This window comes from Balaenoptera borealis, assembly GCF_965194805.1.
Source record: "Balaenoptera borealis genome assembly, chromosome: 1".
Classification (NCBI taxonomy): domain Eukaryota; kingdom Metazoa; phylum Chordata; class Mammalia; order Artiodactyla; family Balaenopteridae; genus Balaenoptera; species Balaenoptera borealis.
Window position 1 is genome coordinate 181,361,056 of NC_138860.1, and position 142,759 is coordinate 181,503,814.

The 142,759-nt window shown below is 47.6% G+C and overlaps 2 protein-coding genes, 1 long non-coding RNA gene and 3 pseudogenes across 6 annotated transcripts; all 6 read left to right on the forward strand.

The window, feature by feature from the left end:
- Nucleotides 1–7,355: 7,355 nt before the first annotated feature.
- On the forward strand, nt 7,356–8,407 carry LOC309633922. Its single transcript, XR_014247776.1, has 2 exons — nt 7,356–7,433; nt 7,997–8,407. It is a non-coding gene; the product is annotated as an uncharacterized lncRNA (long non-coding RNA).
- A 23,959-nt stretch (nt 8,408–32,366) lies between these two features.
- On the forward strand, nt 32,367–82,879 carry PADI2 (peptidyl arginine deiminase 2). Its single transcript, XM_082402915.1, has 16 exons — nt 32,367–32,531; nt 45,096–45,279; nt 46,269–46,341; nt 52,820–52,881; nt 58,750–58,867; nt 60,032–60,157; nt 65,500–65,678; nt 67,551–67,654; nt 68,748–68,859; nt 69,394–69,501; nt 71,568–71,719; nt 73,597–73,741; nt 74,505–74,598; nt 76,289–76,374; nt 78,976–79,104; nt 79,770–82,879. The coding sequence occupies exons 1-16, from the start codon at nt 32,440–32,442 to the stop codon at nt 80,001–80,003; spliced, it is 1,998 nt and encodes a 665-aa protein (XP_082259041.1). The 5' UTR covers nt 32,367–32,439; the 3' UTR covers nt 80,004–82,879.
- Nucleotides 82,880–89,764: 6,885 nt separating this feature from the next.
- On the forward strand, nt 89,765–93,639 carry LOC309628854 (polyadenylate-binding protein 4 pseudogene; annotated as a pseudogene). The gene has a single exon. The product of its transcript is annotated as a polyadenylate-binding protein 4 pseudogene (transcript).
- Nucleotides 93,640–99,604: 5,965 nt separating this feature from the next.
- Nucleotides 99,605–137,208, forward strand: SDHB (succinate dehydrogenase complex iron sulfur subunit B). The gene is made up of 8 exons (XM_082403042.1): nt 99,605–99,869; nt 110,316–110,443; nt 126,907–126,992; nt 129,556–129,692; nt 130,339–130,455; nt 132,862–132,963; nt 134,245–134,367; nt 136,975–137,208. Exons 1-8 carry the CDS (start codon nt 99,798–99,800, stop codon nt 137,050–137,052), a joined length of 843 nt encoding a protein of 280 aa, XP_082259168.1. The 5' UTR covers nt 99,605–99,797; the 3' UTR covers nt 137,053–137,208.
- Nucleotides 113,249–119,744, forward strand: LOC309610549 (protein FAM210A pseudogene; annotated as a pseudogene). Its single transcript has 2 exons — nt 113,249–113,631; nt 114,033–119,744. The product of its transcript is annotated as a protein FAM210A pseudogene (transcript).
- On the forward strand, nt 120,537–125,391 carry LOC309633765 (E3 ubiquitin-protein ligase makorin-2 pseudogene; annotated as a pseudogene). Its single transcript has one exon. The product of its transcript is annotated as an E3 ubiquitin-protein ligase makorin-2 pseudogene (transcript).
- Nucleotides 137,209–142,759: the final 5,551 nt, after the last annotated feature.

Sequence of the window (142,759 nt, forward strand, 5' to 3'; positions counted from 1 at the left end):
ATGGAGCTAATGTTGAGGCAGTATTGAGCATGTACGAGCTGCTGGATCAAGCTGTACCTGAAGGTCAACCTACCTCTGGCTTTTCAGTACCATGAACCAATAAATTCCCTTTATTGTTTGAGTTGGGTTTTCTACAACTTGTAGCTGCAGAAGAGTATCCTAACAACTATAAACAGTTTCAATAATATCCCCACAATAAACACAGTGACTGTTTTTATAGGTTTTCATAACCCCACTCGTTATTAAGGTAGATTGTAGGAGAACAGGAAGGGGGGCACGGCTCCTCCAGCTCCATCCATACTGCCACTTCTGTCCCAACTTTTGTTAAATAATGACCTCAAGATTATACCCCCAAATGCAAATCTAGGGTGAAGCCCCAGAAGCTGCTGGATAAGCACGGAGGCAGAGCTTAAGAGCCCACAGCAGAGGACACTGGCCAGAGCCAGGCCAGTCTCCCCAGCTCCATCTGAAAGGAGCCACAGCTCTCACAAACAAGTTCCTGTCTCTCAGGCAGCCTTGGTAGAAAGATCAACTTTCCATGGGCAGCAGTGACACTTAGGCAGTCCCACTTCTCCATCCCATCTTTCCATTTCTGTCCTCCACTAATCTTATCTACTGAGCAATTACCTACTGAGACATCTTAGTTTCTCAAATGATTTATTAATTTAGAAGTTCCCTGAAACCTTCAAACAAACCTCACCCAGTCAATAGAAGTTAGAACCAGAATGGCAGAAGAACACGTTGAGAGAGGTCACTGGGATTTGGGACTCGGGGTTTGGGTTCAAGTCCTGGGCCTGCTGCTTCCAGGATGTGTGACTTTGGGTAGCTCACGTCACCCCTCGGTGAGAGGCAAAATAATGTCCCTTCAAACATGTCCACATCCTAATCCCCAGAACCTGTGAAGATGGTGAAAGCTACTTTGCAGATGTGATTAAAGTGAAGGATTCTGAGATTAGGATAATCAGGAGGTTATCCTGGATTATCTAGGTGGGCCCAATCTAACTACATGAGTCCTTAAAAGTGGAGAACTTTTCCTGGCTGTGATCAGAGGGAGACGTGACTACAGAAGGGTCAGAAAAACACAGCACCGTTGACTCTGAAGCTGGAGGAAGGAGGCTGTGAGCCAGCGCAAGTGGGTGGCCTCGAGATGCTGGACAAGGCAGGTAAAGACTCTCCCCTAGGGCCTCCAGAAAGGAATGCAGCTCTGTCGACACTTTGAATTTAGCCCAGCGAGACTCATGTTGGAATTCTGACCTCCAGAACTCCACGATGATAAATTTGTATTGTTCAGCCACTGAGTTTGTGGTAATTTGTTACAGCAGCCATAGGAAACTAATACAGACACTGAGCCTCAGTTTGCTCATTTGGGAAATAGGTAACAGCACCGACCTCCATGGAATCCTGGGAGAACTGGAGGTTGAGAGCTCAGCCCTGAAATCCCAAAGCCCAGGGTTCAAATCCAGACCTACGCAGGGGTCTCACCTCTTCACCCAAGTGGCCCATCCCTGGGAAATCTGTCCCCCACATCAGCGAGGCACCGCCCCTACACTTTTGGACCTTGGATCTTGAGCTGCCTCACCTGGCAAAGCCAGAGCAGTACAGATTAAGGGAGAATCTTGGGAGGGGCCAGAAGAAACAGGGGCAGGGCCCAGGTCCTGGCCCAGATGCCAGTTGCATCCTGAATGTTGTGGGAGGGAAACGGCTCCCACAGTCTCAGTCCCTCCCTCCTTCTATCCAGCCCATGGCTGACACTTTCTCCAGGGAGCAAGCAAAGGAGAACCTCTAACGCCCCACCTCAACCCAGATCCAGGTTAGACTCCCTTCTCCCCTGTTCTTTCACTGACCATTGTCCCCAGAGACTTAATAAAGAAGAAACGGGGCCACACAGTGGGGCAGAAAGATAAAACCAAATCCCAGGTTGGCCACCTACCAGCTGTGAGAACTCGAACCAATGACTTTGTCTCTGAGCCTCCTCATTTTCCTCATCATAAAAATGAGGACAATAAGAGTGCCTAGCTCACTCATAGAGCTGTTTATTGAGTGTTACATGAATAATCACGTATTTAGCAAGGATTAGAAACATGTAAGTGTTTAATAAAGGTTATCATTAAATTCCCTTTAAGTACCTCCCCCGCACACACACACACACACACACACACACACACACACACACACACACACAGAGAGAAAGAAATAATAGCAGGGTCAGCCCAGTCAGACCTGACAAGCGCTTACTAATGACCTACTGTGGGTAAGGCCCAAGCAAACCCTGGTAGAAAACTGGAGGACGTACGTCCTTTCCCTGCTGGGGGGGCTTGGCCTTAGGGAAAGAGGAAGACCAGGATTCCCAGCCCAGAGGGTTGGGGCGAGGGCCAGAGCTGCTTTCTGGGAAAGGAGAGCAGACAGCAGCCTGCAGTTGGAGAGGCAGCAAAGGTGGGATGTGGGAACCCCTCGTGCTTGCCTGTCGTTTATGGGGTCTTTAGTCTGTCCCAGGCGCTTTTCAGTTTTTGAATGTTTAGGTTGTTTAATCCTCACAACAGCTCTGGAAAGCACGCTATTATTATCCCCATTTTATAGACAAGGAAACTGCGCCCCAGAGTAACCTTCCCAGCTGGTAGGGGGCAGACGGGGTCTGCGGGCAGGTCCCGGCACTCCAGCGCTCCCCAGACTTCAGCCTGCGCGGGAGTCTCATGGGGATCTTGTTAAAACGCGGTCTGGCTCAGCAGGTCTGGCCGGAGGTCCAGCCGCCCTATTTCTAACAAGCTCCACAGACCATACCTGGAGCTTCCAGACTCCATATTGCCGAGATTAGGATAAGTATTCACTATTGTTGTTATTATTAATAATGAGTTTTGCTACGGTCCTTTAAGGAAAGTGGGGGCTTAGAGAGCTCAATTTGTCAAAGCCATAGAGCCGGCAAACAGCAAAGGTGGGATTTGAACCCAGGGCCCTTGATCACACCAACACACCAGGTCGACGTGAAACAGAAGGATGCCTGGGACGAAGGATGCCTGAAACCACCGACGAAGAGGGACTCCTTTTGGGGCCGCAAGACCTCGCTTTGGGAAGCGCAGATTTCCGTGGAGCAAGGCATGGCCCCGGCGGCTTTGTGGAGGGCCAGCCACAAGCCCCGAGCCAGCCCCAGCGAGTCCTGGTGAGGTAGGGGTGCCCAGTTTGCCAAAGGGATTTGCGGCTGTCACCAGCCAATAGGCTCCGGCGTTTCTTCAGCATCCGGATGGCGGTGAGACGAGCCCTGTGATTGGAGGAGCGGGCCCCACCCCCAACCCCCACCCCCGACTTTTGTCCTCTGGAGTTGGGAAGCCCGGGGCGCTGGCTCCAGCTGCGAACCCGGGCTTAGTCACTAATGAGCTCGCCGCCTGCCCTAATGCCGGGCGGAATGGCACTAAACCCTTGCTGCGGGCTCACTCCCGGGCAGGGTCGGGCCGTCATGGGTCGGGGCTTGGCCGGGCGCGCCTCCCTCGCCCCGCTCACGCCACGCGGTTCACCCCTCCCCAGCCCGGGGCCCCCAGCATCACCACGGAGGGCCAGAGGAAGGGCTCCGGCAGCTCTTCTGGTCCAGGCCGACATCCCCGTGTCACAGATGGGAAAACTGAGACCCAACAGGAAGGAACTTACCCAGGGTCAGCAGAGCTGGACTCTCTGTGGAATTCTGGTCACCCGACTGTCATCGCCTGTTCCCGTCTAGACTAAACTAGTGGCTTAGTGCTTAGGTCAGACCCTGGCACATAGTAAGTGTTGAGTGAACCTGGGCCTTTGGGGTCATTCCAGAATTCCACAGTGAACAGGGGGAAAAGACAAGACTGTGGCTGAAGACTTAGTGGGAGAAGTGAGGGGGTGGAATATTCTGGAAAGTGCAGAATAGACCAGTAAAATGTGCCTATTTTATACGAATATTTGCTAGAAATACCAACACTACTGTCTTTGGAACCAGAATTTGCCCATTTTTCTTTTCTTTTACTTTCACTTTGTAAAATGTAAACTCATATTTCCAGTATCAAGCCCTGGGCTGGCAATTTGCTTGCATATTTCATTTAATCCTTTTAGCTGGAGATTATATTATCCTTGTTTTACAGATGAGGAAACTAGTTGGAATCAGAGATATTAGGTCACTTGCCCAAGATCACGTAGCTGGAAAGAGAACTGAAAAAAAAATTTTTTTATGCAGCAGGTTCTTATTAGTTATCTGTTTTACACATATTAGTGTATATATGTCAATCCCAATCTCCCAGTTCATCCCACCACCACCACCTCCCCCCAACCCTGCGTTCCCCCCTTGGTGTCCATACATTTGTTATCTATATCTGTGTCTCTATTTCTGGCTTGCAAACCGGTTCATCTGCACCGTTTTTCTAGATTCCACATATATGCGTTAATATACGATATTTGGGGACGTCCCTGGTGGCGCAGTAGTTAAGAACCTGCCATGCCTGCCAATGCAGGGAACACAGGCTCAAGCCCTGGTCCTGGAAGATCCCACATGCCGCGGGACAGCTAAGCCCGTGTGCAAAAACTACTGAGCCTACACGCCTGGAGCCCGTGCTCTGAAACAAGACAAGAAACCACAATGAGAAGCCTGCGCACCGCAATGAAGAGTAGCCCCCGCTTGCTGCAACTAAAGAAAGCCCGCATGCAGCAACGAAGACCCAATGCAGCCAAAAATAAAAATAAATTAAAAATAAATAAATTTATAAAAAAATATATATATATACATTTGTTTTTCTCTTTCTGATTTGCTTCAATCTGTATGACAGTCTCTAGGTCCATCCACGTCTCTACAAATGACCCAATTTCGTTCCTTTTTATGGCTGAGTAACATTCCATTGTATATATGTACCACATCTTCTTTATCCATTCGTCTGTCGATGGGCATTTAGGTTGCTTTCATGACCTGGCTATTGTAAATAGTGCTGCAATGAACATTGGGGTGAATGTGTCTTTTTGAATTATGGTTTTCTCTGGGTATATGCCCAGTAGTGGGATTGCTGGGTCATATGGTAATTCTATTTTTAGTTTTTTAAGGAACCTCCATACTGTAGAACTGAGATTTAAACCCAAGTCTGTGCTTTTTTTCCAACTGAATTGAATTAAAAGTCTGTTGAGAGCTTTCAGACTTGAAGTTCTGTGGCTCTGCTGGGTTATTTAAGATTTTTGAATTGATCTTTTTGAAAAGGGCAAAGTCAGCTCTTCTGCAGCCTGGTACCTGAGTCTGTTCCCAGCCTCTCTGCCCTGGTCAGCCCACCGCTGCCAAGGGGAAGCACCACTCTGATTCCCCAGCCTCCTCTGGAGGCTGGTCCTTGATGGAAAATATCCCAGGAAACATGCAAGAGTTTGTACAGCAAACAGCCACTTGTCCAGTTATAGCAGAGAGAACATGAAACTGGAACTCAGGAGAACTGGACTATTAGTCTCATACAAGTCAATTCCACAGATCTTTCCTAATGTTGTGTGACAGATACTGTCCTGGGATTGGAGATAGAACAACAAATAAGACACTTCCACTCTCTGCTCCTCAGTCTCCCCATGTGTAAAATGAGAACATATGACTGAGTCAGAGATGGCAACATACATAGCACACAGGCCACTTCTCTCCCTTCCAGCTCTCATGGCAGACATTGCTAATTGATCCCAGTGTGCTTTCCTGCTGAAACACATCTCAGCCTCAGCTACGTAACTCCCAACAGCCACCAAACACCAAGGATAGAAGTGCCAGAGAAGATGAAATATTTTGCCTTCCCACGACTAAGGCAGCTCAGGTTCTGCCCAGCTCTGCCAGTTCAGCCAATATCTTCCAATTCTCCCAGAGCCCCCAGCCCTGTGATTTGTCTGCTCCTGGAAAGGATCCTCCATCATGATGGGTAAGACCGCTGGGCCAAGCCAGAGAGCCACAGGGCAGCCTGCTTCTGCCTCTTTCCTGGTGGTGAGAGGAAGGAGACTTAGCAAGCCCCCTAAAGACCTGACCCCCAACGCAGCACCTCCTAGCAGGGCTGCTTCCCAACCCTCCCCATGGAGGCTTAGCACTCCTGCAATCATACATCGTCCACCTGCCCCCCAAGACCACATTGGCTCAGACCAAAGTTGCGAAAGGAAAGAAGTAGGAAGTAGGAGCCAGGGAGGAATCCCACAGAATTGTAGCTTTTCCATATCCATCATGTTGTTGCATACCTCCAAGCCTTTACACATGCAGTTCCCTCTACTCTGATTGCTCTGCCCCCTTGTCTGCCTGAGGAACTCTTATTTATTCCTTGAAACTCTATTCACATATCCTCTCCTTTGGGAAGCCTTCCTTGCCCTCCCTCTAAGCAGTCACCCACTTCTTCTTGGGTATGATGTCTGTGCCCTGTGCACACACTTATCATTTCTGCTGACCCTTGTAGTGATTTGCACACTTGTCTATCTCTCTCTCTGAACTGCAAACTCCTTGAAGGCAGAACTATGTCTTATTCCACCAGGGCCTTGGCACAGAGTGTGAACTCACTAAATATTTGTGGACCTGTTGATCCAACCCCAAACCCTACCACCTGAAAAGTTTAAAATACCCCAAGCTGATGAGCCAGGGTCAAGTATCATTATCCCCAATTTGCAAGTGACTCAGCTCAGGCAGAGAGGCATGTCAAAAAGTCACCTGCTCATGCCACTAGCTAAATCAGGGCAAGGATCTGGGTGTCCAAGTTCCCCAACATTCCAAGGAGGGGAAGTGTTCCCTCCCTTTAATGCTGCATAAGAGTTGACCAACCCTGAGTGTTCATTCATGTCTTTTCACTGTTTATATTCTGAGGCTGGAGCAGTTAATCCAAGTGGTAAGAGCTACATACACATGCTACCATAGTCAAAAGTTTGCACCATTTGTTCCAGCAAATGCCTTTCAAGAAATCAAAAAACAAAGTGCTAATATCCTTAATAAGCAAAAAGCTGTTACAAATAGATAAAAATAATAACTCAGTAGAAAAATAGATAAAAGTCACAAACAGGCAAGCCTCACGATTTCAAATCAATTCAACAATTATTCATTGAGCAACTACTGCATGCCAAGCACTGTTCAAGACATTGGAGGTGCATAGTGAACAAGACAAGGTCCCTGCTCTCATGGAATAACCTAGTGAGAAGGAGACAGGCAATAAGGTACAAATAAACGTATATATCTCATACAGCAGGCAGTGATAAGTACTATGTAGCAAAGTAAAATACGGTGTTATGGGGACTTCCCTGGAGGTCCAGTGGTTAAGACTCTGCTCTTCCACTGCAGGAGGCACGGGTTTGATCTCTGGTCGGGAACTAAGATCCTACATGCCGCGTGGCGCGGCCAAATAAAAACATTTTTTTTAAGCTTTGGTTAAAAAAAAAAAAATACGGTGATATGATGAAGGCGACGGAGCTACTCTAGTTGGGATGGTCAGGAAAGATCTCTCAAGAAGGTGCTGAATACTTGGAGCGCAGACAATTGTCTGACAAAATTTGTGTACTATACTATATTTTTCTTGGTTTTCTATCTGGTCACTTTTTATAGTAGTTCAGAACTGTTAATAGTTTGAATGTGTTCAGTATTACATGGTTAATATTTTATCAGAAAGTTATTGCCTTTGCCTTGAAATTGTTTTATTATTTGAAAGTTTTTGTCTTTTTATATTACTTTGGAAAATTTGCTATGCTGAAAGTGTACTTCATCTAGGAAACACTTTTTAATAATAAACTAGCCTCTGGCTTTTAGAGTAACAGCCAGTGGAAAATAATTGCTTATACGAAGTTTGTTAAACCTGACTTTGCTAGACTAGAATTATTCCTTTATTGATAGATGACTTGACCTTAATAATACAAACCCAAGAACATAGTGTTTTTCATCATTTTCTACTTTTATAAAGAAAGAAATATTTTTGGAAAGAAATGTTATTTGTAGTAAAAGGTAATAACAATTTAAGTGATGCCTTTATATTTTAAAAAATAAAAGTAGTCTAAGTTTAAAAAAAAAAAAAAAAAGAAGGTGCTGAACTATTTACAATAGCCAAGACATAGAAGCAACAAAAGTTTGCTTCCATCAACAAATGAATGGATAAAGAAGATGTGGTACATATACACAATGGACTACTACTCAGCCATAAAAAAGAATGAAATAATGCCATTTGCAGCAACATGGTTGGACCTAGAGATTATCATATTAAGTGAAGTCAGACAGAGAAAGACATATCATGTGATATCATTTATATGTGGAATCTTAAAAAAATGATATAAATGAACTTATTTACAAAACAGAAATAGACTGGGAATTCCCTGGCTGTCCAGTGGTTAGGACTTCGTGCTTCCACTGCAGAGGGCACGGATTTGATCCCTGGTCGGGGGACTAAGATCCCACATGCTGTGCAGCATGGCCAAAAAAAAAAAAAAAAAACAGAAATAGACTTACAGACATAGAAAACAAACTACTTATGGTTACCAAAGGGGACAGCAGGGTGGGGGGAGAGATAAATTAGGAGTTTGGGATTAACATATACACATTACTATATATAAAATAGATAAATAACAAGGACCTACTGTATAGCACAGGGAACCATGTTCAATATCTTGTAATAAACTATAATGGAAAATAATCTGAAAAAGAATATATATGTATACATATATACATATATATGTATGTATATACGTATGTATAACTGAATCACCTTGCTGTATACCTGACACTAACACAACATTGTAAATTAACTATACATCAATTTTTTTTAATGGTTTAAAAAAAAAGAAAGTGCTGAGATCTGAATGACAAAAACACTCCAGAGGAGGGACCAGTGAGGTAGTACAAGGTCTCTAAGTAGGAATGAGTTCAATGTTCAGGACGCCAAAAGAAGGCCCGTCTGGCCAGAGAGAAGTGGGCAAAGAGGGAAATGTAGAGTACAGGAGGGGTCACGTGTGCAGGGCTCAGTAAGCTGGAGGGAGAGTTCAGATATGACGGAGGTGGGAAACCATCAGAAGCAGGAGAAGGACATGATCTGGTTGCTTTTTTTTTTTTTTTAATCACTTTAGCGGCTGTGTGGGAAGTTGACAAAAGTGGGGCCAGAGGGGAAGCAGGGAGCACCGTTAGGAGGCACCCACGTCAGTCCAGGGGAGAAGTGATGAGGACTTGGAGTCAGGTGAACGTCTGGAGGTGAGGGTGGTAATGATTCAGGATGTTTTGGGGAGAAATTGACAGGATTTGCTGATAACGGACTGGATTTGGGGATGAGGGGGAAAGAGGAATCAAGGATACTGTATATACTTTGCCTGGGGTAGGTGGTGGTATTTTTCTTGGATGGGAAAAATGGCGGAAGGCGGGGCAGGGGGCGGGTGGCAGGAGCTGGTTTGGACAGAAGTTTGGATCTTAGTTCCCCGACCAGGGATCAAACCCCTGCAGTGGAAGCGCACAGTCTTAACCACTGGATGGCCAGGGAAGTCCCCAGAGGTTTTGAAATAATAGTATTAGCTAACATTTGTTGAGCTTTTCCTCTGTGCCTGGCACGCTTTACATCAGGGGTTTGAGGCCAGATAATTCTTTGTCGTGGGGCTGTCTTGAACACTGTAGGATGTTTAGCAACATCCCTGGCCTGTGCCCACTAAATGCCAGTAGCGCACATGCACACACACACACACACACACGCACACACTCAGTTAGACAACCAAAAATGTCTCCAGACATTGCCTAATGATCCCCTGGGGTAAAATCACTCCTGGTTGGGAACGTTGCTCTACATAGATTCTCTCATATAATCCTCGCAAACACCCTATGAATTTGGTTATCATCCCCAATTTACAGATGAGGAAAACTGAGGCTCAGAATAGTTAAGTTCTTTTTTGGCCAGGGTAGGCTGGAGTGCCCATTGACCATCCATGGAGAGATACTGATCAGGCAGGTATATGGATGCAGCTGGGGTTCGAGGGGCAGTTAGGATGAAAAGAGAGAGCCTGCAATTGGTAGCCACTGGGGTCTAGATGGAATTGACACCAGGGGCTGGGGGAGGTCACCTGAGAAGGTAATGTCCCCTCTCTTTTTTCTTTGGCCGTGCCACGCAGCTTGCAGAATCAGTTCCCTGACCAGGGATTGAACCCAGGCCACGGCAGTGAAAGCCCGGAATCCTAACCACTAGGCCACCAGGGAAGTCCCCCCTCTCTTCTTCTGAAACACTTCATTCCTCCTGTTGTCTCTCCTGTCTCCTGCATCACCAGTTTCTCTTTCTTTTCTGAATCATCCCCATAAGCAAACACAGAAAGTGTCACCCTCCCTTGATCTCACCTCCCCCTCCAGCTCCCACCCCATTTCTCTGCTCCCCTTCATAGCAACATTCTTGAAATAGTTGGTACATTCTGTCTCTTCAAAACATCATCTCCCATTCTCCCCTCCACCCACTATAATTGGGCGTCCATCCAACACACCACTAAGATTGCCCCCATGCCACCAAACCCACTGGTCACCACTCTGTCCTCATCTTACTGGCCCTCTCAGCAGCCTCGGACAAGGTTGGCCTCCCTCCCTCTTGAAGCACGTTCTTTCCTTGGCATCCACAATAATCCCACACTGTCTCAGCTCTCCTCAACTCCTCTGTTCCTCCTCCAAATGTTAAAAGGGCCCAGGGTCCCAGGCCCCCTTCGCTTCCTAGTTACACAAAAGAAAAAAATATAGATAGCCAGTACACAAAGAAAAATGTGCTCAACCCCAACTATAATAAAAGAAATGACCAATAAAACAAATGAGATATATTTTTAATTTATCACAATGTCAAAGATTCAAAAGGTTAGGTATTAGTATAGATACGGGGGAAAAAGGCGCTTTCATTCACTGTTGGTGAGAAAGATAAATGGTATCTCTTTTGGAAGGAGTTTCTCAATAGCTATCTGTAGATACATAAAATAGAAGAGAATGCTCAATCCTCTGCTTTGTCCTAAAATTTTTTTTGACATAATTTCAGATTTACAGAAAAGTTGCAAGAATAAAACAAAGAATTTGCAGATGCCCTGCATCTAGATCAACCACAGTCCCCAAATAGTAACATCTTACTACATTAGTGTTCTCTCTCTCCTATTTATTTATAGTTTATATATATTTATACACTATATATTTGTTTATAGTTTATATATTAATATTTGTTTATTTTCCCAAACCATTTAGTAGTAAGTTGCAGGCATGATGTCCTTTTACCATAAATACTTAAGTATCTATTTCCTGTAAGTATGGAATTCTCTTCCATAACCACAATAGTTATCAAAATCAGGAAATTAGCATTGATACAACACTCTAACCCATGGATCTCATTGGGATTTCACCAATGTCAAAATAACATCCATTTCAGCTAAAGAAAACTCAAGGTCATGTATCACATCCAGTCATCATATGTTTTTGGTGTCCCTTAATCTGGAGCAGTTTCTCAGACTTTCTTTGTGCTTCATGACACTGACATTTTTGAAGAATCTAGGCAATTTTTTTCATAGAATGTTCCTTAGTTTGGGTTTGTCTGATGTTCCCAGGGCTTGGCAAGCTACAGCTCACAGGCCAAACCTGGCCCACTGATCATTTTTCTACAACCCATGAGCTAAGAATGGTTTTAACATTTTTAACTGGTTGCAGGGACAGGGGATCAAAAGAAGAATATTCCATGACACGTGAAATTTAAATAAACTCAACTTCCCTGGTGGCGCAGTGGTTAAGAATCCACCGGCCAATGCAGGGGACACGGGTTCGAGCCCTGGTCCAGGAAGATCCCACATGCCGCAGAGCAACTAAGCCCATGTGCCACAACTACTGAGCCTGTGCCCTAGAGCCTGCAAGCCACAACTATTGAGCCCGAGTGCCGCAACTACTGAAGCCCGTGCGCCTAGAGCCCCTGCTCCACAACGAGAGAAGCCACTGCAATGAGAAGGCCACGCACCGCAAGGAAGAGTAGCCCCCGCTTGCTGCAACTAGAGAAAGCCTGTGAGCAGCAATGAAGACCCAACGCGGCCAAAAAAAATAAATAAATAATAAATAAATAAAACCTTAATTTAAAAAAAAAATTAAATGAAACTCAGTTTTCATGTCCATAAATAAAGTTTCACTGGACCACAACCACACCCGTTCGTTACATTCTGTCCACGGAGCTTTCACCCTGCGATACGGAGTTGAGTAGTTACGCCACAGAGTCATCCTCTCATCACTTTGCCTGGCGGCCCAGAGCTCGACAACTTAGTGGCACAGCTGACAGCATGCATATCACCGTAGGGCAGCCTTTTGTGTTTTTATGACCAGTGCACATCCATCATGTCAAAACAAGAAAAGTGGACATTGAATGTTGCACTTTTTTATTGTGGTAAAATACACAAAACATAAAATTTACCATCGTAACCATCGTTAAGTGTGCAGTTCAGTGGCATCAACTAAGTTCACACCACTGTGCAGCCGTCACCCCCATCCATCTCCAGAACTCTTCATCTTGCAGAACTGAAACTCTGCACCCATGAAACAATAACTCCCCACCCCCAACCCCCCAGCCCCCAGCAACCACCATTCTACTTTCTGTCTCTATGAATTTGTCTAAGTACTTTTTGTGACTGGCTTCTTTCATTTAGTTTAATGTGTCAAAGACCCATCCACTATGTCAACATAATAAAGGCCATATATGACAAACCCACAGCAAACATCATAATCAATGGTGAAAACCTGAAAGCATTTCCTCTAAGATCAGGAACAAGACAGGATGTCCACTCTCGCCACTCTTATTCAACATAGTTTTGGAAGTCCTAGCCACGGCAATCAGAGAAGAAAAAGAAGTAAAAGGAATACAAATTGGAAAAGAAGAAGTAAAACTGTCACTGTTTGTGGATGACATGATACTATACATAGAAAATCCTAAAGATGCCACCTGAAAACTACTAGAACTAAGCAATGATTTTGGTTAAGGTTGCAGGATACAAAATTAATGAACAGAAATCTCTGGCATTCCTATACACTGACAACAAAAAATCAGAAAGAGAAATTAAGGAAACAATCCTATTTACCATCGCAACAAAAAGAATAAAATACCTAGGAATAAACCTACCTAAGGAGGCAAAAGACTTGTACTCAGAAAACTATAAAACACTGATGAAAGAAATCAGAGATGACATAAACAGATGGAGAAATATACCATGTTCTTGGATTGGAAGAATCAATATTGTGAAAATGACTATACTACGCAAAGCAATCTACAGAGTCAATGCAATCCCTGTCAAATTACCAATGACATTCTTCACAGAATTAGAACAAAAAATTTTACAATTCGTATGGAAACACAAAAGACCCCGAATAGCCAAAGCAATCTTGAGAAAGAAAAACGAAGCAGGAGGAATCAGGCTCCCCGACTTCTAATTATACTACAAAGCTACACTAATCAAGACAGTATGAAACTGAGACACAGATGTAGAGAACAAACGTATGGACACCAAGGGGGGAAAGTGGCAGGGGGGGTGGGCGTGGGGGTGGGACGAATTGGGCGATTGGGATTGACATGTATACACTGATGTGTATAAAATTGATGACTAATAAGAACCTGCTGTATAAAAAAATAAATTAAATAAAATTCAAAAATTCAAAGAAACCCAAAAAAACAAAAAAAAGCATTTAATCCACAGTTTAATTTTTGAAAAGAATCACACATTGTCTTCCAGAAGTAGCTTATCCTTAATATTTTATTATTTTCTGGCATCTGCTGAGAAGACAGTGGTTAAAAAAAAAAAAAAAAGACAGTATGGTACTGGCACAAAAACAGAAATATAGATCAATGGTACAGGATAGAAAGCCCAGAGATAAACCCACGTACATATGGTCAACTAATCTATGACAAAGGAGGCAAGAACATACAATGGAGAAAAGACAGCCTCTTCAATAAGTGGTGCTGGGAAAACTGGACAGCTACATGTAAAAGAATGAAATTAGAACACTATGTAACACCATACACAAAAATAAACTCCAAATGGATTAAAGACCTAAATGTAAGACAAGACACTATAAAACTCTTAGAGAAAAACATAGGAAAAACACTCTGACATAAACCACAGCAAGATCTTTTTTGACCCACCTCCTAGAGTAATGGAAATAAAAACAAAAATAAACAAATGGGACCTAATTAAACTTCAAAGCTTTTGCACAGCAAAGGAAACCATAAACAAGATCAAACGACAACCCTCAGAATGGGAGAAAATATTTGCAAATGAAACAACGGACAAAGAATTAATCTCCAAAATATACAAACAGCTCATGGAGCTCAACATCAAAAAACAAACAATTCAATTAAAACATGGGCGGAAGACCTAAATAGACATTTCACCAAAGAAGACATACAGATGGCCAAGAGGCACATGAAAAGCTGTTCAACATCACTAATTATTAGAGAAATGCAAATCAAAACTACAATGAGGTATCAACTCACACCGGTCAGAATGGCCATTATCAAACAATCTAGAAACAATAAATGCTGGAAAGGGTGTGGTGAAAAGGGAACCCTCTTGCACTGTTGGTGGGAATGTAAACTGATATAGCCACTATGGAGAACAGTATGGAGGTTCCTTAAAAAACTAAAAATAGAACTACCATATGACCCAGCAATCCCACTACTGGGCATATACCCTGAGGAAACCATAATTCAAAAAGAGTCATGTACCACAATGTTCATTGCAGCCCTATTTACAATAGCCTGGACATGGAAGCGACCTAAGTGTCCATCGACAGATGAATGGATAAAGATGTGGCACATATATACAATGGAATATTACTCAGCAATAAAAAGAAATGAAATTGAGTCATTTGTAGTGAGGTGGATGGACCTAGAGTCTGTCATACAGAGTGAAGTAAGTCAGAAAGAGAAAAACAAATACCATATGCTAACACATATATGTGGAATCTAAAAATAAAAAATAAAAATAAAAGGTACTGATGAACCTAGTTGCAGGGCAGGAATAAAGACATAGACATAGAGAATGGACTTGAGGACACGGAGCAGGGAGGGGGAAGCTGGGGCGAAGTGAGAGAGTGGCATGGACATATATACACTACCGAATGGAAAATAGATAGCTAGTGGGAAGCAGCGGCATAGCACAGGGAGATCAGCTCGGTGCTTTGCGATGACCTAGAGGGGTGGGATAGGGAGGATGGGAGGGAGGCTCAAGAGAGAGGGGATATGGGGACATATGTATGCATATGGCTGATTCACTTTGGTGTACAACAGAAAGTAACACAATATTGTGAAGCAATTATACTCCAATAAAGATCTATTAAAAAATTAATAATAATAAAAAAGATCCATCCCTGTTGTAGCAAGTCAGAATCCCCTTCCTTTTTTTTTTTTTTTAATTTTATTTATTTATTTATTTATTTATTTATAGCTGTGTCGGGTCTTCGTTTCTGTGCGAGGGCTTTCTCTAGTTGCGGCAACTGGGGGCCACTCTTCATCGCGGTGCGCGGGCCTCTCACTGTCGTGGCCTCTCCCGTTGCAGAGCACAGGCTCCAGACGCGCAGGCTCAGCAATTGTGGCTCACAGGCCTAATCGCTCCGCGGCATGTGGGATCTTCCCGGACCAGGGCTCGAACCCGTGTCCCCTGCATTGACAGGCAGATTCTCAACCACTGCGCCACCAGGGAAGCCCTCCCCTTCCTTTTAAGGCTGAATAATATTCCATTGTATGTATGTGTCACATTTTTTAATCCCTTCATCCATTGATGGGCAAATGGTGCACTTTTAAGGTGCAGTGGAGTGTGTATTACTTTTTTATCTAATTAGATGGCAAAGCATTGTGCTTATTACACAGTGACAGTATATCTGTGCTAAAAGAATACAATGTGTCTTGGTCCACAGCGCCTAAAATATTTACCATCTGGCCATCTATACAAAAGAGATTGGCCGACCCCCATTTTGGTTTATCCTGGCTTCACAGCAGCCTTGGGGCTGGACTGCAAGTCTGACTCCATTGCATGCCAATGTTGGCGTGGTTCCCATTTCAAACACAGGCTCAGATGCTCACCCTTTTATCTCCAGCTTTACGTGGGCTTCCAACAAATACACTTGACCCTTTCCTCTTAACTGTTCCAACACGAGCCCTGTACCTGGCCAAGAACCATCCCCGGCCCCCATCCACACCCCCAAGCCAGCCCTGTCCTTTCTTGCCCAAACATCAATCATTCTGTAAGTATTTCCTGATTCCTCTTCCGTACCCAGCCCTGGGGAAGTTGACACTTGAGGAAGGCGGGGTCAGGAGGTGGGGGGAGTGATGCTTATGAACCAGATTTGTCCCTGCCTTCCCCACCCACATGCTCAGCATCTTCCTGAAATTAATCATAGAATCTGCAGATTACAGGATCTGAGACACAAAGGCTCATCAGCATGTGTGAATTATAGCAGCGGTCCCCAACTTTTTGGCACCAGGGACCAGTTTCGTGGAAGACAATTTTTCCACGGACGGGAACAGGGGAGGGGAGGATGGTTCAAACAGTAATGCAAGTGATTGGGAGCCATAGGGAGTGGCAGATGAAGCTTCACTCGCTCACCTGCCGCTCACCTCCTGCTGTGTGGCCCAGTTCCTAACAGGCTGTGGACCAGTAGCTGTCTGCGGCCCAGGGCTTGGGGACCCCTGAATTATAGAACCTCCAAGTTTCTAAACTCTTGGGTTAATAAAAGCTTAGAATGGAAGAAATATATGACCTTAGACCAGTAAAATGTTAGCATTAGGGAATCTGAGGGTGCTAAATTGTTAAAAATAAAAAACATTAAAACGTCCAAGCCTTGATCACGTGGTATCCTCGGCCCAGCTTGCCCTTCCCCTCTTTTCTCACCTCCCTACCTCTCCCTGTTGACAGTCTAGCCACTCAAGGGTCTCTCTAAACGTCACCTCCACCAGGATGTGCCCCTTCATTCCCCTGGGCAGAGGTCACAGCCCTCCTCTATCCTCAGGTTCACCTCAAGACTACAAGTCACTTTAATTCTCAGAGCCTCAGTCTCCCATCTGCAAGATGGGAAGAATAAAAGTACCCCCCCAACCAAAGGGTTGTTGTAGGAGTGAAATTAGAGAACACGGGGAACACTGATCCCGTGCTGGACACGTAACGTTATCTGAGGAGCTCAGGGGGTGCTCTGGCTCCAGGGCCCTTGCTAAGTGCTCCAGACACATGGCCTCCGTGGGCACTTGCAGAACTAATTGAACATGGTGTTGAACCTGAGCCCAGGAAGAAGCGGGGTGTGCACCTGGCAGGGAGGTGCCCTTCCAGGAAGACTCCCTGCAAGAGGGCGGATTGCCTTTGCCCGGACCCATTTAGATGATGGTGGAGAATGAGGGTCAAGTGTGGGGTGAGGCCAGTGTGTGACTTCACCCCAGCATTGGAATGGATGACAGGTCAGAGGGAGGGGCTGGGGGAGAAATGGGGGAGTCAGTCATCTAGCCTGGTAGGGGGTTAAGGTTTTAGCTCTGAGAGGACTCACCCTAGGTAGCAGGGAAAGGAAGAGTGCATTTATTGAGCACGTACTGTGTGCCTGGTGCTGTGCTGAACACTTGACGTGGTTTGGTTTGGTCCTCACCAAGGCCCAGCATTGAGATTGAAAGTGTGGCAGGAGAGCCAGGGGGACCTGGGTCCAAATCCCTGCTCTGCTACTTCATGGCTGTGTGACACTGAGCAGGTCACAGCCTCTCTGAGTCTGTTTCCTCATCTGTAACACAGGGATAATGATAAGAGGCTAAACTAAATAATTTGTCAACACTTGACTATTTTTGACCCATGAAAATGGCAATTTCACATGATTCAAACTAAAATCTACACTGGCAGATTGCTGGGAGGATTAAATTAATTAATCCATTTAACGTCGTTGGCCCAATGTCTGGCACATAGTACGTGCTCAATAAACAGTAGCTTGTCTTTTTAATTGTCCTCATGCAACAGATGAAAACACTGAGGCTCAGAGAGGTTAAATAACTAGTCCAAGGCCACCCAGCTGGCAGGCAGCAGAGCGAAAATTCAAACCCTACTCCTCTCTGGAGGGGGTGGGATAGGGAGCAATGCCTGAGTCTATGCGGCTCTAGCCAGGCCTTCTTTCCACACTGCCGGCTGGATCCTGGGGGCTGGAGCCCACATGCCATTAACCACCCACTCCGGCTCCCTCCCCCCAGGGGCCTGAATCACAACCCACTGAGGGACAAGTGACCACTGCAGCCTGTCTGACACCTTGGGAGAGCACGGGGGTGGGGGGATCAGGAGATCCCGGCAGGCAGAGGAGGGACGAAGGGAGAGTGGGGTCATGGTCAGAGCCGGCCACAAGCTTTTCTTCAGACTCAGCTTCCTTTCCAGGCACCAGGAAGGTGAGCCTGCTGTGCCTGGCAGGCTGGGAGAGCGAGTGAGGGTGTGCGCATGTGCACGTGGGTTGTGGGGGGGAGGGGTGGGACGTGCACACCTGTGTGAGGGTGAGCCTTGCCTTGAGGATGGGGGCACTGGTGGTGGGGGCATGAGCCCAGGTGCGAGCCTGCGTTTCTGGAGATGCGCCTTCCTTACGCATGTTGCACCTGTGTTTGCGTGCAGTCGTGGAGGTGTGTAGGGTGTAGAGGGCCGCAACAGGCATGTTAGCAGAGCTTCTGGAACAGAAGGCCTGGGTCTGAGCCCCGACTGTGCCACTTGCTAGCTGTGTGACCTTGGATAAGTTATGTCCAATAAAACCCAAGAAATCCAGACTGAGCAAGGAGAGAATTTATTCAAGAGGATGATCGCAGGGAAGGCACTATTGCGATAGGGGTGGCAGGGAGCTATGGCACCAGGGAGAATGCTCTGAGTGTAAATTCTGCAAGCATCTCAAGAACTGGGCAGAAAGAGGTTTTCTTTTACAGAGAGGAGTAAACAAGGCTAGAAGGATCAGGAGTGGGAAAGTGGGATGAAAGGGTGGGTGATGGGAAGGTAGGTCAGAGAATGTTCTACCCTGTTCTGGGGGTTGGAGTGGGGCTGTCGGCTGCCTCCAGGGGGCTACAGTTCAGGGGCCTGGATGAAGGAAAGAAGCTTAAGTTTGGTTAACAAGCATTTTGCTCCGATTGATCAGTGAGAACGAGCAGTTCATTTATTGGGCAAAGAATAAGAGTTCGGAGGGTCTGTGTCTGGCCTTGTCACGGGGAAGCCGGGGGAGCGTCGTGCGTCTTACTAAGTCATACGGGCGAGGCGGGGCCCTGCACAGTAAACCATTTCCTGAAACACAAGGGTGGCGGCATTTCTCAACCTTCACCGTTTGGCAGGCTCACAGGGCTCAGGTAAATTCACCACGGACATCACTTAAGCTCTCTGTGCCTCAGTTTCCCCCTCAGGGATGTGAGGGTAAGAGAAGCATCCATCACAGTGAGAACACTCGGTGAGTTCATACCTGTCAAGAGCTTAACGTGGTGCCTGGCATGAAGCGGGTGCTCAGTAATTAATCTGGCTGCTATGTGGGGACAAGGTCTCTGATCTCACCCTCATTAACTGGTTCCTGAGTGTTTCCAAGCCCTGTGCCAGGCACTGGGGACAGAGAGGAATTAGAGGTCCCTGAACGCCAGGAGCTCACTGCCAGGGAGGGGGCAGGCTCCCCACCCCTCCTTGCTGCTCAGGATGAGACATGCCCTCCAAGAGGGGTGCTGGTCCCAGGGAGGGGCACGGGGATAGCACAGGGAGGGGCATAGGAGGCTTCTGGGAGCTATTATTTACAGGGTTCATGGGACTGAAGCAGGATCAGCTCATGTGTGAGACCTCGGTGTGGGAGTGAAGAGAGATCGTGTGTGTGTGTGTGCGTGTGTGTGTGTGTATGCACACACGTGTGCATCTGGGCTGGCCTGTGAGCATCAGCTTATCTGTGCACGTGGAGCCTGGTTAATGGGGGCAGAGGCCGAGGCTTCGACCCCTCACAGGCCCCTCTTAATCCAGGCCTGACCACCCCGGCCCGGAGCCATGTGTCTCAGCCCCACGGGGACCTCAGGGCTCCACCTTAGAGCCCATGGCTTGTGAGGGCAGGAGGGTCACCCACCTGGCCCCAGGAGAGAGGACACTCCTGCAGGCCACATGTGTGACCCCTGTCTTCTCTCTCGGGCACACAGAGGCCACACCCAGAGTGGGACTAGAGGGTGACTGAGCTCCTCCTCAGGGTGCGGGATGCACTCGGCCCTGCTCTAGGTACCATCTCCCAGCCTCGCGATGGTGGAGCAGATGGAATGTCAGGGCCCCTCAGTCACACCCTGAGGTGTGGAACTCCTGTTGGGAAAAGTCAAGCCTGCCCCCCTGCAGCACTCGCCCTCCACTTGGTCCTGGCTCGCCCCACCCGGCCAGCCTGAACTGTTTGATACTGTTACCAAACCAAACTTGGGTTCCCTCGCCCATTTGCAGTAAAGCCAATCTACGGACACTGGTTGCAGTGGAAAGGGCAGTGTTTATTGCAGGTGCCAAGCAAGGAGTACAGGCAGCTAATGCTAAAAAAGACCCGAACTCCCCAGTGGATTTCAGGGAAGGGGTTTTAAAGACAGGGTGAGGGAGAGAGTTGCAGGGTCACAATCAGCTCATGGACATTCTTCTGATTGTTTGGTGGTCACATAATCGGGAGTCAGCGTCATCAACCTTCTAGTTCCAGCCAGCCTGGGGTCTAAGTGGTCAGCATACAATTAACCTCTTCCACCTGGTGGGGGTTTCAGTATCTGCAAAACAGCTCAAAGGACGTGGCTTAGAATATTATCTATAGCCCATAAGGAGGAACTAAAGATCCTTGCTTTGTTTTATGGTTAAACTATTATTTTGCCTTGCTTGACTGTTTTCCTTTGCTTCTGTGGTTTTTCATTTCTCTGATTAAATTTGCTCTTTGGACTCAGGGAAGGCCTAGGAGGCTAAAGCTTTTCCACGAAAAAGAGGCAGGGGACATGGCAGGGTTCTGCTCAGTTATGATACCTCTCTCAGCTCCTGCATTCATTCACTCATTCATTCATTCATTCATTCAGCACCTACCATGAGTTGGATCCTGTTCTGGGACCAGCAGCACAGCAGTGAACAAGACAGAGGGAATGACCCCTCCAGGCTCACAGGGAGAGGGTTCAGGACAGGCAATTATCAACACAAATAAGTAGGGCTGCCAGATAAACTACAGGATACCCAGTTAAATTTGAATTTTGGATAAACAACAAATAATTTTCCATGTCCCAAGCAATACTTGGAACCTGGGATAATTATCCATTGTTTATCTGAAATTCAGATTTAACTTGGTGTCCTGTGTTTTTTTTGCCTACATAAAGTATTTTCAGCTGGTAACAAACAATCTGAGGAAACTAAGCTAGGGTGATTTTTGTGATAGAGAGTGATGGGGGCGGGGTCTACTTTAGCCAGGATGATGTGGGGGGGGAATGGACCTGAATAAGGAGGAAGACCCCACCCACTTCCAATTTCTTCAGCTGCATCCTGGCTTCTAAGATTAGACTCATTATCACTAGAATCATTATCACTATCACTTAGAATTGTCCTGAGGAGCCAGGCAAAAGCAGAGAGATTCAGTTGGGTGTCATTTAGACACCTGTAACAGGGTGGCCCCAAAAGGAAGCCTTTGAACAGAGTTCAGAATAGAATCAAGCAGTAAATCCATCAGTTAAACCCAAGCCCAAACCCAGACACTGAGCCTCAAATCTGACTTGAGAAATGGGGAATATGTAAACTGAACTCACAGAGCCAGGCTACATAACCACTCCCTTTTTAGATGATGGGAAATCCTGTTCAAGTGATGGTAAGTGGGACTCATGTCCCATCAAGGTCATGGGCAAAATCCTAAGTCTAAGCCTGAGGTTTCTGTGAACATTAGAGAATCTTAGAGGAGATGATTACCCCAAAATGGCTTGGGAAGTCAACCCCAAAATTTGCTTGAGGTGCTAAAATCCTTGACTTAGTGAGCCCACAACTCTTAAGCATGAAAACAATTGAGTAAAAAAAAAATTTAAGAGAATCAAACATATAGTAGTTACATGTTTGTGTTAAAAAAAATAATGGGTGCATGTTTGGAATTTTAAGTATTTGTAATATTTAAAAGAATGTGCTCTAAGGGACTAACAGATCAGCCTTAAGTTTCTAATTTAAAATGCATAAACAAATCATTGATTGATTTAGGCTTGTGATTTTTAAGTCAAAATCTTACTAAATTTGTCAACAGTATTAAAATAGTTATAAGAATTTAAATTCACCATATTTATAAACGTAATTATTAGATTTCTAAGATCTTTTTAAGTGCTTGAGAGAGTTTTGTCATTAAAGCAAGTGAAGTATTTTAAAAAGAAACTGAATATATTAAATTTATGAATGTAGTTTAAGATGTTTAAGCCTGTTTAATTAACCAAGATTATTAAAAAAAATTCATCCAATGCCCCCTTAAAATTATTTTAAAAGTTGCTATATTCATAAAAGAAGATTTTTAAGCTAACTCAAAGACTAAAGTGAGATTGTTGAATTTATAAATATAATAAATTGAACATCATAAATTAACAATTTTTGAAAACCAAAGGAGAGTCTGAATACTTTTTTCTACTCAGAAAAGCCACCCTCAAGGACACCAAAAACCCACGTTGACACTCATGTAACAATAGCTGTGGAAATTAAAATCAGGTCACCTGTTCCCACTTTCCCAGTGATCTGAGGTCCTCGCAGGGGTCGCCAGACTGTCCAGACGGACTGGCCACTCTCTGGCGAGGCCCAGGGTCTCTGGACTGCTCATGTCACCTTCTACAGACAGCCAGCCTCTTGGCTTCAGCCCTCACAGGTAATGCTGTATGCAGACCCTGCCCACCAGTAACAGCAGCACCTACTGCTGCTGTACCAGGGGCTTTATGTGCTTTATCTCATTTCATCGTTTTAACAATCATGTGAAGAAGATACTTTGAATCATCTGCATTTTACAGGCTGCAACATGGAAAGGTGAAGACACAGAAAGGTAAAGCAGCACTAGGATTCAAATCCACGCTGCCCAACTCCAGGGTTCTCCTGGCTGTGTCATCGCAAACTTCCCCCTAAAGAATGGAATCCGTCTAATTAACTAACAGAACGAGCCCCTTCTTTCTTCCTTCTTTGAGCGCTGAGGCTGAGGGTTCCTTGTGTCATTGGTGACCCCTGCTGGAAGCTGGGCATATGGCACAGCCATTGACAGCCACTCAGAAAGGAGCTCACCTGAGGTTTCTACCCAGCAGAGGGACAGAAAGGCCTCCAAATTCCAAGATTTCTAGGACCCACCCCGGAAAGTTTTTCAACCTCCAGTTTGCCCCTAAGGTCAGTTCCACTGTCCCATCTGGGCCCTCATCACTTGTCACTTGGAGTACAGCCTCCCACCTGCTCTCAGAAGTCCCTCCCACCTACCCTCACCTGCAGCAGAGAGAGATCCTACTTTCCATGGCTCCCTACTGCCCAAGGAATCCAGCCAGAATGCTCTCTGGCCTGGCACTTGAGGCCTCCACGGCTTATCCCGGGACTGTTTTCCTGGCTTTGCCCCCAAAATATCCCCCCACAATTTACCCTGCTCCTCCACATTTCCTTTCCTTGGCTGTGCTCTGCCTCCTGCCAGGAATACCCTTCCCCCATCTCTGCTTGTCAAACTCCTACCCAACCTTCAAAGGTGAGTTCAAAGGCCACCTCTTCCATGAAGCCTTCCCTTCTTTCCTCAACTTGAATTAACTTCTCCCTTCTCTCTTGAAGCAGAGGCTGTGCATACCAGCCAGACTTCCAACAGCACCTGTATCTCTGCCTGAAGGCATTCTCTTTGAGCAGACAACAAACCAGGAGTGCTGGGGAATTACCCCAGCCCCCAACCAGGCACAGTCCTCCACCCACGATACAGTTGGAGGATGGAGGATGAACACCCCAGCTCTCTCGCCCCTCACTGGGATAACTGAGTTAGTGGTCCACAAGCAGCAGTTGCCCACCAAGGCAAATCGTTTTATTCCCTAACCTTTACTGCCGTAATTCCTCGCTCCCTTACTGGTGTTTCCTGGCACTGCCTCTCAAACAAACAACTTTCACTGAATTCCTGCCACAGGATCTTCTTCCCGGGGAACGCTCACTGAGCTGTCAGTGCATTCCCTTCATGGTACTTAGCTAATGCCTTTGCTGTAGCACTGGTCAGCAGAGACCTTGACTGATGACCATTAAAACCACAGGCAAGATGAATCAAGCACATTCTAAGTGCCTGGCCCTTTATATATATTATCTCATTTAATCTTATGACAACCTGGGAAGTAGGGGTCATGGTTACCCCATTACACAGATGAGAAAACCAAGACTCAAGTAAAATGACTTGTCCAAGGTCTCAAAAGCCAGCAAGTGTCAGAGCTGGGGTTTAAATCTAAGAGGACTTCTTCTAGAGATGGAGAATTTAACCATCTCGTGGGGTGTAACAAGAATAATTATAGCACCTATGTCCAAATAGTTATAAATGCCTAAGAAGCATTCTTATAAAAGGGTATGTGTGTGTGTGTGTGTGTGTACACACATGTCTTATAGATCACACACCTTCTCCTGCCCAGCCCAATGCCTGGCACATACTCAGTGATTATTTATTAAGCTTATTAGAGTGAATCAACAACCCAGGCTCAAGGGACCAAGGCATTAAGGCAACAGGACAGCCATAAAGGATGAGGCTCAAAGGACCTGGCTCTGCTACCAATAGGCTTGGGTAGGTCACTGCCCCTCTTCAGGCCTCACTCTCCCTTCTCTGGGCCTCAGTTGTCCCTCTGTCCAGGGAGGGGGCCCTACTTTAAGGGACTGGACCTCACACAGAGTCCCTGAACCCTGACCCCAAATGCCTGTGGGGGAGAGGGTCCCAAAAAGCTAAAGGAAGGAGCTGAGTGAGGTTGGACAGAGACAGGAGGCATCCTTGATCTCTCAGATTCACGCTGGCTGGTACCTTTTCTCAGGTGAGAAAAACCTCCCTCTTCCCTGCTTCTAAAATGAGGATCTGGCGCCACCTTGTGGTCACCACCTCTTCCATCCTCCACCACATTTTCTCTTCTGTATCTTCTTGTCACAGACCTCACTGATGCCCTCTGGGAACTCCAGAGCAATTCCACTCTCTCCACCAAATATGTATGTACTATGCCCAGGCACCAAGGCTCAACCTAGGAGGGATGATCACAAACAAGGGGGCCACAGTTCCTGCCTAACAGTTTAGAAGAGTCTGGACCAGCACTGCCAATAGAAATATAATACAAGCCACAAGTGCACATTTCACATGTAGTTTTCAATTTTCTAGTAGTCACATTTTTTTAATGAAAAGAAATAGGTGAAATTAATTTGAATAATATTTTTATGTAACTCAATACATCCAGCATATTATCATTTCAATATGTAGTCAATATATTTTTAATTACCTTTTTTATTTTTTTGCACACTAAGTCTTCGAAATCTGTGTATTTTATACTTCCAGTGCATCTAAATTTGGACTAGCCACATTTCAAGCGCTCAGTAGCCCCAGGTGGCAACAACTACCTACCATGTTGGACAGCACAGGTCTACACAGACCGGTCAGCTTACTCTGGCCCCATGGCAGCTCTTCAGAGGTTTGACCCATCACATCTTCTTCAGGGTCCACATTCGTAGCTCTGCTTTAGGGGCGTGGAGGGATTAAGAATCCAAGTTCTGCCCTCCCACTGAGCTGGGTTTGAATCTCAGTGACTACATAGGACGATGGGCAGGTCAATTTACCCTTTGAAATGTAAAGTGAGGGTGCCTCTGGGGTTGTAGCAAGAATATCTGGCAAGCATAGGCACATGAAAAAGATGCTCAAGTCAGAATGGCCGTCATTAAAAAGTCTACAAGTAACAAATGCTGGAGAGGGTGTGGAGAAAAGGGAACCCTCCTACATTGTTAGTGGGAATGTAAGTTGGTGTAGCCACTATGGAAAACAGTATGGAGGGTACTCAGAAAACTAAAAATAGAATTACCATATGATCCAGCAATCCCACTCCTGGGCATATACTCAGACAAAACCATAATTCAAAAAGATACATGCACACCTATGTTCATAGCAGCACTGTTCACAATAGCCAGGACGTGGAAACAACCTAAATGTCCACTGACAGATGAATGGATAAAGAAGATGTGGTACCTATATACAATGGAATATTACTCAGCCATGAAAATGGACGAAATAATGCCATTTGTGGCAACGTGGATGCAACTAGAGATTATCATACGAAGTGAAGTAAGTCAGAAAGAGAAAGACAAATACCATATGATATCACTTGTATGTGGAATCTAAAATATAACACAAATGAACCTATCTATGAAACAGAAACAAACTCACAGACATAGGGAACAGACTGGTGGTTGCCAAGGGGGAGGGGTTGGGGGATGGAGTGGGAGGCTGGGGTTAGCAGATGTAAACAATTATATATGGAATGGGTAAACAACAAGGTCCTACTGTATAGCACAGGGAACTATATTCAGTATCCTGTGATAAACCATAATGGAAAAGAATTTTAAAAAGAATGTATATATATGTATAACTGAATCACTTTGCTGTACAGCAGAAATTAGCACAACATTGTAAATCAAATATACTTCAATAAGAAAAAAAAGAATGCTTGGTAAGAAGTCAGTGCTCCATAAATAGTGACCTCGTGCATCAGAGCATTAGCCCACTTTTTGGCACCATGAAGGCTACTTTTAAGTGTCAACTTGGCTTGGCTCTGGCTCCCCAGTTGTTTTAGTCAGACACCAGACTAGGTGTTGCTATGAAGGTATTTTTTATTTAGATGTTATTAACATTTAAATTAATAGACTTTGGGAATTCCCCAGTGGTCCAGTGGTTAGGACACAGAGCTTTCACTGCTGAGGGCCTGGGTTCAATCCCTGGTTGGGGAACTAAGATCCCACAGGCCGCCTGGCATGGCCAAAAAAATAAAATATAAAATAAAATAAAATAAATCAACAGACTTTGTGTAAAGCAAGTCATCCTCCCCCCCCATAGTGTGGATGGGTCTCAAGAGCAAAGACTGAGGTTTCCAGAAGGAGAAGAAATTCTGCCTCAAGAATACATCATAGGGCTTCCCTGGTGGCGCAGTGGTTGAGAATCCGCCTGCCAATGCAGGGAACACGGGTTCGAGCCCTGGTCTGGGAAGATCCCACATGCCGTGGAGCAACTAAGCCCGTGCGCCACAACTACTGAGCCTGCGCGTCTGGAGCCTGTGCTCCGCAACAAGAGAGGCCGCGATAGTGAGAGGCCCGCGCGCGGCGATGAAGAGTAGCCCCCACTTGCCGCAACTAGAGAAAGCCCTCACACAGAAACGAAGACCCAACACAGCCAAAATTAATTAATTAATTTAAAAAAAAAAAAAAAAGAATACATCATAGAAACCCTGCCTGAGTTTCCGGCCTGCAAATTTCAGACTCAAGACTGCAGCACCAACTCTTCCCAAATTCCAGCCAGCCTGCTGGCCTACTCTGCAAACTTCAGAATTGCCAACCCGAACAATGGCATGAAGCAGTTCCTTAAAATAAATTTCTGTAGGTGACAGTAGCCCCGGAAGGATTTGAAGGGTGAGTATAGAGCAGGACAAACGTCCCTCACTCTGAATACCTATGGTACTAGCGGCTGAATAACCGCCTGGCTCCAGTCACTGCATAAATATAACAATGTAACACCCCAGCTCTGCCCTCCTCCTAAGTGGAATATCTGGCAGGACCAAGGGCAGGAACAGGAGCAGAATTAATGCCCCATACCAGAGCCCATCCTTCACTGGCTGGCCAGGGAACCCTTCCAGAGGAGTGGGATGAGAGAGTGGGCTTTGCTGGGGGAAAGGGGATGTGAGGGACCAAGGAAAGGCCCAGGGTATGGGGAGCTGCCCTTGAGGGCAGAGTTGGGGGGAGAGGAGGTCCCTAGGCACAGAGTAGCTGCCTTGGGGATGATGACCCAGGCCCCATCACCTTACCACTCTGGCCTCCTGTCAAAACTCCTGTCGAATTCAGCTCCACATGGCAGCCAGAGTGATTTGCCTAAAGCACGCATTGTGTCATTGCCATGTTTCAAGGTCCTTCCTAGGCTTTCCTGTGATGGTCCAGGCCCCCATCACCTCACCACTCTGACCTCCAACCAGAACGTGTCGAATTCGGCTCCCTATGGCAGCCTGAGTCATTTTCCTAAAGCACGCATCATGTCATTGCCATGTTTCAAGGTCCTTCCTAGGCTTTCCTGTGACCTTAAGATAAAGCCAAAAGTCCTCTTCATGACTTATATAATAAGGCATTGTGTGACATGGCCATGGCCAGGCCAGACTCTCCCCATCCCCGGCCCTGGCCAGATGGAACTCACCAGGCCTTGCATGTGTACTTCCCTCTGTCAGGAACACTCTTTCATCTTCCCCTCCCTACGTCCAGCCCACCCTCCTGGTCTCACCTTGGACACCCAGCTCCATCCCCTTATTCTGTATGGCAGCCCTGCTTCCCCTCCTGTGGGCCCCCAGGGCCCTGGCTCAGTGGCCCCTCCAGAGCTTCTGTATTTGAGGATCTTAGACACAGCCATCTGCTTGGGTGGCTTCGGGGAGGGCCTAAAGGTGATCACAGGGCACCCCCCTGCTCCTGCCCCCCCGACTCCCTCGAGGCCACAGCTGTACTGTGTGGCTGCCTGTTTTCACATCTCAGACCACCTGGTACCCGGTACAGCCTGGCACACAGTGGTTCACTGAATAATGTCCACTCCGTGCCCTGGGTTCCTTCATTTGCTATCTGGCTGGAGGACCTTCCACCATCCCTGTCCCTCTCTGAGTCTCCTCGGCTAATTAGAACCTTGCTTTGATTTGCAGACTCTGAAGTTCTGGACAACATGAAGGGGTATGAATGTTTGCTTGTGACACATTGCAGAGGCTTTTAAAGTGTGATATCAAATAGCATGTACAGTCAGAAGCCTATTTTTACAAAAAGTCAACTATATACAGGCATAGAAAATAATTACCATCTACTAGGACTTGAGTCTGTAGTCCTAATGCACTAAGCATTTTGCTGTGTATCAGCTGGTTATTCCTTACAACCCTGTGGGCTGGGTATTGCTAGTATCTCCTGTACAGAGGTAGAAACCGAGGCCCAGAGAGGTCCCCAAGCTACTGAGGGGCTGAGCTGGACTTGACCTCAGGTTTGCCAAGTCCAAAGGTCATGCATGCTCTTCACCGCCAGGCTGGTCGATGCCTCTGTGCAAATTGGGGATAATAATAGCTCCCAGCTCTTAGGATTATTGGGAGGATTAAATGAGCTAAGAGGTGTGAAGCCCTTGGAGCAGCTCTTGGCCCAGCCTAAGGGCTCAGTAAGCGCAGTCACCCACAGCAGCAACAGACTGCCTCTGCGTGGGCCCTGTGAGATCATATGCCAAAGTGTTCACAATGTTCCTCTCTAGCCCTGGGGCCATGGGTGACCTTTTCTAAAATTATTTTTCCAAAATGATCAGGTAGGGGAATTCTCTGGCAGTCCAGTGGTTAAGACTTTGCCCTTCCACTGCAGGGGGCACAGGTTCAATCCCTGGTTGGGGAAATAAGATCTCACAAGCCGAGCGGAGAGGCCAAAAAAAAAAAAAAATGATCAGGTATTACCTGTGTATTTCTTTCTTTTTAAATTCTTGCATGTATGATGCCATCAGTGAACTTAAGGACAAGGCAGGCCTGAGAATTATCTGGGTCATCTCCCCGGTCCCCCCAAGGCCTAGCACAGCGAGAGACAGCTCAGACGAGCTTCTCCCAGCCCAGCTTCTCCAGCCACTTGCTTGGTAGGAGCCAGACTGAGTTGGGGCTGTGAGGCGCAGGTCGGTGTCAGAACTGGACCGAGATAAGCCTGCCCTTTGCTGGCCTTCCCCAAAAGGTACAATGAGATGCCTCGTGGCTCTTCCGGGCCCCAGAGGAGCAGCCGTGATGGCTGAGACCTCCGGCCCTGAATCCACCAACAGCTGTGACCACTTCAGCTATTTTAAATCCTTGGGCACCCGGAGGCTCCCATCCCACCAACCAGGCGCTGTGACCCAACACTGCAGTCCCCGAGCCAGGGACAGGAGCCCTGAGCATGTGTCAGCCGGGCCTGGGTGGGATTTTTTTTTTTAAGAAGAGGGAGTTTCATTTCTTGAGTGCTTGCCTGTGCCAGAGACTGTGCTAGTGTTTTCCGTACATTGTCTCATGTTATGTCATCCTTACATCCTGGGCGGAGAGATCACTTCATTCACAGATGAGGAAAATGAGGCTCCTAATGGCAGGCTGGGTGAATTGTCCAAGGTTACACAAAGGCGGGGCTGGGATTAGAATTTGGGATTCCTCTTCTGCCAATTAAGAGACAACATTCCTTCCCTGCTCTTACCTGCTTTGCCCCTGCCGTCCACCCCCAACCCTCCCACCACACCCCTGCAAGTTCCTATCCTGGCTCTGTCGCTCTTAGGCGCTATGAGACCAGACCGAGGACCAATTCTTGAACCTTTTTGCGGCTCGCTTTCTTCATCTGTAAAGTGGTGGGGTTATTGGGAGGGTATAATGATCTAATTCCAATGCATGAAAAGTGCCGCTGGAACAGCACCTGGCATGCAGAAAGAACGCATTAAGGGCCCACTGTTATTCGCTCTCTCCTGGCAATCACCACCTCTGCCTGATGTTATCACTCCCCTGCTCCTGGGATGACCTGCCCAGGCCCGGGTCGGGGTGCGGTGCTTCTCCCCCAACCCTGGGCCCCAGTGGGTAAAATGAGGGTGCTGTGTTCTATGATGTCCAGGAAGGTGGGGACCCTGGCATACACCCTGTATCTGCCGCATAGTAGGGGCTCAAAAGTAATTCTGGTAGAGGGATGCTGGGACAAGAGCTCACCTCGGGGGCCTCAAAGTCAGCTCTGAGCTGCACACGTTTTTTACCTCTTTGGCAGGTGGTCACCCTGCCTCCTGATTGGACGGTGCACTCAGCGGCCGCGGGAGCCTATCAAAAGCTACCAGCGTCTCCCTGGGTCTGTGCACCTTGAGGACAGATGCCCCCCCTAGCCTGATTCAGGCCTTCCTCCTTCCCTACCCACATTCCTCCTAGGTCCCGGCTACCCAGGAACAGCTGGGGTCTTGGCCATCTCCTAATTTGGGCCGCCTCGAGGAGGCCGCTGGGGTCAGGAGTCTGGTTGTGTCTCAGCCCTGAGCTCTTGTGAGCCCCGACCCTCTTATTCAGATGCACCCCGTCCCAGGGTTCCCATCCCCCTAGCAGACCTACCCCCTTCCCAAAAACACATCCCCTCCAGCCTGCCACTTCCTTCTTAGAACCTCTGCCCTCTCAGGAACACCTCAGTTCCTGCCCCTTCTACCAAGGACCACTCAGTCTTATGTGAATTACCTGAACAGGCCCTGGCTTGGCTTCAGAGCTGGAAGGGTCTGGGATTCGGTGGGGGCTGCTTCAGGCCCCCACTGGGTGTCATCCTGAACCTCAGCCTCCACAAGACACAAACTGACCTCTGCAGGGGCACCCTCCTTTGCCCAGCGGCCCAGGCCAGAACGGTGCCCCTCACTATCCCTCCACTGGAACATCAATATTTCAGTCTACCAACAGTGGTCAGATCAATCCCCTTCTCTCCAGCGCTCTCAGCAGCCCCAGCAGGGGTCTTCATGGACCCTGGCCAGGGGCACCTCCATCCAGGGCAGCCAGATGGCCTCCTTCACTTCCACCGGCAACCATTCCTCGCTGAGGAAGCCATGCCAAGGCTCCCATCGCCCACCCACCAGTGCCTTGGCTTGGCATTCTGGCCCTGCAGGCTGTTGAGTTCCCCACTCCCACCCCTCTCCCCACTTCCCCTCTGTAATACTGATCTGATTGTTGGGGGGCGAAGGGGGAGAGGGGGCAGGCTGCATCTGGCTTCCCAGGTTGGTCACGAAGCTCCCTCTCCTCCGTTCCCCTTAGTTTGCAAACCCCTCCTTTAAGAAGGCTCAGGTCCGGGACCCTGGGCTGGTTTAACACATCCACTCGCTCTGGGCCACCGCCTCCTGTCCCCGCCCCTATGACAGCTCCACATTTGCATTATCTGCCCCGCAGGGCCGGGGGGCGCCCGGAGGGGTGGCTGGCCCTGTGTCCTGGCGCCGGCCAGCTGGGGGCCCACTGAAAGTATGTTGAATGAAAGAATGAGCAAATCAGCCAATGAAAGGAGGAAATTGGCAACTGCTGACATCACCCAGACCATGGGTGGTGGGGCTGGGGGGGCCTGGGGTGGGGGGAGGGGGAGGGCTGGGGGGCCTGGGGGTGGGGCCCCCACAGGAAGAGCTGTGGAGGGCGCGGCCACGCTTGACGGACGGGCCCACAGCCCACTGCGAGAGGAGGCCGACGGGCCGCTCCGCCCACCGGCGGCAGGATAAAGGCGGAGCGCGGAGGCCGCAGCGCTGGTGGATTGCTGGAGGGGTCACCTGCGGCAGGTGCTCCAAGCGGACCCAGACGAGAGAGGACGGGCACGGGGCCGGGCACTACGGGGAAGATGCTACGCGAGCGGACGGTGCGGCTGCAGTACGGGAGCCGCGTGGAGGCAGTGTACGTGCTGGGCACGCACCTCTGGACCGATGTCTACAGGTGAGCCGGGCCACCGCGCCGGCCCAAGACCCCCTCCGACTCCGGGCTCGGCCAGAAATCTGGGCCCAAGAAATCCTGAGACCCTCGCCAGACTCGGGGACACGGACAGCCTGCCTCCAGCCCGAGTCGTCTCTCATCCGACGCCCCCGCGCCCAGAAATCCTAAGAACCTTGCCCAGAAACCTGACAGCCCCTAAACTTTGTGTCAGCCTCCCCGGAATCCGGAGACCCTCCCAGACACCCTGGCACAGCCCCAGCACCCTCACTACTCCTTTCCAGGCGCCAGCCCCTTCACCCCAGTCTTCCCGCCGCCTGCCCCTCTGCAGCCCCTCTCCCAGGACGACCTCAGCACCCGCTCAGCTTCCCCACCATCCTCTCCTCTTCCCCTTCCCCGCTCTCCCCTCAGCACCTCCCTTACGCCCTCAGACCCTCCTGGCTCACCACCCGCCTCAGCCCAGCCCCTCCCTCCCCTCCCAGATCAGCTGAGCTTCCTCCAGGATTTGCCAGGGGCTGGGGCAGGGCCAGAGGGGAGCTGCCCAGGGGCGGCATCTGGCCCTAGGGGTTGCCTAGTCTCCAGTTTCGCCCTGTGGGGGTTGCTGGTGATTGCCTGTCGCCAGGCACTGGCCATGAGCTCCCTGTCCCCAGATGCCTTCCCCTGACTTCACCCTGGGGTCGGGGAGGGACCTTGTTCCCCCAGACTGAGGGTGTGGAGGTGGAGTCTTTGTCAGAAGCGCTCTCCTGTTCAGGATGCTGTTTCCCCTGGCCCTGTTCTCCTGTCCACGAACTCTGGTGGGGCGCAGGATTTCTGAGACAGCAGGACCTGGGGTGGGGGAATTGAAGTCAGGGCCCCCCTGCTACCCCCAGCCCCCAGGAAGCAGCCAAGTGCAATGACCTGTCTCCCCACCATGCATGGGGCAGGCCTTGCGAAGGTGTGGCTGGTGTGAATGCAGGGGTGGAGAGTCCAGGGTGGGATCCTGCAGCCCTCTGTTCCAAGCATTTGAAATGTTCCCCATTGCTAGCGTGGGAGGGGTCAGTGCTGAGAGGAGGGAGCATGCAGGACCCAGGGGTGGGGACCGAATGCTGATACCCTTGGGGCAAGTCCCCTGAACCTCTCTGTGCCTTGAGCTAAGCTGGAAGTGCCAAAGTGGCTTACTGCTCCCAAATCATTCTGTCATCTGGAGCGCCCTGCCTCGCTCAGGCCGCCCCCACCCCAAACCCCATCCCTGTGTCTTCCCACACATCCTCCCCAGCCCATTCTCTCTGTCACCTCCAGTGGCCCTGGCGGCCCTGCTGACCAGTCTCTAGCTTCTTCCTCATCAGGCGCTGGTCTTCCCTGAGAGCAAAGGGCCTGGTCACCATGCAGACCAGGGACCCTCTCCACTCATTGGCCCCTGGCTTCAGTTGTCCACATGTAAACCTCAGGGGTGGTTTCTGAAGGTCGTAACACAAAAGTGGAGTGTGGTCCAGGCCTCAGTGGCCTGGGAGCGCTCCCCTCCCTTCTCCACCCCCCCCCCCCACCCAGTCCTAACTAGGCACTGCCAGGGAGTGGGACGGGAGCCAGGACACTCAAGTCTCTAAGCCTCAGCTGTCACCATACCCGCCTGTTTGTTCACTGGGGCACTTTTAGTGCAGCCTGAAAGGCTGGCATGGTGCCTCCATTGAGGGGTGGGGAGTAAAGAAGGGGTTCAAGCTCAGGCGCCCTGCCCGCCCTCTGTCCTGGCAGAGAGAGGCCCAGCCCGCGTAGGGGCAGGGAGCAGGGGAGATGTGGCCTCATCCTTCCTCTGGCAGGGGGCAGACGTGTGACGATCTCCTTTGTCCTTTCTCAAGAAACCAGCCGCAGCCCCAGCGACCCTCACCTCCCACCTGCACTTCACCTAAGACTCTCCGCCACCCCCAAGAGAAGCAGTACAGTCCAGACCAGCGCTGTCCAGCAGAAATAGAATGCAAGCCACAAATAGAGCCACGTGTAATTTTTAATTTTCTAGTAGCCACATTTTTAAGGTTAAAATAAGCAGGTAAAATTAGTTATAATAATATATATTTTATTTAACCTAATATATCCCAAATATTAGCATTTCAATATGTAATCAATATAGAAATTATTAATGAGCTAGTTTACATCCTCTTTTTCTTGCTAAGTGTTTGAAATTCAATGTGTGTTTTATATTTACAGCACATCTCTACGCGGGCTAACTGCATTTCAGGCACTCGATAGCCACAGGTAGCTGGTGGCCACTGTATGTGCTGAACAGCGCAGGTCTAGAGCAGAGCTTCTTAACCTCGGCACTACCTCATTGGGGGCTGGATAATTCTTTGTCGCCAGGGGCTGTCCTGTGCATTGTAGGATGTTTAGCAGCGTCCCTGGCTTCTAACCCCTGGATGCCAGTAGCAACTCCCCAGTTGTGACAATGCCAGCAGTCTGTGGCGGACCAAGTCACCTCCAGTTGAGAACCACTGGTCTAGTGGACAGAAGCCCCTTCTGAAACTAAGGAGACTGGGCCATTGTTACTCCTGATAGCTGTAGTGGTAAGAGCGACTGTCAGTATTAATAGCAGGAGATATTAGTGAGCACCCACAGACCGAATGCATTATCTCCTCTCTTCCTCTCCACAGACCTTGGAGGCTATGCTAGGATCATCCCATTTTGTAGATGAGGAAAGTGAGGCTCAGAGAGGTGAAGCCATTTGCCTGATGTCACACAGGACTCAGGTGTAGTTCCGTGTGGGTCAGAACTCAGGCTCTGAATCTCCACTCCAGCCTGTGTGACCCTAAAACTAGCAGGTTGAACTGGGTGCACCTCTCAGCATGTGTCCCTCCCACCCTCCACCCAGGCCGTGAGCCCACTGCCCCCGGAGACTTCACCCACTTCCAACTGACCCTCCGCTTCCCACTGAGCCCTTCCCCACCCAGACACAGGTCCTGACCCAAGACCCCACGTGATGCCCCCAGGGTCTCCAATTTCCAAGGAGACGCCAAGGGACAAGGTCTGGTGGACCCTGGGCCCAGTTAGTGAGGGAGTGGTGTCTTGACCCCTCACTCCTGAGTCACAAAGGCGAGTGAAGAGACCTCAACACCCACCCCTTTTCCCAAGGGCTCTGGGCCACCTTTCCTGAGATGTACACACGCCCTCCTTCCCCTCAGGACACACAGCAGGGGCCTCGCCTGCCCCTTCCTCAGCAGGCCCTAAGGGTCACCCTCCCTCTCCCATCAAAACTGGTCCTTTGGGGATGATGACCTGACCCAACCACGTTCTGAGTGCTGGCAAGCTATAAATAGATGCGCAGAAAAAAGGAAGTAGGATTTTTTTTTCTAGAGATTTACTTGGCGATCATTGTTAAAGATACTTGCTGTTTCCTTCTACCACCCCGAAGTGTACTTATCTTAGGTCTGGCACATGTACGCCTTGTCCGCACAATCTCCCCTGATGGTCCCTTTAGCTGGCAGCCGTTTCTCCACTGGGGCTGGCCTGTGTCCCCATCTGATTCTGGCTTGGAGTTGGAGAAAGGGCACTGAGTGAGCGGCACCCCCATGTCTGTTTCACGCTCCCCGCTCACCTCGGCCGGACACCCCCAGAGCCTGGAGGGATTGGAGAAGGGGCAGCCTCGGAGTAAATTAATGGGGTGATCGCACTCTGCCCGACTCTCCCACAGACTAGGCTGTGCAGACAGCTTCTCCTATCCCTCCCTGGTTCTTGCATCTGTCCAGGGGCGTGAGAGTTCTCAACTGGGCAGGTGTCCCCTTCTCCCTGGTGGAGAGAGGTCAGGACCCATACCCTGAGGTCTGCAGGAGCTTCAGAGCAGAGATGATGGTATCAACTATCTCTTGCCTCTCCAGGGCTTTCTCCTGGTTACATGTGACCTCATGATGAGCCCATGAGGTAGGAAGCAGGGGTGATCCTGTGCCCCTTTCCCTGAGATACCCTACGGCAGAGGCTAACCAGCCATTTCTCCCGGCAGGGTCTTGCCCATCACTCTCTGGCAGAAGATAGGAAAGGGGGTACCAGGGCAGGAGTTTCTAGACGTCAGCATAGCAAAATGCTGGAAAAACAGGGCACGGCGCAGTTACATATCCTGCCTTGGAGGAGAGCCTGCCGAATCTAAATTCATCCCCATCTCCCTCCCTCAACTCACTCAGACCCCCTCTCTCTGTCTCTTGGTTGGTCTGAGTGTTTTAGAAGGTATCCTTAGGACAAAGGCCAGGGAGGGTCAGCAGTCCAGTCTGAAGCGACAAGGACTTGGTGCCTTCCCGTAGGGTGCCAGGCCCCGCCTCACTGACCCCATCACCTGCTGACTCCCCTGCGCGCATTCCACTCCGGCCACGTTGGTTTTGTGGATGCTCTTGGCCCTTGAATGCACCCCCCTCATCCCCACCTCAGGGCCTCTGCAGGCGCTGTTCCCTCTGCCTGGAGCACTGTCCCCCAGACCTCTGCGAGCCTGGCAAGTCTCAGCTCACGTGACCTCCTCAAGCAGCTTTCTTTTTTTTTTTTTTTTTAATTAATTAATTTATTTATTTATGGCTGTGTTGGGTCTTCGTTTCTGTGCGAGGGCTTTCTCTAGTTGTGGCAAGCGGGGGCCACTCTTCATCGCGGTGCGCGGGCCTCTCACTGTCACGGCCTCTCTTGTTGCGGAGCACAGGCTCCAGACGCGCAGGCTCAGTAGTTGTGGCTCCCGGGCCCAGTTGCTCCGCGGCATGTGGGATCTTCCCAGACCAGGGCTCGAACCCGTGTCCCCTGCATTAGCAGGCAGATTCTCAACCACTGCGCCACCAGGGAAGCCCCCAAGCAGCTTTCTTGACTCCCCGCCATTTCGTAGTGCCCGACCCAAAGCCCCAGTCACTCCCTACCTCATGACTATTGTTTTTATCTTTGCAGATCTTATTATTTACTTAATATTACTATTACTAGCTAACTTATTCTGTACCAGGCAGCCTTCTGGGCACCTTGCACACGCATCTCACGTGTACTTAATAATTTACATGTGTTTAAACCTCACAACAACTTTATGAGTTAGGTACTATTTTGGGGGAAACTGAGGTAAGGGATGTTTGTCCAAGATGACACAGCTGGTAAATGGTGGTGGTATGGAGACCAGGCCCTTGACCGCTCTGCTGGGCCGCCTTCCAGGACTCGTGTTTTAGGCACGTCCTCTTCCTGCTCGCTGTCTTCCTTGTTCCTGTGAACTTCCTGCCCTCAAGTCACTGAAGGGCTCCTTGGCTGGGTGAATGGATGGATGGCTGTGGCCCGGGATGCATGTGGACTGGCCTATCGTTGGCCTGTCACTGGGCTCTCCACCCCCAGCCTCAAGGGATGGATACCATTGGATGGGCCGGTGGAAGGTCAAGGGCATGTGGCCGAGTTTGGCCAGAGCAGCACTTGCTCCTGAGAGAATGACAGTAGGTGGCAGTCAGGCCAGGTCAGGTGGCCCCATAAATTAGAACAACACCCAGAGCCTTCGACTCTAAAAAGGAAGCCCTGCCAGGAGCTGCTCCAGGGCCTGGCTGTCAGGCTGGCTCCCAGGGAGTGGCAGGGTCCTAAGGAGCACCTGGCACCCTGCGGTTCGAGCCCACAGCCCCCTGCACGGCTGGGGTCCCTGAGAGCCTTCCCTCCCTACCCACAGGGCCTGAGCACAGCGGCAGGGGCTCACCCCAGTGCCCACCCCCTGCTGGACAGGCACACCTGTTCAACTTTGGGGGAGGCCAGTTTTCGGAGGCAGCTCTGTCCTGCCCAGCCGGGCCCGACCCCATGCCTGGGGCTTTGACTGGCCCAAGCCTGCTTATCCTGGTCACTCACCCAAGAGCCCAGGGCAGGAAGCCAGCCTTTGGTCTCCCTTCTCTGGACCTCTGACCCCCATGTGCAAAATAAGTAGGGGGCTTCTCATTTGATCCTCTCCTGAGCCAGGCCTGACAGTCCCCCTCCCCCGCCAGGTGTCCCTACCTGGAGGACCTTTAAGGAGGACTGTAACTTCTGGATCCTCTCCCAGGAAGGGAGCAACCTCTCCCAGGAAGGGAGCAACCAGGCCCGGAGCTCAGAGCACTTGAGTTTACCCCACACCCTGCCCATCTCAGTCTGTCCCTGAGACTCAGAGCAAGTGCTTGCCCTCTGTGGGCCTCAACATGCTCATCTGTAAAATGGGATGACATTAATACAGGCCTCGTGGGGTTATTGAAAGGATGGACTGAGGTCACGTGGGCCAAGGGCTTGAAACAGTGCCTGGCACATAATACTCAGTAAGTGGTTATCAGGAATTAGTACTGGGTTTATTATAATATTATTAAAACAAATAATAATGAACTATGGCCTCAGAAAGTTTATAACGTTCATGGGAGAGAAATGTTGAACAAGTGTTAAGTGTTGTTTGAAGCACCAGCAAAGGGAGGGAGAGATGAGTCCTGGCTGATAGGATCAGGGAAGACTTCCTGGAGGAGGTGGCAACCTAGCTGAAGGGTGGACAGGGGTTCACAGTGTGAGCAGGACAGGCCATGCAGGAGCAAGTGTACCTGGCAAGAAAGTCAGTACACATGGGGGCAGAAAGGGCATAGTTTCTGTAGCCTGGAGTGTAAGACTAGAGGGTGGATACATTTAAACTGGGGCTTTGAATGCCAGGCTCAGGTGTTAAACTTTCTTCTGCAGGCAGGAGGGAGTCATTGAAGGTGTCTGCGGAGGGAGTGACCATAGATAAGATTGTTTCTTCCTCAGGAGAGGGACCTTGAGCAGCTGGAGGCACCAGTGCCTAGTGAGAGAGGCTGCTGAGCTTACCAGGCACAGAAGAAGGCTGGCTGAAGACGAAAGTCATGTTTTGTCTTCACCCATCCCTGTCCAGACCAGCTACCCGCCCCAGGCCTCCGGCCACCACCACACCAGGCGGCTCCTGGAGGGTGCTCGCCATGGGGTTGCACGCCAGGTTGGCACCCACAAACCCCCTCAGATTCCTGCAAAGACCCAAGGACAGGGTGTTACACCCAGGCTGCCAGGAGCTGGGCTTACTGTGGAGTAAGCCCCGCTAGTGTTAACAAGGCCCAGGGCAGGCGGACAAGCTGGGAGAGCCAGGTGCCAGCGAGCAGCAGGCACGTCCTGCCCTCGAGTCCCAGGCTGAGTGAGCATCCCAGCCCTGCGAGGCCAAGCTGGTGACCCTCCCCACTGACTGAGCGAAGACCAGAGAGGCTGACTGGCTCCCTAGAGGCCACACAGCATTTGTGGGGCTGAGCAGATATTAGGTCACAACACCCAGAATTCTCCTGGGCCAGGCACAGTGAATATCCCTCTTCTATCAATACATCTGACACTACTTTCCAGTCTTGCTCAGTGTTCCTTTGGTTGACTCCTGAATCCATTGCCCACCCTGCACCCTGGTGGATCTGTCTGCAGTGCAAAAATGATCACGTCTCCCCTGCTCAGAAGCCTCGGTGCCCGCAGGAGAATGGCCAGCTCCTGGCCATGATCTGGGTCCTCTCCCCCCACCACTCTCCCTCCCCTTTGCTCCCAAAGTGCAGCCACATTTACCTCCTTCCAGTTTGTTGAACATGCTGGGCTAACTTCCACCTCAGGCCATCACCCAAGCTGTCCTTGCTGCTTGGAAGTCCCTGCTCCTCTTCCTCTCTTCACTTTGTCCAAACTCAGCGGTTCTCACACTGGTCCCCGGACCGGCAGTAGCAGCATCCCCTGGGAGCTTGTTAGCAACGCACTTTCCTCCCACTGTATATCGTATCAAATCATCCTGTCATACACTTTAAATACGTACACTTCTATTTGTCAGTTTTTCCTCAGTAAAGTTGAGGGGGAAAAGAGAAATGCAGTTTCTCAGGCCCCACCCACCCCTCCCCCCCATCTGCTGAATCAGAAACTCTGGGGGTAGCCCGACAACCTGTATTTTAACAGGCTCTTCAGGTGTTGCCAATGCAACTCGAATTTAAGAACCACTGATTTAACTAATTCTTATCTGTCATTTAGAGTGTAAAATTTAAACCTCAACTCAAACATGCCACTTCCTCCAGGAATCCTTTCTCGACCTCCAGGCCAGGGCTTCATGGAACCCCATACTTCTCCTTTAGAGCAATTTTCACAGCTGTAATCACATAATTGTGTAATCCATCAAAAGTCTTTCTCTTCCACTGGAACATTTGCTCCATGGACCCCGGGAACATATTATCTTTTTTGCTCTACCCCCAGGACCTAGTATACGCCTGGCACATAATAAGTGCTCAATAAATACATGTTGAGTGAATGAATGACCACATAAGCAAGTCCCCTCTTCCAGCCCTTCCTGCAGCAAACATTTACTTACCGTGTGTCTGTGCTAAGCCAGGTGCTGAAACAAAAAGAAAATCCAGTCTCTACCTTCAAGGAGATAAACTGCCACAAGGGGAAATAAACATGGATGGAGACAAATCAACTGAGTCGTCAAAGAGGGATGGGCAGTTGCCAGGCAGAGAAGTCAGGGGAACGTACTGCAGGTAGAAGGAACAGCATATGCAAAATGCATGGTGAGATGAAACCATGCAGGGAGTTGAGAGGGTGGGAGGAGTTGCAGGAAGTGAGGCTGAGGAGTCCAGTTGAGATGCGGTGGCTAAATGCCGCTGGGCGAATACCAGGCTACAGCGTTTGGATTTATTGTTTGATAGACACTGAAGAGCCATTGAGTATTTTCAAGCAGGCAAGTAACCTGATTTCTTTTTTTTTTTAATCACACTGGTAATACAGTTTGGGAAACCAAGAAGGGTGAGTCCATTCATTCATTTATTCCCCAAATATATATTGAGCATGGTCACGTCCTGGGTACTGGGCTATGGGGGACAGTGCAGATGTGGTCCTAGCCTGTCCTTCCATCTACATATCTTTAGCCTCTTTCCCATAAGCAGGAGGTCATGGACACCACCATCCCTGCTCTACTTCCCTCCGTAACTTCCTAGGCCCCTCCCTGCAGCCTCCAGGGACAATCAAGGTGGCCGCAGCCCCTGGCTCCTGGGTTTCTGCAGGGAATTCTGAGAGGTTCTTCCTGGGGAGGGAGGGAGGCAGCTAGCAGGAGCCATGGGGGACAATGGATGCCTTTGTTGCTTCTGCCAGGGCTGCTGGAAGAATAGCTGTTTGCTCAGCTCAGAGCAGGACTGGTGCTGGGGTGGGAGGGTGTGAGGCCCCAGAGCTCCAATGTGGATGGGGCGTTAACCCCCGAGCCTCTGCGGCCTCCTCTAGTTTCTAACTGGCTCAGAGGAATGAGGGTGGCAGGAAGCATCACTTATATCTCACTACTGTCAGAATCGGGGCCCTAAAGATTATCCTGCCCTGTGAGTTTATAAAGCATTTTTTTCTAAATAAAGTTGTTTGCAGAAACCCATTATATAAGACAAGATGAAATAATGTGGCTCTGCTTAAAGGGAGGGTGGGGATCTGGCAGAGAGCTCCCCAGCTTTTCAGTACCTCCTTCCTACCCCTTTGTCCAGGCCTGCCCCCTCTGTGCTCCCCAGACTCCAGCCACCTCTGACCTGGTCCCATTCTCTCATTTTACACTTGATGAAGCTGAGAGAGGACAAACGCCTTGCCCAAGGCCACCCAGCAGGTTGATGGTCAAACCCAGGACTTGCATTAGGGGAATGTTTCCTAGATCTGAGCCTACAACTGCCCAGACTCCCATAATTTTTACCAAAAGCATATTCTACCTCTAGTACCATTAACTTAAAATTTTTCTTTAAACCAACTATTATTTTTGTTATAACTTTAAGTGGAGATCTTATATGATTACCATAAATGCCCAACCTTTATCAATTGCCATAAAAGATAATACATTTAATAAATACATAAGTCTTCTTTTAAATTGTGCATCCATGTGCCACCTAAAAGCATCTCACATGGGTACCCACACCTCCTTTTGGGATTTGCTGCCTGGAGCTTCTAAAAGGTTCACCTCTGTCCTGCTCAGCTCCACCCTCTTTGCTGAGTATGTGTGATGTGCCAGTCCTGTGTTAGGCCCTGGAGGAGACCAGACCCTGCTCTTGGGGGCTTACAATCCAAAGGAGGACAGACACCCAGTGGTAACACCATGAGGCAAAATGCAGGCACCCCCCCCCCAACCCCGCCAAAGAATGAGAGACAGGAGGGATGGGCAGTCGTCCTGCATCTTATGGGTCGGCAAGTGGACACTCAGAAGGTGCGAGGGACACACTCAAGACCCCCTCGGCAAGTCAGCGGCAAAATTGGGCTTGAACCCATATCTTTTGCACATGTGCTCCCAATCCAGGGTTTCTACCCAGACTCTGTGCCTCTCCTAATGATGGATGTGAATGGAGGGCAGCAGACCACAGCCAACCGGTGTCCCCATGATGGACTGAGGAGTTTAGAAGGGGACAGACAAGAAACAGAGTGGTTCTGGAGCTTCTTTTACAAGCTTCTTTCCCAGCCCTAGACACAGGCTGCCCGACCATTGCCCAGTGGTCTCTCCTGCCAATGCCCGAGACCAGTGGTCTTTGCCAGTAACTCCCACAGTCTATGGCCTGGATCGAAGAGACCCTGCCTGGGGGCCTCTGCAAACTCACACTCAGGGCCTTGGCCGTCTCATCCCAGGGCTCTAAGCACCAGCGTGCGTTGCTGCACATCGAGACCAGTGGTTCTCAAGGTGTGGCCCCTGGACCGGCGGCACCAGCAGTTCCTGGACACGTGGTAGAAATGCAAACTCTCAGGCCCCACTCCAGACCTACTGAGTTTCCGAAATGCTGAGAAGGGGCCAGGCAATCCATGTTTTGACAAGCCCTCCAGGTAATGCTTTTGCTGCCACCGCTGCTGCTGCTGAACTTTGAGAACCACTGGCCTAAAGCTCTCATTCAACCCTGGTCACTGTGTACAGCTTCAGCTGCCCCTCAGGCCTGCCAGCCAAACTCTCTGGGAATGGGATCCACACATCTGTAGCCTTCAAAAAAGTGAAGATTTAAACAGCACCCCCTGATGATTCTGATGCCCGATCACAGTGGAGAACTCTTCAGGAGCCCAGGAGCACCAGACCTTCAAAATAGCAGATGTGCCTTTGAGGCAGACACTTGTACCTGTATCTTAGTCCCAAATCCCATGAGAATCCACCTAAATCCCTCTGAGCCCTTTTCAGCCTTTAGGAACCTTCAGACCGGGGGCTGGAGATTTAGCAAAACTGTCAGCCCTGGGCACCTTCCTCCTCTATCTCCCTGTCCTTCCTGTTATCTCCCCTTAAGCCAGTGTCTTAATCTGCTTGAGCTGCCAAAACAAAATGCCACAGGCTCGGTGGCTTAAGAACAAAAATTTATTTCTCAGAGTTCTGGAGGCTGGAAGTCTGAGATCAGGGTACCAGCACGGTTGGGCTCTGCTGAGGACTCTCTTCCTGGCTTGCAGCCAGCCGCCTTCTGGCTGTGGGCTCACATGGCCCTTCCGCTGTCTCTCCCTCTCTCTCTCTCTCCCTCCCCTCTCTCTGCCTCGTCTTACAAGGTGACCAATCCTATCAGATTAGGACCTTACTCTCATGACTTCATTTAACGTTAATTATCTTCTAAAGCCCTATCTTCAACTACAATCAGATTGAGAGTTAGGGCTTCAACATCTGAATTTGGGAAGACTCAAACATTCAGTCCATAGCAAGCAGCTCAAACCAGTTAGTTTTCTGCCCTGAAATCTTGATGGCTTTTCAAGAATTCCAAAGTTATTCCCCTTTCAATAGAAAACCACTCCAGAACCCCAAGGAATGACTCTCAGAGAGAATTCCAAGCTGTAAAAGCTGTGACAGAAAGTAGGGGTCTTTGTGAGAGAGCCAGCCCACCCTTGCCCCTTTAAGACCCGAGTTCCAGGCTTCTTCTCTGTGCAAACCCAGTGCTTTGACACCTGCCTCCTCACTATCAGCCGGTCTCCTGGCCTTCAGCTCAGACGCTGGACAGGGGTTGGGAGACAGGGTTCTAGGCCTGACACTGTCTTTGGAGCAAACTCATTCCTCTGTCTGAGCCTCAGACCCCCACCCATACAGTATCAGGTGGCTTCCCAAGCTGGTTGCCTGTCAGAAACACGAGGAAGCATGTTAAGAATTCAGGCCCCACCCTGGAACATTCTGACTCAGTGGGTACAAGATTGGCCCAAGGAATTGGTAATTTTTTTTTTTAGGCCAAAAGATGTTTTAATTAGAATACAGTGATTTTTTTTTTAAAGTACCGTCAATTCACTATGTTTCAGGTGTACAGCAAAGTGATTCAGTTATATCAGTTATATATACACATATATGTGTATATATAGTCTTTTTCAGATTCTTTTCCATTATAGCTTATTACAAGATATTGACTATAGTTCCCTGTGCTATACAGTAAGTCCTTGTTGTTTATTTATTTTACATATAGTACTGTGTAGCGGTGAATCCCAAATTCCTAATTTATCCCTGCCCCCACTTAAGGAATCTGTAATTTTAACAAGTGCCCTCTTCACTCCCAGGTGATTACAGTACAGCTGGGTCCCTGGGGAGACCAGGCAGCCTGGGAGTGTCCTTGCAGCCTCGTCCCCCCAGGAGTCTTCTCCTGAAGCCCCTTGTCCCACCTGCCCAGGGATCCCCGTGACCGCCCTCCTCTCTCCCTACAGCGCGGCCCCAGCCGGGGCCCAGACCTTCAGCCTGAAGCACTCGGAGCGCGTGCAGGTGGAGGTGGTGCGCGACAGGCAGCCTGAGGAGGTGGCCGCCAACGGCAAGCAGCGCTGGCCTCTGTCGCCCAGCACCACGCTGCGGCTCACCATGAGCCAGGCGAGCGCCGAGGCCAGCAGCGACAAGGTACCGTGGCCGGGGAGGCGCCCCTGCGAGGGCCGCGGGCACTGGGGACCGACGGTGCTGGCATCGAGACAGGCTGGACCAGCGCTATTGATTGAAGCAGCACGTGGGCCACACGCGTCATTTTATGTTTTCTAACAACCACATTAAAAGAGCAAAAAGGAACAGGGGGACTTAATTTTGATAATATTTTTTCCTTAACTCCATCATCAAGATATTATCATTTCAACATGATATCAATGAATGTAAAAAAATTAACAAGCTAGCTTACATTCTTTTTTCACATCAAGTCTAAATCTGCTGTGCATTTCACACCTGTAGCACATCTCAATTCGGACTTGCTACATTTCAAGTGCTCGATAAACGTCCGCAGCTAGTGGCTATGGTATTAGACAGCATGTTGTTAGATCATAGAATGATGACTTTATGGCAGGTTAAAATTGTGTGCTGCTGAATGACGAACTATTAGAATCATTGGAAGTTACAGCCACAGACATCCTTGGTCTCATCGTGTATCAAACGGAATGCTGAGCGCCCACGCAGCAAAATGATTTGCCCAAGTGCTGGAGCCGAGACCAGACTCTCTCTTCCCTAAGTTCTCTAATTATGAACTTCACTGTGTGCCCCATGTCAGTGATGGTGCTGAGCGTTATCCAGTAAGAGCAACCTAAGCCCCCTCGTTGCTTGGCAGCAGCTAGACACACACCAAGGCAGATGTGGGGCCCCCACAAGCAGCAGAATGCACCAGGGGGCAGGTCGGCACCCTGGATGCATTCTGAGAAAGGGGAGTCCCCTATCTAGTTGGATAATCTGAGAGAAACAGCCCACCAACCCAGGAGTGCTTCCTGGAGGAGAGGGTTCAGATGTTTAGAGAGGGTCAGCTTGACAGGCTGTGAGGTGTGAGGGAGGGAGGTGGTCATTGCAGATCTTCCTGCCTGTGATCTGTGATCTCTGCTCTTCTCTCCCTCCCAATGTGCCCCCTCCCTGTCAAGGTCACCGTCAACTATTATGAGGAGGAGGGGATCACCCCCATCGACCAGGCTGGGCTCTTCCTCACGGCCATTGGTGAGTTGACGTGGCTATGGCCTGGGTGCCTTTGTTTCCCAGGGGCTGGCATTGCTGCTCTTCTCAGCGGCACTTGGGCTGTTTTCAGTGCTGCCGACCTGGCACTCAGAGCTTCCTCTGAATAATGCAGGCCTGAAAAGTGATGCCACACGTGCCCAGGCCCTTCTGTCCTGGGGTGGGGATGCTGCAGGAGGAGGCATGCCTTGGTCTGCCAGCGACTCACCCCAATGTCAGGGTCCCCATCGCAGGCTCTGGGGGCCATGGAGGAGAAAGAGCAAAGTCTGTTCCTCTCCCGCCTCTCCCCTGCAGCCTGGAGAAGAGCTTGCCTCTCATAGCGAGGGGAATGGCCTGTCTACAAAACCTGTGCTGTCCTCAACAATCCAAGCTACACACTTGCCTTCCCCAGACCCAGCCCAGGGACACAAAGATGCAGCCTGGGTCCTTAACTCACCTAGTCCAAGCCCTTCATTTGATTCACAGGGACACTGAGGCCCAAAGAGGTTAGGGAACTTGTTCAAAGTCACACAGCAACTCAGTGGCAGGTTGGGTCCAGAACTCAGGATCATTCTCCTCCTGGGTTCTTTCCATTTGCAATGCACTCCCCTGCCCTGGGTGCCAGGGCACATAGGATGCGGTCTTCTGAAGCTTCATTCACTCGACTCCTCTGCAGTGGAGGTATTACATTTTTTAATTTTACATCAAATAATGTTTAAGCCAGGGGGACATTTCAGTGGGTCATTTTGTCCATCCAGCCTCAGTTTCACATTGATAGAGTGGCCACATGTCAGGGGGAGGGAACTACCAGTTACTGAGAGTCAACTATGCGCTGAGTGCTTTAAAAATAACAATGTCTATTTTCTGAGCGCCTGCTCTGTGTCCAGGACTTTGGTGAGGAGGTGGCATTTACTGAGCACCTACAGTGTGCCAGGCTCCAGTACTAAGTGGTTTACTGTCATGATCTCAATCTATTCTTACATCTATTATGAGAATACATACTAGTATTGTCCCCATTTTACAGATGAGAAAAATCAAGGCTCCTAAAAAAAGTAAAACAAGCAAAAAGTTGCCTGAGGCCACAAACCCTGAAAGTGGTTTGTGGGACACCCCGCCATTTCAATTATCTCACATCCTCCAGGGGTCTCAGAACTGCCCCCACAAAACAACTAGTTCCCAAGCCAGCCCCTCCTTCTCCAACCCTGTGTCTTTAGCCACTGAAATAGGCTCAACAGCAGTGCTCTCCTGCTTCTGAGCTTATTCCCAAACGGGCTTGACTGCTGGCCACCTGCCCTTCTTTCCACACCGAAGGAGTGAGTACCCGGCCTTGGGGGTGAGGGGGTCCTCAGGACAACCTCAGGGGGCCTTGGGAGATGAAACCCAAGCCTCCCGAGTCGCAGCTGAGGGCTGGCACATGTGTCCACCTCACGGGCACACAGTGCCCCCAGATTGTCTCAGGTGACCGTCCCTGAGGAAACCTAACCCCACAGAGACAAGGACACCTGAGGACATTAGCAGGAAGGGCAGTGGCCAGAGGCCTGGCAGAGAAGGGAGATGCCCAGGGGCTGACAGCACCACTAACGAGACTTCCACCCTAAATCACGGCGGACTCAGGATGGACGGCAAAATAGTGCCCTGTAAGGAGGCAGGGCTCTGCTAGAAGACTCTAAGCTTGTGCTCGGAGCAAGCCTCTCAGGGTGCTGCGGGCATGAGACTCCAGAAGATGCCAAATACGCACGTGATGAATGACCAGGCTCATCCTTCTGGGGTTCCAAGGCTGTGCTCTCACTGAACAATTATTTCTTTAACTGCCACAAGTTCCAGATATTTAGGTTCCATGGGTCAATAAAATGTCCCCTCTTCCCCCCCACCAAAAAATAGTAAACCTGACCATTTTGACACTTGGTCAGAAAGAAAAGACAGGAATAAAACAATTACCTCAGTCATCACCATCATTTTAACACCTAAAAAGTAGGCAGGGCATAATCTCAGAACAAAAGACAGTCGTTTACATTGCAGAAATAAAGCTTTATGAAAAACTCACTCCATTGAACTTGTGTTTCCTGTTCCACCAGCAATCCTAGTGAAAATTGGGTTTCTTTTGAGACCCACTGGTCTATCTGACCCCTCCGGGTCCCATATTCCCTCAGGCATCTACCCCAGGAGCCCTTGAGCCCCATGCCCTGAGTAATCATGCAGGGGCAACACCTCAGAGGCAGGAACGCTCTGAATGTCCCAGGATGGTGGGGCTGCCCCCGAAGGATGTATCTGAGTCTGTCTCACCCTAGTTCTGTGCTGAGTCCATGCTGAGCCAAAAAAATACCTGACTTCAGAGTGGACAATGTTCTGGCTCTGCCCCGTCCAGCCACATTGTGACCACCACCCTGAGCTTGTTTCCTCATCTGCAAAGTGCGATTCACGGTGCATTCTTGCGCAGTGTTTACAATGGTTCAGTGGGATGGTGCGTCCCGAGGGCCTGGCGTGGGCTAGGTGCTCAGTCGATGCTCTTTGCTTTTCTCCCTTCCTCTCGGGGCAGCCCATTTTCTCTCTGCCTGGGTGAAGCTGAAGAACCTTCCTGTGCCTCAGTCTTCCTCCTCGGATTCGAGAACAAAACTATGATGCCCTTGGCCAAATCAGACTGTGGGTCTCGGTCCCAGTCCTGCCAAAAGCCTGTGATATGCCCACCCCCTCCAGACCTCTTTTTTTTTTTTTTTTCTTTTTTTGGCTGCACCACACGGCTGCAGGATCTCAGCTCCCCGACGAGAGATCGAACCCGGGCCCACGGCAGTGGAGGTGCAGAGTCCTAACCACTGGACCCCCAGGGAATTCCCTAGACCTCACTTTTTCCCAGCTATAAAATGAGAGTTTTGAACTCATTGATCCCTGAGGGCCTCCGAGCCCCCAGTTAGGGCTGATTTGCCAAGCCCTCCGGGTTAAGGGAGAAAGTGGGAGGGGAGGGATCGCGGAGGGAGGAATAATCTCACCCTCTTTGCTGTGGTCCTGGCAATGAGAGCAGTACACGTACAGGAGCCTTGAGAATTTTTAGCATCAGCCTAAGGCCCTCATTCCTTGCACCCCCTCCGGAGAGCTGAGGATAGCTGCCCTAGTTGGCTGTTTGGGGAAGAGAATCCTTCCTCCCCAAGCTGCCCTGTTAGGCAAGAAGGCCCGGCACCCTGCCACTGCCCATGGGGGCCGGCAGCCCGCCAAAACACTTGTGCCTCTGCGTCGAACCCGAGGCAGTGTTTTGATTCTCAGGGCAGACTGCCTTGAACCCAGTCCCAGTGACATTTCCAGTTGATCTGCCCCACACCACAGGTGCCACCTGACACCTTGGGGCTATTCTGGGGGGCTGAGGTAGGATTCAGAGCCTCTGGGAAATGTCTGGACCCCAGAGGCCCTGAAACAGATGTCCTCTCCCTCCTCCCCCGGGGAAGACAGAGCCATCCCGGGAGGCCAGAACCCTGCGCAGGCCATGCCAGCCCTGCTCCTGTCCCCACAAAGATCATCCCTTGGAATCTAGTTAAATTGGACATTGGGGGAAGGTTTGAGGGGGAGAAGTCCTTGAGGGATGGCTTATAGCTTGAGAGGGTTTCTGAGGGAGGGTGGAGGGGAGAGGAAGCCATTTCAGTTGACTGTGAAGTGGGTATTGGGTCATAAGAGAGAATGTGTCAAGCACCGTGGGAGGTCAGGAGGTGGGCGATAAGGGAGCCCCATTATGCAATGCCTGAATTTCATAATGGGAAATCAGTGAAACTTGTCTGAATTTAATAAACCAAGAAAGAGCAATAAACATGTTATTTGGTATTATAGAGATTGCCTCAGGCAGGTGAGGGGACGGGCTGGACAAGGAACTCCTGGGATTTTTTAGAAGCTATTTGGTACTCTTTGATTTTTTTTTTTTTTGCACTGTGCAAATATTACATTGATTTTAAAATTTTAATTTAAGAAATTCATAGTGGGGAATTCCCTGGCAGTCCAGTGGTTGGGGCTTGGCGCTTTCACTGCCATGGCCCGGGTTTAATCCCTGGTCAGGGAACTAAGATGCCGCAACCCGCGCTGCACGGCCAAAAAAAAAAGTAAGTAATGAAGTAAAGCACAATGAAGTGCTTCATAATTTCTCTCCTGTGCCCCACTGCTTTCACGGACCACAGGATCCGTGATGTGGAACCACCTTGCAGCCTAGAGACCAAAGCCACACGGCTGCCAGGGTGGGGAAGTGGCCAACTTCCCTGAACTTCAGGGGAGCAAGTCCTTGCCTTAAAAGGCAGGCTTGGGTTTTGGAAACAGCCCAGGGTAGAGGTCAGCCTCAGACAGTGGAGGGAACAGCCAAAGGCAGGAGTTTGGAGTCAGAGACCCGAGTGGGACCCCTGGCTCTGCACTCTCTGGGGACTTCATGGTCAATGCCCTGCTGGGTGCCTCTGTTTCCTCATCTGTATGGTACGGGTGGCTGGGTGGAGAGGGGGGGAAATTGAAGGGAAAACACTCATGGGAAGTGCTGTACCGTCCACAAAGAACTATACGCGCAGGAGAGATTGTTATCTTGAAAAGAAAAGCGTGATTCCTGGAGGAGACTGGGTCTGCAGCCGGTCCCCAGGCAGGAGCTTCAGGAAGCGAGCCTCCCCGAAAGGCAGCGTTCCCTAGGGAGTGTCCCGCTGGAAAGTTCATGAAGGTCTGGGAGCCAAAATCAGTGTTCCTCCATCTGAGCCTTCAGCCTCTTTAACAGTAGCTGGTGGTGCCACCTTCTTGGCTTTCTCCCTAGAATTCTTATCCTGCACCAGCCTCCCAGCTCATCAGCCCAATTTGCTGACAGGTGACGTCTCCAAGTCTGGGTTTGCTCACCTGTAAAATGGGAACAATAATATTTATCTCATAGGACTGGGGGCTTCTTGGGAGCAGGCAGGGGCCCTGATTGCCCACCACTGGTCCCCATGACTTGTGTGGTGCCTGGAACACAGTAGATGCTCAACAGTGATTTGCTGCGTGAATGGGATCAATGGGAGGAGTTTATATAACTACTTCCTATAGCATCTGTCAGTGGGGCTGCAGAGGTGGGGAGTGCTGCCTCTCCAAGGACCAGGCGCCCTTAAAGCGCCCCCGCTCCTACCTCCTTCAAGACCCAGAAGAGCCACAATCAGGGTTAAGAAGGAATCGGGCTGTGGGTAAAGGGAGGCCCCGAATATAATCCCCCGACTTAGGAGAGAGAGAGGAGATGTTTCTGCCTCTTCAGGGAGAGAGCACGCCTGCCAAGGGAACTGCCCAGGAATCCATTCATTCCCACCCAACTCCTACCTCCATCCAAGTCATGCTCAGCATGAGGCCGAGCCCTCTGGGCAGTTCGGGGGCCTGAACCCAGCTTATCTCATTCTGCCCATCACCTTCCCAACAACTCCCCTGCCCCGCCCTGTCGGTCTGTAACTCAGGGGGCCATATTGCCTTCCAAAGGACACTTGGCAATATCTGGAGACATTTTGGTTGTCATAGCTGGGGGGTGTTACTGGCATCCAGGGGGCAGAGGCCAGGGCTGCTGCTGAACACCCCACAGTGCATAGGACGGCTCCCACAGCAACGACAAGAAAAATCCGGCTCAAAATGGCAGTCGTGCCCACCATTGCAATTAGGGCAACTCATCTCACTGGAAAGGGCCCCGTTTTTCAGATAAAGAAACTGGGGCTCAGAGAAGCTGTCTAACCTGCCCAAAGCTACACAGCTTATAAGCAGAGAACCAAGGTTGAAGCCCAGCACCGTCTGGTACTAAACCTTGGGCTCATTTCACTGCCCCACACGGTCCCCACAGCAGGCCGAGGGATAGAGAAGGTCCCTCCCCCAAGAGAAAGGATAAACAGGGACCCTGCTCTGGATCCTCTATCTGGCGGCCTGGCCTCTTGGGCACCCTCAGATCAAGAGGGGTTGAAGACCCAGTTTCCCACCCAAAGTAAAACCCTCAGTCCTTAGAGGTGGGCCCTAGACCACCAGGAGTTCTGGGAGAGAAACACACACACATGCACGTGTGCACACATGCCTAGGGCAGAGTAGGAAAGGCAGGTAGGGAATCTTATGAAAGTTTTCAAAATATGAACTTCGATTCAGACCAGACGCAGTGTGTGCTTCAGTTCTGCTAATGCGACCTGTGTGCCCCTGGGCATGTGACTTGGCCTCTCTGAACCGAGGCTCCCAAATCTGTCCAATGAGACTCATCCTGTCCACCACCCAGAATTGACTGAGGAACAGTAAAGGGGTGAGAGATCCCTGACCCACCTGGCAGCCCCTCCAAGAGCTGCACAGTCTGCACGGTATCTGCTCGTGTTTCCATCCGGCAGTGGGGTGTTGAGGTAGGGGGTTGGCTAAGATGCCCTCAGCAAGGCACTCCCCTTCTGGGAACCAAGCAAACGGGTGAGCTGCACCCTAATCCCACCCTAATCTTCCTCCTGTCCCAGCCCCACCCAGTCTGGCAGGCTCAGCAACTCACCCATGTGTCTGTCCCCAGAGATCTCCCTGGATGTGGATGCAGACCGGGACGGCGTGGTGGAAAAGAACAACCCAGGAAAGGTACCTCACTACAAGGGCAGACTGAACGGGGGGCTTCCGGGGCCAGAGCCCCAGGCTGGGTCCTGAAGGCAGCCGTGGTCCTCCCAGCAAGCTTCAACAACTGTTATTTTACAGATGAGGAGACAGGTTCCCAGACACACACTCCAATGACAGAGCCCACCAAGGAGCAAGCTCCTTAGAGGGACAGCTATGCAGCAGGTTCCCGAGTCTCAGTGGCCCCCATCCACAGGATGGGGACACCCAGTTCATAGAGTTGGTGGAAAGGATGAATGTGCTGCCACAGAGGAAGTACTGCCAAAGCATTTGCTCTTATTATTTTGCCTTTTTTTTGACCATCAGGAGCAGAAGATTGCATTAATCATTCCCAAGTCAAGGCATATCATCTTTAATGGTGCATGCACAACCCCTCTCCCGTTTTTAGTTTTTCATTTATTCGTTCATTCATCATTCATTCATTTGTTCATTCATTCATTTATTCTCTTTGATCCCGCATTCCCCACTCCCATTCTGCTCCCCCCACAAAGGACCACTTTAATGGTTTTAACACGTCACTTTCTGTTCCTGTGATTCTTGCGAAACATGCGGTGTGGTTTGCATGTGTATATTTTTAACTTGTGCAGACAGATAGCATTGTGTTCTCCAAGTCGCTGATTCCTACTTTTTCCTCAACCCCGTTTTTAAGCTCTGCTGGTTTCGCTCTATGCACATCCAGGCTTCTGTTTTCCATTTTCTGCCCTTGTATAGCATTTAAATTTTTGCCATGGCCATACATTACTTTTATAATAACAACCTAAAGCCTGGTTTAAATTATATGGAGATGGATACTTTAAAAAGCTAAATAAATACAGCCCAGTGAGAAGCCTGGGGCCTAGCAGCCAGCTGCAGACTCTCTGCATGTCCTCAGGCCTATAGGGGAGCCCCTTCCCCCAGGCTTCTCGGGGGGGCTCTGCCCCAGCCCTGCCTTCCTGAGGCCAAGGCAGCCCCACACATATGTTCTGTGTGTCCATGGCCAAGCTATGTGCCGGTAGGCACCACAGAGGCCTCTGAGGTATCTGACCTCCGCTGAGGAGCTGGAGAGTCACCCGGTCCCTGTGGGCCGGAACTTGCCCAGGCTTCCTCCATCTCGGCCAGTGAAGTTTCATACGTTCTTTACTCATCCCATAAATATTTTTTTAAATTTTATTGAAGTATAGTTGATTTACAATATTGTGTTTAATTTCTGCTGTACAGCAAAGTGACTCAGTTATACATGTATATATTCTTTTTCATATTCCTTTCCATCATAGTTTATCCCAGGATATTGAATATAGTTCCCTGTGCTATACAGTAGGACCTTGTTGTTTATCCATCCTATATATTAGAAGTTTACATCTGCTAATCCCAAACTCCCACTCCTTCCTTCCCCCACCCCACCTCCCCCTTGGCAACCACAAGTCTATTCTCTATATTTGTGAATCTGTTTTTTGTTTCATAAATATGTTCATTTGCATCATATTTTAGATTCCACATAGAAGTGATATCATATGGTATTTGTCTTTCTCTTTCTGACTTACTTAAGTATGATAATCTCTAGGTCCATCCATGTTACTGCAGATGGCATTATTTCATTCTTTTTAATGGCTGAGTAATAGTCCATTGTGTATATGTACCACATCTTCTTTATCCGTTCATCTGTCGATGGACATTTAGGTCATTTCCATGTCTTGGCTATTGTGACTAGTGCTGCTATGAACATAGGGGTGCATGTATCTTTCTGAATTATGGTTTTGCCCAATATATGCCCAGGAGAGGGATTGCTGGATCATATGGCAACTCTATTTTTAGTTTTTTGAGGAACCTCCATACTGTTCTCCATAGTGGCTGTACCAGTTTACATTCCCACCAACAGTGTAGGAGGGTTCCCTTTTCTGCACACCCTCTCCAGCATTTATTATTTGTAGACTTTTTAATGATGGCCATTCTGACTGAAGTGAGGTGATACCTCATCGTTGTTTTGATTTATCCCATAAATATTTGTTCAGCATCTCCTATTTCAGGACTGGGTCAGGGCTTGGGGATGCAGAAAGAATGAGAGAAATGCAGCTCCTGCCCTCAGGGAGCCTGAAGTCCAGTAGGGGGAGACCCACGTTAAAAAGAGAGTGACGTGGGTGGCTGTTTCATCACAATTGTCCTAAGTCTGCCCCAGAAAGAACATGTACGGTGCCATGAGTGTAAACCCAGGGAAACTGCTTTGGTCTGGAATATCAGAAAGGCTTCCAGGAAGAAGGAATGGTTATGCTGTCACTGGAAGGAGGGGTGGAGTTGGCCAGGTGAAGGGAGACAGGACAGCATTCCAGGCAGAGGTGAGACAGGCTGGGACCTGGGACCCTTTTCTGCAGTGCTGCAATGCTTGCACCTAGACAAACATCTCCTTGAGCAACAAAATACAGAGAAACTATAAGAGACTAAAAATAACTGCGTGCAAATTCTGGACAAAAAGATACAAAGAGACCAAAGAGCCCAACTGCCACTTCTGAAGAGCCGGGAGCAAAAGCAGGGGGTCGCGAACAAAAGTAGCGTAATGGGCATGCCCCCTGCACTCAACACCACCAAAGGAGTGGGCAAAACACCCAAACCACCCCTCTGGCTCGACCCCTGCACACACCCCACCCTCACCCCGTATTAGGAACCAACTTGCCCGCCCCTGGGCAAGCGAACAAGCAAGGGACCCTGCTGTTTGTTCTCGCTCCCCCCAGCTGCAGCAGAGGCCCCAGTAAAGCCTTGCCTGAATTTCTTGTCTGGCCTCTGATCAATTTCTATCGATTAAGGAGGCCAGGAACCCTGGTTTGTAACAGAGGGACCAGCATGCGAAAGCCTGAGCTTGGAGTCTTCGGGGGGAGGCCGAGAGACAGCCAGCATGGGGGAAGCAGAGTGAGGGAGGTGGAAGATGAAAGGGAACAGATGCAGAGGTTGGCAGGTCTCACAGGGCCTTGCGGGCCACAGTGAGAGATTGGAGCTTTACCCTAAGTCAACAGGGAGCTCCTGACAGGGCTTAAAGCAGGAAAGCAACATGATCTGGTTGGAGTTTGTTCTAATATCACTCTGGCTGCAATGTTGAAAATGGATCATATTACAGGTCTCATTTGGAACACTCAGAGCATGTTTGAAAATGGCTGGGTGTCCATTCATCCAGAAGACTCCCCCTAAGCCCCTCTGGGTACTTTTTTCTCCTTCCAGTTTTATTGTGATATAATTGACATATATCACTGTGTACGTTTAAGGAGTACAGCGTAGTGATTTGACTTACATACATCCTGAAATGATTACCACACTAAGTTCAGTGGAAATCCATCATCTCATATAGTTTAAATTTTAAAAAATAGTTTTTCCTAGTGATGAGAACCAAGATTTACTCTCTTAACATAACTTTCAGGGAATTCCCTGGCAGTCCAATGATTAGGAGTCCATGCTTTCACTGCCAAGTCTAGGCCAAAAATAAATAAATAACTTTTGTATGCACCATACAGCAGTATTTGTCTCTCTCTGTCTGACTTATTTCACTTAACATCGTACCCTGTAGGTTCATCCATGTTGTCGCAAATGGCAAGATTTCATTCTTTTTTATGGCTGAGTACTATTTCATTGTATATATATATATACCACATCTTCTCTATCCATTCATTATTGATGGGCACTTATGTTGCTTCAATATCTTGGCTATTGTAAATAATGCTGCAATAACACAGGGGTGCATGTATCTTTTCTAATTAGTGTTTTTATTTTCTTTGGATAAATACCCAAGAGTGGAATTGCTGGATCACATAGTAGTTCTATTTTTATTTTTAGAGGAATCTCCGTACTGTTTTCCATAGTGGCTGCACCAATTTACATTCCCACCAACAGTGCACAAGGGTTCCCCTTTCTCCACATCCTCGCCAACACTTGCTATTTGTTGTCTTTTTTTGTAATAGTCGTTCTGACAGGGATGAGGTATTTCATTGTGGTTTTGATTTGTATTTCCCTGATGATTAGTGATGTTGAGCATCTTTTCACGTGCCTGTTGGCCATCTGTATGTCTTCTTTCGGGAAAATGTCTATTCAGCTTTTCTGCCCATTTTTAAAATCTGGTTGTTTGTTTCTCTGATGTTGAGTTGTATGAGTCCTTTGTATATTTTGGATATTAACCCCTTATCAGATATATCTGTTGCAAACATCTTCTCCCATTCAGTAGGCAGCCTTTTCATTTTGTTGAGAGTTTCCTTTGCTGTGCAAAAGCTATTTATATATTTTGAGGTAGTCCCATTTGTTTATTTTTGCTTCTGTTGCACTCGCCTGAGGAGACAGATCCAAAAACATACTACTAAGATTGATATCAAAGAGCATACTGCTTATGTTTTCTTCTAGAATTTTTATGGTTTCAGATCTTACATTTAAGTCTTTAATCCATTTTAAATTTATTTTTGTGTATGGTATAAGAAATTAGTCCAGTTTGATTCTTTTGCATATAGCTGTCCAGTTTTCCAGCACCATTTATTGGAGAAGCTGTCATTTCCCCATTGTATATTCTTGCCTCCACTGTTGTATATTAATTGCCCATATAACTGTGGCTTCATTTCTGGGCTCTCTGTTCTGTTCCATTAATCTACGTGTCTGTTTTTGTGCCAGCACCATACTGTTTTGATTACTGTAGCTTTGTAGTATAGTCTGAAATCAGGGTGCGTGATGCCTTCTTTTTGGATACTTTAGCACCTTTCATAGAATGTCTGCCTGTTCATTTCTCTGGCCATCCTCCACTTCCCTGCCTTCTCCCTACTCCAGGCGATGGCACACCAGACGTGAGGCTTGGAAATGCTCAAGTCAGCCTTCTGTCTCTGTGTCTCTCTCTGCCCCCTCCTGAACTTGCCTTTGGTGCTTACACTGACCTTCTCCAAGCATCAGATGTAGGACTCACATTTGCCTGGTCGCAGTTGCCCCAATGGGTAGATGCTTTTTTTTTTAATTTTATTTTATTGAAGTATAGTTGATTTACAAAGTTGTGTTTAATTTCTGCTGTATAGCAAAGTGACTCAGTTTGACGTATATTACATATGTATAGTCTTTTTCCATTATGGTTTATCACAGGATATTGAATATAGTTCCCTGTGCTATACAGTAAGACCTCATTGTTACCCATCCTATATATAATAGTTCTCATCTGCTAACCCCAAACTCCCAGTCCTTCCCTCCCCCACCCTACCTCCCCGTTGGCAACCACAAGGCTGTTCTCTGTGTCTGTGAGTCTGTTTCTGGTTCATAGATAGGTTCATTTGTGTCATATTTTAGATTCCACATATAAGTGATATATTGTATTTGTCTTTCTCTTTCTGACTTACTTCTCTGAGTTTGATAATCTCTAGGTCCATCCATGTTGCTGCAAATGGCATTATTTCATTCTTTTTAATGGCTGAGTAATATTCCATTGTGTGTGTGTGTGTGTGTGTGTGTGTGTGTGTGTGTGTGTATGTATTATGTTTGTTTATTTATTTATTTATTTATACCACATCTTCCTTATCCATTCATCTGTCAATGGACATTTAGGTTGTTTTCATGTCTTGGCTGTTGTGCTGCTGTGAACATAGAGGTACATGTATCTTTTCAAATTATAGTTTTATCTGGGTATATGCCCAGGAGTGGGATTGCTGGATCATATGGCAACTCTATTTTTAGTTTTTTGAGGAGCCTCCATACTGTTTTGCATAATGGCTGCACCAATTTACATTCCTGGGTAGTGGCTGCAAGAGTCTCACCCTGGGGCTGTCTCTCCAGTGTCCTATGGGGTCTGCGCTGGGGTTGAGAATATCTGTCAGAAGATAGAGAAGACAGCACTGACCTCTCTCCTCGCCAATGCAGGCATCCTGGACCTGGGGCCCTGAGGGGCAGGGAGCCATCCTGCTGGTGAACTGTGACCGAGACACACCCTGGTTGCCCAAAGAGGACTGCAGCGATGAGAAGGTCTACAGCAAGGAAGGTACCACAGGATCCACACTTGAGCTTGGGGTGGGGAGCAGGGAGGAACAATGAAAGCACTTATGATAAGTCTTGGGCTGGGCCAAGGGTGAGGCAGGTGTGACCTTGGGTCTCCTGAGGATGGTGGACTCAAGTATCCACTCCTGCTAAAAGCAGACGATAAAACTATCGATATAGTTCAATTGGAACCATGTTTTTTTTCTTTTAAAGTTTTTTTGTTTGTTTTGTTTTGTTTTATAAATTCTTTTATTTATTTATTTTTGGCTGCATTGGGGCTTTGTTGCTCTGCACGGGCTTTTTCTAGTTGTGGTGAGCAGGGGCTACTCTTTGTTGAGGTGTGCGGGCTTCTCATTGCAGTGGCTTCTCTTGTTGTGGAGCATGGGCTCTAGAAGTGTGGGCTTCAGTAGTTGTGGCATGCGGGCTCAGTAGTTGTGGCTCACAGGCTCTAGAGCACAGACTCAGTAGTTGTGGCACACGGGCTTAGTTGCTCTGCAGTATGTGGTATCTTCCCGGACCAGGGCTCTAACCCATGTCCCCTGCATTGGCAGGCGGATTCTTAACCACTGTGCCACCAGGGAAGTCCCTGGAACCACGTTTTTTAAGAAGTTGTACATATGTAGAAAAAGGAGCAGAAGGGAGTTCCCAAAAGGTTATAGGAAGTCATCTGTAGTGTTGGAGACGACAACTACTTCTTATGCTTTTTCATAACACACAGGTTTGGGGTTTGCTTTGTCCTGATTATGAAAGTAACAGGCCAACATTCCAGCCACAATTCTCCTTTGTTTTTTTAATTAAGATATAATTGACATACAACACTGTCTAAGTTTAAGGTATACAGCATAATGATTTGATTTCCATACATCATGAAGTGAGTATTACAATAAGTTTAGTAAACATCCATCATCTCCTATAGGTACAAAATCAAAGAAATAGAAAAACAAAATTGTGATGAGAACTGTTAGGATTTACTGTCAACAACTTTCAAATGTAACATACAGCCGTGTTAATTACATTAATCATGTTGTACGTTACATCCCTGGTAACTTATTTATCTTACAACTGGAAGTGTGTACCTTTTGACCACCTTCATCCAGTTCCCCCACACCCCCACCCCGCCCCAGTGCAATTCTCTTAATTCTAACCTCCTCATGCATCCACCCCTCAGACCTCAAGGACATGTCCCAGATGATCCTGCGGACCAAAGGCCCCGACCACCTCCCCGCCGGATACGAGATCGTTCTCTACATTTCCATGTCGGACTCGGACAAAGTGGGCGTGTTCTACGTGGAGAGTGAGTGTCCCCAGCCTGGCCCTCCTGCAGTTCCCATCCAGTCAGTGCGCTCTGAGATACCCCTCGGGGGCCCAGCTCCTCCCTCTAAGGCTCCCCAGACCCCTCCCCTTAATAGTCACAGGTGCAGGTGACTGGAGAGGGCCAGCACTGGGTTCTTGGTAATGGTAACCAGGACCACCGTTGTCCTGTGAAGTCAGGAGGACCCGTGGGATAGATCTCTCCTCCCTCAAAGGAGTTGGCAGTGACAGATTTATGTGGAACCCAGAGGAGTTCCACGTGAACCAGGGGAGGAAGGGCTTTTGAGGTCCATCTTTCCCAGAATCACGTCACCTTCATGATACCTGAGGCAGGTACCCACTCCCTCCCACCCCCACCAGGTGTTTTCTGCTCATCTCAGACTTTCTGAACATGAGAACTGCCCCTGACTTTTAAAGAGCCCGTGATGATGCTGTGGGCACCCCCAAGGAGAGGACCCCTTGCTCCTCTTGCCAAGGACAGGGCCTCCTGGGTCCCCAATGAGTCAGGAACGTGCTTCCGCCATGGAGTTAATCCTCGCAGCTGCCTGCTCTGTCTCGTTCCTTCTGTGAATCGTTGTTGAGCCCCCTCAGTGCCAGGTGCTGGTCTCAGCGCCGGGATCCCTGGGTGAACTCTGCCATCACACCCTGCCCTCGGGAAGGAGACGGTCTAATGAGGGAGACATAACGGAGAGCACAATTGGAGGAAATGACACAGACCAAGTAGTAGAGAACGGCAGGGGCAGAGGCGAGGCACCGCTGGCTTAGATGGTCCGGCAAGTCCTCTCCGAGCAGGCGACATTTGAGTTGAGAACCAAAGCAGCAATGAGGAAGAACCAGCCGTTCACGAGCTGAGGGGAGAGTGTTGTAAGCAGAGGGAACAGCGCGTACAAAGCCCGCAGGAAGCAACCAGTATTGGAGGAATAGACAGAAGACCGGAAGAGGGGCATGTGTTGGAGTCAAGGTCAGCGAACTGGGCAGGGGCCAGGGCATGCGGAGAGGGCTTGCATTTTATTCCAAGTGCACTGGAAAGCCGTTAGAAGGTTTTAAGCAAGCGACTGTCAAGGTCTGATTTATGTATTAAAAAGCTTTCTCCGCAAAATCGTTTGCTATGGTGCAGGGTGAGGCTTCCCCCACATGCCCAGCTCTCTGGGGGGCCCAGGGTCTCCAGCCTAGCTCTGGGGCCCTCCTTAGTGACCAGGCTAAGAGCAGTCACCATGAGGACTTGGTCCCAGTGGCCCTGGACCCTCACCTCAGGGAGGGATTTAGCCAGGACAGCAGTGGACCCAGCTGCCACCTGAAGCCAGTCCTCCTCCTCTTCCACCCTGAGCTTGGGCAGTGACCTCACGCAGGTTGGAATGTCCCCAGAGTCAGGCCGGCTCCGCCGCCTAAGTGGGCCGGAGATGTTGATGTTTACCCTGTCCAGGCCAGGGTTGCCACGGGGGATGGGGCTGCCGGCCGGACAGGAAGGGTACAAGCAGGATCTCGGCTTCTCGACCACATTGTGTCGTATTGTGACACTCAACCTGTTGCTACGAATGACACCTGGACGTTATCTAGAGCATCTTTTTGTTGATGGCAGTGGATTGAGATCTGGCCCTTAATTGCGTCCCTCTCCCTCACTGCCATCGAGATGGGTACTGAGCAGACAAGAAAAGGAGGAACCACTGCTGTGAGTGCTTTAAGATGCTGTTCCCCAGTCTGTCTTATCTGGGCTGCCATCTTGCAATGTGGGGGGAGGGGCGGTGTTACTGATGCAGCGATGATCCCAGAATAGTCAGTTTCCCACAAAATTGGAATCCTGGGTGAATACTCAGTGCCACACTAAAGAACAGGATGAAAAATAATTCATCTGTGGTACAGTTTCCTCTTCTTCCTTTTCTTCCATGCAGGCATTTTGTCAAAATCCATGTACACCTGTGGATAAGAATATGTTGTGTTACATGAATGTCATGTGTCACCTGTGACCCCCAAGGACAGGGGGCTGGGCTCGAGGCTGAGGGACCCTGAGAGGGAGCTCTAGAGCCCAGGAGGTTCAAATCCTGGATCTGGGCAAGTCTACTTACCAGCCCACGCCTTGGGTTCCTCTTTTGTGATGTGATGTGGGGCTAAGAAGAGGCCTGACAGTTCCTGCTGGTGATAGAGATTAGATAAGGAACACGTGTCAGCACTCAGTAGCCGGCCCGTGGAACACTCTCTATAGATGGCACTTGTTGCTTTTGGGGGGTTATTATTATGATTATTAATTACAGTAAGTCCCCTACATACGGACGAGTTCCGTTCCAAGAGAGCGTTCGTAGGTCCAATTTGTTCATAAGTCCAACAAAGTTAACCTAGGTACCCAACTAACACAATCCGAGGGCAAGCTGCAGTTTCACTTACGCCTGATATTGATGGAACGCACATTCGCATCTTTGAAATTTCGCAACTTGAAGGTTCGTATGTAGGGGACTTACTGTATAATGATTGCAGAGGACAAGTGTCTCCAGTGCTGTTAGGAAGACCCAGGTGTCTGTGCTCCAGCCTCAGATTCTGCCTCAGGATCCCAAAGTTGGGACTTGACCTCTTCCTACAAGGGTGCAGTGACCAGCTTGTCCTAGTTTGCCCAGGATTTTCCTGTTTTAGCACTAAAAATCCCTCATTCCGGGAAACCCCTCAATCCCAGGCAAACCAGGACAGATGGTCACCTATCAAAGAGTCTCCTTGGGAGGTGGAATGGCTCCAAAGTGACCAGAAGGTTTATGCCACGTGCCAGCCTGCGGGGCCGATGCCTGGGGCTAAGGAGAAGTCAGGGTGGCTGGCAGGGCCCAGCCCGAGGCACGTGGGCTGCTCAATAGAGGGTCATTGTTGGTTCCTGCAGGGAGAGCTGGTCACACTCAGGCAGGACTGCACCCAGCTGGGACAGGGGATGGGGGAAGGAGGCTCCTCGGGACAGTGGCTGGATTGTTCCCACCAAGTCATCAATCTGCCTAGAGCTGGCCCAAGACACCAGAAAGAGAGGCACATGTAAATTGCAGGCCATAGAGGGAAAAAAACTGCATGCAGATGGGCAAGAACGCATCCTTCCATCTGGCCCAGCTCCCCTGCCAGACCCCCACCCTCCCAGGCCCAGGTGGAGCGCACACACACACACACACACACACACACCACCTAGCTGCCCAGAGACCTGGGAAAGTTTTGGAGTTTTCTGCAAAGACAAGTCAGCTTCTAGGCCTGAGGATCTCTTTCCTAGCACCAGTTCAAGTGCAGCCTGGGACAGGTGGACATGGGAGGGCCTGGGTGCCTGGGGGAGAATTTTTTAAATTATGCAGAGCCATCTGGATCTACTTAGTGATTGGGACACAAGGCACATGTTGTCTTTTCTGAGTGAGAAGGACTTCACCTTCTGTCTTGAGCTGTTCCTTGGGACACCCAGTGTCTGAGTCTATATGCCTCATTTCTTGGGCCCACCTAAGGGAAGGTGAGCTGAGGTGTTTTTCTTTGCCTTCTGTTCCTAAGCCGTTCAATGAAAAGGTCATGAATTTTGCAGTAAGGGGTGTGCTGACACTTTCATGGGCTCTCATAGTAGTAATACCAGCAAGTCCCAGCCGTGTTACCCATGGTTACCCTTGGTTACTGAGCTTACCTCAATTCCTGATGCTGCCATTTCATCTTGCAAGGACCCTGTGGCATAAGTGTTATTATCCCCCATTTAACAGATGAGTAAACTGAGGCTCAGGGAGGTTAAGTGAATTCCCTGAGGTTTTGCAGCTTGTAAGCCAAAGAGGTACATGAACCCGCATCTCTCTGACTCTGGAAGTCATAACCACTAAGGTAACCCACCCTTAATGAGATGTATAACGAGGGTCTAGTTGAGCACATTGTCCTACATGAGGAACCATCCTGAGCCTGGGCTTTGCTGGTTCCTCCATTCATTTTGCAAGTTTTAATCAAGCACCCTATTCATGCCAGGACTGTTCTAGTTACATGCTCTAGCCTTCAGGTGACTGGTCAATAATCATACCCATTGTTGTTGACAACAGTACTAAGCTGAGCCTGATTCTGCCCTTCCAGCTCTGCAGGGCATAAAGAAACTCCTTCTGGAACTGCATAGGGTCCTACCTCCATGCCTTGGGCAATGCAAGTATCTCCTCTCCTCACTGCACCCCACCTCTGCCGCCCCCAGGGGCATCTCAAAGGCTGCCTTTCTCTGCTCAGACGCCTCCCACCCCGCCTCCCTTCCCCTGCCCTCCTCACCCCAGTAACCCCACGGGCTCTCTCACCCTGTAGCTCTACTATGACGCTTCCCACATCTGCGCCATCTTATCATAAGCTGAGCACTGCTCCTAGACAGAGGGGCTGCATCTTGCCCGTCTCTGTGTCCCCCAGAGGTCCTTGCCCATGTGGTCACAGAGTAGTAATTCAATACATGTGCTCCAAATTGGCCTGAAAATTCTCCCATGGGGAGTGGTGTGGGAGCCATTGGTTCATTCGGTAGATATTTATTAAATACAACCTGCCCTGGACTGGGCCTGTCTCAGCCCACATGCAGGTGACAGTCTCTCAGAGCCAACAAATAACACTGAGATCATGTCCATTTAAAGGCTGTGATGGGGAAGGACGGGGGCTGCGGAAACTCCAGACAGAGCCCCTGGCTTGGTCTCTGGGGGATCTGGCTACGATTCCCAGAAGTGACACAAATCAAGGCCTGAAAGGAGGCAGATGACTCTTCCAAGCAGAGGGAACAGCGCTGTGAAGAGCTGGGTGGTTTCAGTGGGGCAGGAGCGCGGGAGAAACCAGCCACAAAAACGTGCAGCCAGAGACCCACACGCCAACGTGGCTCGCATTATATGGAGGAGAATTTGGGGCACAAATGGGCACTTTGGTGTTTTATTTATATAAAGGAGAGGAGAGGTCGGGGTTCACAACTAGACAGGGATTTGAGTCCCGGCTCAGCCACTTACTGGCTATGTGACTCCGGACAAGCCATTTCTTATTTCTGGGACTGTTTCCTCCTCTGTAAAATGGGAACAATAATTCCCTTCCTTGACACCACTGGCTGCCCGGTCCTCAGCTGCTATCATCTCATGTCGCCTTCCTGGGAGAGTTAGCTCACTTTATAGGCAAGGAAGCCAGAAGCCAGGAAGGGTGTCTGCTTGAGCGCCACATGGCTAGGGCCCTACAGTGCTGGGAAGATGACCAGGCCATAGCCCTTCTGGTGGCATTTTCTGCTTGTGCTTTTCTCTCTGTGTCTAGAGGACAGGTTACTCTGCCATCGCCTCCCCCATCAGTGACCCCGCCCCACGGATGGTTGTGGGTGGGGCCTGACCTTGGTCCTTCTCCCTCCAGACCCGTTTTTCGGCCAGCGTTATATCCACATCCTGGGCCGCCAGAAGCTCTACCACGTGGTCAAGTACACGGGTGGCTCTGCCGAGCTGCTGTTCTTCGTGGAAGGCCTACGTTTTCCCGACGAGGGCTTCTCGGGCCTGGTCTCCATCCACGTCAGCCTGCTGGAGTATATGGCCGAGGTGAGGGCTCCGGGCCTCTACCAGGAGGGGCTGCGCTGTGGGCCAGGTGGGGCTCCTTCTAGAGGGCCACTCCCAGGGGGGTCCCCAGGATGCTCTACTCCCCTCAAAGCTCCAAGGAGAGGGGGTCCAGGCTTGGAGACCTGGGTGCCCCACCATCCACATGTGTCTGCCAGCGTCCTCTGAGCTATGCTGTGGGGATCCTCCTTACTGTACCTACTCTCCCGGATTCCCTCCAGGTGATTTTTTCTTACCTCATGCCTGTCCCTCGTCTGTCCTCCTCCCTGCAGAGGGCGGGCCTAGTTCTGAGGCACAGAGTGCCAATGGTTAGCGCAAGAAGCAAAGTAGGCCACAAACGTGTGCCCTGTTCTTCCCTCCCTGCCTGGTCCCACACCCTAGCTGTGGGTTCTACCAACTCTGACCACAGGCCGAACCCCAAATCCCAGTCGCAGGCCATGTCCCCTCCCTGTGGCCAGACATCTCACCCACCTTTGCACTTGGTTTTGGGAAACTGGACGAGGAGAGCACCTTCCCCTCCCGAGGAGAAGCCCCCCAACCCCCCAGCCTAGGATGTGTCCTGCCCACAAGGACCTCTCATCAAAAACTGCAGCCCCAGACCCCTGCCCCTCAGGCCCACCCCGCTTTGTTCAGATATAGCAAGGGACCTGGCTGCCCTCTCAGACACAAGGTTTGCTCCCCAGTTCCATCCCCGGACCGCTTTGAGGCAGGAGGCCGTGGGCTCTGCCGAAGGTGAAGCTAGGTCTCACTTAGATTTATGAGAAGGGGCTCTGGAGTCAGACGGCCCAGGTTTGAGCCCATGAGACATTGGGCAAGTGAATTTACTCCCTGTGCCTTAGTTGCCCCATCTGGAAAACAGAAATGACAAATACTGCTGCTTCCCAGGGTGGCTGTGAGCATACAAGCTTGTGAGATCTCATTCACAAAGCAGCCTCAAGTCGCTGGGAAAAGGGAAAGGCAGGAAAAGCAGAGCTAACAGGAGCGGGTGGGGAGAGGGCTTCTCCTGCTCCCCCAGTGCCTGGAGCAACCTGGCCATCAGGGTCTCTCAGATTGGCCCCCTCCAGCGGACACTAAAAGGCAGACCCCGGGGGACTTCCCTGGTGGTCCAGTGGTTAAGACTCTGCGCTTCCACTGCAGGGGGCACAGGTTCGATCCCTGGTCAGGGAACTGAGATCCTGCATGCCGTGAAGAGTGGCCAAAAATAAATAAATTAAATAAATAAATAATTTTTTTAAAAAGGCAGACCCATGCAGGAAAGGCCACCTCCATCCTCCCTACCAAGGGCAGGGGCCGGTTTCCTGTGGCTTTCCAAAGCCAGCCATGCAAAGGAATCATATCTCATCTTCCTTCAAGTTGCAGGCAAGCTGCCCGAACCTTTCCTTAAAGAACAATGTGGACATATCAAAATTTTCCCCAATAACTTTATAACACTCACACATAGAAAAGGGCAAGGTGCCCAGAGCAAAAATAGAGGAAGGCCGGGGCTGGCTCAGCCATTGTGTGAGCCGATTTCAGGAAGAGAACTTTGATGCAGCGAGATCAGACAGTGGTTGAGAGTATGGGCTCGGCAGCCAGACTGCCTGGGCTTATATACAGGCTCTACCACTTACTAACCATGTGACCTTGAGCAGCTATGTGGCTTGGTTTCCCCATCTGTAAAACAAGGATTATAATACTATCTACCCTCTGGGGTTATTGTAAGGCAGAAATGAAATCTCACATGTAAAAATAGGACCTGGCACACCGTAAGTGCTCCCAAAGGTACTACTGTTATCGGTTTCACCCACTTTGTTAGGCAGGAGTGAAAAGCACCCTGACAAGACTTTTTGATCCCCTCCTCTTCTCTCCCACGCCCAGGAGATCCCCCTGACACCCATCTTCACGGACACTGTGACATTCCGGATTGCTCCGTGGATCATGACCCCCAACATCCTGCCTCCCTTGTCGGTGTTTGTGTGCTGGTAAGCAGTAGGCACAGCGCAGAGAGTGGCTAAAGCTGGGGCTTCAGGGGCAGACAGACCTGAGTTCAGATCATGTTCTGTTACTTACCAGCTGTGTGACCTTGAGCAACTCACTTGGCCTCTCTGAGCCTCTGTTTCTCTGAGACGCTCACATCACAGAGTCATTGTGATGATTAAGTGAGATGAAGCAGGTGAAGTATTCATCCAAGGTCCTGGCACAGAGTTTTTGTGCTCTAAAAATAATAGGGCTTCCCTGGTGGCGCAGTGGTTAAGAATCTGCCTGCCAATGCAGGGGACACAGGTTCGAGCCCCGGTCCGGGAAGATCCCACATGCCGCAGAGCAACTAAGCCCGTGCGCCACAACTACTGAGCCTGCGCTCTGAAGACTGTGCGCCACAACTACTGAAGCCCGCATGCCTAGGGCCTGTGCTCTGCAACAAAAGAAACCACCGCAGTGAGAAGCCCGCTCTCTGCAACTAGAGAAATCCTGCTTGCAGCAAACAAGACACAACACAGCCAGAAATAAAATAAATAAATTTATAAAATAATAATAATAATAGCCAGCATTTCTTTCCCATATCTTCTTGGCCCATACCATGTAGTCAGGAATCTTTCTCTACAATGGATATTCAACTCATCTTATTCATCCAGCAGTTCTTTAACTGAGCATCTATTGTGTGCTAGACAGCTACAGCGAAATGAGAAGCAGGGGAAAGAAGTGCCCGCAGGTGATACTGGCCACACCACCTGGCCACACAGCCCTGCTGTCCTGGACCCATCCCCTGCCTCCGTGCTAGGCATAGCTCTTCCTTGGAAATCTGGGGAGTCAGAGATGTAAGGCTTTGGGGCAGGTGAGGGTGAGAATTCCCCCCCTCGTTTTGTTTGTTCATGACTTTGGTAAACACTGCATGAAGGGATGAGTTTGCTTGGCCCTTGACTCCAGTGGCCTTTGCAAAGGTGCCTTTGAACACAGATGTGGCCTCATCTGCCCAGCGCAGCCCAGAGATGCCAACTGCTGTTGCCACCTCAGTGGGCTGGCCCTCATCCCTCCTCACCCTCCCTCTTGGCCTCCCCCTCTTCCTACACTTCTCAGCATGAAGGACAACTACCTGTTTCTGAAAGAGGTGAAGAACCTGGTTGAGAAAACCAACTGTGAACTGAAGGTCTGCTTCCAGTACATGAACCGGGGAGATCGCTGGATCCAGGTAAGGAACCCCAAGCTGGGAAGGACATGGTCCAGGGCTCAGGCAAGAAGAGGCAGCTTAATGTCAATGCCCTGGCGCCCAGCTGCTCCACGTATGCGAGTTCTGTCCTCAGATCACACATGCACGTGTGCACAGGGACAGAAATGTACAAGGTAATTCACTGCAGCTTCTTAGGGTAGCAGAAGACTGCAAAACAGCCTAAATGTCCATCCACGGGGCAACGGGGTGACCATATGATTGGACAGCCTTTCTGTGTAGTACTATACATCAGCTAAAAAGAAGCCAATCTATAAATAAACAATGCGCTTCCAGTTAAGGCGTTACTTGCAGGAAAATGTATACAGATGTTACCAGTTATGTTTTTTAAAATGGGGTCAGTATGAGCACAAACATGCTGGGGATGTGCAGAGACTAAGGAGGGATATATAAGAAACCACTGCCATCATGTGCTTGAGAGGAGAACTGGGGAGGCTGGCTAGTATTCACTGGTGGCCCCCTAGGCTCGTCTGATGGCTCTTCCCCGTGTCCCCACAGGATGAAATCGAGTTTGGCTACATCGAGGCCCCCCACAAAGGCTTCCCTGTGGTTCTGGACTCCCCCAGAGACGGAAGCCTGAAGGATTTCCCAGTGAAGCAGCTCCTGGTGAGATGCTGAGGACCACCTGGGGGATGGGGGAGGGCACAATCCTGGGGACTCTTACAGGACAGAGTGGTCGGGAGGCCTTGGGCACCCCTGGCAAATCAGTTTACTGCAAATTAGTCTGTTGCCTCTATCTTCTCATCTGCAAAATGGGTCAGTTGGGATAGTAATCTCTAACATCCTTTCCTGCTCTGATAACTGATGCTTTTCCAAAACATGGAGAGTTCTCTCATGGTAAACTCCTGCCACTGCCCCACCTCCAACTTACAGCAAAGTAAGTTTCAAAGAGGAATATTATAGTTAAGCAGTTGTCAAAAAGCATGGTTCCAACTTCAAAGCTCATTAAAGCTGTGACTTTTTTCAGTTCATGAGTTTTTTAAAAAGCAATCTGACCCCCACTCCCGATTCTAGAGGTCATTACCACTCTCCTTTTATGCCATCAACAACCAAGTGAATGAGGACAGAACCAAAATCAGTCGTCTCTGTCCTCACCTTCCGCCCTGAACAGGCAGGGGGAGGCTTGAACAGAACACGAAACAGAGACTGGGTAGATCAGGTGGCTTTGCCAAGGTCACACACAGGGCAGCCTCCTGTGAGACATCAGGGCTGCTCAGAGGGAACCCTTTGCCGGGTCCGCACCTGCTTCTTGAGAACAGTCACTAACCTAGTCCCTTCATCACAGGGAGATGGCAGAGCCAGTGGTGTGAGCACAAAGCCCTGGAATGCCAGACAGATCTGGCCTTGAGTCCCAGTTCCACCCCTTAGCAGCAATGTGACCTTGGGCAAGCACCTTAACCTCCTCAAGCCTCAGTTTGCTCATCTGTAAAATGGGGATAGAAACAGTATCCATCTCACAGGCTTATTGCAAAGATTGAAAGCATTATATAAGGCATCCGTGCTACTCCTGATACAATGACTATTATTAGCTACTGTTCTGGTTCTCATTCCACAGCCCTGGACACTGTCCTCGATGAGGACTGTCCACTTTCTCCAACATGAGGGGTAGTCAAACCAGCCAGCAGGCAGGAGAACCAAGGCCTCTCAGATCCTACTCTTACTCTTTCTTCCCGGGTCACCACCTGCCTTCAATGTTCCAGGCTGGCCTGGTACCAAGGCCCCCGGACTGCGTTGTTCCTGGAGGCCTGGGCCAAGCCCAGCTTTGTGCTGCAGGCCTGCCTGCCCATGTGAGGCTGTAAAGCCCCAGCTGCCCCAGCCTCTGGCGAGTCTCACCTTGCCATCTGGGGCTCGCAGGCGAGAAAGCACTAAGCTGCAGCCATTCACCCTACTGGGCACAGCTGTCCCTTGAGCCTCTAAGCTGGGCCAGGATAAGCCACATCTTCTCACTCTTTGGTTTTTATTAGCAAGGATTTTTGTCAGACAAGCTTAGTTCCAGCCCCAGTGCAAGCTCCCAAGCAAGATCCCTACTTTTTTACCAAAAAATCATGAAAGGAAACTTAAAATTCAGGGGGCATCACTGGGGTTATATCATGTAACTGTAGTCTGTTGGAACTCTGTGCTAAGAAGGATTCTGAGGCTATATCTGGACTCCGTGAATAAATATGGTTAGTTGGGAATGGGTTGGGATGGTATATATGTTACATATCTGCTATTCCTGCATGTATTGGTCAGCTTTCACTTGGTAAGACTGCAGTAACAAACAGCCCCCATATCTCAATAGCTGACAACAGCAAAGGTCCATTTCTTGCTCACATTAAGAGATGAGTGGGGATGTCAATAGCACAAAATGAGGACCAATCCAGAAATCACCAATATGTCTCCGTGTTTAAGAAATAGAGGCACACCCAGAGACCCAGATGTACACACACACACAGACACTCATATATTCACATTCATTCTCACGCTCATACTGACATGCTCACAAACTCAGCCTCCACATGCCAGGGTCCTGTTCATCAGTGGGAATCAGAAGAGCATGGGTGACACCCCCTAGAAGCTAAGTGCCCACAAGGCCAGACCAGAGGTAGTGAAAAGTGGTCATCAGAGGGTGGCTGGGTTGGGGCTAAGTGCTCCTGGCTGCAAGAGACTAATGACGGGTGTCTCTTGCCCAGGGCCCAGATTTTGGCTATGTGACCCGAGAGCCCCTCTTTGAGCCTGTCACCAGCCTTGATTCCTTTGGGAACCTAGAGGTCAGTCCACCAGTGACCGTGAATGGCAAGACATACCCCCTGGGCCGGATCCTCATCGGGAGCAGCTTTCCTCTGTAAGAGAAGCCAGGGTGGGCCTGCGGGCAGTGGCGGTGGGGGGGGGGGGGACAGTTATTGTTTCCCTTTAGGAGCAGACTGGGTTGCTCATACATGGAGTGATTGGCTGGGAGAATTAACCTCTCCCATGACTCTCTGACAAGATACAGACACTCTTGGAAAGAAAACCAAATTAGCCTTTGCATCTTAGTATGAATTAGGATCTAATACAAAACTAAATAAATAACCCTCTTCCCAAAATGGGAGGGAATATAACGAGATTATAAAGAAAGTGGGGAAGGGATGAAGGAGTTCAGAGAAGGAGTACCGAAAGAGGATCAGTGGGAGCACACCAACAAATCCTCGGGGGTGCCCATTCACAAAAGACACATGAGAAGACATGGCTCTGCCCCAAAGCCTGAGTCCCTGGCTCCCTGTCCTATCAACAACACCTTCACTCCCTCCCCAGGTCACCCACCAGTCGATGAGAAGACAGATTCTTCCTTAGAGCAGTTGCTAGGGAGAGTGAGTACTGTGGGTCCTCACTTCACAAAAGGGCTGCCAGGAACCTGCACATATGGGACCAGCCAGGATTTGGGCACCAAGTCCCTATAACCACATGGGATTCTCTACCTTCTGTGGGAGGCCACTGACACAGACAGTGACCATTTGCTCACCCTGCCCTCCTTCTCCCTCCACTCAACAGTCACTCATCCATTCAACAGGTATTTCCCAGGCACCAGCCAAGCACCAAGCCCTATGTCAGACATGGGGTTCCAAACATGAAGCCCAGCCCCCACCTTCCAGGAGATGGTGGAGATCACAGACATGAAACAGAGGGTGTGTACAGTGATAGAATGATACAGAGCCAGGGAAACCCAAGGAGGGGTCCCTAACCCCCTTAGGGGAGTTCACGGGGGTCTTCTTCGAGACAAATATCTATTGAGAGTCTTTCCCCTTGGGCCAGGTATTGTTCTGGGCTGCGGGGAGACAGCAGTGAGCAAAACAAAGTCCCAGCTCTCGGGAAGTTTTCCATTAGGGGTGGAGGCAGTATAGACAATAAACATGTAAGCAACCAAATAAATAAGATACTTCTGTGTGCTAATAGGTGCAATGAAGAAGATAAAATAGGGTACATGATAAAGAGTGATGGGGCAGGGGCACTTTGGCTTTTGTGGTTTTGAGGAAGTGACTTTGGAATTGAGGCTCAGATGATGAGAAGGAAGCAGCCATGGGAAGATCAAAGGGAGGGAGCATTCCAGATAGAAGGAATAGAAAGGGCAAAACCTTGGTAACAAGTTTAGCATGTGGCTAGAGCAAACAGAACAAGGAGGAAGGGAGGAAGATGAGGTAGGAGGGACAGGCAGGGGCCAGATCAGAGAGGCATTTGTTGGCCACTGTGAGGTTTTTGGGTTATATTATAAGGGTAATGGGGAGATTGAAGACCTCAGGTAGTGGGGAAGTCAGGAAGGGCTTCCTGGAAGAGGTGTCACTTGAAATGATTGAAGTTGAGAAGTTAACAGCGAAGAGGTACATAGGCTAGGGAAGATTTTGGAATCATGCCTGTGTCCTAGCCCCCTCCAGCAGTCCATGAGGGATCCCTGAGCACAGAAGCTTCTTACACCTACTGACACCCTCAGCGGCCAAAGGCTGGGCTCTATGCTCTTCACACAGACCATGGCTACAGCTAACTCCTCCTTTTTCCCCTTGGGCTCAAACACCTTTCTGCCTGTGCCAGGGTCTCTGCAACTCAGGCTCCTTCCCATGACTTTTCCGCCAATGCTATTCTGGGTCCAGGCTAGATTCTAAACGCTGAACTCCTCCTGCAGACCCTCTGGTGAGACAGGCACAGTGGGCAACCTTCTGAAGAACTGTCTCCTCCCCAACCCCACCCTAGGTCTGGTGGTCGGAGGATGACCAAGGTGGTGAGGGACTTCCTGCAGGCCCAGCAGGTGCAGGCACCCGTGGAGCTCTACTCGGACTGGCTGACCGTGGGCCATGTAGATGAGTTCATGACATTCGTCCCCATCCCAGGCACAAAGGTGAGCTGGCCCCTGAGGCTGGAGTGAATAGGATAGTGCAGAACCCCTGTACTACCAGCTCTTGTCAACAGAGAGGGGTATCTAGAGGAAGCAGACCGCAGAGAGGAAGAAGGAAGTAGGCTGAAGCTGGTCTGTACGTTGTTGCTGTGGCAGGTAAATGTTTAACCCAATAAATCCAAAATATTAGCACCTCAACATGTAGTCATTATAAAAATTATTCATGAGAGATTTTACATTCTTTTTTTATACTAAGTGTTCAGAATCTGGTGTGTATTTTACTCTTAGCACATCTCAACTCAGACCAGCCACAAGTCAAGTGTCCAATAATCCCACAGGGCTAGTGGCTACTGTACTGGCCATAATGCTCTAGAGAGCAATGGTGTATGGGCTTGGGGCTCTGGAAAGAGGTTCTTTCATTTCCCAAGAAGTGAAAAGAAACGGCTGCAACTTCAAACCCTGGAAATTTGGTGCAAATGGCCTGGCCTCTTGGCCACTTGGAGAAGCTCTTCCTCTCTGTCCAAGGTCACCTTTGACTCTGAGCTTTGACTCGATGGCGTTGCTGAGGTGGAGGAATTTCTATAGCAGGAAGGGTGAGAAATATTCCTCTGAAATAGAGAAAACCCTGCCAGGTGGCCTTTGCTCGGCAGGGAGTGGCTTGAGACAATATGCAGGTGGGACCCCGGGTCCTGAGAGTGGGGGCTTCTTCACGTTTCTTGGCCACCTCCTCTCTGCTGACACTGGCCCTCTGGATGGTCTCTCACAGAATTTCCGGATGCTCATGGCCAGCACCTCGGCCTGCTACAAGCTCTTCCGAGAGAAACAGAAGGAGGGCCATGGGGAGGCCATCATGTTCAAAGGTGAGTGCCCGCAGGGCCTTGGCAGGGAGCAGGGAGCTGAGCCCCCAGAGGGACCCTTGGGAGGACAGGGCAGATGAGTGCCTTGTCCTTGAACACCCAGCTCCACTTCCTGGACATCCGGCCCGCTCCAGGGCTGTGAGGTCACCGTGGTGGGAAGCAGCCCTGGCCTCTGTGACCCTCGCTGTGGCCCACGGGACCATCGAGCTGCCCGCTGCCCCTTATGATCATCAACAGTGCATAGCGCTTCTTCGGGACCTAGTGTATACTTCAAATGGCACCAGACCCCAAGGAGAGTTAAATGGTTCAAAATTGACACGCAATCTGTGTTCAAGGATCTTGTGTTTTCGGAAGGGAGATAGAGAAGAATATACATAATGCACTTGAGGGGAAGGAAGAAAAGTGGGAGTCGACAGACGTGACGTACAGTCAGACATCATCACCGTCAGTCCCGGAGTGAGAAATCATCTGCTTAATTTAGACATCCACATAACTGGGATAGACAGACTGGGATGAGCTTTGCTCTTAAATTAATCATGGAAAGAGACAAAGCTGATCAGGTGCAGACAGTGAGCCAGGTTAGAGAGGCCATGACAATTTCTTATGTGTTCTTCCTACATTCCCTTTTGACACTTTTCAGGTTGGCATCTCTAATCCACCTGCTCCCAGAAGTCTGCATCCCTAAGGCTGGTGGATACTTACATACATTACCACCCTCCATGTCTAAAGGCAGTATTCCTGATAGTGACTGGTGTCTGGGATGGACAAGACCAACTTAAGACCACTGTCATTTTTTAATTCCTACTGATAGGAAATTTTTTTTAGATTGGCAGGCATGAGTCTTGACTTTCTGGAGGCTTCTTTCTATATTAACCCCTCAAAGCTACCCATAAGGATATAGGAACTATTATCTTTGTACAAATAGGTCCAAGGGGTGGTGTGGAGACAGCTCAGGTACAGGGTGCAACAGCACCGATCTCTTTGCCACTAACAAGCTACAAGACTAGGAAACACAGTGGACCAGCATCAGGCAGGGAAAAAAAGAGTTAATAGCTTAGGCTCTGGAATCAGACTGCCTGGTCTGCTTACGGGCTCTGCCACTAGCTGTAAGACCTTGGACGAGTCATGTAACTTCTCTGTGCCTCCATTTCTTCATCTTTAATGCTGGAAGCTGCCTTATAGAAATGTGGGGAGGATTACTGAGTTAATCCATGTAAATATCTAGAAGACTACCTGCCACATAGCAGGCGCTCCATGAGCATTAGGTATCACTAATCAAGCCAGAAGCCACGTGGGCCATCATGATGGAATAGGAGGCAGATGCAGGCATAGACCAGGACAAGGGCCAAGCATGAGGCAGGTATGGAAAACAGGAAGGGTGACACCCCTTGGCATCCTGCTTCTGCCACACTCCCTCTGGTCTGCTGCTCATCCTTAGAAGCAGGCTTCTTGTGCCACCCTACCCTCTGGCCAGAGAGAGAACAAGACAGCTGCCACCCCTTCCCTGGCCCAGGTGACATGGCCAACCCTGGGGAAAGGAGTTACCCCAGGGGTTGCCCTCCTGTGCCCCAGCCTGTCCCAGCCCCTCTCCCTCATCCTAAGAGTTAGCCCAGAAGCTGGGGGCCTTGGCAAAGGGGAGCGCCCAGGCTGGACACCTAAAGCTAGACTGTCTCCTGTCCTCTGACCCCCGCAGGCTTGGGCGGGATGAGCAGCAAGCGAATCACCATCAACAAGATTCTGTCCAATGAGAGCCTCGTGCAGGAGAGCCAGTACTTCCAGGTGAGGGCGGGGCAGGGGCCCGTGGGAGGGACGCGGCTATGACCAATGGCGCCTGTCACATCCTCGGGGCTTCCATAGGAAATGGCCAAGGGTTCAGGACACATGACAGAGGGAAGGGCCTCAACAAGCATTCGGTCCAGCCCTCCTGGTTTACGCCTCTAAACTGGAGGCTGAATGGGGTGACAAAGCTGGGATGTGCGGGTCAGTGGAGGCTAGAAGCAGACAGGAGACCTGGGAAGGAAGGTTTATCAGGCAGTACCAAAGAACCAAGGGCTCTGTAAGGCTAGAGCCCACAGCATTTGGGGGAGACCCACACTCATTAAAATATGATGAAAACTACAGACCTGCTCTCCAGAAAATTTCATATGTAAACACATACCATGAATTTTTATTTGTTTTAGGGGATCAGAGATCCCTGAAGTTTTCTATCTATGGATGAATCCCACCTTTTGAGTCCCTAAATCTCAAAGATTGTATCCAGAAGTAGATACCAGTCAAAAGGGTCATATTTTTTTTTTAACATCTTTATTGAAGTATAATTGCCTTACAATGGTGTGTTAGCTTCTGCTTTATAACAAAGTGAATCAGTTATACATATACAATATGTTCCCATTTCTCTTCCCTCTTGCATCTCCCTCCCTCCCACCCTCCCCAGCCCACCCCTCTAGGTGGTCACAAAGCACCGAGCTGATCTCCCTGTGCTATGCGGCTGCTTCCCACTAGCTATCTATTTTACATTTGGTAGTGTATATATGTCCAAAAAGGGTCATATTTAGTTGAATTAGATCTCTCTTTATTTGCATGGGCATATTTATTTATTTATTTATTTATTTATTTATTTATTTATTTAGCTGCTTTGGGTCTTTGTTGCTGCACGCGGGCTTTCTCTAGCTGCGGCGAGCAGGGGCTACTCTTCGTCGTGGTGCATGGGCTTCTCAATGCAGTGGCTTCTCTTGTTGTGGAGCACGGGCTCTAGGTGCACGGGCTTCAGTAGTTGTGGCACTCAGGCTCAGTAGTTGTGGCGCACGGGCTTAGTTGCTCCGTGGCATGGGGGATCTTCCCGGATCAGGGCTCGAACCCATGTCCCCTGAATTGGCAGGCGGATTCTCAACCACTGTGCCACCAAGGAAGCCCTGCATGGGCACATTTAGAGTATCAAGTTTAAATTTAAAAACTCAAACTGATTTTTTTAAATGGCTTAATTGACTCATATGAGTAGAAAGTCCAGCAGTGGTATGGATTTCAGGCACAGGTTGATCAGGGCTCCAGCTCCATTTCTCTGCACTTCTTGGGCTCTACAGGTGCCCTCATGACAGGAGTATAGCTGCAACAGTTCAAGGTCTCACATCCATCCAGCACACCATCCACAAAGAGGGAGGTCTGTGCCCCCAACAATTAAACAAAAGCTTTGCATTTCACTCTGATTGTGCCAACCTGAACCAATTATTGTAGCCAGGGGAATTCCATATACTGAGTCCCTTAATCCTGGTTTATTGCCCATCCTTGAACCAATCACTGGAGCAAAGAGGCAGGGGCAAGGGTCCACTAATTAGCTGTCACCAGGAGGGCAGGGTGTAGTCAACCCAACCCAATAACTGGCTGCTACATTTCAGGGGGAGGAGTGGAGTGGATGCTGTAGAAGCAACTGCAGAGTTTCCCAAAGTTCACATAATGCCTCACTGGCTATTTGAAAGTTGACTTTATTGTAACTCCCCTCCGTGGACCTTTTTTGTCATCGGGTAGATCTCAGGTCAAATCATGTCCCCTCGTTTCGGCAGTTGGACCTTGGGCAACTCATTAAGGACTCTACATTTTGGGTAGAGTCTCTAATAAGGGGCTAATAATAGTGTCTACCTCATGAGGTTGAGGCTTAAATAAGTAATGTATGTAAAGCACTTAGTACACTTAGGGTTCTTGTACATATTAGTTTTAATTATTATTAATCAAAATCATTGTCACTGTTATTCTCACCACACGGGACAGCCTAAGGATTCAATGAGATACTTCATAGCAAGCACTTAGCAGAGGGTCTGGCTTGTAGTAGGTGGTGCTCAGTAAATGAGCCCTCACTAGTGTTATTTCTGTGATTTTCTAGTATTATTTCTGTAATCTTCTCTCTCGTTCTCTTTTTATTTATTTATTTATTTATTTATTTATTTATTTATTTATTTATTTATTTTTAAACATCTTTATTGAAGTATAATTGCCTTACAATGGTGTGTTAGCTTCTGCTTTATAACAAAGTGAATCAGTTATACATATACAATATGTTCCCATTTCTCTTCCCTCATGCATCTCCCTCCCTCCCACCCTCCCCATCCCACCCCTCTAGGTGGTCACAAAGCACCGAGCTGATCTCCCTGTGCTATGCGGCTGCTTCCCACTAGTTATCTATTTTACATTTGGTAGTGTATATCGTTCTCTTTATTACTACCATTACTGGTGGGAGGGGCGCCAGAGAGGTCGGCGCGTGCTGGAGTGCCGGGGTGAGGTTGACACTCTCCCTGAAATGCTGGGTCCCCTGCAGGCAGGGGTGAGGTTGACAAAGATGGCAGGGGTGTCCCCTCACTCGCCTGCCCTCCCTTCTTCCCCGTTGCCCAGCGCTGCTTGGACTGGAACCGCGACATCCTCAAGAAGGAGCTGGGGCTGACGGAGCAGGACATCATCGACCTGCCTGCCCTCTTCAAGATGGACGAGAGCCGCCAGGCCAGAGCCTTCTTCCCAAACATGGTGAGGCGCTCTGGACCCCAAACCTCATCCAGGCTAGTCAGGGGCAGCCAGATCCAGAGGGACCCCTCAGCTGAGGCTGTCCGATCAGGAGGCCCGGTCCTGGCTGAGTTGCTGTGTGGCCTCCCACCCACCCCAGGCACTCACCCTCTCTGGGCTTCATTCCCTTCTGGGGTGATATCCTTATTCTAGCTGCCCCCTGGGGTCTTGGGGGATCCTTTAACAGATTGGAGAGTGTTTTGTAAATTAAAAAGCCCTTTATAGACAGGAGGGATTCTTGTTATCATAGAGGAGAGTCTTCTATGTGACAGAAGGAGGTTAGAACACACATACACACACACATAGATACATATATACACACGTACACACACATGAAAACACACATACACGCATGCGTGCAATGCACACGCTGATGCGTACATATATAGCCGCATGCACATGCATGGACATACACATAATACGGGGTGGATTGCCTGGTTTTCCAGTCAGCTCTTTTCCACGTATGAGTTGCTTAGCCCCCCCCGAGCCTCAGTTCCTCATCTGTAAAATGGGGATAATCACAATCCCTACTTCATATGGTTGTTGGGAGGGTTCAGTGAGCTTAGAACAGGGTGGGGCGTAGTAGGTGCTCACTAAACGGAGCTGTGGCCCCCGCCTCCCTGTTGCAGGTGAACATGATTGTGCTCAACAAGGACCTGGGCATCCCCAAGCCATTCGGGCCCCAGGTTGAGGAGGTGTGCTGCCTGGAGACACATGTGCGCTCCCTGCTGGAGCCCCTGGGCCTCTGCTGCACCTTCGTGGATGACATCTCCGCCTATCACAAATTTCTGGGGGAGGTGCACTGCGGCACCAACGTGCGCAGGAAGCCCTTCACCTTCAAGTGGTGGCACATGTTACCCTGACCTGCAGGGGGCTGTTGTGTGCTTGTCACAGCCCATCAACAACCAGTGTTGAGGCTGGACCAACGCTTGTGGTTTTTATTATGATTGCAAAATGCCCTTCAGCAATAACTATCAGGAAACTTGGGGGGAAACGTTTATTACTTTTCGTTTGATTTTTACTTACAGGACCTGGCACACCTGGGGCCACACAGTGAGGTCATGGGGAGAGAGAGAGAGAACCCACGGAACTGGGGTTCTGCTTTTATGGGAGTTGAGGGTGAGGGCCTAGGATTTCGAGGGCTCACTCTTTTTTGGTGAATTTAAAGCGTAAGAGTGGGAATTTAAAGCGAGGAAAGAGGAAAAAAGGCAGGTGGCCCAAATGGTCAGTTATCAAAAGCAATCAAGATCTCTAAAAGAAAGGAGCCTCGGTGGGGGGAGGCGGCCTGGCTCTTCACCCAGTTGTGTGGCTGGCAACGTGTTTACTCAAGATCGCCGTGTTTGAAGGGGCTGCTCAGGAAGCAAAGCTGAGTCAGGCACTCGTATCAGGAGAAGGAGAAAATCTGACTGTCAGGGCTCACACGATAGGGGCCTGGGCACCTCCCTCCTTCCCTGAGTTCTCCAGACTCTTCGCACCCCCAGAGGATCCCCCTTCCTGACGTGCACTGGAGGCCGCCATTGAGGGGCCTTCAGGCAGTGGGAGGGGATTTGAGATATCTGCGCCTTGCCTTCCCTCCCCCTCCGAAGGGCCTCAGGGTCCACGAAGTCACCCCCTGAGCCTCCATGCTGTCCTTCCTGAAAATAGCTGGACATTTGGCCAGTGTCTGTATAGCCCTGACGTGAAAAACAAAGCAAAACAAAAACCGCTTTACCCAAACCCTTCCCCAAAGAATCTTTAGTCTCTTGTACAAAATTGAATGAGGGGAGAAGGGAAGGAGGTTCTGGGATGATCTGTTGTCCCTGTAGCCATGCCTTGTGGGTCAAGGTAGATGGCATGGAAAGGGATTCTGGAACCCCAGGTGTACCTTGAACTGTCATCATCCTTTGAAATTCACCTCCCTTGGCCACCTGGACACCCCCAATTATTCATTGCTTAACAGCCTCCGTCAGATCCCCTTGGCTTTCCCTCTGCAGTGTAGACACCGTTGGCCAGCCTCCTTAGACTTAGATTCCCTGAGGGGCCAGTAATTGAGCTTAGAACCTTCCCTGGAAGTGGATTTTATCAGAGCAGCCTTCTCTGTTTACAAGATTCTTATGCTTCTTCTTTCTCATGGACCCAGGCTCTCCCAGATGCTTGGGGGTTTCTCCCCACACCAGCATCCTTGTGGCCTGAGAGTTCACTGTATAAAGATGCCCCAGGGTGAGCCATATCCATCTTCTCTTGCTGGGTTCTTGATTCTCTGGCCAGTCCCTGACCTCCCTCCTCTCACAGCCTCCACTTCCTGTTCCAATGCCATCTCTCCAGACAGCTAGACAAGGACTTCCTCCCCACCAGCCAGGCTCAGACCTTCCCCCAGGACACAATTAAAGACCTGCCCCTCCTCTCCAGACCTCAGATCCAACACATAAAGACCCTGTCCTAACCTCCAGCCTGAACAGCCAGTTCTGGGCCAGCTGCTGGCCTTAGAGACGGATTGATGAGCCCATTGAAGTTTCTCAGTGCATTTGCTGAAGACCCTCTAATTTGGACATAATCAGATTCATTCTCTGGCTCCAACTGAAAAGACTCAGTTTCAGCTAAAAAAAATTCCTTTAAGGCCAGCTGATTCAGGAGAATAAGTGAATTATAATTCCACTTTGAGGGTTAGAGAGGAACTGATATATAACCAATGAAAAGGTTGTAAATTTGTATTCTTGGAGAATGGGATTTTCTTCTTGGATTATTCACTCATTCAACAAACATATATTGTATGCCTTCTAAGTGCCAGGCACAGTGGTGGGCCCCGAGGACACAGTGCTTAGTAGCAAACTGCATCTGGCCCCTGCCTCATGGAGCCGGTCAGTTCCCAACCTGAGATGCCCACACTTAAATGGCCAGCATTTGCGCTTTCAGTGATGTGCTCTTTAGAAATACCAATTCGCTGTATTCAGGAAATGCACAGGACACAGAGCTTCCAGGAGGTCACTATCTCAGTGAAATGAGGGGGTTGGGTCTTCTTTAAACAGGCCTCCTTCCCATCCAGCTGGGCCAGTACCACCTAACAGATCAGACCCCAGTGCCTTCAGAAGCTGTTGTCCCCCCATTTGGGGACAGTGGCTCCTGCCTTTGGGGGCCAAAGCCCCAGATCTCTCCAACCCCAGAGCTGAAGACACCAAGTGCCTATTTGTGGATGTTTATCTGGAGACTTAGACTTTGGGGTGTGTGTGTGTGTGTGTGTGTGTGTGTGTTTGTGTGTGTGTGTGTGTGTTTGGTTAATGTGGGTTTTGGGGCTTTCTTTCATTTTTTTCTAGTCTGCCTTAAAGGGAAGTGAGTGCTTCCCAGGTGGAAACAGTGTGTGTTTCTAGATTTTTCTAAGGCTCTCCCCATCAATAAGTCAGTAACTTGTGATGATTCTGGAGCCCCCAGGACTCACTCATTCCCATCTTGCTTGCCCACTCGTGTGACTACCCTTGGCGTGGACATCTCCCCCAGCCCCCCTGGACTCATCACTCTTCCCCACCCACCACTTTCTATAAATGTAGACCTAGAATACACTTCTGTGCTGCAAAACTCAGCTAAGTTCCTGTTTCAATCTTTATTTTGAAATATTTTATATAAGAGAGCAGGGGTTATCATGAAGATGGCAGGAAGCGGGGCACAGTTTCAGCTTTCTGGACGAGACGCCATGCTGGAGATCAAAAGATGTTTGGGGAAGAACCTGAGTAAACAGCAAGAAAATAAATGGTCAGAGGGGAAGTCATGTGGCTGTTGGTGTGATGTTCATGGTTGCTTCACGGCCACGGCCTGGAAGGAGGTAGGCCATACGCGGGCCCTCTCCTGGTCCTCCAGCCCCTGCCCTTCTGCATACAGGGTCAGGGCTCTCAGCAAGGGTATCTCAAGGGTTTGGAATCCCACATGCCTTCAGTAGGTGTGTATTAAATGGCTGCCACCCAAGGTCAAGACCAACACCCACAATAAAGTCTGACAGTGTTTCTGGTGGGGCTCCCCAAAAGCAGACCCCGAGGTGAGCATTTGGGAACAAGTGACTTATTAAGGAAGAGCCTCCAGGAGAAACCAGGGAGTGGAGGGAACAGGACCAGGAATGGGAAGAAGCCAAGAGTGTGATTTCAGATGTAGCCTCAGCCTGGTCACAGGAGAGCTCTAGAGCATAAGTGGCAGCTCAGTTGTTCCATCTGGAGGCCGAGTTTCGTGTACGTACACGAGTCGGTCGTTAGCTATGGGGACTTTGGCTCTCTGAACAGGCAAGGGGGCACCCGTAGCCTACGGGCAATCATCCAGCTGTAGTTTTGTTTCTTGTTTTGGTTTTTGCCACACCATATGGCTTGCAGGATCTTAGTTCCCTGATCAAAGATTGAACCCGCGCCCTTGGCGGCAGTGATAGTGCAGAGTCCTAACCACTGGACCACCAGGGAATTCCCCACAGCTGTAGTTTTTAGCAGCAGAGTCACAAGAGCTGGGGAATGGGCCAGAAAAGGATCTGGGCAGAGCACCGACTGTGTCCACTGCTCTGAGTAATATCATGTTCTCGTAATATGGAATTGTTGCACGTGGGTATTTATGATTTGACCCATGGTATAAAATCCATACAACATAGCCACGATCTAACAAGGTCTTTGTGAACAAACCCCTGAGGCTCTAAAATAGAACCACCTAGTTGGTTGCTACACCTAGAAGCCACTTCCAAGCACTTTGGAATGCACCTGGGGGGTTCTTACCCCTCAGCCCCATCTTGGGTTTCTGGACAGATGTTCTGACGCAGCCATTTTCAAAGGCCACTGCAAAATGAAAATCACTAGTTCTCTTATTCCTGGACTTAGCCCATGGGTCCAGCCCTCTGAGGTCATTCTTCCCTTTTATACCCAACTAATGTGGTCCAAGCCAATCTTCTATGGGGTTTTCCTGACACACCTATTTCTGAGACTCCCCAAGGGATGCTGGTGTGTTAAACCCATCCTGCTGGTGTTTTCACATCTTGGCCACTCACTCACCTCAGGATTGCTGGAAGTCACCCTGAGACGTCTAGAACAGCACCTTCCAATAGAAATACAATGCAAGGGGCTTCCCTGGTGGCACAGTGGTTAAGAACCCGCCGGCCAGTGCAGGGGACACAGGTTCAAGCCCTGGTCCAGGAAGATCCCACATGCCGTGGAGCAACAAACCCCGTGCGCCACAACTACTGAGCCCGCGTGCCACAACTACTGAAGCCCACACGCCTAGAGCCCATGCTCCGCAATAAGAGAAGCCACCGCAATGAGAAGCCAGCGCACCGCAATGAAGAGTAGTCCCTGCTCGCCGCAACTAGAGAAAGCCCGTGCACAGCAATGAAGACCCAACACAGCCATAAATAAATAAATAAATAAATAAACTTATAAAACAAAACAGGAGTTCCCAGAGAGCTCCCCATCCCCTTAAAAAAAAAAGAAAAGAAAAGAAATAAAATGCAAGCCCCAGATGTAATTTAAATTTCCTGGTAGCCACATTTTAAAAAGTGAAAAACAGGTGAAGTTAATTTAATAATGTCTTCTTTATTGCAGTATATCCAAATTATCATTTCAACAGGTAACCAAAATTTTAAAATATTAATGAAATATTTCACGTTCTCTTTTTTGGTAGTAAGTCTTTGAAAGCTGATATGTTTTATACTTATATCACATCTCTCTTAAGACTAGCCACATTTTAAGTGTTCGATAGCCACAGGCGGCTACCATATTGGAAGGCGCAGTTGTAGAATCCTCTCTACCAGGCTGAGTCCCAGTTACAGAAATAGGTACATTCCTTAAATTCCCAGAATCCAGCTAGGCCAACTGCAATGCTAACAAAAGTTGATTGTGGGTTTTTTTGTTTTTGTTTTTGGCTGCACCACATAGCTTGCGGGATCTTAGTTCCCCAACCAGTGATCGAACCCGCGCCCTCAGCAGTGAAAGTGCAGAGTAGTCCTATCCACTGGACTGCCAGGGAATTCCTAAAAGTTGATTGTTATAATACCAGAGAGAGAGACAGAAGATAGACATCGGCCCTCCCTGGCCCTGGTGTACAGAGCCTTGTCCCTTCAGAAGGTCCTCTTGCCTGAACCGTGGCTGCTGCCACATTACCAGTACTGAGCTCTCTCTTGGCAAGGGGAGTGCCTTTGGCCAAGTCCCCTCTGCCCACTTTAGGAAGTGAATCCCCACCAGCCCCATGGAAAGGGAAAACGTAACTCCCTCACCTCTAGCCTCTTTTCCCTCATCATTCCCTGGGATACAACTTGATTCTGCATTTTAATGTAAGATGTCTTTGGTTCCCAGGTGAGGGGAGTTGGGGTCCCCATTATCTCAGCCCCTTCATTCCAGATAGGATCTGATCCAGACCCTGACATAGCCAAAAGCCTGTGGGAGTGGGATCCCTCCCCCCTAAACAAAAGAGCAGCCAGGGATGAACTCTGCCTGCCCAGTGGGACTTATCCAGGATCCTTGCCCAAGTGGCATCAGCTCCAGGGGACTGACGACAATGTTATTGGTAACTCAATATAGTGCGGTGACACCAAATGGCAGCATGTGGAATCTTTCCTCTGGCTGGACTACCAGAAAAAGACATGTCCAGGCAGAAAGCTCAACTCCGCAGCCTTGTCTCAAGCCTGGCTGATGTGGCAATCTGGTTTTTTACCTATGCCTCACCCCCCAGCCAGCTGGGCTCTGGTTCAGCCCTGATTTCTGAGAAAGCAAAGGCCTGGTCTCCAGCTAGTCTCTAAGCAAACTACCCAGTTCAGTTTGCTTTTGCCTCAGCCCCTCACGGTCTGCAAGCTAAGGCCCACTTTATCACAGTCATGGGTAAACCCCATGATGACCCTTTAAGGACAGTCTCTGACCGGCATTCTAGGGCCCTACTCACACGCTTCTCTGCCACTGAAGTATTAAAAGATACCTTTAAAAGGACTGATTTGTTTTCCTCCGATGGCAATTCCTGGCACATAGTCAGTGCTCAGCAAATATGTTTTGAATAAAACAATGAAACGCCTGTTCAGCTAGGCAATGGAAGCAGAAATAGTCCAATCAGATGAGGTAATAAATAATAGCCACCATTTCTCAAACACTGACTACCTGCCAGGCACCTGCCAGGTTGAACTATATGAAATGCCATTTTTAAAGGTCACAAGGGTCAAATAGAGATGATTTCATATGGTTCAGCCTAATAGTTTACATTCATCATCTCATCTAATTCTCACAACAAAGCTATGAGAATTATCCCCACTTTATAGATGAGGAAACTGAGGCTCAGAGAGGAAGTGACTTGCTCCAGTTTACACAGCAGGAAGCAGCAGAACCTGGATTTGTACCCAAGTGGTCTGATTCCAGAGCTCACCCGCTGAACCCCTGCTCTTGACTACCTCATCTTAGGAACAACTTTCTAACCCAAGTTCAATGAGTCATCATTCTTTTCTTCATAAATGTTGCCTCTGCACTTGTCATTTTTTAGCATACTAGATGAACTATTTCGAATCTTATAACGAGAACACCTGCTACCTGCAAGCAAGTGTCTGGAGATTATAGAATTCCTATAAACCCTTCAAAGGCAATAGAGCCCAAAGTGAAATAACTTCTACATAATACAGAATATGCTCTCAAGTCTTCCGCTCGGAGTCAGATGGCATCTCAAAATCAGGAAATGTAAATCATACTCAATCATCCACCCATTCATTCTTTTTTGTTAATATTACTGTAAGCATCTATTGTGTGTAAAACTAGAGTGATCATATAATTTTTCATCTAAACCAGAATGAGAGGGGGCACTACTAATAATTCTACCAGTTTAACAGATGAAAACTGGAACCATGCTGAGCAAACCAGGAAGTCTCTTCTCCCTGAAAACCCTGTGTCTGAGACATGATCTCATCCCTCAAGGAACTGAGAGAGTCAGGGAGACAGGAGAACAAAGAGGCAAACAGATGGAATAGACACTTGATAAATATTTGCTGAAGGGAGGAATGAATAAGGCACAACAGCTGTGGAATCATACATGCACGCGCGCACACGCGTGCACGCACATACACACAATTATTTCCAACTAGGAGAGTGACCAAGGGTGGCCTTGGTGTTCATCTGGGCTAGACTGCTGAATGAATGCAGGAACGCATGACCGGGCAGAGAAGGGAGGAAAGACTGCCAAGCTGAGCAAGGATACAAAGGGGTGTATGTATATGACAAGCTTGAGAAATGACGATCATAGAGAATGGCAAAGATATGGACTGAAGTCATACTGGAAATACTAGGTTTTGAGCAATGGGAACCCCCTGAAAGTTTGGGCTGCTGCAGTCACATGACCAATCCTGTATTTTAGAAAGAGGACAGTAACATATATTTCTTTGTTGCTATAAAGAAACTACCTGAGGAGGGATTTCCCTGGTGGCGCAGTGGTTAAGACTCCGTGCTCCCAATACAGAGAGCCCAGGTTTGATCCCTGGCCAGGGAACTAGATCCCACATGCATGTGCAACTAAGAGTTCGCATGCCACAACTAAGGAGCCCGCCTGCCGCAACTAAATAAATAAGTAAATAAATAAAATATTTTTTAAAAATACACATAACATAAAATTTAAAAGAAAAAAACTACCTGAGGAATGATCAAACCATGGTACATCCCATTTATATATTTTGCAGCATGTAAGATGAAATAGATCTATGTGTACTGACATGGAAAGAGCTCCAAGACAGAGCACTTGAGGTTGGTATAAAAAAAAAAAAAGTCAAGCAAAGCCATGGATTTCTGTAGAAACATATATGTGTATACACATGCAAAGAAAAAGGTATGGGAGAAATCCCATGAAACTGACAATAGTAATCACCTCTGGGGAAAGAAGCGTGACCGAGGGGATTTTAAATTTATTTGTGTTGCTTGAAATTTTTACACAGTGAGAATTTAATTACATATGTACTTTTAAATAAGTTTTTAAAGCTGCCTGAAACCCTTGACATCTTATTTATGCTGAAGTCTTTCCATCCTGATTAGCATAATCTCTTCCTCCTAATAATTCACAGTTCTCTTTTACCTTTTTTCTCCCCCCAGCTGGGCTTCCCACCACCAGTTGAAAATTGATAGCTCGTTACAGATACTAATTCATTTTCTCCTCCTCCCTGTAAGGTGACTATGATTTTTTCCCCCAGTTTACACAATAGGAAACTAAGGCACAGAGAGGTTAAGTAACTTGCTGAAGGTCACGTAATAAATGGCTGTCCTCTCTCCGCCCCGGGTCGCCGCAGCCTCAGCCGCTTTCGGGCCTAGCAGCCTGAAGAAAAAAAAGAGGGAAGGATTAAAAAAAACAACAACCCAGAAACGCTTTAAAACCTTTAAAAAAAGGACTTCCCTGGTGGCACAGTGGTTAAGAATCCGCCTTTCAATGCAGGGGACACGGGTTCGAGCCCTGGTCCGGGAAGATCCCACATGCCGCAGAGCAACTAAGCCCGTGCGCCACAACTACTGAGCCCATGTGCCACAACTACTGAAGCCCGTGCACCTAGAGCCCGTGCTCCACAACAAGAGAAGCCACCGCAATGGGAAGCCCACGCATCGCAACCAGAGAAGCCCGCGCGCAGCTACGAAGACCCACCACAGCCAAAAATAAATAAATAAAAAATTTGTTTTAATCTTAAAAGAAAAGAAAGAAAGGGAAAAAAAGAGCGAATCCTCCTCGGAGGACCCGCGGGGCAGTCACTTTTGCACGCTTCCGGCCTGCCTGCCGCCGCCGCACCAAGGCGTCCGTCGGTCCCCGTCCGTCGGTGCAGTGGTGAGCCGCTCGCGTGGCCGTGTTCAAGCGCCTCCGCCCGCCGCCCCGCCGCGCAGCGTGGCAGCCCCGTGCCTGCCGCCCTCGCCCCCAGCGCGCCGGCCTCCGCGCTCCACGTGTCCGCGCAGCCATTCTCCCGCCCGGCGTGGCAGGCGGCTGCGCGCTCCAGCCGCCCCGCGCTTGCCCAGTGGGCACCGACAAGTATTTGGTTTCCCTCTTACCCGGGCTGCTGTAATCTTAAACCGCCGGGAGCCCGAGGCCTATATTTATAGAGAAACGCACGTTCCGGAGGCCACCGTGGGCACCACGGGGTTACCTCTGGAAGAATTTTTGTAATTTGGAGGACAGTCCCCGTTTTAATTTTTTTCACTTTTTGAAATTGGGAGCTTCCAGACCAGGGCAGCTGAAAATTACAAACTCCCAGGGAGGGCCATATTGTTTTTGAGAGCCTTTTGAATTGTATTTATTTATTTATTTTTGGCTGTGTTGGGTCTTCGTTTCTGCGCGAGGGCTTTCTCTAGTTGCAGAGAGCGGGGGCCCCTCTTCATTGCGGTGCGCGGGCCTCTCACTATCAGGGCCTCTCTTGCTGCGGAGCACAGGTTCTAGACGCGCAGGATCAGTAGGTGTGGCTCACAGGCCCAGCTGCTCCGCGGCATGTGGGACCCTCCCAGACCAGGGCTCGAACCCGTGTGCCCTGCATTGACAAGCAGATTCTCAACCACTGCGCCACCAGGGAAGCCCTGTTTTTGAGAGCCTTTCGTCTGCGGTTTGGCAGTCTCGTCCGAGCCGTCCCCGGACTCCTCTCCGGCCCTCCCCTCGGAGCCGACTCCAGCTTCTCTGAGCGTCACTGCCACCTGTGAGCCGCGGCACCGGCCACGGCTCGGAGGGGAGCCCCCTTTGTCCTGTGTGGTCCCTCTAAGAAGTCCTCCTGGCGGGGCTCAGGGTGGTGGGGAGATGAACGCTGCGGCCAGCAGCTACCCCATGGCCTCCCTGTACGTGGGTGACCTGTACTCGGACGTCACCGAGGCCATGCTGAACGAAAAGTTCAGTCCTGCGGGACCTGTGCTGTCCATCTGGGTCTGCCGCGATATGCTCACCCGCCACTCCCTGGGTTATGCCCACCCGCCACTCCCTGGGTTATGCCCACATCAACTTCCAGCAGACAGCTTTTGCGGAGCGGGCCTTGGATACCACGAGCTTTGATGTGATTAAGGTAAAGCCAATCCATATCATGTGGGCTCAGAGGGATCCCTCTTTGAGAAAAGTTGGTGTGGGAAATACCTTCATCAAGAACCCTGGACATATAGATAACAAGGCACTGTATGATACTTTTTCTGCTTTTGGAAACATTGTCCTGCAAGGCGGTGTGTGATGAGAACGGCTCTAAGAATTATGCCTTTGTCCACTTTGAGACCCAGGAGGCTCCCGGCAAGGTCATCGAGAGGATGAATGGCATACTCCTCAATGACCGCAGAGTGTTTGTGGGCAGATTCAAGTATCGAAAAGAGTGGGAAGCTGAGCTTGGAGCCAAAGCCAAGGAATTCACCAATGTTTATATCAAAAACTTTGGGGAAGAGGTGGATGATGAGAGTCTGAAAGAGCTATTCAGCCAGTTTGGTAAGACTCTAAGTGTCAAGGTGATGAGAGATCCTAGTGGGAAATCCAAAGGCTTTGGCTTTGTGAGTTACAAAAAACACAAGGATGCTAATAAGGCCGTGGAAGAGATGAATGGAAAAGAAATCAGTCGGAAAGTCATTTTCATCGACCATGCACAGAACAAAGTGGAACGGCAGGCCGAGTTAAAGAGAAAATTTGAACAGCTGAAACAGGAGAGAATTAGTCACTATCAGGGGGTGAATCTCTACATTAAGAACTTGGATAACACCACCGATGATGAGAAGTTAAGGAAAAAGTTCTCTCCTTTTGGATCAATCAGCAGTGCTAAGGTGATGCTGGAGGATGGGAGAAGCAAAGGGTTTGCCTTTGTCTGCTTCTCATCCCCTGAAGAGGCAACCAAAGCAGTCACGGAGATGAACGGACGCATCATGGGCTTCAAGCCACTGTATGTCGCCCTGGCCCAGAGAAAGGAAGAGAGAAAGGCTCAGCTGACCAACCAGTATATGCAGCGGGTGGCCAGGATGAGAGCAGTCCCCGCCAATGCCATCTTAAATCAGTTCCAGCAGCTGGGGGCTACTTTGTGCCAGCAGTTGCACAGGCCCAGGGAAGACCTCCGTATTACCTAACCAGTTAGCACAGATGAGGCCTAATCCACGCTGCAGCAAGGGGGGGAGACCTCAAGGCTTCCAAGGAATGCCAAGTGCTATACGCCAGTCTGGGTCTCATCCAGCTCTTCGCCGTCTGGCTCCAACTGGTAATGCTCTGGCCTCTCGCGGCCTCCCTACTACCACTCAGAGAGTCGGATCTGAGTGCCCAGACCGCTTGGCTATGGACTTTGGTGGGGCTGGTGCCGCCCAGCAAGGGCCGACTGACAGCTGCCAGTCTGGAGGTGTTTCCGCAGCTGTGCAGAACCTAGCGCTTCGTGCTGCTGTTGCTGTCACTGCTCCTCGGGCTGTTGCACCTTACAAATACGCCTCCGGTGTCCACAGCCCTCACCCTGCCATCCGGCCCCTGCAGGCACCCCAGCCTGCGGTCCATGTGCAGGGGCAGGAGCCGCTGACCGCCTCCATGCTGGCCGCAGCACCCCCCCAGGAACAGAAGCAGATGCTGGGTGAACGTTTGTTCCTGCTCATCCAGACGATGCACTCAAACCTGGCCGGGAAGATTACGGGGATGCTGCTGGAGATCGACAGCTCGGAGCTGCTGCACATGCTGGAGTCCCCGAGTCTCTCCGCTCCCACGTGGAGGAAGCTGTGGCGGTCCTACAGGCTCATCATGCCAAGAAAGAAGGTGCCCAGAAGGTGGGCGCTGTCGCTGCTGCTACCTCTTAGACAAGGACAAAACGATTCACAAGCCAAATAAGCCCTCATGGAATTCAGCTCAAGGTTTGAAGACTTCCTAGCTTGTCCTATGGACCTCAACACCAAGAACCACAAATTGCAAATTTAATAGGTCATTTTGTATCAAAAGGTCAATTATGACGTGCCTAGAATTTTTCAATTAAAAGAATATATTCTCTGGGTTCTGATATGGCCCAGACAATGTTAACTTTTTTTTTCTATTGTGAGTTTTGATTTTTTTCCCCCCAAAAATTGGTTTTATTTGACGTACCCAAGTCTTAAGTTTCTCAATAAAGAAAAAAATCTCCATAATAAATAAATAAATAAATAAAAATAAATGGCTGATATAACAGGATCTGAACCTCCCAAAGGACTGCATACTTAACCATTCCATCTCCCTGCCTCTCTGGAAAGTCAACTTGCTTTTAATATTCTGCATCCCTCTGACTTCTTTTGCTTTCACTGAGTCGATATCTAGCCATTACAAATGAAATTTAACCACCATTCCCTTTTTGCATTTCATTTACATTGTTCTGTCTCTGATACAAAGGGGTGTTCAAAATTCAGATTCAGCTGGAAAGGGAGTTTTATCACATACTGTGTTTAAAAAGCACACACCCACACACATGAGAGGACCAAATTAACTGCTAATTTGAGAGTATGCTGGTGATGTGGCAGGCAGATGAGAGCGAGACAGAGGTTAGCAGTGTGGGTGAGCTCTAATTTGTTTGTGTGTGTGTGGTGCTATAGGGTCCACCAACGTGGCAGTCCCCAGAAGGCCTCAGGCCACTTGCTAAGTCCCAGCAGCTGAGCTGACTTCAGCTGTGTGAAACGCAGCCCCATCTGGAATGGGGGTGGCTTGTGACTTTTTGCTCCGGGAGTTCATAGAGACTGCTCATGAAATTGGAGAGGTCTGTAGCATATGATTGTCCCCATCCCACTCAGACAGAATATTTTGAGAAGTCTAATTATATAGTGAGGGTGGAAGGGAGAAGGTTTAGATAAGTAAGCCCTTTCTAAGGGCAGGTTGGAAAGGGCTGGTAGGGAGCCCTGGGCAGTTCTGCGAGGCAGGGGCGCCCTCTGCAGGTAAACCAGAGGGGCTGCAACCACTGTGTTCCCATGGGCCTTGGGGGCATGTCCATAGCCCAGCCATCCCCCTAACAGAAGATGCTCACCTCCTAGCTGTGTGACTTAGGGTGAATTGTTGACCCTCTCTGAGGCTCAGTTGCTTCAACTGTAAAGGACAAAAACCCCTACCTCGTGAAGTTGCTGTAATGATCAGAGAGAGAAAATGCACCCAAACTGCTCTGCAGAGGGCCTGGTACGCAGTAAGTCTTCCAAATGTGGCAGCTACTACCAGCAGAGGCAGTAGCAGCAACAGCCCCATTATCACTGTCACTGGCATCTTGAACAATAGTAAAGATGACGACGGAGTGATCTAGCAGAGGGAGAAGGGCTTCTCTGAGAGCAAGCACAGGCAGGGCTGGGGCAGGGGCTGGAGGAAATCGGGGCCAGGCAGCCCAAAAGCATTTTGATTTACCAACTATGTCTATTCCAATTCTGGGAGACAGTTTTCACCTCCTCTTCTCCCTAGAGCCCCACGGTGCCGAATTACTCTGCTCCCTGGAAGCAAAATACCCCAGGCAGAGAGCTGGGATATACTTGGAGGAGCCCAGATGTTTGCAAATCTCACAGTGGTGGTGGACCTGCTCACACTGATCCACAGAAGGGACTCTTTCCACAGCTGAAGGGAAGGAAGGAGCCCCTTCTGTCTAACTTTGTCTCCTACCATGACTCAGCCCCCAGCCTCTCTGTAAGGGTGTCCTGCTTTCCCCCTCCTTCCACCTCCCCACCTCCCCCCACCCCCCATAGATCAGAGGGCTGGACCAGGTGGAGGCCTGGGCTGTGATCACCACCATCCCTTTCCTCCACCATTCCTGCCCACCCAGGCTCACTCCTTCCTTCACTCTGGTCCCTGCAAAAGCACCCAACCCTCTTGACGTATCCTAAAAGGTCTCTAATGCTAACTACAGGGAAACAAACGGGTTAGCAAGACGAAGACAAGATGGAGAAGTTACTGAAAATAAGTAAAGGAAGAGTAGTCTCTGGTCTTCACCAGGACAAAAAGGAACCAGGTTGATTGCTCCCAGTTCCCCTGACTGACTCAGTTCTCTGGTTTTTCTTGGAGAATACTTCCTTTACTTAAAATTTTGATGTTTTGCTCATCATGAACTTTTTTGCATTTTTTAATAGTGCACTAAAATATTACTTATCTTAACGAACAGAGTTTTTTGACCACCTTAAATTCCATGCACTCACCTTGCTCTAGTCCTGGCCCAGAGATTAAAGCTGCCTGGGTCTCCACTGGGCTCCCTTCTCCCCACACAACCCACCCTTAACCCCATCTCTCTTTTCACCTTCTACAAGGAACAGGAACAGCTTATTCTTTGTTTTTATTGACTCCTTGCTAGGTCCCAAGCCAGGCACTTTGGAGACAAAGACGAATTTGTTCATTCTTTAAATGTTTTTTGGCCACCTTCTGGGTGCCCGGTCACTGTGCCAGGCTCTGGGGACACAACAGTGAACAAGATAGACATAGTTCTTGACCTCTGGTGTGAGAAGTTCAGATGATAAATATATTCGTAAAGAATTAAAAACAACTTGCAGATAGCAATAAGTTCTACAAGGAAAATAAAGCGAATAGGCCATGCCCTCAAAATGCCCACAGTCTGGGGAGACACACATATAAATGGGTAATTGTTAAACCAGGTGTTATGTACATGGATGGCAGATGCAGAGGATGTTTCGATGGAGGTGGTCAAGGGGTGATTTCCTAGGGAGGAGAAAGTTGGAGCTGAATCTTAAATGGTGAGGAATTGGCCACGTAGAAAAGGAGGAAATGGCACCCCAGATCCCATTATGGAAGTGAGCAAAGGCTTGGAGGTGAGGAACAAGGAGGGGAACAGAGCTGGTTTTATCACAGGGAGAGATGAGACAGGAGGGGCCAGTCTTGGAGGCCACTGGGACCCCAGGTGGAAATGCTCAGAAGATGGCTGGAAACGAGAGAGGGTCGATGGAAGACGATGGCCCATTAGTCGAAAGCAAATAAAATTCTGAATTTTAGATGAGAAGGCCCCTGAGTCCCAGCACAGGGATCTATTGGGGTGGAGTGAGTTTTTCTCAGAGACAAAAATCTCCCAGGCTATAAAATCATCAGGTATTTTTCCCCCTAAATTCAACCTTCCTTAGCCCTCTGCCTGGAGGGAATCCAGTCTGGTTGCCCTAAATGACAAGACACTCAAAACATAGTTGAGTGTACAAATGACAATTGATTCTATGCTTTTTGGTTTTAATTTTTAATTTCCAGCCCTTGGAGAAGAAAGAGGTCCTGAAGCAAGATCCCCACCCATAATTGTTCAGCTTTCTCATTATCCAAAGACTTAAGTCTGTAAAATGGAGTTAGTTATGCCAACCCCAAAAAAAGTTGTTATGAGGACTAAAGGAGACTGCTTATGTAAACACATTTGTGAGTGATTGAAGTTCAGAATAAACATAAAGCCTCTAGCTAACCGGCGAAAAGCAGTACTTCACTAGCTAGACAAGTGGAAACAAACCAAATAACTTTGGGTCTTATCACAGACACCTTGGGAAGATACGTCAGGAGCAGGCCGTGAAAATCTCTAAGTCCTCCTGTAGCTGTGCCTTTCTGGAATCCCAAAGTTCAGGGCGGAGGTACAGCTGCCCAGGAATTTATTTCTCCATAAATTTGAGCTCCCCAAATCCCCAAGAAGCCCAGGAATGATGTGACTGCAGGGCGCGTGGGCCCATTAGCACCAAGAGCACCTCCATAAATCAAGGTCTCACTCCCGCTGGCCTCAGACTGCTTTTTCCAAGGTGACTGGACAAAGTAAAAGGGTAGTCACAAACCTAGGGGTGGCATCTGCCTTTGAGAAGAAAGAACCCTGCAAATGCCTACAGGACCAATTCTCTAGAAACACATCGCTCAGAAGGAGAGGTCACTCTTCCTTCACCTCAGAAGGTAATGCAACCAGGAGGACTTCAAGGGAGAGTGATAATCTTCCCAGGAGTTCATCCAATTTGGGTAGCCCCTTGAGGCAGACTTGGAGGAGCCCTATTCCAGTGCAGGGTCAGCCCCAGTGAAAAGTCAAGGTGACCACAGCCCTGTCACCAGTTACCCTTAGGGCAGCCGCCCAAGGCAGCCCCCCAAGGCAGCCATGTGAATCACAGAATCTTAAATCAGGTGGCACAACACCCTGATGATACAGGCAAGGGAACTATAGGCCAGAGATGGGGAGGGACTAGTCCAAGGTCACACAGTCTCCAGGGGAAGATTCAAGGTTAGACCCAGGGGTCCTGGCTGTTTCTTGTGGCCTCACTACACACCTCCTCTAATGAGACCACATGGCAGTTCTAGCCCAGGACTCCAGAAACTAAGGCTCATCCACCAATTCATTCGGCCACCTTAATTTCTCCAGTAGCATCTAAATTATGTGAGTGTGGAAGCCAAAGAATATAAAAAGGTGCCTTTCACAAGGGTAGGGGATTAAGAAGTACAAACTACTAAGAAAAATAAACAAGCTACAAGGATATATAGTACAATACAGGGAATATACCCAGTATTTTATAATAACTATAAATGGAGCATAACCTTTAAATTTTGTGAATCACGTCATACACCTGAAACTTATATAATATTATACATAAACTATAACCTCAATTGTTTTTTTCTTTTGGCCATGCCACGCAGCTTGCAGGATCTCAGTTCCCTGATCAGGGACTGAACCCTGGCCTCCACAGTGAAAGTGCCAAATCCTAACCACTACGCCACCAGGGAACTCCCTCAATGTTTTAAAAAGGTGCCTTTCAGGGACTTCCCTGGTGGTACAGTGGTTAAGACTTCATGCTCCCAATGCAGGGGGCCCAGGTTTGATCCCTGGTCAGGGAACTAGATCCTGCATGCCGCAACTAAAGATCTCCCGTGCGGCAAAGAAGATCCTGCATGCGGCAATGAAGATCCCATGTGCCGCAACTAAGACCCGGCGCAGCCAAATAAATTAAAATAAATATTTTAAAAATATATATAAAAAAATAAAAAGGTACCTTTCTTGGACTTCCCTGGTGGCACAGTGGTTAAGACTCCACCTGCCAATACAGGGAACACGGGTTCGAGCGCTGGTCCGGGAAGATCCCACATGCCGTGGAGCAACTAAGCACGTATGCCACAACTACTGAGCCTGCGCTCTAGAGCCCGCGAGCCACAACTACCGAAGCCTGCGCGCCTAGAGCTCATACTCCGCAACAAGAGAAGCCACCGCAATGAGAAGCCTGCGCACCGCAACGAAACGTAGCCCCCGCTCGCCGCAACTAGAGAAAGCCTGCACGCAGCAACGAAGACCCAACGCAGCCAAAAATAAAATATAAATAAATAAACTTATTAAATAAATAAATAAAATAAGAATAAAAACCTGCCTTTCATATGTCAAAAACAAGTGGGCAGAGAAGGAAAAACATCATCCTGGGAAACACAGGTACCTGCAAAGTTAGCTAACTACATAAACTGCGGGAGGTGACTGAAGAGACCATGTGACTTGGAAGACAGAGGTCACACCTGCCCAAGGTAATAAAGCCCCCAGAGTTGTTACCGACCAGTGTTCTCGGCCTCCTTAATCAATAGAAATTGATAAAAGGCCAGACAAGAAATTCAGGCAAGGCTTTATTGGGGTTCCTGCTGCAGCATGGGGGAGCGAGAACAAGTAACTGTTTCCCTTGGTGGCTCCCTGAGGAGGGGTGAGCTGGGTAGGGGAGTGTCCAGGGGTCAGGCCGGAGGGGTGGCTTAAGAGGTCTGCCCTCCACTTTGGTGGTGTTGTGTGCAGGGGGCATGCGCGGTACACTGCTTTTGCTCCCGGCTCTTCAGAAGTGGCAGTTGGGTTTTTGGTCTTTTTGTATCTTGTTGTCCATAATTTGCCCAAACTGCACATGAATGCAGTTATTTTTAGTCCCTTATAGTTTCTTTATATTTTGTTGCTCCAGGAGCCGTTTGTCCAGGTGCAAGCACTGCAGAAAAGGGTCTCAGGTCCCAGGTCCCAGGTCTGCGATGACCTAAGCAGGGGTCTGGAAAAAGCAGCTGAGATGACTGAAATGGAGCCTTAAAACACACTCACACAACCTACTGTATAGCACAGGGAACTCTACTCAGTGCTCTGCGGTGATCTAAATGGGAAGGAAATCTAAAAAAAGAGTGGATATATATATACGTATAACTGATTCGCTTTGCTGCACAGCAGAAACTAACACAACATTGTAAACCAACTATACTCCAATAAAAAGTAATTAAAAAAAAACACGCTCACACACACAACCCTTTCATAGGACTGTTGTGGGGATTGTGTAAGATGATGGATCATAACGTCTGGTACATAGCAGGTGTTCAAGAAATGGCTTCTGACACTAAATGGCTAAGCCATGAAGGGCCTGGTTCCCTTCTCGCCCCTCTTTTACAGAACAGAGCTTACTGTATTGCAATTGTCCAGTTGCTTGCCTATTTGAGAGTAAATTCAGTGAGGGCGGCAACCATGCCTGGCTTGTTCACTCATTGTAGCACCCCAGCTCCTGGCACATAATAGGTGCTCCATGCAGATTTTTGAACAAACGAAGGAACGAACAAACAAATGAATTGAGGCAGGAGATAGATGGGCCCCAGGCTGAACAGTTTCTCCCCTGTGGACAGAAACTCCACAATAGCAGAAACTCCATAAAAACAGGATGATGGAGGAGTTGGGCCCTGCCCAGATAAGAGATAAAAGACCACCTATTCCTCATTCTTGGAATCAGGGAGACCTCCTTGACTACACATGTGCAGAAAGGCTCCTTGGAGGTCAAAAAGGGAGGAGGGGGGCGCCACCTCATAATAAGTGATGTCAAGTACCCATAGGCCTCTTCACTAGAATCCATCTTGGCTAAGAGATGTGCACGCACACAGGGGAGGACCCTGAGATACACCAAATACCGACTCAGAACCAGGCAAAGCAAGATGACTGGTCAAAGGAAACCCGGAAGAAATGCCCCATAAAAGTGATTCAAACCAAAATGGTGTGACTCTCTCTATGAGTCCGCCCGTGTGTCTATCCACAGGTACTGTACTCTTTTTTTTCTCCTAATAAACACTTTACTTGTTTCACTACTTTCCGTCTTTGTGGGAATTCTTTTTCTGCAAAGCTGAAGAACCAAGGCCTTTCCACTGACCAGTGGTCTAGTGGCTAGTTTTCGTGCTCTCACTGCTGCGACCTAACCTCAGTCACTGGCCAGGAACAGAAACTCTCTTTCAAGCCGCTGCAAGGCGGAGGCCACCCGAGATCAGAATGAATGAATGAATGAATGACACTTCTGCCAGTCATCTTTGAAGTCCCCTCGGTTCATTCACCAACCCTCCTGATTTGCCCGCGACTGAGGGGTTTCTCAGGATGTGGGAGTGCTGAAACCTGGACAGTCTCAGGCAAACCGCACTGTGTCTGACAGAACTCAGCGACAGAGTTGAGTGACGTGATTGAGTGATAAATTTTCAGGAAGAAAGGGGTTAAAATTGGGATAAGACTTGGATCAGATGGCTCCGCCCCATCATGTTCTTTGTCCCACCCCTTTCCACTGCCCTCCCTCTCAGACTCCGCCCTCTTCCTTGGGGAAGGTCACCTTCCAACGCGGGAAGCCAAGTGGGCATGCGCTGAGCCCACCACAACTGCGCACGCTCTTGTTGACTGTCTCCGCCTTCCCTCCTCCCACTCGGAAAACCGGAAGCCGCCTCCCCCTCGGTGGCTCTTGCGCGGCTATCGGGTCCTCGGTGGATCCTGGCTCGGTGCCGCGGTGCTCGGCGGGACGCCGGCGGAGAGTGACATCGGGGTTAAGGGGTGGGGCTCGACGTCAGGATCCAAGATGGCGGCGGTGGTCGCAGTCTCCTTGAGGCGCCGGTTCCCGGCCACAACCCTTGGCAGAGCCTGCCTGCAGGTGAGCTTCGGCTCTGGGGTGGGAAGGGCAGGGATGAAAGTCACGGAGATGGCTTGCAGTTGAGGGGGCGGCGGAGGAGATTGAGGGGAGCACAGGGCCAGGCCTCAGGGAGGAGGATACCAGCTCCCGCTTGCTCAGGGCTCTGATTTTGGACGGGAGCATACCTGCTGGTTATCTTTCTGCACCTCTCTGCAGCCTGTGAGTTGGTCTGGGCGGAGAGGATTTTTTTAGACATAAGAATAAAAAAGAAGTTCAGAGAGGGGACTTGAATTGCCCAAGGTCACATGGCGAGCGAGTGACGACTGACTTGGAAGCAGAATTCGAATCCAAACATTTGAACGCCAAGCCCTTTTTCTGCCACCAAACCATCACCTCTGAGAAAGACAGAACCGCCGGAGCGTGAAGGATGGGACTGGGAGGCGAGGCACGCCTCCGGGGTGCAAGGTTGAGGGCTCAGTAAAGAGGGGAAGGGAGAAACGGAGGAAAATCCACTCAGCCCCCTGAGGATCTGGGTTCCTTAAAGCAGCGTCATCCTCTCAGTATCCCTGTCTGTAAAGGACATATCATAATACCGACAGAGTTTGGGCTTGGATCACAGGTACAGAGCTTGGCGCTGCTCTTATTTATATTATTCCGGGTGCATTGATATGTTTCCTCCACGCCCCTTGTATTGTCAGGAAACTACACACTTCTGATCTGCATTCTGAATGGGAACAGGTAGACGGGGAAGGGAAACTGCCATTGCAATCTGTGTATATCAGGGACTGAGGTATTATAAATCCGTTTCAAATCTTTTTTCCTCCTCTGGGCTCCTGAAAAAACCCTGTAAGGTGGGTGAGCAGGAATTCTAACCTCCTTTTTAGAGATTTGAAAACTGAGGCCCCAGAAAGAAGATTTTTTTTTACTTGCTCAAAAATATCACAGCCAAGAACCAGTTGATCCAGGACCTAAACTCAGTGTTTTGAACATAATGTGTGAAAAACTCCTAGCACAGATCTGGGCACATGGTAGGTGTACAAGAAATATTCGGTCCTCTCCTCTTCTTGCGCTCGCATGAGAATACGTCTCATTTAAGTAACTGCTCTGGCTACACAGCACAGGGCATATGGCCCATCTTCTAATGCTAGCTCTTTCCAATATGCTTCACGTGAACTTAGACAAGTCAGTTTACACTCTTTCTGAGAAGGAGGGATGAGAAAGAGGACTGCCTACCGGAGCCTCAAGCTGGTGCCCTCTGAACATTAAATTGGTGATTGATAGCGACATTGTTTACCAGTTCCTTTTATAGCTGCTGAGCAAGCAATTAAGTTGTGAGAGCCCCACCAATGAGAGTGAGTTCTAAAGCGCAGGTCCCTCTTCCAAGCATGAATTATAGAAAAGGCTGGTTTCATAGGTCAGTGTTGTAATTCCAGGTGAGGCCATTGTAGGGCCTCCTGAGGGCAGAGAAAATAGAAGATTCCCCCACACATGCACCCCCTTGTAGGAATATGCATTCATACCCACAAAAGCCACCTAAAAAGTAATGAGCTTGATGTATTAGCTCTGGGTACATTCAGGTTCCTAGGAGTCTAGGACACAGTAGGATTTCTCTTCTGAATTCCTTTTATTTAGTTTGCACCACTGAACCACAGTTCTGCCTGTAAGTATTTAACTGTAATGTATTAACTGTTGTTTGTGTTGTTGCCTCATTTCTTCGTCTAGACTCTGTATTCTTTGAAGGCAATTACCACCTACTTTCAGTTGTGTATATCATTGCTCCTAGCACCGGCAGGGCTTAGGATACCTATCTGCCAATCAGAATAATACAAGAACTGATACGGTTGCCAGTGCTGAAAAGCAGAACTTATTTTCTGAGCCATGCTAGAAACTTGGCCCTCTAGTTAATCCTATGAGGTAGATTTTAATACTCCCAACCTTCTTACAAAAGAGGAAATAAAATCAGAAAGGTTAAGTAATTTGCCAAAGAACATCCAGCTACTAAGTGGTAGAGCTTGGATTTGGACCCATGCCGCTCACACATCTAGCTCCAAGCCTGCTCCTTAAGGAAGCTTTCCTAGGGACATAACAAGCTGCCTTCAGCATGATCCAGAATTCACCCTTCTCATCCTCCGTCCGGATTCAGTCCAGTTGTTGATGATCTTGCTTCTTCCCTTAAGTTATAAACTGTGGGTTTCATCTTATCCAAGATTTCCTACAAAGGTGCGCTAAGCCTTGAATACTCACTAGTTTTGTAGATTGAGGTAGAAATGCTTTTGAAGGACCCCACCCCCCCACCCCCCGCCGCCACCTTGGTCATGGGTTTGTGGTATAAATTTCTGGACAGGCTACAAAGAAAAAAAACCCTCAAATTTTTGCCCACTTCCTCCTGTATATTCTCCTTTCTTGCCTGTTACTGTGGGACAATCGGCAGCACTCCAGTGGCTGCCCTTCACTCATGTTCTCTGTCCCACTGCTTATTCAAAGATAGCTCTCCAGGGCTTCCCTGGTGGCTCAGTGGTTAAGAATCTCATGCCAATGCAAGGGACATGGGTTCGAGCCCTGGCCCAGGAAGATCCCATATGCCGTGGAGCAACTAAGCCCGTGCGCCACAACTACTGAGCCCACGTGCCACAACTACTGAAGCCTGCGCGCCTAGAGCCCATGCTCTGCAGCAAGAGAAGCCACGACAGTGAGAAGCCCGTGCACTGCAATGAAGAGTAGCCCCAGGGCTTCCCTGGTGGCGCAGTGGTTGAGAATCTGCCTGCCAATGCAGGGGACATGGGTTCGAGCACTGGTCTGGGAGGATCCCACATGCCGTGGAGCGACTAGGCCCGTGAGCCACAATTGCTGAGCCTGCGCCTCTGGAGCCTGTGCTCCACAACAAGAGAGGCCGCAATAGTGAGAGGCCCGCACACCGCGATGAAGAGTGGCCCCCACTTGCCGCAACTAGAGAAAACCCTCGCACAGAAACGAAGACCCAACACAGCCATAAATAAATAAATTAAATAAATAAATAAATAAATAAAATTAAAAAAAAAAAAAAGATAGCTCTCCATGAGAATTCCCTGGCAGTCCAGTGGTTAAGACTCCACGCTTCCATTGCAGGGGGCTTGGGTTCAATCCCTGGTCAGGGAACTAAGACCCCGCAAGATGCGTATGGGGAAAAAAAAAGGCAAAGATAGCTCTCCAGAAAGTCTCCCCTCTCCCCTGCCTTATCAGGTTTTCCTTCTCTGTTGTATCAGCAGCAGCAGCACACAAGCATGGTGTAATTTCTTCCATCTTAAAATAAAAATAAAAAGCCAGATCCAGCCACCACCCCAGTTCTCCACTCATCTTTATAGAAAAATGTCTCAAGAGGTGTCTAAACTCGCTGACCACAGTTCATCTCCCCACATCTTCCCATGAACCTATTCCAGTCAGACTTTTCACGCTTACCACTTAACGGAAAGTACTTGGGTCAGGGTCACCAGTGACCTTGGCTTTGTTAAATCTAACGTCAGTCCTCTGTTCTCATGGTACTTTGCTCTCTGAAGCATATTGTTCACTCCCTCCTCAAAACACTTTTTTTGGCCCGACTCCCAGGACATCCCAGGCTTCAGGTTTTCCCCCTTGCACGTTGGCAGTTCTTTCTGTCTCCCTTTGCTGATTTCTCCTTTTTGCCCCAAACTCTAAATGCTGTGGCTCAGTCCTTAGGCCTCGTCTTTATAGACACTCCTTTGGGCTTTAGATACCTCCTAAATTTATGTCTCCAGCCCAGACTTCACCCCAAATCTTCAGATTCAGATGGCCACCCAACTATATTCTCAAAATTTCCTCATGGATATTTAATAAACTTTTCTTGCCTAAAACCAAAATCCTGCCACTCCCCTGCCACACACACACCAACTTTCCCTCCCATCGCGGTTGATGGCAACTTCATCCTTCACGTGGCGTGGGCCAAAAACTTTCGAGTCATCCTTGCTCTTTGCCTCACTCCCAATCTGTAAGCAAATCTGTCAGTTCCTTCTTAAAGTGTATTTAAAAACTAACCGCTTTTTCACCATTTCCACAGCCACCAGCCTCGTTCAAGCCATCATCATCTCTTAGCTGATTATCGCAGTTACTTCCTGCTTTTCTTGCTTTCATCTTTGCACCTCTACAGTTGGTTCTCAAAACAGGAGACAACGTGATCCTTCCAAAACTTGTCTTTGTCACTCCTCAAAACCTTCCAGTAGTTTCCCATCTTACTCGGAGTAGAAGCAAAAGTCCTTCCAAGGCCCTGCATGGTCTGGTTCTTCCATTAACGTCCTGATTTCCTCTCCTGTTCTGTCCCTCTCACTCACTCCATTCTCAGCTACCACCGGCGCCTCGTTTCTCCTCACACACATTCCCACCTGAAGATCTTTGTGCTCCGTGCTCGTTCTGCCTTCTGTGCTCTTCCCCTAGATTTATGTGTGGCTTGCTTACTCACCTGCTTCGGATCTTTGCTCAAGTGTCAGCTTTTCAGTGAAGTCTTCCCTGGCCACCCCGTTTAGAGTTGTCTCCAGTTGTCTGACAAACTGTAGGTTTTATTTGTGTGCGTCTCCTCCAATCACTGTGTAAGCTGCACAGGACTGGGATGTATGTCTGTTTGGTCCTTGACTCCCCCAAAGCCCAGAACAGTCCCTGGAGCATAGTAGTTGAACAAATAAGTGAATGACTATATCTGGACCAACTACCGCCTAAAATCTTGCTGATTGTTTAAGTAGAGTAAAAACTTTTGCTCTATGCATCTTTTGGGGGAGAGGAATTATCTTTTTGTGCTGTTCTGTTTTGGATTTGCATTTTCACCACTATGTAGCGGCTAAAAGGTTGGACTTTGGAGTCAGATGACCTATGTTTGAATCCTGACTCTTTTGTTATATGACCTTATTCTCATTTTTTAATTAAGAATAAAAAACTTTCCTCGTAGAGATGTTGTAAAGATTAGACATAATTTAGTACGACATCTGGCACGTGGTAAGGGCTGAGTGATGAAAGCTATTATTATTACTTCCACTGCATACACCTACAGAGCAAATTTTTAGATTTCTTTGGGGAATGTTTTTTTAATCACAGCTCCCAAAATCCTGTGTATTAACTCTTAGTTCAGCCCTCAAGATGAACAAAGTTCCATCACTTTTAGAACCACAACCTGCCCTGGCCATTTTGATTTCAGTATCTTCTCTCTTCATTCCTGTTAGCCCCCCCTTACCCCACCAAATGTTGTATAAAATACGTTGTATAAAAAACTCAAAATGAATTTAAATTAGTTATTTTGGAAAAAAATTAGTGACACTTTGGGGTACCCCAAAACTTATGTTGGGCTTTATCACCTTCAGATACTCTGTTGTGTGGTTTTTTTGTTTGTTTGTTTGTTTTATTTATTTTTTTTTTTTTTGGCTGCATTGGGTCTTCATTGCTGAACGCAGGCTTTCTCTAGTTGTGGCAAGCGGGGGCTACTCTTTGTAGCGGTGCGCAGGATTCTCAGGGCTTCTCATTGCAGTGGCTTCTCTTGTTGCGGAGCACGGGCTCTAGGCGCACGGGCTTGTTGTGGCTCACGGGCTCAGTAGTTGTGGCTCGCGGGCTGTAGAGCGCAGGCTCAGTAGTTGTGGCTCATGGGCTTAGTTGTTCTGCGACATGTGGGATCTTCCCAGACCAGGGCTCGAACCTGTGTCCCCTGCATTGGCAGGCAGATTCTTAACCACTGCGCCACCAGGGAAGTCCCTGTATATTTTTTAAAGGCATTTTATCCCTCTCCCCCTACTACTGCCTCAGGCATAGCAGCCGCCCACCCTGGGAAACAGTTTAGCAGTTTCTTAAAAAGTTAAACATATAACTACCATACAACCCAGCAATTACACTCCTGGGCATTTATCCCAGAGAAATGGAGACTTATGTTCACACAGAAACTTGTCCACAAATGTTCATTAAACTTTATTCATAATAGCCCCAAACCTGGAAACAACCTGCATATCCTTCAGTGGGTGAATGGCTTAACAAACTGAGGTGCATCAGACCATGGAACACTACTTGGTAATAAAAAGAAATGACTGTTGAGGCACACAACTTGGCTGAGTCTCTAGAGAGTTATGCTGAATGGGAAAAAAGCCAGTCTCCCAAAATTACATATGAGATGATTACGTTATATAACATTCTTAAAATGACAAAATTACAGAAATGTAACAGATGAGTGATTGCTAGGGGTGAAGGAGTAGGAATGGGAGGCCTGAGGGGCATGGCTATGGCTGTAAAAGAGCGGATCTTTGCGGGGATGGAAATAATATTCTGTACCTGGACTATATCAGTGGTAATATTCTGGTTATGATATTGTGCTGTAGTTTTGTACAGTGTTACCACTGGGGGAAATTGAGTGAAGAGTACATGGGATCTCAGTATTATTTCTTATAAATGCATGTGATTCTACAGTATTTCCAAATGAAAAGTGTAATTTAAAAAACTAACAATCTATGGATATATGCAACAACATGAATGAATCTCAGAGCATCATGTTGAGCGAAAGAAGCTAGACTCAAGATGTATTATCTCATGGCATGTATATGAAATTCTATAAGAGGCAAATCTGTAGTGATAGAAAGCCGATCAGTTGCCAGTGGTAGGGAGAGGGTGCTGACTGCAAAGAAACACTAGAGAACTTTCTGAATGGAAATATTCTGTCATAATTGTGGTAGAAGTTATACAACTTCATCAAAACTCATCAAATTATACACTTAAAATTAGTGAATTTTATTGTAATGAATATACCTCATTAAATCTAACAAAAACAAAAAAGGGGGTGTGTTAAGCAAGCAAAAGGCCTCTGGAGCTAATATCTTGAAGAGGGAATTCCCTGGTGGTCCAGTGGTTAGGACTCCACGCTTTCACTGCCGAGGTTGCAGGTTCCGGGCAACTAAGATCCGGAAAGCCATGCGGCACAGCCAAAAAATAATAATAATAATATCTTCAGGAATCTTTTCACTTCTTCCACTTCCTCTTAAACACCACAAGGTGGCATTAGCCAAACGTTCCTGTCATTTCACAATGGAGTCCCTAGTGAAAAGTGTTCATTTGTAGAAATGACTTTCCTTTTATTAATGATCTTAGCCAGCTTGGTTATAAGATAAAATACAGCTTTCATCCTCACCTTCACTTTCATTTTCTTCATACATTTTCTTCTTTTATACTGAGAGCTGATATTTTCAGCTTCATTTAATTTGGGGCGGTTTTTGCGAGCAAGTAATAAACTCCATTGCATTTCTTATAATTACTCAATTAACCTTAAGAGTTTTTACTTTCTTTAACAGTGTATAAGAGAATTAGCTGGCCTGGAATACCATCTGAATATTTCTTTTTTTTTTTTTTTTTTTTAATTTTTATTTATTATGTTTATTTTTGGCTGTGTTGGGTCTTCGTTTCTGTGTGAGGGCTTTCTCCAGTTGCGGCGAGTGGGGGCCACTCTTCATCGCGGTGCGCGGGCCTGTCACTATCGCGGCATCTCTTGTTGCGGAGCAGAGGCTCCAGACGCTCAGGCTCAGTAGTTGTGGCTCACGGGCCCAGTTGCTCCGCGGCATGTGGGATCTTCCCAGACCAGGGCTCGAACCCGTGTCCCCTGCATTGGCAGGCAGATTCTCAACCACTGCGCCACCAGGGAAGCCCCCATCTGAATATTTCTATCTTCAACTTATAAGTGCTCTTTGGACTGGCAGGATCCCTCATCACCACAGTAGAAGCTCAGCAGGACTTGTTGAGACCTTGTTTCATCTTCCTAAATGCAAAAGGGCTTCAAGGGCTATGGGATGGGGGCAGCTTAGCATTACAGTTAAGTCCCCTACATACGAACAAGTTTCATTCCGAGAGCGCGTTCGTAAGTCCAGTTTGTTCGTAAGTCCAACAAAGTTAGCCTAGGTACCCAACTAACACAATCGGCTATATAGTACTGTACTGTAATAGGTTTGTAATACTTTTCACACAAATAATACATAAAAAACAAACAAACACAAAAGATAAAGAAAACATTTTTAATCTTACAGTACAGTACCTTAAAAATACAGTAGTACAGTATAACAGCTGGCATACAGGGGCTGGCATCGAGTGAACAGGCAAGAAGAATTACTGACGGGAGGAGGGAGAGGAGGTGGGAGATGGTTCCTTGCTGGAACCAGATGCACGTTCGCACCTTTGAAAGTTCGCAACTTGAAGGTTCTCATGTAGGGGATTTACTGTATACAGTAAGTGGTTAGGACTCTGTGCTTTCACTGCCGAGGACCGGCATTCAATCCCTAGTCGGGGAACTAAGATCCCACAAGCCACACAGTGCAGCCAGAAAATAAAATAAAAAAATAAAATTGTATTAAAATTTTTTAACTAAATTAAAAAAAATTGATAGACTGAGTAATGCACATTGCCCTCCCTAACATGGATGAGCCTTATCCAATCAACTGAAGGCCTCAGTAGAACAAGAGGCTGACCCTCCTTCGAATAAGAGGAAGTTCCTCCTGCCTGACTGCTTTCAAACTAAGACATTGATATTTTTGCTTGCCTTTGGACTTGAAATAACGACTCTTCCTGGGTCTTGAGCCTGCTGGCCTTTGGACTAGAATTATACCATTGGCTCTCCAGCTTGCCAACTGCAGATCTTGAGACTTGTTATCCCCTGTAATCACATGCGCCAATTCCTTATAATAAGTCTCTTTTCATATATGTGTATATATATGTACACACCATTGGTTCTGTTTCTCTGGAGAACCCTAACTAATACACCTGCCCTTAAGGAGTTAAGACGTAAAGAGAAGAAAACAGCACCAAGAAGAGACCTAAGAATATTCATAAATGAATAGTACAGTGTTTAGGAACATGGGTTCTGGAGCCAGACAGACAGACCTGGGTTCCAATCCTGGCTCCACTCACCAGCTCTGTAATCACGAGCCCATCACTTGATCTCTGAGCCTCATTTTTCTCGTCTTTAAAATGAAGATTCAGTGGAGTAATTAATATAAAGCATTTAATTCGGTGCCAGGCAATAATAAATAGTGGTTTTTTAAATGAGTATAAACTTAAATATGAAACTTTTTTTTGAGCAACAGCACCCTTTTTGCAAATATGTTTTTATGCGGAGGCTGTTGTGGTTGAAGGCGTGAGGGAAGTCAGGCCCACCCTCTTAACCTTATCTATCCCAGCAGCCCCTGGGTGGCACTCTAGGATTCCTTGGCTCGCTGTGTGAAACCCACTGGCAGAGACTGCAAGTGCCCAGGAGATGGAACAGTATCATCAGAGAGAGCAGGTCTCAGCTGTTTGTTAGTTCCCTAAATTTATTTTAAGATACAATATTCTTTATCTTGTTTCCTGCCATAATGCTATGGACGGAATGTTTGTGTTCCCCCAAAATTCATATGTGGAAGCCCTAATCCCCACTGTGGTGGTATTTGAAAATGGGGCCTTTGAGAGGGAATTAGGGTTAAATTAGGTCATGAGGGTAGGACCTGTATGATGGGATTAATGCCTTTATAAAAAGAGGAAAAGACATGAGATCTCTTTCCAACATGTGAAGATAGAGCAGGAATGTAGGTCTCTGCAAACCAAGAAGGTCCTCACTAGACATCGAATCTGCTGACACCTTGATCTTGGGCTTCCCAGCCTCCAAAACTGTGCGAAGTAAATGATTGTTGTTTAAGCCACCCAGCCTTCGGTATTTTCTTACAATGGCCCAGACTAAGACACCTAATCGAAAAGCACCAGCATCTCATTTTGACAACTGCAGTGGCTTTCTAACTGGTTTCCCCAGATGTCATGTGACAGTTCTTCCCTTGTAAGCCAGTGATGTTCTTCTCAAAAATAAAAATGATTGTGTCACCCACCTGATAAATTTTTATTAGCTTCTTATTGCTCTTAGGATAAAATCAAAACTTACAAGTCTTTCTTAAGTTCCTCGAGTCTGCCACTCTTCCATCCCTTGTCAAGTCACCCTGCTTTACAGTGGACTTCTCTCGGTCCTCACAGGTGCCTGTGCTCTCCCCCACCCGGGCCTCTACATGTGTTGTTCCTAGGTTTATAACACCCTGTTCTCCTTCCCCTTCATCCCTATACATCAAGCCTCAGCTTAAATATCATTTATAGAGCCTTCCCCGACCACTTAGACTAGTGCAAGTCTCTGCTGCATTCTTCCCTCTCTACACTTTACTGTGAATATTTCATTTATCTTCTTGCTCACTACAAAGTAGATTCTATAAGGGCAAAGGCTATGTCTCTTTTGTTAAGCACCATTTCACCAGCCCCCAGCACCATGTCTGGCATATTACAGGTACTTAGTATTGTGTGTTGGATATTGGATGACTGCCTATCCCAAGAAGACTGTGTCAGTAATGTGTGGGTTTGTATCCAGTATTGCAGTTTATAGTGGCAACTAAACAGAAGGATTTATCTTGCATTTTTAATGGTTTTTTTTTTCCTTCTTATGAACTTTTTAAATTTCAGGCCTGCCGTGGGGCCCAGACAGCTGCAGCCACAGCTCCCCGCATCAAGAAATTTGCCATCTATCGATGGGACCCAGACAAGACTGGAGATAAACCTCATATGCAAACTTACGAAATTGATTTGAATAAGTGAGTATCTCTGTGAAAGCTAGGTATTTGATAAATGAAGGTGAGCTCTTGATCTATTTCAGGGACATGCTTTTCCCATCCTTGGAAGGTTTAAAAACAGATTATCCAGTGGCTCTGGAATTTATCATCTATTTTTAAAACAACAAGGTAGATACCTGATTCAAAAACATAATACCAAGAACAACTTTTACAAAATTCATTTCCTTCCCGCAAATCAAAGTATAACAGTTTCTAGGAATACTGACAGAGATAGCATTATGCATAGTATCTGAAGTCATTAACACATTAACAATTTTAAAATACTCAATGTTTTTATGTTAATTTACGTATATGGACCTATGTATTCTGTAATAATGATAAGCACTGTAAACTTGGCTGGAATGGTGATAGGACAAGATAGGGGTGTAGTTTAAATATTAAAAATGATCCATACCTATGTATTAGCTTTCTGTTTCTGTCGTAATAATTGCCGCAAACTTAGTGGCTTAAAACAACATAGATTTATTATCTTATAGTTCTGTAGGTTAGAAGTCTGGTAAAGGTTTCGTGACTAAAATCAAGGTGTCAGCAGGCTGTGTTCCTTTCTGGAGACTAGAGAATCCGTTTTCTGCTCCTTCAAGCTGTTGGCAGAATTCAGTTCCTTATGGTTGTAAGACCGAGGTCCCTGTTTTCTTGTTGGCTAAAAGCTGAGAGCCATTCCCAGTTTTTAGAGAAAACTGCATTCCTTGGCTCATAGTCCACATCTTCAAAGCCAACAACAGCACGTTGAGTCCTTCACATTACCACTCCTGAACCACTCCTCTTCCATCTTGTTTTTTTTTTCATTTTATTTATTTATTTTTGGCTGCATTGGGTCTTCGTTGTGGTGCATGGGCTTCTCATTGCGGTGGCTTGTCTTATTGCGGAGCACGGGCTCTAGGTGCGCAGGCTTCAGTAGTTGTGGCACGTGGGCTCAGTAGTTGTGGCACGTGGGCTCTAGAGCACAGGCTCAGTAGTTGTGGCACACGGGCTTAGTTGCTCCGCGGCATGTGGGATCTTCCCGGACCAGGGCTCGAACCCGTGTCCCCTGCATTGGCCGGAGGATTCTTAACCACTGAGCCACCAGGGAAGCCCCCTCTTCCATCTTTAAAGAATCTCCACAGGTAGCCAAAAGGAAAGAAGAATCTAGTGGGCTGGGCTCTAGCTTCCCACCACTCCACACCTCCACCTCCCAAGTAGAACCAGAGCTGCTCTGTTTTATGATCTGTTTTATTTGTAAATGAATAAGTATTTCTTTTGAACAAAAGCTTCCATGGCACCAAAAAAATTATTTGAAAACCACAGGTACTTTAAATGCTTTTTTTAAACTCTATCAACACACAAACTCTTTTAATAAGATAGAGTTAATTGATATATAATCTTCTTCTCAGACAAAATTATCAAATATTCAGCAACCAGAAATTATTAATAAAATTCAAAGAAAGGGAAATTGTACAGGCCACATTTTCTGACCATAATACAATAAAACTAAAAATTCATATTAAGAACAAAATAACCCTAATTACTTGGAAATTTAAAGCACTCTTTTAAATAACCACTTGATTAAGGAATAATAAAAATATTATTATCAGATACTTAGGAAATAAAAACATTGCGAATTAAAACTACAGAATGTGATTAAAACTGGAAGAGTTAAATTCATAATTCTATTTTTAATGATAAAATTTAAAGTGATTGCGTTTACTTCCAGTAATGGCAGAATAGTTTCCCGCATACTAACCCTTCAACAAATAATAACTGTACACTCTGGTTTATAAGATAAATATAAGAAGCAATGACCTGAAGGCACAGGAGAGTGACCAAAGCAGGCAGACACTGGAAGGGAGTTGACACTTGTAAGTATAGAGTGTTGCTTGGATAAATAAACTGTTTTTGCATGTTTTTTTTTTACCTGAGGGCAAGCCCCGGTTGATGTGGGAGTGCAAAGGCTAAAACTCCATTAAAAAAAAATCACAGTCTAGGGACTTCCCTGGTGGTGCAGTGGTTAAGAATGTGCCTGCCAATGCGGGGGACACGAGTTTGAGCCCTGGTCCGGGAAGATCCCACATGCCGCGGAGCAACTAAGCCCGTGTGCCACAACTACTGAGCCTGCAAGCCACAACTACTGAGCCCGCGTGCCACAACTACTGAAGCCCATGCGCCTAGAGCCCGTGCTCCACAACAAGAGAAGCCACCACAGTGAGAAGCCTGTGCACCGCAACAAAGAGTAGCCCCCACTCGCCGCAACTAGAGAAAGCCCGCGCAGCAATGAAGACCCAACGCAGCCAAAATTAATAAATAAATAAATTTATTGAAAACAAAAACAAAAAAACCCTACAGTCTTAGTGTGGTCACTAGCTTGAATGACCAGATGATATATTTGGAAGCTACCATAGCACCAGAAAATGAGGGGGAAATCCTGGAAAGAAGTACAGAGGGGGAGCCCCAAATTCTGTTTATGAACTGTGCCCAGATCTTGAGTTCAGCCATACTAATTGTTGCTTTAAAAAAAAATCAGGCCATGCTGAGGGCACCAGCAAGAGCAGGTGCGAGTGGGTGGCTGGTGGGGCTGGTGTGTCGGGTGGGCGGGCCGGAAGCTGGGTCACCTGAGCCCACGGCTTCCAGCACCCTGACCCACGCTCAGCTGGTCACTCTGGAGGGACACGGGGTGGGGGGGTGGGGGCTCCGAGCGGCCACACAGCGTAGAGCGGCGGCGGTGGCCTCAGGTTCTGAGTCTCTATAGAAGCTGAAATCCATCAATCTCCGTTCTTCAAAATGCAATGAAATGTACCAAAGACTGTATTCCGACTGGCACGTAGGACACGCATGGAACCAGATAAAGCTGGTCTTTGGGGGCACTGTCAAAACAGAAAGGAACCATTACTTTTATATATGTCGGAATCCAGAGTGGTTTGGGTACCGGGCCCTTGGAAACGATGGCTGCACTTACCTGCTGCCCAGTGTGTTGCAAACGAAAGGAAGCCATTCATTGCTCATCCACCCCAACCGGGGGTCCTTCACCCTAAACAGTGGGAGCAGGATATCTTATCCAAGAGGGTTCTGTCATCCAGTGCTACATCCCCAGGAACTCCCTCCAAAAAAAGGAAGAACCTGATCCTTTACAAAACAGATCAGTTAGTCCTTATCAACGATTTAAGAAAACATTCAGGGCTTCCCTGGTAGCGCAGTGGTTAAGAATCCGCCTGCCAATGCAGGGGACACAGGTTCAAGCCCTGGTCTGGGAAGATCCCACATGCTGCGGAGCAACTAAGCCCGCAAGCCACAACTACTGAGCCTGCGCACCGCAACTACTGAGCCTGCGCTCTAGAGCCTGCGAGCCACAACTACTGAGCCTGCGAGCCACAACAACTGAAGCCTGCACGCCTAGAGCCCGTGCTCTGAAACAAAGAGAAGACACCGCAATGAGAAGCAGGCGCACCGCAACAAAGAGTAGCCCCCTCTCGCTGCAACTAGAGAAAGCCCACGTGCAGCAACAAAGACCCAACACAGCCAAAAATAAAATAAATAAATAAAAATAAATAAACTTATTTAAAAAAAAGAAAACATTTAGATAATATGGGAAAGTTTTGATTCCAGTGCATCTAATAACTTCCGGTGTTTGGTTTGGAATGTTTTATTATGCAGCCATAAAAGGAGTGAATGTCGTTCCTTTTCTAGAACTTACTGGGTTACCTGACAGCATAGTAAACATTCTGAAAAATTCCCAGAGTGGAAATGCACTAACAGCATATGCCCTGTTGAAGATCGCACTGCCTACGTGGTACACTGTGACCCTGGGGGGGACTGCTTTCACTGTGAAGTATCTGCGCAGCCGCGGCTGCATGTCAACGCCACCTCCTGTGAAGGAGTATCTGCAGGACAGGATGGAGGAGACAAAGGAGCACCTCACAGAGAAGATGGAGGAGACAAAGGACAGGCTCACTGAAAAACTGCAAGAAACCAAAGGAAAGGTTTCTTTTAAGAAAAAAGTGGAATAAGGTGCCTTATATACCAGGTTATAGACAGTTCCTGCACTTTAACCCTTGGAGACTATGGACAAAGGTACATGCTCTTGATTATTTTTTTGGTTAGCAGCCTAAATATAGCAGTCCTCTGAGGGTTAAAGAACTGAGATAACTTTTTAAAGTTAAACATCACTAGAAAATCAGTGTTTTTTGAAAAGAAAAAATGAATCCAGTATAAGAATTTCATGTCGGTAGCAGCGTTAAGCAGTGGTCCATATCTTCAGTCATCCTTGCTTTGTGTTCAGATGCAGCTGTTGACTCCTTGAATAGCTGGTGCGGCCCTCCACAGATTTAACACTAGGTCTTCATCTTTGTTATTCATTGAGGTTTTAACTATATTCAGTTCTCAATGTGGCGACAAACTGTTACCATAAGAACTGCTTGTGAATAAGAGGATATTTAGTCTTTCTATAAAGACAGTATATAACGGTTACATACCAGTTAAAAGGTAGACTTCATATGAAGAAAGCTGAATGAAAATTGGGTCATGTATATGTAAATTAGATGTATTGGTTATATGTAAATGAAAAATTGACCCTTTAAAGATGATTTTTACGTGAAGCTTGCCATAATCAAATTTTTTAAGCAAATCTGTGCGGCATAGCACTTTCTCACCCAGAACGTAAAACTGTTATTCCTGCATCGTGTCCTCTCCAACTGATCTCTCAGAGGGAAAGGGAAAATCATTACACCTTAAGTTTGTGGTGGAGATCAAATATCCTTACCAGTGCCTGGAGCTTGTGGTTCTCAGCATTGCAGGTTTGGGAGGATGGGACCTGCCTGTCCCTGCCTCCTGGTCTCCACCAGCCAGAGTCGGTCTTGATTCCATTTTGGAGTAAAATTTTAAGATTGTAGCTGCTGTTTCCTCTTGCATTGAAACATCCTTACTTGAGCATTTTACTTAAATTTTTTAAATAGCAAAGCTATCATTAAAACCTGCTTGGAATGAAATTCAGTCATGTCAGATGTGAAAGTTGCCCCAATTTGTGTGGGTGTGTTTGAGGATGTGTTTGTGTGTTTCCTTTTGCTCTGCCTTTACTTCAGTTCTAACCTTTGAATTGAAAGAGGGAACGGGCCTCTTTCTAGACTGTCTTTGTTATGGGTGATCTGATAAGGCAAGAGAATGCCAGAAGTAGTCCCGCAGGCATCACTGCTGTGAGGCGGGGTTTTCGTATTAAATACTGAGTTTGGCCAAATTTAGAGAATACTTTAAAGGGAAAATAATGTTTACATTTGATACGTCTAATCATTATATTGGCTGTGCTGTGGTTGGACTCTTCTTTGTGGGGGTGGGTGGAGTGGTGAGGGGGCAGGGCTCACTCTGCCACATGCAGGCCTGATAAGGCAGGATGGTTTGTCTCCTGATACAGGTCGAACGTGTGATTTCAAATTGACAGCACATTTTCAAATCCAAAAAACAGTAAACATGTTTTAGCTTGTTTATTAAATAATTCACATTTTTGCGTATATTAAATGCTAAGATAGATATTAACAAATTTGTTTATTTTTAACCACTGAGACTGCCTGGTGTAAAATCATGTGTTATATGAAACTTTCTTTTTACTTTTCACGCTGCCTAGGGCGTGTTTTCCAATGAGGATAAATTGTGGGTCTTAGAAGCACTAATAATCCTGAGTTTCCACCTTTGGTTCAGCCCATTTGAGATTTGTTGCCATCCAGTTTCATAATTGTGTTGTGTTTGTCCAGTTACAGAAAGTGAGGCGCTGGGGAGTGCTTTGATAATCTCTAGTGAAACATTCTCTGAAGGTGTAAAAAAAAAAAAAAAAAAAATCACTCTTCTGAGAAGCATGATACAGTCCAGGGTTACTACAGCATGTTATTCACAAGGTCCAGCATACAACCCAGAATTACTAATCATACAAAGAAACAGTGAAAAGTGAAAAGACAATCAGTGGAGACCAGCCTTGAAGCAACCCAGTTGTGGGAACTAGCAGAAAGGACTTCAAGCAATTATAATTGTGTTCATAGATAAAGGAAGATACGCTCATGATGGGATAGGAAATCTCAGCAGAGAGAAACTATTGATATTTAAAAAGAACCAATGGAAAATCTGGAACTGAAAAATACAATATCTGAAATAGAAAATTCACTGGATAGGCTTAACAGCAGATTGGAAATGACAGTAGGAAGATTTGGTGAACCTGAAAGTAAATTACTAGGAAGTGTCTATTCTTAAGACAAAAAGGAAAAAAGATTTTTAAAAAAGAACCTCATTGATCCATGAAACAGTATCAGAAGGTCTAACACATGTGGAATTGGAGTCCCAGAAGGAGTGGAGTGGGGGAATGGGCAAAAAATATATTTGAAAAGGTAATGGCCAAGAATTCCTCAAGCTTGTGAAAAACATAATTTACATATTCAAGAATCTTAGTGAGGGCTTCCCTGGTGGCGCAGTGGTTAGGAATCCACCTGCCAATGCAGGGGACATGGGTTTGAGCCCAGGTCCAGGAAGATCCCACATGCTGCGGAGCAACTAAGCCCATGTGCCACAACTACTGAAGCCTGCATGCCTAGAGCCTGTGCTCTGCTACAAGAGAAGCCACCACAGTGAGAAGCCCATGCACTGCAACGAAGAGTAGCCCCCACTCGCTGCAACTAGAGGAAGCCCTCACAGAGCAATGAAGACCCAATGCAGCCATAAATAAGTAAATAGATAGATAGATAGATAGATAAATTTTAAAAAAAAAATCTTAGTGAACTCCAAGCCCAACATAAATAAATAAATAATTAATTAATAGGATCTTAGTGAACTCCAAGCAGGGTAGATACACAGAAAACCACCCAAGCACATCATAATCAAGTTACTGAAGATAAACAAAATCTTGAAAGCTATGAGAAAAAAACACATTGCATGCAGGGATATGAATGATTGTTTACTACTCATCAGAAATTACAGAAGCCAAAAGACAGTGGAATGTCTTCTCTCAGTTACTAAAAGGAAAGCTCTGTCAACTGAAATTCCGTATTCAGCAAAAAGATCTTCAAGATGAAGATGAAATTAAGACATTTTCAGATAACGAAAAGTAAAAGAAGTCATAGCTTCCTGTACCGCGTGAAAGAGGAAGTTTTTCAGGCTGAAGAAAAATAATACCAGGTGGGCCAGAGACCTGTGCCATATGAAAAAGGAAGTTTTTCAGGCTGAAGAAAAATAATGCCAGGTGGAAACTCAGCTCTTAGAAAAGTAATGAAAGGCACCATATATGATAAATACAAAACCATTTTTTCATCTTAACTTTATTAAAATAGATATGACTGTTTAAAACAAAATCATAGGGACTTCCCTGATGGTCCATTGGGTAAGACTCCATGCTCCCAGTCCGGAGGGCCTGAGTTTGATCCCTGGTCGGGGAACTAGGTCCCGCATGCATGCCGCAACTAAGAGTTGGCGTGCCGCAACTAAGAGTTCACCTGCCACGAGTAAGAAGTCCACATGCCACAACTAAAAGACCCAGCACAGCCTAAATAAATAAATAAATAATAGCATTTTTAAAAAACAAAACAAAATTATAACATTGTCTTACATAAAATATAACTTATATAGAGGTTGGAATGTTGTTGCGTGAAGTGGTACAATATTAACTCTAAATAGACTGAAAAGTTAAGGACATATAATTCTAGAGTAACCTTTTTTTTTTAATGCAGAGAGATATATAGCTAAAATGGAATTGGAATATATAAATTAAATATATCAAAATGGAATTCTGAAAATATTTACTTAATCTAGAAATACTACTTAAAAGAAGGCAGAAAAGAGAGAACAGGGAAAAAGTGTTGGAACAGATAGTAAAATGATAGACCCAAATCCAACCATATCAATAAGTACATCAAATGAAAAGAGACTAAACACTCCAATTAAATGGCAAAGATTGTCAGGATAAATAAAGAAGCGAAGCCCAACCACATGCTATTTACAAAAAATGCACTTAAAAAATTTTTTGGCCACACTGTGGGGCATGCAGGATCTTAGTTCCCCAACCAGGGATCGAACTCTCACCCCAGCAGTGGAAGTGTGGAGCCTTAACTACTGGACTGCCAGGGAGGTCCCCCAAAGTGCACTTTAAATATAAAGACACAGATAGGTTGAAAGTGAAAGAGTGGAAAACAATATCCATGCAATCTGCATTAAACATAAAAAAGAGTGGCTATGGTAATATCAGATAAAGTAGACTACAAGGCAGAGAACACTACTGGAAATAAGAGGGGACATTTCATAATGATAAGGGGATCATTTTATCAGGAAGACATAACAATCATAAATGTGATTATGAAATACACATTCTTTTTAAGTGCACATGCTACATTCACTAAGATACTGGGCCATAAAACAAATTTCAATAAATTTCAAAAAGTTGGAATCTTACAGGGTATAATCTCTGACCACAGTGGAATTAAAATTTAAAGCAGTAAACAGCAAGATAATTTAGGTATCAAAGCAGAAATCACAAGGGAAATTAGAAAAGATATTGAACTAAATGATAATGAAAATATAGCATTTCAAAATATGCAAGATGCATCTAAAGCAGTGCTTAGAGGGAAATTTATAGCTTCAAATGCATACATTAAAAGAAGAAAGGTTTAGAATCAGTGATCTAAGATTCTACCCTAAGAAGGTAGAAAAATAAGAGCAAGGTAAACCAAAAGCAAGTAGAAAAAGGAAATAATAAAAATTAAGAGCAAATAGGATGGGGGCTGGGGGGAAGACAGCTGGTAGAAAAAAATAAAACCAAAAGTTGGTTTTTTTGGAAACAACAAATTTGATCATCTCCTAGCCAGACTGGAGAAAAATAAGAGAAAACAAAATCCCAATGTCAAGATAGAAAGAGAGCCTATGGATATTAAAATGATACCAAGAGAGTATTATGAATAACTTTATGACAAATTCAATAATTGATGAAATGGACAAATTCCTTGAAAAAAATACAACTTACCAGATTGACATAAGATGAAATAGAAAATATGAATAGTTCTGTGTTACAGAAATTAAATGTGTTATCAAAAACATTTTCACATGGAAAAATCCAGGCCCAGGTGGCTTCACTGGTGAATCATATCACACATTTAAGAAAAATCTAACACCAATATTCTTTCAGAAAATAAACAAGGAATATTCATTTCCTAGTTCATTTTATGAGGCCATCATAACCTGATACCAAAATCTAACAAAGACATTACAAAAACGAAAATTACAAATTGGTATCATTCGTGAACATAGACACAAAAATCCTTAAGAAATTTTAGCAGTTCAAATCTAGCAATCTATAAAAAGGGATAATGCCTTAATGACCAAGTTTCAGTTTATCTCAGGAATATGAAGTTGGCTTAACACTGGAAAATCAATCATTGTAATTCATCATACAAAGGATAAAGGGGAAAAGCCATAACTCTGCAAATTTGAAAAAGAAGGAAACTTCCTCAACCAGATAAAGAGTATCTAGGGACTTCCCTGGTGGTCCAGTGGGTAAGACTCCACGCTCCCAATGCAGGGGGCCCGGGTTCAATCCCTGGTCAAGGAACTAGATCCTGCACGCATGCCGCAACTAAGAGTTTGCATGCCGCAGCTAAGACCCGGCACAGCCAAGATAGATAGATAGACAGGTAAATAAATAATAAAAATAAATCTTTTTTTTTAAAAAAAGAGTATGTATGGAAAAAGCTACAGCTAACAACATGCTTAATTGTGAAATATTGAATGCTTTATCCATAAGACCTGGAACAAAACAAAGATGTCCACTCTCCACTTCTATTCAGCATTTTACTGTACATTCTAACTAGTGCATTAAAGGCAAATGAAAGAAATAAAAGACATGAAGATTGAAAATGAGGGAATTAAATTGTCTCTAGTCACAAATAACTTGATTGTTTACATATAAAATTCCAAGGAATCTACAAAACTACAAGAACATACTAAGTAAATTTAGCAAGGTTGCAGGATACAAGGTCAATATGCAAAAATAATTTTTTTATACTAGCATCAACCATTCAGAATTTTAAGGTTTTAACCAGGGAAATTAGGCAAGAAAAGGAAATTGGAAAGTAAGAAGGAAACTCTCGGGCCCTTCCACCCGACCGCCATGAGCACCAAGCAGGTCACTTGCAGGTATTTTATGCATGGTATGTGTCGGGAAGGAAACCAGTGCCTGTTCTCACAGGACTTGGCAAACAGCAAGCCATCTACCATCTGCAAATACTACCAGAATGGCTGTTGCGCCTACGGAACTTGTTGCAGATACGATCACACGAGGCCCTCTGCTGCAGCTGGTGGGGCCATGGGCACTGTTCCCCACGGGGTGCCCTCCCTTGGTTTCCACAGTCCTCACCCTCCTTCTTACCTCACTGCATCAATCGTGAAAACTAACTTACACGAGCCTGGGAAACGTGAAAAGAGGACATTGGTACTTAGAGACCGAAATCTCTCTGGCATGGCTGAAGAAAAGACTTGCCCAAGTGTGGTGAGTAATCCCGGAGGCTGCAGCGACCTGCAGAACAGCCCGGAGCTGAAGCCGCATTCCTACCTAGAAGCAATCAGCAGTGGCCGCGACAACTTAGAAGCTAGCATCTCCTACAGCAGCGAGCAGCAGCTGTGCCCCTACGCAGCTGCCGGGGAGTGCCGATTTGGGGATGCTTGTGTCTACCTGCATGGGGAAGTTTGTGAAATCTGTAGGTTACAAGTCCTGAACCCCTTCGACCCAGAGCACAGGAAAGCTCACGAGAAGATCTGCATGTCAACATTCGAACACGAGATGGAGAAGGCCTTTGCCTTCCAGGCGAGTCAGGACAAAGTGTGCAGCATCTGCATGGAGGTTATCCTCGAGAAGGCGTCAGCCTCGGAGCGGAGGTTCGGGATCCTTTCCAACTGCAACCACACGTATTGCCTGTCCTGCATCCGGCAGTGGAGGTGTGCCAAGCAGTTTGAGAACCCAATCATCAAGTCTTGTCCAGAGTGCCATGTGATATCAGAGTTTGTAATTCCAAGTGTGTATTGGGTAGAAGATCAGAATAAAAAGAACGAGTTGATTGAAGCTTTCAAACAGGGAATGGGAAAAAAAGTTTGTAAATACTTTGAGCAAGGCAAAGGGACCTGCCCGTTTGGAAGCAAATCCCTTTACCGCCATGCTTACCCTGATGGGCGGCTAGCAGAACCAGAGAAGCCTCGGAAACAGCTCAGTTCTGAAGGCACTGTGAGGTTCTTTAATTCAGTGCGGCTCTGGGATTTCATTGAGAACCGAGAGAGCCAGCATGTCCACAACACTGAAGACGTCGACATGACAGAGCTTGGGGACCTCTTCATGCACCTCTCCGGAGTGGAGTCATCAGAACCCTGAAGAGTAGGTGGTCGCCCTGCATCTTCGGCTCCACCAGCCGAGCCTTCCCCAAGCCAGGGTGTGCAGAGCTTCCTTCACGGCAGCCTGGGGTGGCGTGTCACTTGGATTTGAGTGGGGTTGTATTTAACCTTGGTCTCATCCACTCCATTATTACAGCCATGGGAAGAGTGAGGATATAAAATAACCTTAACATATATGGAATCGCTGCTTCTCTAGTTGCTATTTATCTTAGTTGCACCTCAAACTCCTCAGGGGGGGCAGCTGACCAGCCAGAGTTTTCATTGATTGATTCAGACCAGCCTGGCTCCCGTCCTCGAGGACCGTGCAGGTGCCCCTAAAAGCAGCAGATTCATTTATCTTACCAAAGGATTCCTGTGTGGTGAACCTCCCTAGTATACTGAAATAGTGTGGTCAACACTGGATTTGTATATTGCTTTTCAAAACCACACTGCACACCTTAGCACAAAACTTGACTTAGGGCTCCGCAGTGTCCCAAATCAGGGGAGAAGTCTTGCTGCGGGACGTTCAGCAGACAGGTATAAACCTTCTTACCTGGGGGTGGGGTGGGGGTGGGGGCTCTTGAAGTAGCAGGAAGCAGAGATACGGCCCCTCTTTTACGGTTTGTGTTAGGGTCACAATCGGAGTAATCTTGCACACATGCCTCCAGGGAAACTCTCACCTGCTGGCTTGTGCCCCGAGGGCTCATGTGTGTTTTTATCTGTAAAACCTGGCTTTGATTTGAAATTTTATAATAACTTAACAGCACCCAACAACACTTTCTGGTTCTGATCTAGCGGTGGTCCTGAAGAGAACTGAGTTCTGTCATCAGTAGTGATTTTAATTGAACGAACATAACCTTGTGAATCAGAACTCAGTCCAAGCCTAAATTATTTTTATAGACAGCTGTAGACACCAAATGTTTTATTAAAGAAGAAAGTCTACTCTTTACCTGATTTGGAATAAGAAGGGTGACAAAGGCTGAGTTCAATTCCCAGCAGAGGCTCTGGGCCCATTTCCTGTTTCTTGAGTTCTGCTCCCAAAGGCATGAACAAATGGAGTTCAAGCTGTGAGCTCAGGATTTAAAAGGAGGAAACAGCCATTAAACCTACATTTAATTTATTTTATTAAAATAACAAATTGAATAACTGTATTTTGTCAGGCGCAATAAAAACAAAATTAAACCCAAATTATCAAGAAAAAAAAAAAAAGGAAACTCTCTTTTCACAGATCACATGACCTTGTATATAGAAAATCCTAACAAATTCACACCAAAAAATTATTAGAATCAATAAATTAGTTCAGCAAAGTTGTAGGATACAAGTTAAGTATATAAAAATCAATTGTATTTCTGTACACCAGCAATGAACAATCCTAAAATAAGAAAATGATTCCATTTACAGTAACATCAAAAAGAATAAAATACTTAGGAACAAACTTGGCAAAAGAAACGCAAGACTGAAAACTATAGGACATTGTTGAAAGAAACTAACAAAGACCTAAATAAATGGAAAGATATTTCATGTTTCTGGGTTGGAAGACTTAATATTTTTAAGGTGGCAGTGCACCCCCAAGTTTATATACAGATTCATTGTAATCACTCTCAAACCCCAGTAGCCTTTTTTTTGCAGAAATTGACAAGCTGATCCTAAAATTCATATGGAAGTGCAAGGGACAAAGAATAGCCAAAACAATCGATTTCTATGTACCAAAATGTTATTTGCAGCATTGTGTGTAATAGGGAAGGATTTTAAGCAACCTAAGTGTTCTTCCATAGGAAAATGGTTACGTAATTACAGTCCCTTGGCAGAGTTGTTTTTAATGAAAAAAGCAAGATACTATTATATATATATTGCATTTTTTTAAGTCTGAGAAAATTTATACCAAACTCTTAATATTGCCTACCTATTATGAAATTTAGCATGAGACAGTTTAAAGGAAGAGCTTTAGCTTTTTAGCTATTTATATTTAATTTTTATAAAATGCAAATACTAGCTTTTGTAATACGTAATTTAAAACATGCCAGGACAAGAATAGACAGATCATTAGAATAAAAAAAGTTCTAGGGAATTCCCTGCCAGTCCAGTGGTTAGGACTCCATGATTTCACTGCCAAGGGCCCACGTTCAATCCCTGGTCAGGGAACTAAGATCCCACAAGCCACGCGGCATGGCCAAAAAAAAAGGAGTTCCAAAATAGACTACATTATATATAAAATTCTAGTATAGAATGGGGTGGTTGGAGGGGGAGTATCACAAATCAGAAGCAAAAGAGGGTTTTTAGTCAGTCAGTGATTTGGGGCAGTTGATTAGCAATTTTTGCAATTTGGGGGAAATAATTTTAAAATGGAAGAAATGGAAGAAAATTCAAAATATTCATCAAACCTCAGGAAGGAGTGTGGTCTTTTAGACTTAAAAGAGGATAGTATCATAAGGGGAAAAGTGGTCAGCTTTTAACAATGTAAACATTTAAATTTTATGTGTGTTTTAAAATTCTGACTACTGGGGGTTTCCCTGGGGGGCCAGTGGTTAAGACTCTGCGCTGTCAGTGCAGGCGGCGCGGGTTTGATCCCTGGTCGGGGAACTAGGATCCCACATGCTGCGTGGAGCGACCTTTAAAAAAAATAAAAGTGAAAAAAAAAACTTGATTACCAAAATCAGAAGTCAGATAGCCAGTTGCTGGTTGAGGGCGGGAGCAAGATTAGCAACAGATGTATTAGATGTGTGATACTGTGATATATATTTGGTCTTACGTTTCTGTCTTCTAAAACCCTTGTAATCCTAAAGAATAAGAACTATAGGGTCATCTTTTGTTATATTTTGTTTTCGTTCCCAGTTCCTGAAATAGCTTCAGAAAATAATAAAGGTGAAATGGGTATCTTTTGTTACTCATAACAAGCCCCTTTCAACCACACCTGAGTTTATATTAATGCGGTGATTCCTTAAAAGCCCCTAGATAACCACTGGATGGGGGCTGGTTGCTAGGGAATCCAACCATGTGATTAGAGGGCTGGAAATTTCAGCCCCATCCCCTGACCTCCCAGGAGGGGAGAGGGGGTAGAGGTTGAATCAGTTACCAGAGACCAATGGTATAGTCAATCATCCCTACGTAATTAAGCCTTCATAAAAATCCTTAAAGTACACGGTTCAGAGAACTTGGGTTGGTAAACTCCAGGAGGTGCTGGGAAAGTGGCCTGCAGGAGAGGGTATGGAAGCTCTCCTCCCCTTCCCACATACCTTGCCCTGTGCATCTCTTCCATTTGGCTGTTGCAGGGTTGATCCTTTTATAATAAACCAGTAATATAGTCAGTAAACTTTTTTTTTTTAATTCTGTGAGCCACTCCGATTGATAGTGGCAGAATTGAGTTATACTGTGGGACACCCACTTGGTGTTGCAGAATTGCTTGGCATGGGAAAGACACCCACACATTTGGTGACTAGAAGTGAAGTACTGGGAGTTAGTAGTACAGAAAAACAGAAGAGTTTTTGTTTTAGAAGATGGTAGGCTCAGATCTTTAAAAGAAAAAAAAAAAAAAAAATCCCCGGACTTCAGTAAACAAAAGGCAAAGAACATGGACAGACTGAGTCTATAGAATTAGTCCACTAGAATGAACGCTCTGTGCGGGCAGGAATTTGCATCTGTTTTGTCCTCTGGTGTATCTCTAGCACCTAGAACAGAACCTGGTACAGAGCAGGCTTTCAGTAAATAACTGGTAAGTGAGGAAAGCTCAGTGAATTTATGACAAATATTCAACCACTGTAGTATTCAGAGATCTCAAATTAAAACACTGACAGTAATAACACTTCTCCATTCTCAGAATAGCAGAGGTTTTTAAAGGTTACAATTCCCAGTGTTAGCAGAGGTATAGTGAAAAGGGTATAGTATATTGTCGGTAGAAATACGTACAGATAATGCAGGTATGTTAACCAACCTTATTATGGTAATCATTTCACTATATATCAAATTACCATGTTATACACCTTAAATTTACACACTATTATTTGTCAATCATCTCAAAGCTGAGGGGAAAAAAGAAATAGAGACAAAGAAAGGAAATTGGAGGGGGGGGGGGCGCATATTTTTTTAAATCCCATTCATAGAAAATTACTGAGAGGACCACGGGTAGGGGTGGCAACCAGGAAATAGATTTGCTGAGCGCTTCTCTGTGCCAGGTGCTATGACAATTGCATGTTTTGTTTTGTTTTTTAATTTTATTGAAGTATAGTTGATTTACAGTGTTGTGTTAATTTCTGCTGTACAGCAAAGTGACTCAGTTATACATACATGTATTCTGTTATACATATATTCTTTTTCATATTCTTTTTCATTATAGTTTATCACAGGATATTGAATATAGTTCACTGTGCTATACAGTAGGACCTTGTTGTTGCATGTTTTTATTTAATCTTCATAATAATCCTGTGATACAAATAATAATTCCATTTTACAGATAAAGAGACTGAGACTCAGAGAGAATAAGCCATTTCCATAGAGTCACAGTCTCTGCATGATAATAATCATAGTGAGACCGAATGTATGTGGCAGACACTGCTCTGAGTGTTTCATTTTCCTGTATGTTAATTCACCTGCAGCAGTCCTGTGAGATGTGGGCGTTGCTCTCTGTGCTTTGTAGATGGGAAGCTGTTAACTAACCATATAAAGCTACTTACTATTTTTGTCCAAAAAAATAAAACTAAAATTTGAAATAAATTATTTGGGAAAACTTTTCAGGGAGCTTTAGAAGAAAAACTAAAAACTGCCAGTATATGGAAGTTGTCTCCTAACCTAAATATTTCTCTTCATCTTTAACTTTCCATTTCCTAGAAATGTACATGCAGTGTGGCACTTAAAATGTGTAAGAACTCTGCTGTACTTAAAATGTGTAAGAATGTGCACAAATAAAACTATGGAAAAAATTCTGAATGTGACCTGAGAAGGCCATGGATAAGAAGAGCAGCTAATATATGCAGCTGTCTCAGATCATATTATGATAAAGTGTAGGGAGATTGAACTTCACATAAATACAACTGGGTCTGTTTGTTATTTTTGTGAGTTTTTTTCTTTTCTTTTTTTTTTGTCAGCTGTGGTCCTATGGTGTTGGATGCTTTAATCAAGATTAAGAATGAAATTGATTCTACCTTGACCTTCCGAAGATCCTGCAGAGAAGGTAAGCATTTCCTTCCCTGTTGTTAGGCTTGGACACTTTTGTTCTGTTTCCCAAAAGAGGCCTGGGCTGGCCAGAACTGATACCAGGGGATACCTGGAGGATGGCTGCAGCGCTCTGCCAGGTGACCTTGCCACAAGTCACACGTCCTTTTCTTGGGCAGAAGTGTTGGAAATTTGAACTGTGGTATAAGTTCTGGTTTCTAAGTTTGCTTCCCTTCAGGAGCTTTCACTTGCATGGTTACTGCTTCTGGCGGTCCCTGTGAGCTGCTGCACCCTTCAAGGACCAGCTCAGATATGCTAGCTGGTCACCGCGGAGCTCGTTCTTTAGGGGGGTAGTGGGGAATTTCTCGCTGGTGCTCGTGCACACTTAACACTTGTCCAACAAGGGGGACATGCGTCCCCTTCCAGCTCCCAGCATTACACGTGCACAGGGCAGGTGGTCAGTAGGAATGTTCTGGATGGAAACAGCGATTCCTACAGTGTGCTGCTGATTCCAGGCAGTGTGCATACCGACGTTCCTTAATAGCTATGTATTGATTTTATGTACTAGAAAAATATAATTACTAATGACAGTGTAACAGTGATAGAAATGATTTTTAAATATGAATTTAAGGTAAAATGAGTTGATTGAAAGTAAACTCCCAAGTAATCATTCAGATGGTTCTCAGGTGTGGGAAAAATCACACGGGGTGCTATGACGGCTAAGTGATCCTGATGGCTGTGGAACACAGACTGTGCAGACTCCATTCTGTGCACTTTACGTGAGATAGGTGCTGTTACCATTTACACTCAGCGTACGTGTGAAAAAACTGAGGCCCAGGGAGGTTAAGGGACTTCTGAAAGGACACAGAGATGGTGAGTCGGGAGCCAGGACCCAGCCAAAGTTGTCAGATTCCAGAATTGCACTCTCAGGTGATACACTCCCTGGCCGGGCTCGGAAAACCTGGGATAAAACCAAAACAGCTGGGGCCAAGACCAAGGGCCGTGATCGAACTTTCTCCCTAAAATAACCTTCCATAAAAGAAAAAGTCATTATAGCTATTGGCCCATCGCTCTTTATCTGTGTTCTGCTGTACATCTCAAGCATTTAAAGTCCTACTTCTAAGACATCTGTTTTGATTCAGCTAATCTTACAGGATTGGATTCAATGTAGCAGATGCTAACGGGTATGGTAGTTTGGCTGAATCCTGCTGTTTAGGGAACATTCTGCTGTAATTAAGTACCAGCCTTCCCACATAAGTCCTGACAACACAGGAAATAGACGCTTTTCAGTAAGTTTCCCCATAAGACTCTTTCAGAGCCAAGAGCACAAGGTGTGGCCCATGTGGGCAAAAATTTAAAAATGAGGCAGAATGATATTAATTGCGGCTACTTTTGTTTCCCTTGTAGTTTGTGAAGAGAATTTCCAGGGGAACCTTTTTAAGAGAAGTTTCGTTGGATTTTTTTTATTATTATTATTGTATACCATTTCTTATAAAAGCATACTGCTCTGTTGTATGCCAGGCACACATAAATGTGCTGATAATATTCGATCTCTTGGGGAACTGTAGGAGTATTTGCTTAAGATGGATATTTGTGTCCTGTTATACCTTTATTAAGATTAACAGGAGAGGGAGAGAAAGTGGTAACCCAGTTCAAGTTTCACAAGTAACCACATTTCTCCGGCCTAACTACCTTCAAAAAACAGCTTCAGAAGAAGTGGTAGCAGGGGCTTAGAGTGCGTAGTCATTTGTAACTCTGAAATACCTAGGAAAGTCCATACACAGGAAATGAGTCCAGGCTAAGAAAATTCTCATTTCAGGGTCCTTGGTCAGCACCTTATTTTGCTGACTTTGGTTTGGTTTCACATTAGCTCATTCTCCTTGAAAAGTCAGTGCCAAGGCAGCTTTTGTGGGTTTCATGTCCCCAGTATAGGCTTTGTGGAGACAATAGAATGAGAGCTGTCTCTGGACAATCTGTATCCAGGCCTCAACTTGAAGATGACCAAGACAGTGTTGATTTATTTTGGGGTGTTATATCTGTTAAGAGTTTGAGTCCAGGGAATTCCCTGGCGGTCCAGTGGTTAGGACTCTGCGCTTTCACTGCCGCGGGCCTGGATTCAATCCCTGGTCAGGGAACTAAGATCCCACTAGCCTTGTGGTGTGGCCAAATAAAAAAAAAAGTTTAAAAAAAATAGAGTTTGAGTTCAAATAACAGTGACTTTAAAAAAGAAAACAAAGGCTGGTTTTTCTCTCAAAATATATGAAGCAAAGAGCTAGGACTGGCGTGGGCCCTCCGCGATGCCAGCAGCACCCCAGGCTCCTCTGTGCTCCAGTGCCATCCTGAGCAGATAGCTTCCGACCTCAGGGTTGCCTCCTGGTTTCACAACGTGGTTTTTGGAACTACAGCCGTTAGATCTACGTTCTAAGAAGCATGGGAAGGAGAAAAGGCAGCGGGCACCTCTGCACAGGTGTATTCCATGTCAGTGCTGCTCCTGCTGGTAGAGCAAGGACAGTCCGGAAGGGAGGATTGCAGCTGGACTGCCCGCAGCTGGGTAGGGGAGTGTTAACTGTGCTGTGTCTCAGGCATCTGCGGCTCCTGTGCCATGAACATCAATGGAGGCAACACTCTCGCTTGTACCCGAAGGATTGACACCAACCTCAACAAAGTTTCAAAAATCTACCCTCTTCCACATATGTATGTGATAAAGGATCTTGTTCCTGTGAGTTCCTGCCCGTGTGTGTGTGTCTCTCTCCCCACCTCCCCGGCACCTCCCGCCTGCTTTTTTTTTTTTTTAAGGGGGGCAGGTGGTATGTGTGTTGTGCTATAGTTCTTCAGGGCAGGCTTTTTTTCCTGTCTTGAGTTTAGTTAAGGAATTTGAATGGCAGAAGGTAAATGGCCTAGATCATCCAGCAGCTCATTTGGTGAGGATTGTTTGGGAATAGCAGGGCACAGAATTTTAGACTTGGAACAGTTTCAGAAATGAAGAATTTGGCCATAACAACAAAGAATTCATGTGGCAAATATCAGTTGGGAATGCAGCCGTTCTTATGTGTTTTAATTTCTACCTCCCTATATTTGGCCACCTCCCTTTCCCTGACTGGGTGTTTTCAAGGGCATCTGGGGAGAAAGGACTGTGGGATTGGAAAGTTTCCCAAGTGGGTGAAGGAGAAATTCCCTAACCACGCTTACATGTGACCATTTCTCCTTTCGTGATCTTTGCACGTATCCATGCCAAAGGAAGAGAGTCTGACTACTGCCTGTCACAGGGCAGAAAAGAGGGCAGTGTCCCAAAAATGGGATAAGGAAGAAAGCTAAGGAGTGGTGGTGGAATCTGATCCATTTCTTCTTCTTCCTCTTAACCTCAGGATTTGAGCAACTTCTATGCCCAGTACAAGTCCATTGAGCCTTATTTAAAGAAGAAGGATGAATCCCAGGAAGGCAAGGAGCAGTATCTGCAGTCCATAGAAGATCGTGAGAAACTGGTCATTAGTCCCTGTTCATTGTCTTGACTTGAGGAATTTTGTTGCAAAGATGTTTGCCAGGAAGTGGGGCTTAGGGGCAGAGGGGATGGGGGGGGCACAGCATGAGATGATGCAGACCATTCAGCGTCTTCTGGAAAGGAACTTCAGAACCATCTGTGCAAGGGTTGGACACCCATCCTATCGGGGCCAGGTGGGTAGTGAGAACCTGTGAAGGGCCCAGAGAGGACCAAGGCCCTGGAGTGCTCTGCCTAGAGGGGCTCACTGCTGCCATGTTGCCGGATATTTGTCTTTTTCAAAAGAAACCAGTATGTAGATCACCAGGTCTTGAAAAGTTGACAGCTAAATCAGAGTTACTCTTTAACCCTGTGGGCAAATAAAGCACATGCCGGCTGTTTGCAGTCCTGCTGCCACCACCCTGTTTGCAGATGGGAGTGAGAGAAGCGATAGCAAAACTGGAACTAGAACTTTGTGCTTTCCTGACACCACACGTCTAGTGACGCGGTGTGGGCTTGTGACAGGCCCACTCACTCTTGGAGTTGCTACCCTGGGTACAGGCTATGAAGTCTCTGAAAGTGAAGGGGTTATTAGCAAGCTTGTAGTCTCTTTCTCGTGTACACTTCTACCTCCTCTAAGAAGGAGGCACGCACACTCACTCCCTGCACACTTGGTGTCCTTTGGAGAGGAAGAAGTGGGAAGGGGACCAGATGGAGATAGGTCCCAACATCATGCCTGCACGAGGGAAGGACTCGTGCTGTCTCGGTCACCACTTCATTCGTTTACATGACAGTCCGTGAGCAGACTGAGCGCACCTCAAGGGCAGGGGCTGTGTCTTATACCCCTTTCTGGATCCCAGGATCCTGGCATGTGCTATCTTATCAACAAATATGAGTTGTGTGAATGAATAAATGAATTCTGCCTTTTAGGTCTGGGGGAACATTTAGCCCCTCTCCTCTTCCCCATAAAATATTAAGAAAGGAAGGTCCTGGTAAGAATACCCAGCTCTGTCGTCATCGAGATGTTGAGGGTCAGCATGGTGATGCTGTAATTCAGAGCAAGCAGAGCTGCCTTCTCTTCCAAGAGTTTCTTGTTCTCAGGACATAGCTCTGCCCCAGTTTCTAACTCCAGGGAGTCTGACGCATCCCAGGGTCCAGGTTGGAACTGGCCACCCTGGCCCAGCTTTCCTCAGGTAGGAAAGCTTGTAGCTTATAAACATCTCCTTGATGTACTATTTTTAGGGATTGGAGGGTTCCCCTGAGCATGTTTTCTAGGTAGTCAAAATTCACTCATTTAAATACCAAACATTTGCTTATTTAGCATTTTTCACTTCTTCCAATTAATATTGCTGAACCTAACTTTTTTTCGTGATTTTAAAAGCCATAATGCTCACTATAGGTAATTGGAAAAGAGAACTAATTTTCAAATAATCTATAATTCCACCACCCAAAGGTAATCTCTATCGACAACTACCCTTTTATAAGTAAAGAATATGACTATCGTGAAGGCTCTTAATCCTGTGACCTTACGCTTTCTAGACAGTGGGGCCAGTTTACACTCTCACCAGCTGCCTGAACAGAACATAATTTTTGTTGAAGACTCGTGGTTACAATCATGACCATCAACTCTGTGTCATCTGTTTTCAGCTGTCACTTCAGATGTCAGCGTGCCCTCCTGTTTTGCCACTTTTAATCAGTTTCTGTTGTTCCCCAAATCAGAAAGTCCAGTTAGAACTGGTTGGGCATGTTGAGTCAGTGTGGCAGTGTTAGAGGAGGGATTCCAGAGTCAGGCCGCCTGGGGGCCCATCCCAGCTCTGCTGTTTGCAGCTGTGTGACCCTCGGCAAGTGACCTAACTTGTCTGAGCCTCAGTTCCTTACCTGTAAAATGGGAATCTAATAGCACTCACCCCAGGATTATTGTGACAATCAAATGAGGTAGTCAGTAAGGCACATGGTACTCAGTGCTGGTTGGCTGTTTAGGATGATGTTGATCTTCCTATCGAAAACTTGAGGTGTCTGCTGAGCCAGGGCAGAGACTGGTGTAGATGCTAGATGCCTCAGCACTCAGGGCCTTTTTAATTGCTGCTAGACTGCATGCAAGGTGGTAAGTTCTTCCCATGTTTTTTTGTTTTTTTTTAAGATAAGTGAGGGGTTATTTATTAAAGGATGAGTACACTGTACTTGGACTTAAGAACTCTGGGCTCTAATCCAGCAAATGTCTAAATTTCAATTCCAAGATCTTTTTTATGAATCTGATAAATCTCTGCAAACCACTCCTAGGATTTTGCCAAGAAAACTCACGTGCGAATAGGCACTTTGTTCGTGCACTGACCCCAGACCTCACATTTAATCAGCTCAGGACACGACCATCTCTTCCATGGTGGACTCCTGATTGCCCTTTCTCCCCACACAGGACGGGCTCTATGAGTGCATTCTCTGCGCCTGCTGCAGCACCAGCTGCCCGAGCTACTGGTGGAATGGAGACAAGTACTTGGGACCTGCGGTTCTTATGCAGGTAAGGTGCTCCTTCATTACTGTAAGAGAAATGGAAACCAGATGTTCTGAGGGGTGATGGCTTCCTTCTTTGGCATCCATTACAAATGGTATTTGGTTGCATCACCTTCACTTGGCTTTCAGTAAATCTGGGGCTTCATCTGCAAAAGGCCTTCATTTAGTGTGGTGAGGGTCACGCCAAGGGACGGTGGCTGCGGGTGGGCACACCATGCCTTGCAGATGTTTCAGATGTTTCCCTGTGCTGCTGGCTCTTCCCTGCCCACTTGCCCGCTTTCCCCGGACTGCGTCCGTCAGAAGGCTCCCCATCTCCCTCTCACGGGATTTTTAACATGGAAGCAGGGGAGAGAGAAACTTCGTTGAGGAGCAGTTACCCAGCTGCAAGGTTGGAAATTGTTTCCAGGCTAGTGAAGGCCTGCAGTACTGGGCCTAGGGGTTGCTTGGGAAAAAGTAGTATTGTTTTCCTTGTCTTTCACTACATGTGTGGTTCACTGCAGACAGAGTCACTGCCATTGTTCCCAGAAAGCTCATACTTTTTAGATTTGCGGTCAGTGCTTTTCATAGACTCTGAAGCAACTCAAAAAAAAACACAACTTCTTGTTTCTCATTTTCCCACAAAAAGAGAAGTTCTGTGGTTGTGTGACCAGTTAGCAGCTGTACTGATTGATTCCTGGCCAAATTAAAGATGGAGTAATGAGGTACATTTGTAGCTGGCGCTTGTACCAGTGATCTGAGTTGTTGGGAGATGTAAAAGTGGTGTCGGTAACACTGCTGGAGCCAGCCCGGTGATCAGGAGCTTAATCAGCTTTCAGCTGGCTGATCTCAGGCTTCCGCGACGGATACGCTAATCAAAAGAATCAATAAGTAGAACAGATATTCTCTCTGTGCAGGTCTGTTATCAGTTCACTCAAAGGCAGTGGGTAGGTGCTCTGAAGGCAGTGAAAGAGAGTCAAGGATACCGCCCGTGCCTTCACTCATTCATGATCTAGGGAGGAAGCTAACGAGCAACATGAAATCAGTAGAAGACCATGCCTGATGGTATATAATTAAGCGACCAGGTGCATGTGGTTCAAAAGTTGGTGGGGCTCATTAGTCAAGGTGATCAAGAGATGTTACAAAAGAGTCGGGAGCCTTTCCTTGAAAGATGGCAAGAAGTAAAGTGTGGAGATGGCCTCCAAGCTGAGAATTCCTGTTCCTCTGTGCGCCTGGAGCTTTGAGTTGACCCAGAGCGCTGCTCTGGCCAGTTAAGGTGACAGCTCAGCCCACCAGTCCCCGGTTCCCCCAGGCCTATCGCTGGATGATCGACTCCAGAGACGACTTCACAGAGGAGCGCCTGGCCAAGCTGCAGGACCCGTTCTCTCTGTACCGCTGCCACACCATCATGAACTGCACGAATACCTGTCCCAAGGTACGCGGGCTGCGGCGCCCCGCGCGGCCCAGCGCTGCCGTGTGCTCGTGAGGAGGCAGCGGGCGGGGAGCAGAGAGCTCTCTCCCCTCCGTGTGAGCCTGCGGGTGTTGGCGCTTCGTTGCGGGGCACAGGCTCACTCGGGCCCCCTTGAGAAGGGTTTCCAAGTCGGGTTCACACGGGCCTGGTGGGAGTCAAGGATGCCACGAGGACCCATGAACAGGAACCTGGGTTTGCCCTGACTTTGTGGGAAGCACGGGGGGAAAGCCGTCTGGGCACAGGCAGCTGTGGGGGCTACGTTCCCTCTCGGGCCCCAAGGTCTCTGTGTGGCAACACGGCTGCCGGTCCGCTCGGCTCCCTGGCAGCCAGCCTGTGCTTTCTCCTCTGCGCGTCTTTCCTCAGTCTCGGAGCTCCTGCTTGCTCAGCTTTCACTCCCCCTTCCTGTTCATACTTCCTGCTTCCTGTTCATACTCGCCCTGCCTGCGGCTTCGGCATCTGCCTGGCTTCTCTCCGCATTTCTCAGCTCACATTCCTCGGAGGGAGTCTCCTTGGCCCAGCTTAGCTTTCCACGGCGCAGCCCACGTCAGAGCTGGCCGGCCAGCTACCGTCAGGTGCCAGCCCTGGTCCCGTCAGTGGGCGGGGAGCGGCCAGGGCTGCCCTTCGAGCAGAGACCGTGGGCAGAGCAATTTCATTTTAAAGGTGCAGTGAGTAAGCAGGCAGCGAGATGGAAAACTCTAGCACGACCAGTTAGCAGCTTAAAAAAGAAAGAAAGAAAGAAAAGGCAGCACATCTTAACAAACATGAAATCCAGACTGGGTAATTCCACAGTGTTTCAAGGGCCCCCCCTTCCCCTGCCAGAGTGCTTCTCAGGTGACATCGGCATTGGGGTGGGCCACGGGGCCTGGTGGGGTCCCGAACAGCGCGGGAGAGCTCAGGCTCCGCCTCCTGCTGCCTGCATTTCTACCCAGCTCTGCTCAGCGAGCCTTGTGGCTTCTGAGGCCAGTCATGCCCCTGAAGTGCTTAGGACAGTGCCTGGCGCATAGTAAGCACTTAATGGGACCTTCTGTTATTTAGCAAAACAAACGGGCTCTGGGCCCGTTTGAGCCGGTCAGTCAGAAGACAGCCTCTCCGAGGCTGGGGCCTGGCTTGCGTATTTCTTCAAAAGCTCCGCAGAGGATCCTGAGGTGCACTCCTAGGCGTGAATGTTTGCATCGCAGAGGACAGCAGACAGACCAGACAACCAAGGACAGACTTCGCTGTCCTGCCCTCCCCTTCAGTAAAGCAGGGATGGACACTGGGGCTGTGAAGCTAGACATAGGCCCAGATTGTTTGAACTAGAAGGGACCTCAAAAATCGTCAAGTGCAGCCCCTTTACAGGTGGGGAAGCTGAGCCCATGAGCGGGAGTTGGGGGTGGGGGCATCTTGCCAAGGTCACTCTCCGGTTGGGGGCAGGGCAGGCCTAGAAGCAGGCCACCCGCCTCCCAGCGCCTCCTTCCCGCGCTGGGACTGGGTACAGTCTGGTTGCTGACTCTAAATTCCTTTTGATGGGGCAGGTACGTACACGGCTCAGCGTTCAAAAGGAAGTACTGTGGAGGGCCTTCCTCCTGCCCCAGCCCCCTCCCTGGTGGTGTTATCAGCTTCCTGTGTGTCCTTCCAGGGATAGTTTGTGCTACACGCAAATGTTCCACGTGTCCTTTGTCACAGTGTCTGCCTTTTCTCACTTAACACATTTCGGGGTTCCTTCCATATCAGTGTTTTAAGGAGTGTCTTCTCTTTCCCTTTCTGTCTCTCTGAAGATCTTTTTTCTTTTTCTTTCTTTCCACACTTTAATTTCAGAGTTAAAGTTGTCCTTCTAAAATGAGGGGACCCAGGACTTCCCTGGCGGTCCAGTGGTTAAGACTCCACGCTTCCACTGCAGGGGGCGCGGGAACTAAGATTCCACATGCCGCTCAGCGCAGAGCCACGTAAAATAAATAAGTTAATTAAATTGAACGAGGGGACCCTTCACTAGCCTCAGATGAGTACTTGTCTAATTTTACCAAATATTTGGTGATCTCACTTCCTGCTTCTACGAGACTGGCCCCCACTGGGTTTAATTGCCATACCTCGTGCAGGACAGATGTACAGCTGTGAGGCCAGCTGCAGCTAATCCAGTGTTGTGGGCCACTTAACCAGTGGTGCTTAGGAAGGTTAACAGAGGCTTCTTTCTCCCACATACCTTTGAGGGCTTGCAGATGCAGATTTCTGGTGATGATGATTGAATGATAATGGTAATGATGTGAAACCTTCAGAGATAACTGGCTGATTTTGACACTGTAGTCGTAGAAGAGATGACTCTTCCCTGGGCTCGTTGACCTGCCACAGTGAGGCTCAGCAGCAGGAATTCAGTGAGACAGGGCTCCTGCCAGAGAGAGCTGGCCGTTTTCAAACGTCTAAGAGTGGAAACAGAAGAGAGCTCTTAGCCCAAACCCCTGGGTATTAAAGGACTTGATTTGTAATCACCGTGCTTTGACCAGCTAGGTCAGGAGGTCCTGGGTCGCCCAAGGTCGTGGGGTTCTTCCATTCAGTTTCACTTACCATTTGGTATTGATTCTCTTCTCTTTTTTCAAGGGGCTGAATCCAGGGAAAGCTATTGCTGAAATCAAGAAAATGATGGCAACCTATAAGGAAAAGAAAGTTTCAGCTTAAGTGTTCCCATGCTAAACATGACTGTAACCAGCTCAGCTGAATGTAATTTGTATCTAATCTGAGTTCCTTCAAAGGTCTCGATTTCCCACAAATACAGCATGTATAATAAAAATTTTAATTAATAAATAAATGTTATTCTACTTTATTAACAAAAAAGCAAGCCTGTTCCTTGTACTTGCTGCAGTGGGATGTGAAGGTGCCAGAAGGAGGAGTCCTTGTCCTTGAAGAGGGGGCCAGGGCTCCAGAACTGAGCCACCATTGGGGGTGGCTACGATGGGGACAAGCATAGAATTGGTGTCACGCAGGACCTGGGGCCTGTTCCCAGCTTTGCCATTCACCAGCTGGACGACACTGGGCAAGTCCCTTCTCTTTGCTACTCCATTTGCCCATCTGTAAAATGGGATTCCTAGCTGTGCCACCCTCAGCCACCTGGCGTGAGGACGCCTGCACTTCTGGGTGCTCGGTAAACAGCGGCTCGTCATTATACGGCATCCCAGTTTCTACAGCTTTCACTATTAGAATTACTTCAAACCAAATCTTGGTAAGTCTTTTTCTGTCTCATTGAGGCCAGGTTACAGATAACTTCCAGCACAGCTATAAACTCCAGTTAGTTCCACAAATGACCTCCAGAGACCTCGCACGGGAAGCATGAATTCCCACCACTGCTGCCTTGGCTGTGACGCTTACTACAAAAGCGTAAGGTAAACACTGAAAAAGCAAACAGTGTAAAAGTTTGTCAAGTTAAAAATGGAAACCCCTCAAACTCCCCAAGTTTCACATCCCCTGTTGACAGTTCACACATTTCCTCCAGACCTTTATGTCATTACAATGCGCAGCATATGTAAAGTTTTTTTTTCCCTTCAAAAATAAGGTACAAAATATTGATATTAGCAACTTTCTATTTTGTCTTTTTTTTTTCACTGTGGTAAAATACACACAAAATTTACCACCGCAGCCATTTTTCAATGGAGAATTCAGTGGTATTAAGTACATTCACGTTATCATACAACCCTCACTCCAGTCTATCTCCAGAGCTTTTTTCATCTTGCAAAACTCAAATTCTGCCCAGTAAACACTAACTCCCCATTTCTTCTCCTCTAGCCTCTAGCCACCATACTTCTACTTTCTATTTCTGTGACTTTGACTACTCTATCTCATATAAGTGGAATTATATGGTATTTGTCTTTTTTGTAACACCTTTCACTTAGCATAAAGTTCTCAAGGTTCATTCCTGTTGCAGCACGTGTCAGAATTCCCTTCCTTTTTAAGGCTGAATAATATTCCATTGTATGTACGTGTCATATTTTGTTTATCCATTGATCCATTAATGGACATTTCGGTTGCTTCCATGTTTTAGCTGTTGTGAATAACAGCAGCTTTCTACTTTTACCCCACGATATACAAGGGCCTCTGGTGCTACTAAAGATCTACCTGTGTGTGTGTGAAATTTATTGTCAACCTTAGCTTTTTTAACCACTGGTTTCTTGCTCTGTGGCGTAGATGCACCATTACTTATTTACCCATTTCCCCTGTTAACGCACATTCGGGTGGACCCTATTTTCACTCTTAGGAATACTCCAAGGCTGTTTTTAAGTTGTAGCATTGAGATCATCCTGGAAACAGGCTTCTTGTATCAGGAGGCTAAGAAAAACATCTGACTCACCAAGAATGAATCTTAATGAGTATTTCTGGCTTGAAAAGGGGATGGGTTCAAAAGCACTAGTGTCTGGCATTGTGAGAGGTGAGGTGCTGGGGGTAAAGATGAACAAGATTTGTCCCCTCCCACCTAGGAGCCAAGTTCACCAAAAAAAAAAGGAACCAACATTAAATTATTAGAAATTTAGAGAACACAGTCTTTGCTCTTATGTTAGCATCTCAAAATTCTCGGCCACCTCAGTAAGACCACACAGTACACAGTCCTCAGATGTTAAAGCTCCAGATTCGGAAGTGAGAACTGAAAAACCCTCAGGGAGCCCTCCATACCCAGGCTGGGAGGGCAGTAGGGCGAAATCTGCCTTCCAGGTCTGTTCACACCTAATTGGTTTCAGACAGCCCCGCGGAAGGTCGCATTCCTTGGATTCATGGGTAATTTGACTTTGCTTCTAATCACTAGACCTGTAGGGAGAAAGATGGGTTTTTTTCTCATGACTAATTTAATGGCTTGTAAAGATGAGTTCTGCACCAGCCAGCTTCTGAGGAGAGGCTGGGGAGTTGCCACTTCAAATCAGCTTCATCAGACATCAAGTTTGCAACTGTAGGTCACTCACCCCATTTAAACTCGAGCTAAACTAGAATATGTTACCAACTGATAGTTTAGCTTACTGCTTATTTAATCTTTCATTGGATTGCAGGCAAATGTTCTATTTCAAGTCACAAAGACTTTCCTAATGAAACTGCAGGCTTGAGCGGAGAAAGACAGTGTTTTGTCCTTTATGCTACTTCTGTTCTCTGATATTGTCCAGACAATGTGCTTTCACTCACAAAAAGCATCCTGTGGAATGCTTCAAGTTTCTCTAGGGCTGAAGCCAGCCATCCCTTCTTACCTGGTGTTTGTGCAAGTTGTTGAACCTCTGAGCCTCTATTTTCTCGCATCTGTAAAATGGGAATTAAGAGCGTTTACCTCTCAGAATTGTGGGTAAAGTCTACATAAGAATAAATGTGAGTTCTCACCAAAAAGAAAAAAAAAAAGTAAATATGTGAGGTGTGGATGTCTTAATTGATGAGGAAAAAATCCCTTCACAATGTATATAGATATATCAAATCATCACATCACACACTTTTTTTTTTTTTTTTTTTGGCTGCATTGGGTCTTCATAGCTGTGTGCGGGCTTTCTTTAGTTGCAGCGAGTGGGGGCTTCTCATTGCGGTGGCTTCTCTTGTTGTGGAGCATGGGCTGTAGGCGTGTGGGCTTCAGTAGTTGTGGCTCGCCGGCTCTAGAGCGCAGGCTCAGTAGTTGTGGCGCACGGGCTTAGTTGCTCCTCGGTATGTGGGATCTTCCCGGACCAGGGCTCGAACCCGTGTCCCCTGTATTGGCAGGTGGATTCTTAACCACTTCACCACCAGGGAAGTCCACATCATACCCTTTAAATATCTTACGATGTTGTCAATTATACTTAAGCTGAAAAAAAAAAAACTTTAAAAATAAATTCTTAACATATATGAGTTTAAAAAATAATAATAATAAATGTGAAAAGCATCTAGCTTGCAGTTGAGCAAATGCTCCATAAACTCAATTTAACTGATTTGTCTCAAATACCTACTGTGTGGAAGGCTGAATCCTACTACAAAGGTGATTAATTCCCTGGGAATTCCCTGGCGGTCCAGTGGTTAAGACTCCATGCTTTCACTGCTGAGGGCCCGGGTTCACTCCCTGGTCAGGGAACTAAGATCCCACAAGCCATGCAGCACAGCCAGGAAAAAAGAAAAAAGGTGATTAATTCCCAGCTCTCTGGACTTGAAAACTGGTGTATTTCCAACACAGCTGGCCAGAGTTAGAGACCTCCTGTTCAGAGGATGGATTATCTGTGCAAGACTAAAAATGCTCATTTCTCGTCTCCCACATCACACTGACTGCTGGGTGCCAGAGGGTGTGCCGCTGACTCCCAACACTCAAATTCTCTTCCAGCCTCCTCCTTGCCCGGGAAACTATATACGGCACAGACTGCTGAAACTGCACCTTATGTGTCTAGACAGCCATAATCTTGTCATGGGGTTTGTCACTAGGTGAGAAAATCCCTTTTGTTGCAAAAATCTAGTGAAACTAGAGAAACTGAGAAGTTTGGCAATGCTCTAGAATAAACCAGTACAAATTAGTGAATTCTCCAGCTTTTTGCCACTCGGACTGTTACCCGAAAACTGGGTTCACCTCTTGGTAGGTGTTGAGGCAAAAGACACAACCAAGCCAAAGATCAGGAGAGGGAAGGATTTATTCTTTGCAGCAAGTAAGGAGAACACTGGGATCTCTCCCAAAGCAGTGTCTCCCCAACAGCAAAATTAGGGAAGTTTTAAGCTAAGGGTACATACCTATTCATGAAGGGGCTTGGGCGGTCGACAGAGTCCAAGCTTTAGTTGATTGAAGTCACGAGGGTCAGAAAAGGTCAACATCATCATCCCTCAGGTTCCAGTTGATCTGGTGGTTGAGCATTTCAGGCTAATCTTCACCACTGAAACAGAACTGGGAGTCTTTACAACTGATATCTTTGCTATTGTTACTTCTCTTGCCTGATAACAGTCGTCTATTCTTTTGTTCCCTTAAGATCATTAATTACTGAGACCTGTTCTAGGGCAAGCATTGTGGCCAGGCTTAGATCACAAAAGACGGCTTCTCTTATGTCAAGAAAGCCGTGCCTGGTTTTCTTTCTCCGGGTTCTCCCTACCCTACCTGGTTGCAGGACCAGGCATATTATGTCCTTCCTGTGGGCCCCCAAGGGAGCAACAGCCCCAGAAGGGAATCTCTTCCATGGGTCCTAGCCCACAGATGACTGCAGCCCAGCCCGCAGACCGCCCAGATGACCGACCACAGGGAGAGCCGCTTCCCCAAAGGTAACCCTGGGCAGAGGCGAGGCCTCCCACATCCTCTGTGGTTTGGAAGGAAGCTTCCTCTGGTCTCCTGCCCCATGAAGACCATGGACCAAGCGGCAGGTGCGGCTCCTTCCCAGATGGCTCAGAGGATGGAGTCTCTTAAATGCCAAGTAGCAATATGAAGAATGAGGGACCAATCTTGCGACGCCATCCCCAAGCCCCCTGCTTTTATGAAGCTTCTAGCCCAGCACCAGGATCTCAAGAAAGCAACTGGCCTCTGCCAAGTTCCTGCTACCCCATTTCATCTTTCCAGCAGCTTTCATTTCACAGATGAAGAGAGAGGCTCAGAGAGGGAAAGTGACTTTTTAAAGCTCACACAGCTAGACAGCAACTGATGCACATCCAAACCCAGGTCTCTCTGGTGCCAGAGCCCAGCCCCTTGCCACTGTACCACACTGCCTCTTGGCAAGGCCATCTGAGCAAGTCATTTATACAAACCTAGCCATCCTGCCTGCCATGGAAATCAGGGTTCCCCTGGTTAAGCGGTCCGCCAGACATCCAGCTAAGCCCTGGGGGAGGAAACAGGGGCTCTGAGAAGTTCAGTAGGCTACCCTCACTGAGGCATCAGCAGAAGAAACAGGTCTTCTCAGCTGAACTGAGTGAAGCCAGCCCCATCCCCCAGGTGGTCAACCTGCTCCACCAGCAGCCTGCCCCAGCTGAGCGAATGGCTCCACCACCCGCTACCTTCTCAGACCAAAACCCAGGGAGGAGAGGCATCTTTGATTCCATTCCTATACCTCCACCTCCCATGCATCAGCAAGTCCTGCCGATATGCACCCCCTTATCAAGTGTATGTATTGAGTTCTTGGTATGGATCAGATGCTGTCAAGGCCTTCCCTGCTTCCCCTCTGGAGTCTCTCCCCCACCATTACTCTCCATCACAGCTCTGTCTCCTTCCAGCCCTTTCCACCACAGGTTACTTTGGAGTTTTCCTCTGCTGGCCTTTGGCTGCTCCCCATGTCTGTTTGTTCACCCTCCCGTTCCTAGCTCCTAGAACAGTGCCCGGCACTGCAGAAATTCATACTGGATACATGATGATGTCTCAAGCCCAGTCCTACCCTTGGCCCTAATGTGATCCTTCCCTGGTTTGCCCCAGAGCCTGGGGTCTCTGATCCTTTGGAGATCC

Bases quoted from the DNA above. Each gene is read 5' to 3' on its own strand.
- SDHB (XM_082403042.1), top strand. From the start codon at position 99,798: ATGGCGGCGGTGGTCGCAGTCTCCTTGAGGCGCCGGTTCCCGGCCACA. The intron at 126,993-129,555 runs GTAAGCATTTCC...GCTGTGTCTCAG, and splicing joins CCGAAGATCCTGCAGAGAAG to GCATCTGCGGCTCCTGTGCC. The intron at 130,456-132,861 runs GTCATTAGTCCC...CTCCCCACACAG, and splicing joins TAGAAGATCGTGAGAAACTG to GACGGGCTCTATGAGTGCAT.
- PADI2 (XM_082402915.1), top strand. From the start codon at position 32,440: ATGCTACGCGAGCGGACGGTGCGGCTGCAGTACGGGAGCCGCGTGGAG. The intron at 52,882-58,749 runs GTACCTCACTAC...TCGCCAATGCAG, and splicing joins AAAAGAACAACCCAGGAAAG to GCATCCTGGACCTGGGGCCC. The intron at 74,599-76,288 runs GTGAGTGCCCGC...TGACCCCCGCAG, and splicing joins GGAGGCCATCATGTTCAAAG to GCTTGGGCGGGATGAGCAGC.